Below are 130,988 nucleotides of genomic sequence, written 5' to 3'. Positions count from 1 at the left end.
AGATTTTATTTTTCAAATATTTACCCCTTTAAATGTTTTTTTCAAAATTCTTTTGTTTGGATCAATTGTTTATCATCTAAAATATCGGGGAAAATGCGACATTAAAAAAAAAAATTACAATTAAGCCATAGTTATGAGGTAGATATCCGTGACCTATTTACAGACACCATTTTTTTCATTGTGACGTAATTTGTTTAAAAGTTAAAAAATATGCCAGTGAATAATTTTTTAAAGTCGTTTTTTTTTTTGTAAACTAAATATTAAACCGCAATTAATGATTCTAAGCTAAAAATGATAGACATTTCGACTAATAAACATGATTACTTACCTTCTTTTTATGGCTGGGTTGAAACAAAAGCGGTTGCGTGATGTCTGTAAACGGGGGTTTTCAGGGTAAAACAGACAAATAAAAAATAGTTAGGGGACTTCATGCGCCATGAATCTGCTATGGCAGCATACAGACATATTGTTCTATCAAACACAAAAGTTCTTTTGGCTTAAAATACAGCAGTTTATTTTAAAGAGGGGTGCAAGAGCAGAAACTGCTTTTTCAGCCTTGTCTGTGTTTTCCGCCATATTAAAAAAATTATTCACTCGCATATTTTAAACTTTTACACAAATGACGTCACAATGAAAAAAATGGCGTCTGTAAAAAAGTCACCAATATGTACCTCATAACTATCGCTAAATTGTATTTTTTTGTTACTGTCGCATTTTCCCTGATATGTAAGATGATAAATAATCAATCCAAACAAAGAAAAATTGAAAAAAACCAAAACATTTAAAAGGGTAAATATATGAAAAATAAAATCTAGACCACTCCTTGATGTCTCTGATTTCTGCATCGCGACCCTTGTTATATTACCATGTTTCACCCATAAAATCCTCCAAAAATCCAGCTGTGGCCATTCACAGCTGTGTCTTGACACTCAGTGATACATGCGACATGGAGTTTTTGGATCGAAACAAGGTAAGTATGTGATAATATCTCGTTAAAGTCGTGGCGTCTTTAATTCTGCTCTCGTGTGCTCTCACCTCCAGAGAGGGTTTCGCTGTTTTAAAAAAAAATAAAATAAAATAAAAAGCCCTCCTGTTCAAAATTTTTCCTCCCCCAGAAAATTGAGGTTTTAAGCTTTCCAATGATGTATCACACGTGCATATCGGACAATTTTGAAATTTGGCCAAATAGGGGGCTTCAAGGGGGAAGTTCAAGTCACCTGAGTGTTTTCCGCCTTATATATATGTGTGTATGTATATATATATATATATATATATATATATATATATATATATATATATATATATATATATATATATATATATAATATATCCAGTTGCACATATGAGCATCAAATGCGGTATCTATCAAGGAGATGCTTTGTCACCCCTGCTGTTCTGCATTGGCCCCCTCAGCCAGACCATCACCAAAAGTGGTTTCGGCTACAGTTCCGAAGTGGAACAGCCATCAGTCACCTCCTCTACATGGATGTCATCAAGCTGTATGCCAAGAACGAGCGTGACATCGACTCCCTGATCCACCTGACGTGAATATACAGCAATGACATCGGGATGTCATTCGGACTAGATAAGTGTGGGTGAATGGTATCCAAAAGAGGGAAGGTAATCTTAACTGAAGGAGCTGAACTACCTGAAGGCAACATAACAGATGTGCAGGACAGCTACAAATACCTAGGGATCCCACAGGCAAATGGGAAACATGAGGAAGCAACTAGGAGGTTTGCCACAATCAAATACTTACAGAGGGTGAGGCAGGCCCTCAAGAGTCAGCTGAATGACAAGAATAAGATCCAGGCCATTAACAGCTATGCCCTACCAGTAATCAGATACCATGTTGGCATCTTATCCTGGCCACTGGAAGAGATGCAGGCTACCGACATCAAGAAAAGGAAGCCCCTTACAATGCACTGAGGAACTTCACCCTGAAGGCCGAGTTATACTTCCACGTCAGACCTGCACCGTCAAGGAAGACCCGAGTTAAGACCCTGCGCCGTAGCCTGACGCGCTCCTCTCGAATTTTCTAACCTTCGCGTCGCGTAGACGCGTATGACGTGGCAGAAACGGACTGTGATTGGTCTGCTCAGACTGTTGTTTTCGGTTCAGCGCGAGATCACCGCTTTTGTAGAATAGGATTATACATTTTCTACACGCAAAAATGGACCAAGCCGACGCGAGTATCATCGAAGAGCAAGTCTCGTCAAGACATTATTGTGATTGCCAAATGGCAAGGTCGGCGATTGAAAAAAAAAAAAAAAAAATGGAAGAACAACCGAGACGTGTGTGTTCGGAATGGAGTGGCCACACGAAGCAGTGACCTAGTCGGCCAAAGCCTGCCAACTTTTTATCACTTTATGTCATATTTTTGGTTGGTGCACTTCATCATTTATTGTGTACATATGTTTGCTGTGAGTCTGCGACTTACTTACGTGTCACACTTCTAGTATATGAAGAATAAAGCACAGATTTGGTGTCAAAAGAGTTGTTTTGAGCTTTAATTTTCAATAACAGACAGCTCACACACGATACATCATCAATGATTGAGAGTGCCTCGGTGCTTTTTATGATAACGTTAAAATCAAGGCTCCCAACGCAGTTTGGGAAGTTCCATAGACGCCAGAAATCTGCTATGGCTTCCCACTGGCTGGTTGTAGGACACGGCAAACAAATCGGGCTGGAGGGCTTTGCAGACCTTGAACGTAGTGCTCAACGCCAGTTTGAAGCTAGCTTCCACAGCTAGCTCTCTACATCGAGTCTAAAACTCTCTGTGTGGCATCAAAAGTCGGCCAGACCACCTCGAAACCGTCTTCTGCGTCGCCTGCCCCTCAACATTTGTATGTTCAATATTTATTCAATGTTGATGAGCAGAATATTTAATTTCAAGAGTTCCATCTTGCATTGTTCATTTTTTCTCCCTTAAACTAGACTAGCGGAAGTCAACAAGCATGCCCCAAAACCGTACAAATATAATGCCACACCCCTCTAGTGGCTTGGCAGTGAATTACAGAGCAACGCGTTCCCTCACCGCAGAACTATCGAATGTCGAATGACGCCGTAGGCGCTGCGCCGTCACCGCAACGCGGGAGTATAACTCAGGCTTAAGTCCAGCATCCTGAGGCTCTACACAAAGCGGAAAGAGGGAGGCCGAGGACTAGTGAGCATCAGAGCCACAATCCAGGAGGAAACTACATCCCTCCAAGAGTACATCATGAAAATGGCCCCCGGTGATGACCTGCTATATATACACCTTTACATTGTATAGTTTTTCAGGCATAATTCAAGAATCCACACAGAGATGGCAATTTGTGCTTCTGACATATACAAAAAAACGGGTTCCAACTGTTGTCAAAGGACCCAGCTGATCCACAGAGCGTCAGTCTTTTCCTTTCCAATTGGAGAAAAAAAAAACATCTCCTTGATTTCCACCTCGAAAGAATTAGCCTTCTAGCCTACAAGGTTACGAATGTTAGGAGGTCCCCCTTCTGAGGAGGCAGACCATGTGCAGCTGGAACCACACCAAACAGAGCAGTCAAGGCTTTTGGGACAATATCAATCTCTGTGATCTTCGATAAAACAACAAATATATCAGACCAATATGAAGTTAGAGACGTACAAAACCAGACCATGTGTGTCGGTCGGAGCCTGCTTACAGCGATCGCACGTGGAGGAGACTATGAAATATTTTGGCTAGCCTAGCTTTGGTATAGTGAGCTCTGTGTAGAATCCTACACTGAGTAAAACTGATTTTGGCGCAGATTGAAGATTTGTGTGTCCTACGTAAAATTTCTCTCCAGACCTCAGATATTCTCATTCCCAAATTCGATTTCCAGACTGCCTTAAGGGTGTTTAAAGTGCTATCTGAGCTGATTTTATAAATATTAGAATGAACTGTAGTTATTTGACCCTTTGACGATAATAAAGGTTTTAAAAAGATATCTAAGGCAGAGGCAGCAGAGAGTGTTGGGAAACTTGGCCAAAGTGAGCGAGCAAAACTACAAATTTGGAGATACCTGAAAAAATATGACATTTGGGCAATGAAAACTTTTCAGCTAGCCGTTGAAAGGAAACAAAAGTTGAATTCAGATATAAATCCTTCAACACTTCTATGCCCAGCCTGGACCATATAGTGAATGTATTATTCAATAGAGAAGGGGGGAAGGCACAAATTTTAAAATGAACTGTTCAGTTCAAAGTTCATAAATCAAAATTTTGATCTAAAGTTCATGGTTAAAAAAAAAAAAGAACTTTTGTAGTTCTATTTTTATTTTTTTGTTAAACTTTTGTAGTTCTTTCTTCTCCCCAATAATTGCTGCAGGTTATTATTGACAGTGTCAATATTAGAGCCACAGACAGCAATTATTTTATCCACTTAAACACTGGAACTGTCAGACTCATCTTCATATTCAATTTCAAATCTGCTTTGGTACTGACCTGTCGTAAAAATCACTTATATGTTGATACTGGGCCAGTGTTCTGTCAGATTTTGTACCCCATCAGAAATTGCAACTTTGCCGTTTCTGCACATGCGCGTAATGTTACAAACGGCCGCAAATGCAGCAATTCCAAAGTAAACACCACAACTTCTCTAAAATGAAAGAATTATGTACTCACGTTTGGTCATGGACGCACACGAAGGAAAGTTCTCTCTTACTGCGTCTTCCCCAAGCCTTTAAGCATTTATTTACACCGAATTCATGTGCATAAGTATGTTTATGATGCAACTTGTTTAAATAGTATCCACAGATGCTAAATAAAGTCCAGCTGAATGTAAAAGAATGGTTATTTGCAGCCATAAAAGCTTTGGAAGCAAAAGCGGCCATATTTGCAAAAAGCCTCAAGCAGCTTGAGTTGCCAGGTTGAATTGTTTTGCACGATTAAAAGTTTTTCTTCTTCTTTTTTTAATAGTGTTCTCAGCCTCTGGCTTTATCTGCAGTTTTGTTAGAAATAATCTAACTCTGAACTCATGAATATAGTACTTGGACTACGTGCCCCATGATCACCCAGGGTTCACACAGCCAATGGGATGAGACTTGGGGTTGGGGGAGATCTCTGTCATATGATATCTAGTGAGGTGTGCGTGAGTTATGGTGCGTAAAAAAAGAGTTGACATCACATATACCGCAGTAGTCACGCATGTTAAGTGCTGCACAACACCAGTCCTTGACAATTACCAAGGTTATGAACGCCGCTCACAACCTCTACAACAGTGGTTCTTAACCTTGCTGAAGGTACCGAACCCCACAAATTTTACATGTGGATTTACCGAACCTTTCGAAATTAGATAATCAAGCCATTTTGTTCAAATTCAAAACCAATATATCTAAGCTAGCAATCTAATAATATAGCAAATTTCAGTTCAAAATTCTTGCTGCCCTTTGGTCTGTTGTATTCCCCCATACCAAGTGCGAGTCAACCTTTAAGCCTGTAAATTGGAAGCAAACCAGTCCGAAACCCGGTCTAAAAAGCCACTTTGTTTAGATTTAACCAGCGTACGAAAATAGGGCTCTGCGCTTCTTTACCTTCGCCGAACCCTTTAGAGTTACTCATCGAACCCCTGGGGTTCGATTGAACCCAGTTTAAGAACCACTGCTATAGAATGAGCGTGTTCACAGTAATGTTCATGAAACAAAAATCTGATGCGTTCAATTCACTTTCGCTCGAAATATGAGCGTGTGCATGAACGATCGCTCATTGCAGTTTTTGTTCGAACCCGTCAAGGGGACACCTTTTCTTGCCTGGTACACCAGACTCACCGCTGTTCCAGCTATTGAGTCTGGCCACCATTCAGCGGATACAATTTCCAGGGCGGAGCAAGCCACAGCAAACAGACAGCGGAGTGGACCAATCAGCGACGGGCAGACGTGACGTTAGTAAAACAGGACGAGGGACTTGCGCGCAGAAGTAAACATACGAGGAGAGCGGAGTTTATTCAACATGGCTAGCGCGAGACAGACTGTTGTCAATGACTCGTGTCGATGTGTTTTTGGTAATTTAAAACTGATTTTACCGTGGATTGGAACATATTCTCAGCTCTCCTGTTCACCATCTGTGTTGTTGTGGAGACGACTTCTGACGCGCAAGAGTGACGTTGCTCGTTAAGAACACGTCACGCAAATAAACAAATCTGATATGTCGATTGATTTTGTACCTGCTCGAGAGGGCGTTAATGGTTTCAGTGTTTGAAAAATACAGGGAGATGAGTCTGGCCGTGCCAGGCAACACCTTTTCACCGATCTGGTGTTTTAGGCTACGTCTACACGAGGATTGATAATGGCCTTAAACGCTACACTAATGTACCTCTTCTCTGTGTATGTTCTTGCAAAGCGTAGGTTGCTGTGTAATGTTATAAAATACTGATATAGATTAATCGGATGCAAAGGAAGTGATGTCATGAAGTGTGCTATAGCCATTTTTATTGTGGCATTACTGCATTGTAAACAATGGAGGCAAACGATTAAGACGTGGCATTCCTGCTCCTCTTCTCTTTTCCACAGCGATTGCTTACAGTTTATACTCTACAGCAGGGGTCCCCAAACTATGGCCCACGGGCCAGAATCGGCCAGCCTCCACATTTGGTCCGGCCCCCTGACCAATTTTTTTTTTTTTTTACTTATTTATTTCCTGGCTTTTTCTGTGAAGAACCCAGAGAGGGTTATTTGGATATATATTGTATTATATTATATTATATTATATTATATTATATTATATTATATTATATTATATTATATTATATTATATTAATTAATTCATTCATTCACGAGGGTCGCGGAGGTGCTGGAGCCTATCCCAGCTAACTAAGGACAGTAGGCAGGGGACACCCTGAACTGATTGCCAGCCAATCGCAGGGCACAAGGAGACATACAACCATTCACACACACACTCATACCTCCGGACAATTTAGAGTGTTCAAACAGCCTACCATGCATGTTTTTGGGATGTGGGAGGAAACCGGAGTTCCCGGAGGAAACCCACGCAGGCACGGGGAGAACATGCAAACTCCACACAGGAAGGCCGAAGCCCGGGATTGAACCTTTGATCTCAGAACTGTGAGGCAGACGTGCTAACCACTCAGCCACCGTGCCACCTATATCATATCATATCATATCATATCATATCATATCATATCATATCATATCATATCATATCATATCATATCATATCATATCATATCATATCATATCATATCATATTTGCGTTTGTTCCATGAAGAATCCAGAAAGGGTTATTTGATTGTGGCTTTCTGAAAACCAATACATTTTTAGATTTAGGCACTCCTGCAATCGTCTCACTTTTTCTGTTACAAGCTGACTCTGGCTCCTCATCAGAAAAGGGAAAAGTTATGTGGTTTTCACAGGAAAAAGTTTGGGGACCCCTGCTCTAGAGTCTAGAACGAGACGGGAACCTATGTCCTGCGAGCATATTTGGCTCTTCTGATGAATGCATCTGGCTCTCTGCCAACCCGTAATTTTAAAATGTGGAACTGGCCGGCTCACTTGACATGAACAAGATCTGATGAGCTTATGGTGCATTCATACATTTTCTTCGTGTTCAAACGTATGAGGAAATAATATGTTTCAATTCGGTGCCCATCGGTGGTCCTCCCATTGCGGATTACACCAAGATTGGCTGTTATTATAGAGCTCGTCTCGCGCATTAAGTCTCAGCTCAGCCAGCAGCCAGGCTGGCCCCTCCCAACTCAATGCCGAGCGAACTGGAGTATATAAAATGCATTGGGGAAAAATAAATCATGAAAGTGAACTGTGTGGTAGGGTACCATGCAGTTAACTGGTAGTCACAGAAGCACGTGATCAGTTTCACATTCATGACTTTTTTGCCTGTCAAAATTGTCGCCACTCCCATGAGAGTGAGACAGACGAAACTGCTGCCCTCAGACCAGTGACGTGCGGTAAGGTTCATGGTTGGTGAGGCACTGACTCCTTTAGTGTCAGATTTCAAAATATATAAACCAAAAAGGGTAGCTTATTCAATTGGCTACTGGTTATTTCATATCTCATCAACATTCTTCACAAAACACGCGCACACGGTACATATTATCGATACGTAAAAGTAAGAAAATAACATGCATTTGCTCTACACCCTCAATGTGTTGGCCGTTGCAATTCTATAATTCATGCAACATAAATGAGAGTACAGAGTGGTGTACAAAACCACAGAATTCAATTCTGACCTTTAGTGAAATATTCAGTTGTTTTTAAAACTTTTAATTCTGATACTTTAATCAATTTATTACAGATTGCTAAACAAAAAGTGTGAAAAGAAAAACAGGATATTTTATTTAAGTCAAAAATTTAGTTTTTAAATATTCTATTGTATTTTTCTTAATCTAAGCTCTCTCTCTCTCTCTTTTTTTTTTTTTTTTATGAGATTGAAATGAAAACTGTTTGTGGTCTTGCGCCTGTCCTTCACCACAAAAACCGCCGTTACTTTGGAAGAGCATAGGTTTGGTCTCAACTTTCGTAGGGACGATATAACAGCATAACCTGCATGTAGGTAGACTTTTTGCTGGGGACGGGACATTAATAAGACCAAACAGATTGGATTAAGGGGGCAAAGGGCCACATTTCTCATGTATATGAACCTAATTAATTAATAGGCAAAAATGATCAATGCAAAATAAATCCTTATCTACTGATAATAACTTTTACGTGCATTGGTTCAGATGATACACTGTTCGATTCAAACCTTTGTTTTCAAAAAATACTAAAGAAACATTTTGAAAACTTCCTGAATAAATGTCTGGTTTTTATTAGCAAACATAAACATAATGAAAATAATTCACTTAATAATGGTAGGGTCAATTCTATCCTTACAACATATGGAAGTATTGAAAGATCTAAATTCTCTATATAACTGAACATTATATCAAGCAAAAAAGGTAAGGTTGCTTAAAAGTTAGTGGGGACAATTTTAGCATCCTGAAAAGTTGGTAGTGTTATGTCCCTACCGTCCCTATGCAAACCTACGCCCTTTTTGTAAAAGTCCTCCTTATTTTCCTTTACATTAAAAAATCTCTCCGCCTCAATGGAGAGGATTGCTTCAATTAGATCGTTCTGTGTTCTATTTGACAAGCCAGAAAACACAGTGGATGTGTCCAAATGTCGAGCTAACCTTTCATCTTTCTCAGCAAAACCATGTAATCGTTCTACATATATGCCACGTTTAGAAGAGCTTACACGCTCACCGTTACCACGAAATGTTAACTCCTGTTTAGCTAGGATGCAGGTTGCATTAATGAGGTCTTTCAAACTCTTTCGGTTTTCCTTTACCTTGGGCGTTGTGGCTGCTACCGCTGAGCTTCCGCTGTTTGTCAAAGCCAAATCGATCCTTGAGCTTCCAAAAGTTTTTAAAGCAATCAGGCTTTAAATGTGAGTGGTCGAGCTCTCATGTTTGCTTAGCCTTCGTGGTAGTTTTTTAATGTCACAATATCTCGTGTTAGTCCAGACATTGGCACAAGTTGAGAAGAAAAGGCAGGGAAAGCAGCAAGGGCGATTTTTCGAAGGACAGCCACATAGCCAGTCTTTTCGGGTGTACCACTCCGTTTGAAAACAGCGAGTTATCTTAGACTGTCCCGTAGTTTGAAGCAAACCTTTTAGCTCCGGCGTTGGTCTACCTCTGTTAATCAGGTCCACTTTTGACTGAAAGTCCAGTTTTGAGAAATTTTTAAGTTTGGATATATAATCCTCTTCCATTTTGGGAGTCCGATGTAGATGTAGTAAACAATACAAAACGGCTCGCCGCAGTGCACTTGACTCGCCTGGCGCCGCCCATTACCTGTTGGCTCACGTACGCCCCCCTTCTGTGCGGCAGCGTATTATCTGCCGCAACCTGTGCCTTTTCACTGCGGTTTTATTTCCCATCAGCAAAACTAAATATGTCGCTAACAAACATTAAACTTTAAGGGTTAAAGACATTAGCCAGACTGTGGAAAATCAGGTCAAATAAACGTATCTGGAAACATTATAATGACGACATGCAGATGTACGGCAACCAGCACGCTCCAATTCCATGTATCAACCCAGTTTGTTATGGATTGCGCAATCAGAGGTGAGGCTTTACTCGTTGCTGCCGCACCTCTCGTTTCATTTCGTTATTTGAACAAGAAATGGGCAAATTCAGCGATTTTGACTATAAAAAATGTTTGAAATGAGTCATACATTAAGAGCAATGGACAAATATTAATATAAATTTGATGCTATAATTATTTTTTTTGTCATGATGACAGGTGAGGCTCTGCCTCACCTGCCTCCCCTGACCGCACGTCACTGCCTCAGACCCTCCAACTGTCAGGGACACTGTTATGTACACCTGGTAATGGTTTCCACATGTTCCACTTGCAAGAAATATATTAAGCTTGAGAACGATAAACCGATACGACCGGATATCCGGTTTTACAGGTGAGAGATACAGCTGTATCGATAGTAAAGTTACCATTCGACGGTAATTAGCCATTAAATAGTCAATGAACCGATAGTAGAGATAGAATTCGGCTATCGCGAGCACAAGAATCAGCTTCTAATGCCTAGTTCAATGCATTGCTTAATGGGATGATAGTTTAGCTTTTACTTCACATGCTGCGCTTGTGTTTTTAACCACACAGCGCACTTAGATTGAGACTGCACGTACAACTTCCCGTGCATTTCGGCAGAACCGCTACTAGTCACTGTCATTACCCGATCGTCACGGGCGTGTCATAACAACGCGAGAGCTAACAAAACCACTGTAACGCACGCTGCGTAGCGTTTTTTTCACAGCCCAAAATGAAAACGAAACTAGTAGTGGCAACGAAGCAACATGGTAAAACAATGGACAGTTTGAGCACCGACGCCAGCGACGTGCAGCGATTGATTTTCAACGCACCCAGGAAAAACAAAAGTCGGACTTTGAAGTGAGGAAGGCAGCCAGATCTGTTCACATGGGACAGAGCTAGTGTGAAGTGTGGAGCGGTACAGAGATTGTGAGTTTCTAACCCTGAAAAATAACCTACTACAATGGTGGAAAGGGCAGCACGACCCTCTGGAGATTTTTTTCCCATGAAACGCAGTCTACTTAAACATTAACATGTGGATTAGTTGATCTTCCTCAAGAATAAATCTGCCCTTCAAAAAAGATATGGACAGTGATGAGGAATAAAAAAATGTGGAAGCACAGGCATAAGTGAAAGACTGCTGTGTATAAAGTTAAAGTAATGATTATTGACCTGTCTGTCTAAAATGCCATGTTTTTATTCCCCCAATTATACCAATGGTAAAGAATAATTTATTATTTATTTATGATAACATTGCAGGTTTAATTCTTTTTTTCTAGAGCTGCTGCATATAATTAATGTTTTTTGTTTGTAAGATGTTTACGTTGAAAGTTTGCACTTAAATTACTTACCTCTTGTGTTCGAAACACCAGAAATACAGTAATTGAATTACTGCACTTTATTGTTGTCTGTCACTGGAGTTTTATTTTATTATCAATCCCATCCAACAAAATGACGGTCATATAGTAAGCCTTATTTTTTTTTCATAAAAAACATAAAACACAACATTGGTATGAAATTTTGTTGTTTAATTTTGCTATTAGAAATGTGGTCTTTTTTATATGTTTAAAATAATGTAAGAACACAAACAACAAATGTTTACTATCGTATCGTTTTCACTCTGTATCGAACCGTATCGTTCTTAAACTGTATCGAATCGTATCGAATCGGTCGGCCTTAAAAATGTATCATGTTTGAATCGAATCGTAACCTGTGTATCTAGATACATATTGAATCGGCTTCATGCCAGAGATTCCCAACCCTAAAATATATGCAGCGCCACACTATGTTTCTACTTGTTATTTTCCAAATGGTGAGTGCGCAGCTAAGCAACTATTGTAACATCCCAAGTAACGATATCATGCTTTCGGTGTTGTTTTGTAAGATTTATTTCAAACACAACTCTACAATTGCTGGTAAAAGCCGAGCCTGTAAAAGCCGTGTGATGCGTTCAAATGCGTTCACGAAAAAATATAATACTGCAATGCACTTTATTTGGGGGTCTCCAGTCCTCCATTAGGAATCTCAAGTTAGTGAAGAACACTGCTATATGCAGAGGTGGGTAGTAACGCGTTACATTTACTCCGTTACATTCACTTGGGTAACTTTTTGAGAAAAATGTACTTCAAAGAGTAGTTTTACTAAGCCATACTTTTCACTTTTACTTGAGTAGATTTGTGAAAAAGAAACGCTACTCTTACTCCGATACTTTGGGCTATACTAGTTGTTCCATTTGTCCTCTTTATTCCACATATTAAATTTGTCTTTTTTGCCAGCGATGCCAACAGTTTCACCAATGAGACGACACAACAATAATCACGTGACTCCATTATAACAATCAGACTCAAGCTTGCTATTCTATGATCACGCCGGCCTGTTCAATCACGTGGAGTCTTTAAAGCTCTGTAACAAATATTAAGTATTTGACATAGAGTGGTGCCCCTACATGACTCGGAAGCAAGGCTTTTAACCTCTCTCCCACTTTTTATGTGGCACCGATTGATTGAAAGCAACGCTCGAAACTAACAGAAAGTAGCGCTTGTGTGACGTCAAACAAGTCCGAGAGCAACAAAGGAAAGTGGACCGCACATATAGTATAATGAAATACCATAGCAATTAGAGATCAACCATTTAGATTCATTTGACCTAATAAATAATAAAATTAAATGATAAATGATATACTGTAGATACCATCCATGCTATGAGGTGGCAGACGAGACACTGCTTCGCGAGTAAAAAAAAAAAAAAATGACTGGAAACAAAACGGCGGATGAGACTCAGAGTCGAAAAGTCCAGGTTGGGTACGTCGTAACCAACTGACTACCTCTACAATATTCACTATTAAACTATTCATCATTCATCATGCCCTTTGGACGAATGATGCTTCATTTGTGTATTTTTTTTCTTTCGCCGGAATGCAATGATTTCTTGTTTTTTGTATTTCTTTGACCTAATGTGGTTATATAATTGGTGAGTGTACAGGATAATTGTAAAGGTCCATATAGATAACTTTGTGCTGAAAAAAATACAGCTGTTTAAAAAAAAAAAAAAAAAAATCCAACATTGTAAGCAGTTACTCACAATGTTACTCATTACTTGAGTATTGTTTTCACTAAATACTTTTTCACTTGTACTTGAGTGCATTATTTGGATGACTAATTTTACTTTTACTTGAGTAATATTATTTTAAAGTAAAGCTACTGTTACTCAGTGTTGGGCACGTTACTTTAAAAAAGTAATTAGTTATAGTTACTTACTACTTCTTCCAAAAAGTAATTGAGTTAGTAACCACTAACCAGGGAAAGTAATTATTTCCGTTATTTTAAAAAGAAGTTGTTGTATGTCAAAGAATTTGAAAATTTCTGAGCAGTATTCGAGTCAGTTGAATAGAGAAGAACAGACAGGTAGTTGTGTTATAGAACCTTGTAATATTTATTGCACGTCACCAGCAACAGATTTATCCTACACTTGAAGTGCAACAAAAATAAACAGTAAACAATACAATAAAATAACTCAGCAGTAAACAATATAAAGTGAGTTTAATCAATTAAATCTAACTTTCACAACCTGAGACTACTGTTAAAGTAGACATAGCCTACTGTACTTCAAGTATTTTGACTTGAAATAGTGTTTATATCTCCACCTCATTACGGACAAATTTTCCTTTGAATGCTCTGCCATCATATCCCTCTGCATCTGTTTTGCGTGTGTGTGTTTGCCGCACGCGCTGTTCTGGTGTGTGTGTGAAAATACGGGCTCTGATTGGCTTACCATGACACAGGACTCTAACACTCAGCCAATCACAATCACTTCCTTCGCATCTATCCAGGTGGTGCATTCAGGTAGCCTCGTCCCCCTACTCCTCCTGTCACCCTCAAAGCGTCTGCCATCCTCAAGATGGAAGCAGCATTCTTGCTGGCTGACAGTGGGGGATGGGAACGAGGTTAGCATTCAGGTGTAGCAAAAACAGAAACGTTAGCAAGCTTTGGAAAGCATTGTCTAATTGAATGAGCAGGGACAAACAACCTGGAGTCATAAGAATTACGTGCTGTAATATTCTGATACAGAATTGTCCGAGGCACCCTAAATTGCACACGACGCCAATATTGTTTTGCTCACATGATGCGGGAGTAAGTTAGAGACACGGCCTGCCGAGAGCCGTACGTTTGTGTTAATGTTGAAGTTATATGTGCTATTAAAGAAACAGAGTGCCAACACGTCCTGTGTGGTATATCTTTGCTAAGAAAAAGCACAAAGCAAAACACGTGCGCTATTCTCGAACCTGAATGCACCCCAAGTCTTGGATGACAAATAAACAGAGCAGATAGACTCGCTACGGCTGGTAGTTTCTTCAATTTATTCAGAGTATGTAACGCACCGCTTTTGACTGTCAGTAACGGTAACGGCGTTGTAACGGCGGAAAAAATAATTTATTTGTTTAGACCAAACCACAGCAATAGTTATCTCAAGGAGAAAACAAAACATGTTTTAATATGCACTAGCCCTACGCTGGATTTCGACCTACTTGAGCATGGTAGCTTTTTTATTTTTTATTTTTTTGCCCCCACCCCCAGGTAAGACTAATGCCCAGCCACACCTGGCATCCTGGTAACACCACTGAAATAGATATAACAAAAATGAATAAAAAACAACAATAAAAGAACAAACCATTTAAATTTTAAAAGTTCAAGTCTTGTGAAGGGAGCTCAGCTGACCTGAGGGACCGGAGAGGAGCATAGGAGTGGAGGAGCTCAATGAGGTAGGGGGCGCAAGGTCATCCAGTGACTTAAAAATTTTTAAATTTTAAAAAAAAAATGATTCCCAGACAGACGGGCAGCAAATGGAGGGATGCTGAAATGGGAGTAATGTGCACACGCTTTCATGTTCTAGCTAAGAGTCATATAGCCAGAAGTGGGTAGAATAGCCAAATATTTTACTCAAGTAAGAGCAGTGTTGGGAATAACGCCGTTATAAATAACGCCGTTACATTACGGCGCTATTTTTTCAGTAATGGGGTAGTCTAACTAAAGTTGATTTTATTTTATTTGACTTAGAACGCATCCATAACTGAACAGTATGGACATGCAGGTGACAATGTTTTTTTAAGTAACCTATTGTGGTTCCTCGGTTTTATTATTATTGTTATAGTTATTCTTTGTTCCGCAGCCCCTTTGAGCTCAATTTGACCCCCTTAGAATGCTTCACAATGCACCGAAATCGGCAGGCATGTCAAGACAGGTGCAATCTTTGATACCGTGTAAAGACAAATTCGAAATACACTATGTAGCGCCCCCTAGCAGTCATTCTTTGTCCCGCCAACGCCTTGAGCCCTACTTTGACCCCCTCAGAATGCTTCAAAACTCACCAAACTCAACAGCCAGGTGAACACTGGTGAAAACTTTGATAAAAAGTAAAAAAAAAAAAATCAAAATCTGTGTAAATGTGTGTAGCGCCTCCTAGGAAGAAAACCAACATTTCATTTCATTTCTTTCTTTTTTTTTTTTTTTGAAAGAGGAGGTAAGAGCGCAAAGGTTAAAACTAAGAACACATCAGTACCATTAAAATGGGATACCATACGCGGTACTCAGACTGCCGTTTGTACTACATCCAGTTTTCTTTGGGTGGGCACTGCCCACCCTGCCGCCCCCAGGTAACACCCCTGATCTATTTTATTGTATTGTTTCTTTTTATACTAGCACATTCTGTACAACACTTTGTTTTCCATGTGTTGTTTTGAAGGTCTTTATGAATAAAGTTGAGTAAATTACATATTTTCTCAGAAAACAATACTATAGCACTTTTTGCTTAATTTTGGCTGCCATATTTAGACCACATTAGTACAGCATCCAAATCAAATACTTCATGATTTCCTTTACTATCCCTTTATGCTTATTGTATAATGCGTTGTTTTTCATTATGGTGGTTTTATTTGGCTTCAGCTGCTTTGTGCCTTTGCATATCTGCCAAAGCTTGCAATAAAAGCAATGAATTTCAGTGCTCATAATATTAGAAGCAGTAGATGCCATAGGTTTTCACTCCCATGGTGGATAAGAGTCTCGTAACTTAGTCACTTTTCGCCAATATTTCTAAAAAGTCAAATGTTGCTATGTAGTGTAGTTACGCCTTGGCAGTCGCTCGTGGTCATAAATAAGATGGTATTTTGACTCACACTGTACATCAGCTATGCGTGTGGTGAAGTTCATGGTCGCCTAAACCATGTCAGTGAGAGTGGGCTATTGGCTGGGTTTTGATTGGCAGAGAGCCTGAGATCCCTGTTCATCTGGGCCAAGCCGCTTTAGCTCTTAACCCATGTGCACCTCCCTCCTCCCAGTCTGCTGCACATGTGGCCGAGGATGCGGCTGTTCATACCTTCAATACCACCTGTGCTGGTTTAAAAGGCATTTACAGCACATGCAGCGTGGGCACACACAATTCCGTTAAGGGAGTTTGGTAAGCCCTTTGGCTACCATTGATACAATGGCACGAAGACAATAAAAACACCGGACTGAAGTTTCTAATGTACTAATCCTGCAGATTAAGGCCATGGAGCGTTGAGCGAAAATCCACTTTTTCTTTTTCCTGATCAAATGCAGACTCTGCTGTCAGATTATGATCCAGCTCTTCTGGTAACTAGCAGACATTTGATCTTTGCCACACCTGTAAAAGATGTCTTTAATAAGCAACAAACACTTTGTGGGTCAATGTCACAAGCGTCTTTGTTTTCCTTCATCAGAATCATTGTCATGGAAATGTTGTAAAAATAAGATACTTTGATGTCTGAATGGGCCAAACATTTACTGGCAGTACAATGATAATTCTAAACCCATTCCAAACTATTCCACAAAGGGACACAGTGTGTGAAGGATTTTATTCCATCAAAGCAAGACGACATTTTTTAAACAAGATGGTGTTTTAAAAGTTGATTAGATCTATTAAACTGTATATGCATTTGTTCAACTGGCTGTGTTTGACAGCCAGGAACAAAAAACAGGATCCACAGCGGCCCTTAAGAACCGCTTTGGAGACTCCCATTGTAAATAGTGTTGCACCGATACCATTTTTTGGCCCCGATACCGATACCAATACCTGGCTGTGCAGTATCGGCCGATACCGATACCACCCCGTTTATATATATATATATATATATAATCCCCCCCCCCCCCCCCACCCCCAAAGAGCTACATAATTGGATGTGAAATCATTGCTATCAAGGCTTTGTCAGGCTGTTGCTTAACTTTGCAAAATAGGAAAAAGACTAGTACAAAGTATAATACTAGCCCAACAGTAAGAAAGTAAAAATAAGTTCATAATAATAAACTCTGAATGAACTGAGTAAACTTTTTTTAAACCTCTCAAAGGCCAAACAGTGCAACTTTCATGAAATTATTGTCACATTCTGCTGCTGGTTAGATTGTGTTTTGTTGCTGGGCTGTTAGTGGGGGCGTTCCTGACATCGCACCTGAATCCAATGCGGGCTCATCAACGCAGCATTTAAGCACGGGTGAGCTCAGAGAAGGCTGCCGAGATATTTGCTTTGCTGATCGCCATTTGACATCTTGCACTATAGTCTCACTACATTTGCTTGTTACGCCCCTGCATTGGGTTTTTTCTGTTAGTGTGCTGCACTCGTTTGTAACCTCTACCCTGTGCAGGTATTTGAGTGTTTTTATTTTGGCTTTTTGGCTCGCTGCCTATCGTCTTAGGTAACCTTCGAGTTTGTAGTGTTGAGCTCCGTCGACCTGCTGTCACGGACTCCTTTTGTTATTTCTACTATCCCGCGATTGCGTGTTATTTTTTGTTTGCAATCATTAAACCCTTGTACTTATCCCCCGCTTGTTGTCCGCTTCGAGGTCCAACCTTGTTTCCGCATTTGCGGACGCTAACAATTATAAGTAATAATAATTGACCACAGCATCCCGTCTATCTATTAGCCTCCTTTTTTCGGGAGGGGGGGGGGGTCCCTTATTTCTATTTCTGAAAGGTGGCAACCCTACTTTGGAAACAGTTCCTAAATTACTGCAGCATTTCTTTCAGTAAAAGACAATAAAAGTAAAGTAGACGTAGTGAACTGACCAGAGATTGTTGCACCTGTCCAGCACCCTTCCTCTGGATAGCAGTCCTGCTCTTGCAGGCTCAAACTCGTTGTGTTCGTTCACGTTTCGCCTTCAAATGTTTTATCAGGTTCGAGGTATTGAAACTGGCCGATTTAACTCCACATCTCGAAACTTTCAGGCCGCAAATCTTGCACGCAGCCATTGATTTTAATTGACGGGATTTCTATTTTAAAATATTTCCTGACCGCCGCCATGTCGGCCATGTCGGCCATGTCGCCATGTCGGCCATGTCATTGGTCAGAAGTGGCTATTGGCCCGTTCTCATTGGTCTGGAGCAGGCCAATAGCGATAGCTGTTTGGTGTTCACGTGTCATCACACAACACAGAGACAAAGTGTAGTGAGCGCCAGGAGAAAAAAAAAAGGCTGCGGTCAAATATTATAATAATGGACCGGTAAATGGTATCGGCGCCGTCTTTGTTGGTACTCGCCGATACCGATACCACCATTTTGGGCCGGATCGGCGCCCCCTGCCGATACTAGTATCGGTATCGGTGCATCTTTAATTGTAAACCATTGATTTTTGTTAAATGGAGGTTATTTTGGTGCACCCCATGGCTGTATTGTCGAGCCGGTTCACACCACGCTCATATTTTTCTATCATTTCCATCTTCATTTCAATGGTAAGTGTCACCTTTTTCCTTTTTTCACCATGAGCACTAACCTTCTTGGAACCCTTGTTGATTTCTCTCATGAGAAAATCCGCCGTGCGTCTGTCTTGCAGAAAAACAAAGAAACTGAGGCGCTGACATAAATTCTCGTATTTCGAACATGTCGTCGGATGTAGAAACAAATGGCCAGTCAACTTTTACGTCGGATTTCGAAAAGATCGTGTGTCAATCGTCGAAAGTCTCACTTGTAAAGTACATTTTTAAGCAAGTACTTTTGCACTTTTACTTCAGTATTTTTTTTCTCAGATACTTGTTCTATTACTTAAGTAATTTTTTGCTCCTGTATGTGTACTTTTACTTCAGTAAAAAAAAAAGTGAGTACTTAATCCACCACTGCCTGCAGGTTGGGAAGTCCCTGAGCCAGTTGAAAAGGTTTGCGTTCAGCCCAAGTTTAGACAGTTTGGCTACTAGGGGATGACAATATCCAAGGAATCCACGGTCTCCTGATGGTTATCCATGCAATGAAATAAATTTAGGTGGAATTAGTGTCAGTCTGACCTTTGTTATGTCAAAAGAGCATTTTTTAGCGCAACTATTCTCATCCTTATCCTTCATATTGGCCCATCTTTACAGATGTGGTATATTATTGATTGGCTGTGTTTTGAATGAAAGCATATACATACAGGCGTGTTGTCAGTATAATCAGTCAGAGTATAATCTAACAGAGTAGTATCATCCATCAGAAATGTCTAAAATCGCTAAGAGAAAAATGCACTGTATCTTTCAAATATCTAATGAGGGTAATTTCCAACATCTGGACCTGAGCTATTCAAATAGAATATTTTGAACATGGAAGTAGATGTTCTTCTCACTCATATTTCCTAACATTGTAATGGTATCGTCCATTTCAAAATTCATTTCTTTACATTTATACGACTCTTGTATTGTCCCCAGTTCAGTTGAGAAGGTGAAGGAGGGTGGCGAGGCTCAGTATAGAGTACTCGTTCCCCAACCCAGAGGTTGTGGGTTTGATTCTCTACCCTGATGAACTCGAATAACTATCCTTGAGCAAGATACTGAACCCCACGTTGCTCCTACTGCTGCGTCACCAGTAGCTAGATTAGGATATAGTGGGAAGCGCTTTGAGGTCCTTAAAAGGTGCCACTTAACTGAAACCATCCACTACCAGTCAAAAATTTGCAAAATGAGATATTCAGTATTCAGCTGGCATTATGACACCATTTTTCACCTTCAAATTTAAGTAAATTCAACATTAGAAAATATATACCGTATTTTTCGGACTATAAATCGCAGTTATTTTCATAGTTTGGCTGGGGGTGCGACTTATACTCAGGAGCGACTTATGTGTGAAATTATCAACACATTATGATATCATTTCACATGTTCACATTGTTCAAAACATTATTTGAAAGTAATTTTTTATTGATTCAGGTGAAAAATGAACGATAGTAACTTTTAGATGTAAGCTGTAACAAATAGTAATATATAAAGTAAGTGGAATAATCTGACGCATTAATCTGTTAACTAGTCTTTCACACTTAAAACAAGATGGAAAAAATTATTAGACTACATTTAAGAAAAAATATGACGTTATAAATTTGCAGTGTATCTAAATTAGCAATATTAGTCTACTATCAAAATGACTAGTTGGCTACAAATACAAAATGAGCCTTCATGATTAAATGTTGATTTTCCCTGCAGTGCTTTGAAATGAGAATCACGCACCACATGACTACCGTGGTTTTCGGACTATAAGTCGCAGTTTTTTTCATAGTTTGGCTGGGGGTGCGACTTATACTCAGGAGCGACTTATGTGTGAAATTATCAACAGATTATGATATCATTTCACATGTTATTTTGGTGTTTTGGAGTGACACTGATGGTTTGGTAAATTTGTTAGCATGTTCTTTATGCTATAGTTTTCTCAATAACTCTTATGGGCACGTTCGCGTTCTGCCATTGGCAATGTGTGTTCGATTGTATTATTGACTTTTTTTTATATTGAATTGCATGCTTTTAGTTTGTGGCGCTTTCATGCCCACGTGGGGGCCCACTCGCATTTGTTTACGCGAAGAAGAATGCTCACACACCAGAAGAAGACGGACAGCTACGCAGCGTCTTTGAGTGAGTGGGCGAGAGAGAGAGAGAGAGAGAGAAAGAGAAAGTGATAGAGACACAGCTGCGAACCTACGTTCATTGTTTATGCTTACAAAATATCTCCTCAGAGGCAACGCCTGTGTGTATCATCTTTTCTGTTGTTGTTGTTGTGTTATCCACCCGCGATCGGACACTTAGAGCCAGTTGTGTGGTTGTTTGAACGATGTGCTAATGCTAGCGAACGCATGCTAACCGTTTGTGTCATTGCTGTAATAGCATCTAATTATCATTTATTTACATTGATGCGAACCTGTTTGGTATTGAGGACAAAATTGATTCAGCAAATTATACGGACGTCCAGCATCGTCATTTGGGAGTTTAGCTCGCTATATAGCCAGGACCGAGCCGTAGCGTCCTGGACAGTATATTCACATTTCATTGTTCATGCATCATGTGACATCATACTGTACACTTATTCAGCATGTTCTCTATTGTATTTTTATATCAAATTGCCTTTCAAGATGACATATCTGTTCTATGTGTTGGATTTTATCAAGTAAATTTCCCCCAAAATTGCAATTTATACTCCAGTGTGACTTATTTGTTTTTTTCCCTCTTCTTTGGGCATTTTATGGCTGGTGCAACTTACACTCAGGTCCGACTTATAGTCTGAAAAATACGGTAAGTAAATGACTAAAGACGAGATGTTTTTGTCCTTTTATTCATTTCCTCGCCCCCTTCATACAGTGCTGGCCAAAAGTAAAGGCAACCCTGCAAATATGTCAGATAATACTCATTGGACTATTGTAACGGTATATTTACAGGTCTTGATAAAAAAAATCAGTCAGGAAGCTGCAGCTAGTACAGAATGCTGCAGCCAGAGTCCTCACAAATACAAGGAAACTGGACCACATTAGACCGGTTTTGAAATCATTACACTGGCTTCCAGTGAGTCAGAGGACATACAATAAAATAAACTGTTGAAAACCCCTTCAACCCCAACCAAAGGATTTCAACTTTGAAATGAAAGTTTCTGATATAACCTTAGTCATAAATTATTCGAAAATGTCAAAACAATTTTGGGAGATAAAACTAAAAGTCGTCAATTTCCTAAGTACGCTGCCGTATATTGCTCTCAAACAATCTCCATCCAACAATTCAACCGTGTCTTGCTGTGATATAACTAGAACCTAAAAATATTCATAATAGTTTTAGATCTTTAATCAAAGTGGTTAAGCAGTTTTGATCAGGAAAAATGTCAAATGGTGTAATCCTGTTTTAGCAGTCAAATCCTCTCAGCATGATGACGTCGCCTGGCTGGTAACATCTGCTGAGTTCACTTGAAGCGACATAATATGACTATATTAATGACCTACAGCAGGGGTGTCAAACAGTTTTTTTGCTCTTCACATCATCGTTATGGCTTCCTCCAGAGGGCCATAGTGAAGCTGAACCATTTCAAATATATGATTGTTCATATTATACACAATGGATTGAATAACACCTGTTTTTCAAATAAGACCTTTACATGGGTTGCGAGTGATGTTAATTCACCAAAATGGATGTGAGGTGTGTGGTTAGGAATTTTTTTGGACAGTTCCCACAGTGACCGTGTTCTAGGATTATCACATACAGTGGGGCAAATAAGTATTTAGTCAACCACCAACTGTGCAAGTTCTCCTACTTGAAAAGATTAGAAAGGCCTGTAATTGTCAACATGGGTAAAACTCAACCATGAGAGATAGAATGTGGATTAAAAAAACAGAAAATCACGCTGTTTGATTTTTAAAGAATTTATTTCCAAATTAGAGTGGAAATTAAGTATTTGGTCACCTACAAACAAGCAAGATTTCTGGCTGTCAAAGAGGTCTAACTTCTTCTAACGAGGTCTAACGAGGCTCCACTTGTTACCTGTATTAATGGCACCTGTTTTAACTCATTATCGGTATAAAAGACACCTGTACACAATCTCAGTCAGTCACACTCCAAACTCCACTATGGCCAAGACCAAAGAGCTGTCGAAGGACACCAGAGACAAAATTGTAAACCTGCACCAGGCTGAGAAGACTGAATCTGGTAAGGTAAAACGCTTGGTGTAAAGAAATCAACTGTGGGAGCAATTATTAGAAAATGGAAGACATACAAGACCACTGATAATCTCCCTCGATCTGGGGCTCCATCCAAGATCTCATCCCTTGGCGTCAAAATGATAACAAGAACGGTGAGCAAAAATCCCAGAACCACACGGGGGGACCTAGTGAATGACCTACAGAGAGCTGGGACCACAAAGGCTACTATCAGTAACACAATGCGCCGCCAGTTACTCAAATCCTGCACTGCCAGACGTGTCCCCCTGCTGAAGAAAGTACACGTCCAGGGCCGTCTGCGGTTCGCTAGAGAGCATTTGGATGATCCAGAAAAGGACTGGGAGAATGTGTTATGGTCAGATGAAACCAAAATACAACTTTGTGGAAGAAACACAGGTTCTCGTGTTTGGAGGAGAAAGAATACTGAATTACATCCGAAGAATACCATACCCACTGTGAAGCATGGGGGTGGAAACATCATGCTTTAGGGCTGTTTTTCTGCAAAGGGACCAGGACGACTGATCTGTGTAAAGGAAAGAATGAATGGGGCCATGTATCGAGAGATTTTGAGTGAAAATCTCCTTCCATCAGCAAGGGCATTGACTATTAGATGTGGCTGGGTCTTTCAGCATGACAATGATCCCAAACACACAGCCAGGGCAACAAAGGAGTGGCTTTGTAAGAAGCATTTCAAGGTCCTGGAGTGGCCTAGCCAGTCTCCAGATCGCAACCCCGTAGAAAATCTGTGGAGGGAGATGAAAGTCCGTGTTGCCCAACGACAGCCCCAAAACATCACTGCTCTAGAAGAGATCTGCATGGAGGAATGGGCCAAAATACCAGCAACAGTGTGCGAAAAGCTTGTGAAGAGTTACAGAAAATATCTGGCCTCCGTTATTGCCAACAAAGGGTACATAACAATGTATTGAAATGAACTTTTGGTATTGACCAAATACTTATTTTCCACCATGATTTGCAAATGAATTCTTTAAAAATCAAACAGTGTGATTTTTTTTTTTTTTTCACATTCTGTCTCATGGTTGAGGTTTACCCATGTTGACAATTACAGGCCTCACTAATATTTTCAAGTGTGAGAACTTGCACAATTAGTGGTTGACTAAATACTTATTTGCCCCACTGTATATACAAGTTGTACTAGTCAGATTTATGACATGCATACAGTGCCTTGCAAAAGTGTTCGGCCCCCTTGAATCTTGCAACCTTTCGCCACATTTCAGGCTTCAAACATAAAGATATGAAATTAAATTTTTTTGTCAAGAATCAACAACAAGTGGGACACAATCGTGAAGTGGAACAACATTTATTGGATAATTTAAACTTTTTTAACAAATAAAAAACTGAAAAGTGGGGCGTGCAATATTATTCGGCCCCTTTACTTTCAGTGCAGCAAACTCACTCCAGAAGTTCAGTGAGGATCTCTGAATGATCCAATGTTGTCCTAAATGACCGATGATGACAAATAGAATCCACCTGTGTGTAATCAAGTCTCCGTATAAATGCACCTGCTCTGTGATAGTCTCAGGGTTCTGTTTAAAGTGCAGAGAGCATTATGAAAACCAAGGAACACACCAGGCAGGTCCGAGATACTGTTGTGGAGAAGTTTAAAGCTGGATTTGGATACAAAAAGATTTCCCAAGCTTTAAACATCTCAAGGAGCACTGTGCAAGCCATCATATTGAAATGGAAGGAGCATCAGACCACTGCAAATCTACCAAGACCCGGCCGTCCTTCCAAACTTTCTTCTCAAACAAGGAGAAAACTGATCAGAGATGCAGCCAAGAGGCCCATGATCACTCTGGATGAACTGCAGAGATCTACAGCTGAGGTGGGAGAGTCTGTCCATAGGACAACAATCAGTCGTACACTGCACAAATCTGGCCTTTATGGAAGAGTGGCAAGAAGAAAGCCATTTCTCAAAGATATCCATAAAAAGTCTCGTTTAAAGTTTGCCACGGGCCACCTGGGAGACACACCAAACATGTGGAAGAAGGTGCTCTGGTCAGATGAAACCAAAATTGAACTTTTTGGCCACAATGCAAAACGATATGTTTGGCGTAAAAGCAACACAGCTCATCACCCTGAACACACCATCCCCACTGTCAAACATGGTGGTGGCAGCATCGTGGTTTGGGCCTGCTTTTCTTCAGCAGGGACAGGGAAGATGGTTAAAATTGACGGGAAGATGGATGCAGCCAAATACAGGAACATTCTGGAAGAAAACCTGTTGGTATCTGCACAAGACCTGAGATTGGGACGGAGATTTATCTTCCAACAGGACAATGATCCAAAACATAAAGCCAAATCTACAATGGAATGGTTCAAAAATAAATGTATCCAGGTGTTAGAATGGCCAAGTCAAAGTCCAGACCTGAATCCAATCGAGAATCTGTGGAAAGAGCTGAAAACTGCTGTTCACAAACACTCTCCATCCAACCTCACTGAGCTCGAGCTGTTTTGCAAGGAAGAATGGGCAAGAATGTCAGTCTCTCGATGTGCAAAACTGATAGAAACATACCCCAAGCGACTTGCAGCTGTAATTGGAGCAAAAGGTGGCGCTACAAAGTATTAACGCAAGGGGGCCGAATAATATTGCACGCCCCACTTTTCAGTTTTTTATTTGTTAAAAAAGTTTAAATTATTCAATAAATTTTGTTCCACTTCACGATTGTGTCCCACTTGTTGTTGATTCTTGACAAAAAATTAAAATTTTATATCTTTATGTTTGAAGCCTGAAATTTGGCGAAAGGTTGCAAGGTTCAAGGGGGCCGAATACTTTTGCAAGGCACTGTATATCTGCCAATAACCATAAAACGTACTGCAAAATCAATACACATTTGTTTACTGTATTCTGTTTAAATGTAAGATGCTTCAACCTCACTGATTATAGCCTGCAGGTGATGCCGTGTTCTCATTCATTGAATTTTGCGGGAGGGAGGAAACTGATTTGTTGCATCACTTTCGACAGCTGGCGACTTCTTCTCTTTCACCGTCCACAGGCTTGAAATTCAAAGTAAAGCTTCTTCAAACATGAAACCAAGCATGGAAGAAATAAAAACGTTTATAATCAAAAAAAATTTTTAATGCGTAATTTACAAAATAAAACAAATACACCAATTTAAATTGCAGATTGACTGATAACTTCTTTAATTTTTACATACCATCGTGTATTATTTTATTTTTAAAAGATCGGCCTGGTGATTATGCATAAAGTTACTATCGGGCATACTTAAAATCCTTTAGCTCTCCCCATAATTGAAAGCTCTCCTTATTATAATTCAATGCACACTATGTATGAATTCTGGTTGTCCTTAATAAAAATAATATTAATAAATTTTACCTTACCTGTAATGACCTCAAACCTAAATGTGATGGTTCACTTATCTTTCTCCCATCTGTCATTGTTTGCATGCTATCATCATTAAAATATGAAAACTTATAAATATTTGGGTGGTTTTAGTCAAAGCAGCCACTGTTTTTACATCTGTGTGATTTTGACAAAGATCAGATCACATTTGATGGTGATTTTATGTATTAATGTTAGAAATTCCAAAAGGTTCAGATACTTTTTCATACCACTGTATACCCACCTTCTTGCCTTAGTCAACTGAAAGAGACTGTTCTGATTTAGCAGTACAGAGTGGACAGTATGGATGGATGCATTATTAATTACTGTACTTCAACATTTTTGTAAAGTAAAACAAGTTAATTCTTTAACCCTTAGATGCACAAGTGACTGGACCGTACACTCTTCCATTGATGGGTCAAAAATGACCCATACTAGAAACTATGTGTTTTTATGCTATTTTGGTTAAGAATAATATTTTGTATATTAATTTAGTATTATATTTAGGACCACACAATAATGATTTCATATTTGAAACATCTTTATTTTTCACTTTTTAACACTTTTGAAGAAGAAAATTACACGAAAAGCAATAGACTTCATCCCCTCTTGTATTATACCATCAGGGATGAAGAGCATCTTCGCATGCATACATGCATCTTTTTGGTTAGATATTGATGCTAAGCTCTTGAGCTGGCCCTGACAAACTTCTGAGGATATTGTGACTCTGTGTTCTGCCCTGAGTGGGAGGTAACTTGCTCCAGTAAGAGCCCTACCAACTCATTATCTCGGCCATGATTTGGAAACTTTCTTCTTCTGGGGACGCATAAGTCAAATCTTGTGAGTCAGATTGATCCTGTTCGGTTGGATTTCGAGGTGGATGACTGCCACTGCCACATGGACAATAGTCTGGGCCCTCATCATTAGAAATTTCGGACTCTGAGTCCAACCCTTCTCCATCATCCAGCATCTGTAGGACGATTTCATCTGTGTATCTAACAGTCACGACACATTGGATAGGGGAAGCAAAAGAGTAATGTTTTCAACAGATCAATATGCAGCTGTATAAATAAATACACACTAGCGTTAGCTAATTATGAAGCAGGCTAAATTATAAATAGTAATAACAATAATAGCAATAACAGTAATGAAACTCACACACACATAAAATAATTATATGAAGACAATGCTTACACGTAAAATATCCTCCTGAGGGGTGACACTTCTGATATTCCTTGTCTGTGTGGTCCACAGTTAATTCATTCCTGACAGCCAAAGTTGATAAGGATCAAAGGTTCCCAATCTCCATCGTTCCCATTTGATTCCATAGAAAGTGCATGTGCGTCATTTTTGACCCACTTATGGAAGCTTGGGGCAGAGATACAAAAATTACAATTTCTTCAAATGTATAAAAGGTAAATGAAAAACATAAAAACATGTTTTTGAGGAATACCTGGAATATCAAATGATAACAATTATTCATTACAAAGGTATTTAAAGAAAACAACTTCACCGAGTCATTTTCGACCCACTTATGCATCCAAGTTTACATGAGACATTTAATGCTTTGATAAGATACATAAGTTATATCACGTCCCTCCCTTATGTACTGTAAATATACGGTACGTTCCGTTTTTTCTAAGTGGTAAAGTTGTTGTGATATCCGTAGCCAATAGATGGCGACAAAGATTGCATGTCTGCTTGCATGATTGCTTATCTGAAGTACAGTTCTATAGTGTTGATAAATGCACTATAGTCACTTGTCTCTTATTCTAAAGGAATCGATTATTTGGGCATTGATGTCTGGTATTGTGCCCTGAACACAACAAGTGGATGTCTTTTTGACGGGTCCCCCCACAGCTGTGCTAAAAAAGGAGCCTGATCCAGATAAATATCAAACGTTTTTGTTAATGATCAGGGTGACCCTGAGCAATCCTGACTGCTGTAAGAGTAAATTGGCAGCTAAGCCCAATTTTGAAGTCTTTTGCAATCTGGACACTAGATTGCTGGAACTATGCCAAATCAGGCCAGGAAGCAATTTTTTTCTCTTTTCCCCATTCACATCTTGCTTGATGCCCTATAGAGGCAACTGTTGCCTGCCAGGTAGAGCGATCTTGTGCTGCGTTCTCCCAAGACTCGTGATTAATACTGTAGCACATAGAGGAGGCCTACAGGGGTATCTTGTACTTGTCGTTTGGTGTCGACCTCGCTTTAAATATATGGCTTTCTTCAAAGTTAATGTAAAACTCTGTTCTGGTCATACAGTTGTGGTCAAAAGTTTACATACACTTGTGAAGAACATAATGTCATGGCTCTCTTGAGTTTCCAGTTATTTCTACAACTCTGATTTTTCTCCGATAGAGTGATTGGAACAGATACTTCTTTGTCACAAAAAACATTCATGAAGTTTGGTTCTTTTATGACTTTATTATGGGTGAACAGAAAAAGTGATCAAATCTGCTGGGTCAAAAATATACATACAGCAACACGAATTAGCAATTTCTTGTGAGTGATTATTGACTTGAACAATCATTGACTTTAACAAGTCAGGAAAGTCACTTGGAGCCATTTCAAAGCAGCTGCAAGTCCCAAGAGCAACAGTGCAAACAATTGTTTGTAAGTATAAAGTGCATGCCACTGTTTTGTCACTGCCACGATCAGGAAGAAAACGCAAGCTATCACCTGCTGCTGAGTGAAAATTGGTCAGGTGAACATTCAACCGAGAATCACCAAAAAGCAGATCTGCCAAGAATTAGAAGCTGCTGGAACACAGGTGTCAGTGTCCACAGTCAAGCGTGTTTTCCATCTCCATGGACTGAGAGCCTGCCGTGCAAGAAGGAAGCCCTTGCTCCAAAAGCGGCACCTTAAGGCTCGACTGAAGTTTGCTGCTGATCACATGGACAAAGATAAGACCTTCTGGAGGAAAGTTCTGTGGTCAGACGAAACAAAAATCGAGCTGTTTGGCCACAATGCCCAGCAATATGTTTGAAAGAGAAAAGGTGAGGCCTTTAACCCCAAGTACACCATGCCTACCGTCAAGCACGGTGGTAGTAGTATTATGCTGTGCGGCTGTTTTGCTGACAATGGAACTGGTGCTTTACAGAGAGTAAATGGGATAATGAAGAAGGAGGATTACCTTCAAATCCTTCAAGATAACCTAACGTCATCCGCCCGAAGACTGGGTCTTGGGCGCAGTTGGGTGTTCCAACAGGACAATGACCCCAAACACACATCAAAAGTGGTAATGGAATGACTAAATCAGGCTACAATTAAGGTTTTCAAATGGCCTTCCCAAAGTCCTGACTTAAACCCCATTGAGAACGTGTTGACAATGCTGAAGAAACAAGTCCATGTCAGAAAGCCATCAAATTTAACTGAACTGTACCAATTCTGTCAAGAGGAGTGGTCAAAAATTCAACCAGAAGCTTGCCAGAAGCTTGTGGATGGCTACCAAAAGGGCCTAATTGAAGTGAAAATGGCCAAGGGACATGTTCCCAAATATTAGCGCTGCTGTACGTATATTTTTGACCCAGCAGATTTGATCACTTTTTTCTGTTCACCCATAATAAAGTCATAAAAGAACCAAACTTCATGAATGTTTTTTGTGACAAAGAAGTATCTGTTCCAATCACTCTATCAGAGAAAAATCAGAGTTGTAGAAATAACTGGAAACTCAAGAGAGCCATGACATTATGTTCTTCACAAGCTTCACAAACTTTTGACCACAACTGTATCACAAGACCATACTTTGAGACTCAAGGGACATAAGGCATTGTATCGGATCGTGGGGTAAAATAACTGTCTAGGAGTATGCAAATTTCGGCCCTGAAATGATCATCTCACACTCAAATGCTCCTCTTTATAACGGTCCAAAAACTAAATTTAGACCATCAAAATCTACTTGGATGAAAACACAGTAACTGTGAAACAAGTAGCTAATGGAATGCCTAATGGCAGCGGAAACTATCATTTTTTAGAAGTCCAAATCAGCTGATTTTCAGATCCTTATCTGATTCACTTCCATTGATGGAATTGGATGTCTAGTTCATTTGAACTGGGAGGTCTGGCGGTGCCAGAAAGGACTGATGTCTTACAGTTGCTGTTTTCTGTCGATTTAACTTTAGACCAGGGGTGTCCAAACTTTTTGCAAAGGGGGCCAGATTTGGTATGGTAAAAATGTGGGGGGCCGACCTTGGCTGACGTCCTTTTCGTAGAACAATATATTTAAGCAAATTTTAGCAAACCGTTTTGTGTATCACATTTCCTTTGATATTTTTTTAAATGAATAATTTCAACAATCTCGCAACTAGACTTTGTGCCGTTCCCTTTCAACTCTCGGGCTCTTGCGAAGTTCTGCTGCTGTGAAATTAAACTAGCTTCAAGTTGCTTCAATTTCTTGCTGCTTATCTTCCCTGAAATCTTGTCGTACATGACAGTGTGTCTTGTTTGGTAATATTGCCTCAAATTGAAGTCTTTAAAAACAGCAACTGTCTCTGCAAATGAGGCACACACAGTTGTTGCGTATTTTAGTGAAGAAATAGTCCAATTTCCACCTATCCTTGAACCGTCGGTCATTGCAGTCAACTTTTTTTGTCTTGATTGTCGCCATTTTAGAAAATTGGAAGTAGAGGGTCACACTGGGTAATGTTGCTTACAGTGCTGCTGCCTTTTAGTGGGTAAATGAGGAGCAGCATTTAGTGTGTAAGCTACTTCAAATGCTGGTAGCAGTACTGCTGACCAATTTATGAAGTCTGTGTGCGGGCCAGACGTTATTGATTTTTTGACAAAAGGCTGGGGGCCGGATGAAATTTGACCACGGCCGCATTTGGCCCCCGGGCCGGACATTGGACATGTCTGCTTTAGACTTTATTTGGATTTGAGTTGTTGTGCCTCCTCCAGTCACTTCGCTCCATTCACTTGAGCTGTGTTTTCTCGTTGCTCTCTGTATGGTTAGCTTTCTGATTTCTTTGTTCTGTATTGTTATTTATTAATTATTATCTTAATTTATTTTTAATGTAATGATTCTGCTGCACTGTTCACCTATACCTTCACAGTGAACCCTGACAAACTAGAGGTAGGCCACTCATTATCATGAAACAATTAATCAGAATCATAGATTGCACTAGCAGGTGACAGGAAACGGGGCACGGGGCCACTCCGTCGAGGGCCTATTTTCAAAAACTTAAAATTCAAATATTTTCCAAACCAAAACCACTAGCGACCTAAAACCAAAACAGGCACCTCCCTTAGAAAAATATGAGCCTCCACGAGCAGCGGAATCAAAACATTCAAAGTCGTTCCCTTATAAAATCCCGATGATTTTTTATATAAGTTAACAAAACTTAAAATAGCTATAAAAGTCTCCGATTTTACGCTAAATGCACAAAAATCACCAAATGCAGAGATAATCACCTACATTTTCAGGATCACTGGCAATATTTACCATACCACATAACTTTTTGCCCGAAATAGCATTTACTATGACTCCTACGGGTCAATTTTGTTGACGTGGACCTAAAATCTGCAGGCACTTGTTGGCCACGTTTTTCATTTGGGGAAGCACGTGCACAGACTTCATTCATCCACTCTTCACATTTCCAAAAGATTTTTCCATTAACTCGAGCGAAACACGTGCATAGACTTCATTCATCCACTCTTCACATTTCCAAAAGATTTTTCCATCAACTCGAGCGAAATACAAAAATTTAAACAAAAGAGCAAATGAGATCCAAAAAGATTGAGAGTAAAGTGGGAGATTAATCCAGAGTTAATGAGGTAAAGGTAAAAAAATTGTTTGGGCTCTTATGCTTCGTCCTTGCTGCATACGCACACTGACTCGCTCAAACAGCTCTCGCTGCCCATTTATATTGTAGGACGTGACATCACAAGCCCGTCACACGAAACCAAACAAACAAATTACTAATAACTTATTTTATAGCACCAAAAATAAATTATTCACAATTAACCTGAATAATTAAGTAAACGTTATTTAGGCACCTACAATCTTAATTTTACTCAGCAATAGCAAAATTTGCATTTTTCTTTATACAATCACAACTTATTTAGGTTCAATTCCGATGTCACTATTGCCTCAGCATGTCTTGCTGACTATCCGGCCTTTGTCGTTTTTAGGTTAAAATGTTAAATGAATTAAAACCGATTATTTTTGTATGGACGCAGAAATGCCTAAATTAAGTTTTTGTTTTTTTGCCAAAAAATGGGCAGTTGGCCGAATATTACCTGATTATTTGAATGTAAAGTTATGCTGTTGTGTATGGAAACAAAATCCAACATGGCGGCCATCACAAAACAAAGAGTCTTTTTAAGTTGAAACTTCTTGTAAATAAATGCGTAGATTCCGGAATTTCTGTCTAAATTCTTGGTTAAAAGCAAAAAAGCGGGCAGTTACCATTCATTTTGCGTAAATGTTTCAAGCAATTTTTTCCATTCATTTAATTTTTTTCATCTTTCAAAGTGCATGCATGGTGCTATTTTATATAATTACCTTGATTCCTCGACCAAATCACTCTTGAGACACTCCTGCCTGCTTGTATGCACTAAAACATTTGTCCTGAGAACGTAGCATGAGTTTGAGTTTATCACATTGAAAGCTTTCGCGACGCTCTGCCTGGCCCGGCCCCCTATGGGAAGCCATGGCACAATGTTTGCAGGAGCTGTCTCGTCAACTGACGGTGAAGTCTATGTCAAAATGTTTGCATATTTGTGATCCGGCATATACAGTGGGGAGAACAAGTATTTGATACACTGCTGATTTTGCTGGTTTTCCCACTTGCAAGCCATGTAGAGGTCTGTAATTTGTATCATAAGTTCTCTTCAACTGTGAGGGACGGAATCTAATACAAAAATCCAGATAATCATATTGTATAATTTTTAAATAATAAATTTGTACTTAACTGCATGAAATAAGTATTTGATACATTACCAACTAGTAAATATTTTGGCTCTTTGTTCTTTTTTAAGAACACCTCCTGTTCTCCACTCATTACCGGAAGTAACTGCACCTGTTTGAACTTGTTACCTGTATAAAAGACACCTGTTCACATGCTCAAACAAACAAACTCCAACCTCTCCACAATGGCCAAGACCAAAGAGCTGTGTAAGGACATCAGGGATAAAATAATAGACCTGCACAACGCTGGGATGGGCTACAGGAAAATAAGCAAGCAGCTTGGTGAGAAGATAGCAACTGTTGGAGCGATTATTAGAAAATGGAAGAAGTTCAAGTTGACGGTCAATCTGCCTCGTTCTGGGGCTCCATGCAAGATCTCACCTCGTGGGGCATCACTGATCATGAGGAAGCAGGGGTCGCGTTAACCGAATATTTTCCGTCGTTGACCGGTTTTTTAAAACGGTGACGGAAAAAATTGAACTCCATCTGTCATTTTGACAGGTTGCAATTCACACCCCAGACCACAGGGTGGCGAGTGAGCATATTAATTAGCTATTGTCTCTCTTGATGCATGACGCCGTTGGCCTTACTCGGAAAAATGTCAAGGCAACTGAGTGTATGCCTGGCACGGCCAGACTGTTCTCCCTGTATTTTTCAAACACTGAGAGAAAAGTCTGGGACCCAGCCCATTAACGGCCTCTCGAGTAGGTACAAAATCAATCGACAAATCAGATTTGTTTATTTGCGTGACGTGTTCTTCACGAGCAACGTCACTCTTGCGCGCCGAAAGTCGTCTCTACATCAACACGGATGGCGAATGGGAGAGCCGAGAATATGTTCCAATCTGCGGTAAATTCAGTTTTAAATGAGCTAAAACACATCGACACGAGTCATTGACAACAGTCTGTCTCGCGCTAGCCATGTTGAATAAACTCCGCTCTCCTCGTATGTTTACTTCCGCGCGCAAGTCCCTCGTCCTGCCCTCGTCGCTTTGCTAACGGCACGTCTGCCCGTCGCTGATTGGTGCACTCCGCTGTCTGTTTGCCTCTTGTTAAGCTTGTTCGGACAGAATATTAATTAAAAATTAATGAAAACTAAATACTATTGAATATGTCATTATTATCATTTTAAAAATGTAAGTGAGGGGTAAAAATAGATTATGACCGGATTTATATGACACTGTCAGTCAAAATGACAGACAACGAAAAAGTCTAGCGCAACCTCTGTGAGGAAGCATGACAGCATGACAACGACCCAAAGCACACAGCCAAGACAACTAAAGAGTGGCTCCGTAAGAAGCATCTTAAGGTCCTGGAGTGGCCTAGCCAGTCACCAGATCTGAACCCGATAGAATATCTATGGAGGGAGCTGAAAGGCTGAAGGCTCTGGAGAAGATCTGCATGGAGGAGTGGGCCAAAATCCCTGCTGCAGTGTGTGCAAACCTTGTCAAGGACTACAGGAAACGTTTGGTATCTGTAATAGCAAACAAAGGTTTCTGTACCAAACATTAAGTTCGATTTTTGTGATGTATCAAATACTTATTTCATGCAATTAAATGCAAATTTATTATTTAAAAATCATACAACGTGATTTTCTGGATTTTTGTATTAGATTTCGTCCCTCCCAGTTGAAGAGAACTTATGATACAAATTACAGACCTCTACATGCTTTGCAAGTGGGAAAACCAGCAAAATCGGCAGTGTATGAAATACTTGTTCTCCCCACTGTACAGTATGAACGTATTGTATATAAAATCCAGAAATGTACTTGCATGATATTCACGGAGTAATTGGCCACAAAATGAGCCAAACAGCCCAATTCTGATTTGGAAACCTTGGGAAATTCTCCCAAAATAAATTGAAGCCATTCATTCCCAAAGTCCTCTCTGAGGTCTGCCGGTTTCATATCAGCGTTGCCCTTCAGCCGAGTTGAGTGGACAGGAACTTGGATAATGATTTGCGTTTCAATGTCACAACATGACGAAATTCCGATCCACTCATCTTTCAAGCGGTTTGACTTTCAAAGGCGAATGTAATCAATCGACTAAACCACGTAGATGTCAAATGTCAACCATGTCCCAGACTCATTTTGACCTGTTATGCATGAAACAGTGGGAAAGTTTTTGACAGCATGGCTCTTTCTATATTTGATTACCAACACTAAATGTTTTGCACAGTTGCATAGTGATATTAAAAAAGAGCAACAAACATTAAAAACTGATATTCAAAGTTGAATACCGTGAAAAGTTTAGATGAATTGTTTTGACACCACCTCACTTGCCCTTTGGAGTGCCAAAATACTACAGTAAGTACATTTTAGAAAACATCTTTCTGAAATGACAGGGATTCATCTAAGGTAACCTCTGTACCAGAAAACCACTTTTTGGTGTATTGTAGTAGAAAGAAAAACATTAGGCAACTGCTGACCCTAGATTGATGCTATAAATAGAGCAACATTTCTGACTGAAGAGGAAGCCCATTTCCAATTCCAAATTTTCTACCACTGCGCACGATAACGATTTAATCGTGTTTTATACTGCGTTTATCGTGTGTTATGTTTTGTAATTGTACAGTTTTGCCTTTAGTTCAGAGTTCAAGAGAACATTCCCAAGTCAAAACTTTCGTAGGCAAGTCAAAACAAATTTATTTGTATAGCACAATTCAGCAAATCAAAGTGCTTTATATCATATGAAGACATAAAAATAACATTAAATCGAAAGAACGTTAAAGACAATTGAAACGGGAAGTAAAATTCTACATAAAAATTGCATTGAAGCCCGAATAGAAAAAAAAAAATCTAATAAAAATTTAAATCAGAAAGCAGAAAATGAATAAAAAGCAAATAGCTTGAAATTTGAAATATGTAGACAGTTGCGGATATATAGTTAAACAAAAATGATTTTATCCCTGATTCCAAAGATCCAACAGTTTTAGCACACTTCAGACCTGAAATGTGACCGACAACCAGCCCATTTGGGGGCCCTAAGCAAAATAATGCCAAGGGGCCCATATTTTTGGCCCACTATTTCATCACAGTGTACTGTGAAACCCATACATGCAATCCAACCCATGCGTCCATATTTTGTATATTAATCAGATTTTGTTGCACTGCATTCTTCAAACTTCTCACCCCAAATAATTGTCAGTACTTACAGTAGATAGCGCCAAACCTTTTTCTAAAAGAGGAACAAAATTAAAGAAGATGTTTTATTTTTTAAGCTTGTAATCAAGTATCAAAACTGACAAAAGTCAAATAAAGCAAACTGTAGTAAACAAAATAGAATATAAATTAAACGATTGCCAGATTGGGGGCCCCCTAGTGGTCAGGGGCCATAGGCAGCTGCATAGTCTGCGTATAGGCTGGGCCGGCCCTGCCGAAAACTCATTTCATGGAAAACTGAAGTCAGGTTACTTGGACTTCAAGGCAACACTGTTTTGGAAATAAAAATGGAGTTAATTTATTTTCCCCTCAAAAACTCATAATATAGCCATTAATATTTAAACCCCGGCAACAAAAGTGAGTACACCGCATGGAAACTACGTACATCCATAAATGTCCAAATTGAGTACTGCCTGTCATTTTCCCTCCAAAAGGTCATGTGACTCGTTACAGGAGTGCTGTCAGCATTGCTGCAAAGATTGAAGATGTGACGGGGGGGTCATTCCCACCACCGTGCTTGACTGTAGGCATGAAACACTTATCTTTGTACTCCTCGCCTGGTCGCCGCCACACATGCTTCAGACCATCGAAACCAAACAAATTAATCTTCGTCTCATTGGACCATAGGACATGGTTCCAGTAATCCATGTGCTTTGTTGACATGTCTTCAGCAAACTGTTTGCGGGATTTCTTGTGTAGTCTTCAGAAGAGGCTTCCTCCTGGGGTGACAGCCACGCACACCAATTTGATGTAAAGTGCGGCATATGGTCTGAGCACTAACGGGCTGACCCCCCCACCTCTTCAATCTTTGTAGCAATGCTGATAGCACTCCTGTAACGAGTCATATGACATGCTGGAGGGAAAATGACAAGCAGTACTCAATTTGGACATGTAGGGATGCACTTGGTTTCTAAGGGGTGTTCTCACTTTTGTTGCCAGGGGTTTAGATATTAATGGCTATGTTTTGAGTTATTTTGAGGGGAAAATAAATCGATTATATAAGCTGCACACAGACTACTTTTCATTGTGTCAAAGTGTCATTTTGTCAGTGTTGTCCCATGAAAAGATATTCTTAAATATCTGCAGAAATGAGAGGGGTGTACTCACTTTTGTGTTATAACGTGTACAGATAGTTTCCGGGTTACGACGGACCCGACTTCTGTGATTTCGACTTAACGACGCCAGAGTCTCGTCCACCATTCTTTCTCCAGTCCTTTAAGGCGCGTAAACAGTACCTAGTTTTCGCCATGTCAGGATCCCCTCCTCCCCCAGCAGCATCGGCGGCGTCCTGCAGTTGATGACGGCATCAGGTCCCGCCTGGGCATATGCTGGCATATGCGGAGTTTAAGGGGGGGCCAGGGAGGCATGGCCCCCCTGGTGGCCGAAAAGTGTCATTGCATGTAATTGCCTTTCCTATATACAGTTTGATTTTAAAATTAAGAGTTTTCCGATAAAATATTGTCTATAAAATTTGTAAAGTAATAATACAACAAAAATGAATGAAATGAACAAAAAAAAATATATAATGGGTCAAAATTATTTTCCGAACAGATCATGTGGGTAGCACCTTAGACGGTCATTTGCTTTGGTTAGCCGAAACCACCTGTGGTCCGAAGAGGCAAGATGGATATAAGTCTTTTTTTTTCAAACTTAAGCTTTCAACAACTACTGAACAAGAACCAAGGATTGAAAATGCGGACCATGAAACGCCAGAGAGCACCGCCATGGTGAGCGGAGTTTCAATGGATGACGATCTTGGCAAAAATTATTATAGATGTCTTAAGCAGCCCGGTTTAGAATTCCCCTAATAAATGATGGGAAACAAAAAACGCTCATTTTCAACTTATTATTATAAATATTCTTGAAAGAGACAGACACGGCATTTCGGGGTCATCAACATGTTGTGCCGCCCTATCCCAAAAGTCAAACTATGTTGCCGGTATGAGATTCTGACGGTATGGCAACCTCAAGATAAACTATCACGGTTTCACAGTATCATAGTATTGCAATTACAGCTCTAAAATGTGTTAGAGGTATCTGGGTTTAATAAAAAATAACTTTTTTTCCATTGAACAGGATTTTTACTTTTCAAAACATATCAGTAAATTGGAACAGAAGTACAATTTTAAGTTAAATAAAAAATATATAGTTTAAATGAAATTAAAATGCAATTCTTTAGATGACCCCACAGCAACAGCTCAACATTATAACTATCAGAACAAAAATAATTTTAATCATTTTCCATAAAAAGCACTTATGACTCTTACCATGTGTACATTATACACACACTCTTTTTCTCAACACGGACAGTTGCCAGAGAGAAAAAAAACGCATGTTGTACCACCGTTAGATATACTTCACTCTCGTAGCTGGTGGTTAAAGTTCATGGTAGTGTTAACCTTTAATTTTGTATAAATGTAAAATCATATTGGAGGTATTGCCTCCTCGGCAGCCACCCTTCCAAACATGTTTGATGTGTCGGTTGGCCCTTCTCCTCTAAGCTCCAGCCGTCTGTAACTTTTCTGTAGCCGTAGTATTCCCATACCAGCGATTTCGTTTTCTTCGATGGGGAAAAAGTTCATGACTTTCACCTCCTCCAGTCCTCGTGGAGCACAGCTGACTCACTGACATTGAGCAGTAAGTTAGCTAATACCATAGGGATGGTATGACGGAAGATTTATTTAAATGAGTTTGTTTCTAGTAAACATCCAATCCATTTGACCTGGAAGAGCCGCCAGCAAATAAACAAATGTTGATTCACAGCCAAGCCTCCCAGTTCAAATATATTGGACGTCTATCTCCGTCAATGGCAGCCAATGAGTTAAAATATTAAATAACTGATAAAAAAATCTTTTTCACCTGACACCTTAGCTAAGAATCACGTGATCAAACTGGGGCAACCCTATGGCTTTTAGCGACCTCCGGTCATTTGTGAGAACAAGACCTCAAAGAAATAATCAGCTTTAAATAATGAAGTTAAATCCAAAGGAATCCAAGTGCATCTTTTCTGAACAAAGAGTGTTCAGTACACTGTAAACATGGCAATAAATGATTTAACAATTGGCCCGGGGTTGAGGTTGGGCTTACAACATTTTCTCACATTCGGCACAACTGCACTGACTGGCATGATAAATGCAAAACACATTTTACATTGACAAAATATTTATTTTACAAGCTCATTATTTCACATTTCAGGACAAATATCATGACAAAGTCTGTCAAAAAGTGTTTCCGTGACAATTTGACATCACTGACGAGTTTATTGCTTTTAGTTAACAGCAATAAATACCAACACTTGAGGATAGTTCTCACAACGATGGAATTATTTATGCTGCAGCAACAATGTGTTCCAAATATGCCAGACACAAATCAGCACAACAGTATTTTATCATTTGTCATAAAATGGCCTTATATTACACAAAAAGCCCACAGGAATACAGCTGTGTAAGCTGTGATGACCCAGTATAGTGTAGCAGGTATCGCACTAAAATGTTACTTCTTTCCACCTTTTGGAGCTTTGTCTAACCCTTGGATGTACTTGCGAGGAATTCGATAATGATCTGAAAAGGAAGATTAGAGAGAATGTTTACTTTCACTAATAACAATTTCAGACGACGTAAAAAGGAGAAAGTTCCAAACCTAGCAACAAACTTCCAACTTGTTGAATCTGGTTGCCTTGTATCTGGACCAGGACTTTGTCTTTGGCCCCAGGAAGGGGCTGCAGGACGGAACTTGCTTGAACTCTGTGCTGCAACGCGGTGGCTACAGCAGAAGGATCCAAAGCGTACATCTCCAGGTTCTTTATTATGGTCACCTAAACGTGGCACATGGTAATCATCAGAGCGAGGAAAAAAATAAGAACCAGGAAACCATCTTTTTTTTTTTTTTTTTTAAAGAAACTTGACAGCTTAGAAAAGTCCAACAGTGTCTCCATAACATCAGGCATGGTTGTCAAACTGTCAAGTAAAATTTTCTGACAAAAGCAAGATCCATTTTTATCAACTTCAAATAGCACAAAAATAAACGGCCAAACGCTCCGGGCCGGTTAGTTAGCTAACAACAGCAGCGGGGTTAGGAGACACATATGCTGACCAATTATCACGCCAAAACGAACGGGCAGCGACTTATCAAGCCAAAGTAAAAAAGAAATGTGATTCTTTTAAGATGGAATGGCTGTCAGAGTATGCTCAAATAGAAGAACACGCTGTGAAACTGGGTGAAATGTATTCATTTTTATTACTATTATTAATTTTTTAAACCTCTCCTGTGAAGCTGCTTGGACATGGAGAATAGGAAACTTGAGTGTCCTTCCTGTCTGAACAGTTTTACCATGCGAGTTTGACAGATTCCCAGATTGTGGTTGTTCATTATGTTTTATTTATTAACTATTTATTAATGCACCCATGCCACAACTGGACCTTACCCAGGCCAAATCAGGACTCTTCTCTTCAAGTACAGGGGTCCCCAACGACCGGTCCGTGGCGCATTTGGTACCGGGCTGCGCGGAAATAATAAATAATTCATTCACGAGTGCGTTCTGGCCGATTGACTTTGGCCTGTGCCGCTTAACACACCAATATTCCTGTCTACTCTAGATATACAACTACAGAATGGAACGTCGTCATAGAAATGCATTGATTGGACTGTTAGCAGTACATCTTGTTTTGTATATCTACCGTATGTGCGCTTGGCCTCGAGAATAATGCATGACGTAGTTCGTCGCCCATCACATTTGTTCCCGGAAATAATTAGCCCCCACACTAGAATGACTGAAAAACAGACCTCTTTGGACAGATTTTTTACGGGGAAAAGGGAACCTAATGAGCCAGAAGATGAGCCTACAACCTCTAAGAAAACAAAATCTCTGCTACTTCCTAATCACTAAAGACCCACGAACTGTGAAGGAGTGGATTCATGACCCGTATGTGAATAAACCGAGTGATTCGAGCATGTCTGTGCAACCGGAATATCAGCTTGTAGAGATCGCAAATCACGGCAACCTTAAACATACATTTGAGACAACAACTCCACCGAGGTTCTGGATTAAAGTCATTTCGGAGTATCCTGACATCGCTAGGAGAGCAGTGAAACAAACGAAACAAGCTCAGGCCTCCCACTGATTCAGCGGGTGAGTTGTATTTTCCCTGCACTTAAACACGACGGGGCTAAAAACAAATGTTATTTTATATTTGCTGTATTTTTCTGCCGCACATTGCCGGTTTTCTGACAAATTTGGCATTCGCGTAATGTTAAAAATGACCGTGAATGCAGCGATTCCAAATTACATACTACAAACTTTCCTTAAAGAAAGGAATATTAACTTAAATTTGCCATGTTAGCTGCACACAACAACTGCACGCAGCTCTGTCACTTAACGACTTCGCCGTGTCGTTAAACATCAATTTACGCCATTTTCGTGTTGCACATGTATGTTTATGATGTAAATAGTTTTTTAGCACCGTTGTATAACATTGAGAGTCCAACTGAATATAAAAGAGGGCTTTTTTTCACCGCCACAAAAGCTATGGGAGCAAAATTTTATAAGGGTGCAAAATTTGACAGAACACCGGTCCGTTAAAAAAAAAAAAAGACCCAAATCACACCGGTCCGTGGTGCAAAAAAGTTTGGGGACCCCTGTTCTAGTACGCATCCCATGAACAATGAGATTTTTGTCTTTTTTATTTTAAGTGGGCCAAATCAATTATATTAAAAGTAAACTAATGAACATTTCTGCTGCAGTTTGATTCTTTTAATAAGCCATGTAAACTTGCTTTGATCCAAGGTTTTGAACAGGCGTGATAGTGGTGTGCACGGGGTACACATCCTGATGTTGCTCACAGTGGTACTCAGTGTGCTTAGGGTACCTGTGTGTCTCGTCAGACACAAGAAAAATTAGAGGGAACATTGATAATATTATTTTGAAGCGAAACTACTCTTACTCGAGTAAACGTTTTGCCTGCTCTACTCACCTCTGCATGTGACCATTATCATTTGTAGGGTTGGGCATTGAGCATTGATGGGATCTCAGACTAGTACTCCGGTTCCCCCAGAACCATTCGAATTTTAAAATTTAAATTACACGTTTCGATGCCCTGACTGCCGAGCGGGAAAAAAAATTGCTGCCCAACACCTCGAAGAAGAAGCCACATTAAGTGTGTGTGTATTGCAACTTTATTTCAACCATGGACACGGTGCAGCAGTACTAAAAGGTTTGGCTCAACTTCACTAAGAAAAATGACCAATCAGCTCAGTGCAACATTTGCAATATAATGCAAAGATGGCTGCATGACCAATATGATTAAACACCTCCGGCCACATGGAATACAAGTGCCAAGTGCATAGCTGAGTGCCGCGTATTTGACATGCTGCGTCGGTCCTCTAACCAGTCAGAACCAGGTAAGTAAAACAATAAATTACGTCTCTCTTCTGCTGCCCCCGTGACCCGACCCCGGATTAAGCGGTAGATGATGGATGAATGGAATAGTACGAAAATAAGCCGTATTACTACATTGGGCTAATGTAGCTATATAAGCAGCTACATACTTTAAGTAGCGCGTTGCTGCCTCCATTAAAATCAACAGCATTAAAAGCATCTTTTGTTTTAGAATCGGTTTTACAAATAAGGAAATCCTTATTATTTTGCCTCATCTACATTAAATTATACTCAATAGAAGAATTTACACTAAAGCTTCATCGTAGCTCCCAGCTAAGGTACATGTATGTAAAGTGCGATGCGGCTTACAGCTACATTGTATCACAAAAGTGAGTAAACCCCTCGCATTTCTGCAGATATTTAAGTATATCTTTTCAGATATTTAAGTATATCTTTTCATGGGACAACACTGACAAAATGACACTTTGACACAATGAAAAGTAGTCTGTGTGCAGCTTATATAATAGAATTAATTTATGTTCGACTCAAAATAACTCATAATATAGCCATTAATATCTTAACTCCTGGCAACAAAAGTGAGTACATCCCTAAATGTCCAAATTGAGTACTGCTTGTCATTTTCCCTCCAAAATGTCATGTGACTCGTTAGTGTTACTAGGTCCAGGTGTGCATAGGGAGCAGGTGTTTTCAAATTTGTAGTGCAGCTCTCACGCTCTCACACTGGTCACTGGAAGTTCCAACATGGCATCACATGGCAAAGAACTTTCTGAGGATCTTAACTCAATCACTCCCAGCCATTTTCACCAGAGCAAGGCCTTTCGGTCCCGGCTGTTTTTCTGGATTTTGACTGATTTTGCAAGGCCCACAGAAAATTCTGTTCTATTGCTATATAAACATGGAACCCACCAAAAGAAATATTAGACTCTCTTCTTTCAGCAGAAAAAAGTAAGTTCATATCTTTTTTTCCATTCTTTAGAAATCAGCATTAGAAAATAGCTTAGTTTGAGCAATTTTCCAATTTCTGATGAAAAAACGGAGAAAATGAACTTTTTGTAAACACATAAATTTCAAACATAACTTTGATTTGAACAAAGTTAATTAATAATGTTTTCCTTTTACAAAATACCATTAACAACCAGACAAATAGCGCTTTCGATAGCAAAGTAACAATTTATTTTCACATGACTAATGAGAGATGACGCTTTGTCGCCGAGATGACGCCGTTGTCAACACGTCAGCCGTGTAAACTCTTACCTCATCATTGTCTGTCTCACAAAGATTGATTATTTTTGCGTCTCTGCGGGGTCTGCTCGACGAGCTGCTGCACTGGGGGTCCCACTCGTTTTGCTCGGTCGTCCAGCGCCTGGCCTCCCAGGCAACCTCTCGGTTGTTTTATTCGGTCGGAGCGCCGCCTGGCATCATGCCACCAGCGCTCTGACCGTGCTGCCCGGCCGTTCATTGCTGTTGAATCGGGTGGCGGGTCTTGTAAAATGCGCTACTGCCCTCGAGTGGCCAGTTTTATTGCTTTAAAACGGGTTTGGAGCCTTGTTTTTTGTTTCTCAGATAGATCGCAAGCTTTAGATGCTTCTTGTAAAAAAAAACAAAAAAAACAAAAGACGTATAAATACGTTTTTGGGAAAATGAAGCATTTAAAAATAGAACGTATTTATAAGTTTCTGGGAGCAAATGAGTTAAAAGACATATTGTTGCGCTACATGAAGATGGCCAAGGCTACAAGAAAATTGCCAACACCCTGAAACTGAGCTGCAGCACAGTGGCTAAGATCATCCAACGTTTTAAAAGAGCAGGGTCCACTCAGAACAGGCCTCTGGTTGGTCGTCCAAAGAAGCTGAGCGCACGTGCTCAGCGTCGCATCCAAATGCTTTCTTTGAAAGATCGTCGCAGGAGTGCTGTCAGCATTGCTGCAGAGATTGAAGAGGTGGGGGATCAGCCTGTTAGTGCTCAGACCATACGCCACAATCTACATCAAATTGGTGTGCATGGCTGTCACCCCAGAAGAAAGCCTCTTCTGAAGACGATACACAAGAAAAGCCTGCAAACAGTTTGCTGAAGACATGTTAACAAAGCACATAGATTACTGGTCTGATGAGACGAAGATTAATTTGTTTGGTTCCGATGGTCTCAAGCATGTGTGGCGGTGACCAGGTGAGGAGTACAAAGATAAGTGTGTCATGTCTACAGTCAAGCATGGTGGTGGAAATGTCACGGTCTGGGGCTGCATGAGTGCTGCAGGTGTTGGAGAGTTACATTCCATTGAGAGAAACATGAACTCCAACATGTACTGTGAAATACTGCAACAGCGCATGATCCCCTCCCTCCAAATACTGGGTCGCAGGACTGTGTTCCAGCATTACAATGACCCCAAACACACCTCCAAGATGACCACTGCTTTACTGAAGAGGCTGAGGGTAAAGGTGATGGACTGCCCAACCATGTCTCCAGACTTAAACCTAATAGAACATCTTTGGGGGATCCGTGCGCAAAGTCTCAAACATCTGGCAGGTCCGCAATGTCGTCATCGAGGAGTGGAAGAGCATTCCGGTGGCAACCTGTGAAGCTCTGGTCAACTCTGCCCAGGAGAGTAAAGGCAGTTCTGGATAATAATGGTGGCCACACAAAATATTGACAGTTGACATGTTGTATGTTAATATTGACAATTTTCACTAAGGGATGTACTTACTTTTGTTGCCAGGGGTTTAGATAATTGGCTATATTTTGATTTATTTTGAGGGGAAAATAAATTAAGCTGCACACAGACTACTTTTCATTGTGTCAAAGTGTCATTTTGTCAGTGTTGTCCCATGAAAAGACATACTTAAATATCTGCAGAAATGTGAAGGGTGTACTCACTTTTGTGATACACTGTACCTTTCCCCTACGTAATATTTGTGACTTTCTCATCATATCTATGCATTCAAGCTTCATCTACACCCAGTGAACGTGTGTTCTCCACTGCAGGAGACACCATCTGTCCAGAACACTCACACTTACTGCCTGAGAAGGCAGATATGATCATTTTCCTCAACAAAAACTGTTTCTGATTTTATACTGTACTCGCTGCTAATCTGGACTGGGTTTTACAAGGTGTTTTTTGTTTGTTTGTTTGATATTCTGCACCAGGTTAGCCGATTAGTGGGAGCTCGATAACATGTAAAAATGCCTGCAGCGTAAGTCACTCTAAAACATAGGCAAGATAATATGAGTAAATATTTTCTCTGAGTTTTTTGAAAACTAAACATCTGAAAGTGCACTCCTGTGGAAAGAAACTTCATCATGTTCAAGTTCAAAGACTTATATTTATATACAAGTTAAAAATAGCCCTTTGAGAAATTCATAGTTAATAAAGTTCATATAATTTAAAAAATCAATCAAGAAGAAATTAAAATAAACTATGCAATTTTTTTTGACCATGCCTATTAAAAGAATCGGAGTTGAGGATCGTTTGGAACCGGAATCGAAACGTGGAATCGGAACCGTTCAAATTCAAACAATGCCCAACCCTAATCATTTGACTGTTTTTCAACGTTTCAGTTTTTTTGGAGCAAATTCCCGAGACAATGCCAACTGAAATTGGAGCAGTGTTGCGAAATTACCATCCAACAGTAGAAAAATCAGACCTACTGCATTTTAAAAAGCTTAATGACTGCACAAAATACCATTTACACCATCTAACGCAAATTTACCTATCCTGACCTAAGGTTATTGAGCGCTACAATCTCCTCATGAACCGCCTGTTTGTTTTTGGCAAACCTTCCCTAGTTGGATTTGTCGAAACAGAAACTTGCCATGGCTAGTGTAAATTGAATCGTGCATTGGAACAGTCTGATAACCATAAATCTCCCCTGCTTGTAAACTGCTGTCAGGATCAGAAAAACATCTTGCAAGGTGGAAATGATTCAATCTTGGGTCAATACCAATTGAAGAATTGCTTTTTGAAATAAAAATGCCGAAGCTATTATAATGGCCGAGCAGTACATGAAAGGAAATAGAAAAAAAGTGTATCGTGGCTTGAGGGACACACTCCTGTGTTAAAGATGTGCAACAATTCATAAATAAAGTAACAACTCATAGATTAGCAACTTGTCACCTTTTTATTGGACCCTCGGGAAGCCACTGAGACATCAATGGGCTCAATGTGTCCCTTCTTTAAAACGGGTGGTTGTCCAGGAAACACTATTTGATGGCACAGCTGCATTCTCCCCAATGTCCTGTAAAAATGACGAATGGCCAATGTTTTATGACTTCTATGAGTATCAATAAAAACTGAGCAAAACTCTTTGTGAACCAAAATTTTCAAACTCAATACTTGTATTTAATGTTTTCAATCACACCAAGTATAGAAATAAGATAACAATTCAAACATACACAGGCCGTTTTCAAAATCAAAAGAAACAATTTTGTGTTTTAATCAAATTGCCGCTACTATTTTTACACATTTTTTAGTGATCCTCTAATTTCAGCAAGGTATCTGTGTTAAAAGCTCCCCCCTTCAGAGTTTACCTAAAAAATACACAAGCATTTATGTTCCAAATTGTTTGAGCATTTTGATGTCGATTTCCCTTTGTGAAATTCTGACCGCTCAGAAATGTGAGCGTGTACACACAATGTTGGTCAAAGCTTCATCTGGACCTAAAATTATAACAATTGAGGGAAATTAATTTATTTTCAAATGTTTGTGCTTCAGCTTTCAAATCATGGGATTTCCACCCAGACTAGGGCTGAACGATCTCAGAATAAAATCTAATTGTTATTTTGCTGGCAGATATTGCGGTTTTGATTCGGTCAAAAACAAAACACTGCAGGCAATTACCGTATTGGCCCGAATATTAGACGGCTCTGATTATAAGAAGACCCCTTTTTCAAGACTCAAGTTTGAAAAAAGACTTTTTGAACACCAAATTAATTTTTATACAGAAAATAATTACAGTAAATCTGAAACAAATTGTATACATTATAACAATATATTTGAGAGAAAAAGCATGTTATTTTGCTTCATTCAAATCCTAAAATCTGAACATTTAAATATGTAAACTAAAGTGCAATCACATTCATAAATGAAAGGCTTCTGGTTTTTGAAATGTAAATAAACCAATCTATACAACACCATATATATATATATATATATATATATTTATATTGTGATAAAACAACAACATTGCAATAACTGCATTAACCATCAAAGTGAGGTCTAGCTGTAACTGTAGTCTTGAAACAAATCTGAATAAGGAAAAACATTGCAATAAAATAATGCAAACTGCTTAAACTTGAGAGTAACTGAGATCTATCATGACAGAACTTTACTCAAGTTCAGCATTCGCTTAATTGATATCTGACGCCATCTAGTGTCGTAAATGGGTATAATGTCTAGACCCCGAATATAAGACGACTCCCACTTTTTCAGTCTTATTTCAATGCAAAAAAACACTGTCTTATATTCTGGCCAATACGGTACTCTAATAAGGCAAGGACATTAATGTGGCCTTTCCCAAGGTTTCCTATTTTCCCTGCTCTTTCTGTGGTTCAGATCAGTAGGTGTCATAATCGTTTGTCAACTGTGGGTCTGTGAAGCCCTTTGAGACATTTTGTGATTATAGTCTATATAAATAAATGCAATATGACTAGAAACATTTGATCATCTGATGTGTGAGCTTAGCAGGATAACAAAGTGTGAATTGAATGTGAAATAATTGACAATAGATTCTAAATCAGGAATCATTAGGAAGGCTGCAAAAATGACAGTGGCTTTGACACTTTTATTTTGTCTGAAATCACAATTTTGCACAAATGGATCATGTAAACCTTGAGGTCTGTTTTGCATGGTATCATGATCATAATCGAACCATTATGCATTTAAAGATATTGTCTTTGTTTCCAATCACAACCCATAAATCTATATACATCACAAATTGGTCTCATGTCAAAGATGCCCAATCCTCGTAGCAATTTTCTTATTAGTGGGCAAGTGTTGAGAATTTCTCAACTCAACTCAAAATTTACATAAATACTTAATTGGTTGCAATTACTCCGCTTAAGTCATATGCTTTACATCCATGGAGTTTTTTCAACTCCTTTATCTGATGACAGTAAGATTTTTGTGCAGCAGCAATCCAAGATTCTGTCCAGCAAAGGGTTCTGTTTTGCTTCACTGTGTTGTAAATCTCTTGACAGGAGGGACCACAACTTTCAACAAGGTTAAAGGAAGGTCAGGTGAGGAAGGGGGGCATGCCATTTTTATTCATCATTAAAGGAAACATAAAAAGCATTTTCTCTCAATGCAAACTGTTCCCATGTGTTTTCATAAGATTTATCTGACAATACATCAATAATCAAAACTTAGAAATATGATCTATGTCCAGTGTGGTTAGGGTCTTCTAACTCGCATGTCAGACAGTTATTTATGCTAACATCACTATGTAGTCATTTCAGTCTAGGTCCGTGTTTATTGTCCTTTCCGCCTGATAGCATGTTGCTCAGCTAAAACTTAAAAGTCCACCACGTGGAGAAACAGGGAAAGGTGCAGCCTTGTCACATACCAGGCTCAATGCTGCGTGCTAAGACCGTACTGGCTTTGCTAGACATGGTGCCATGGGGAAAACAAAAAGTTTTTTGAAACTACCAGAATAACCGTTTCATCCTTCGATACTGTATCCATCAGGCGGCACAAGATCCAACTGGGAGTGTTCAAACTCTGAGAACGAAGACAGTTGTAGTACTGTTGATACCATCAGCCCGCCTAAAATATGTAAGCCGGCACCAGACGTTCCTCAAACCTACTTAATCAAAGGCAATTGGACTGACAAGAGGTTCCAACCATAAACCCGTTGTCTATTGGAGGAGTCAACATGACTTGTAATAAAAAGCACACCATCACAAATGTGAAATATCAACGCATAGGTGTAAGCAACAATAGCAGAAGGACTGTCATCATAGGCGGAGTTTGACTTTTGGGCCGGGGGGGGGCACAACATGTAGTGGCCCTAAAACGCAGTGTCAGCAGTAAAATTAACTTACAAGAATATGTATAACAAGTTGAAAATGAGCGTTTTTTTTGTTTCCCATCATTGTTGAGGGGAATTCTAAATCAGTGGCCTATACTACGAAGCCGGTTTTCTGGCTTAGCAGGGTAACTTCGAGAGTAACTTTATCACGTGCGACGTAAGTTCGCGGCTATGCGAGACTACGAAAGGTGGATATGTTGGAACCGAGAAGTGTTGCCATGGCAACACACGCCACACGCCAAACCTGGTCGTGTCAGAGTTAGATCTTGCTTAACATCAGGATTCCAATTAACCACGCTCTATTTAAACAGCACTCCTCCGCGGACGTGTCCTCCTGACAATGACAGCGTACTTGGACGACCCATACGACATTGGCGCGCGGATTGTGAGGGGCTCTCTCCGGAGGGCACGGGTATTTCGGGACCGCCAGAATCCGCTGGCGTACCCGGAAGATGTTCTCCATGAAAGATATAGATTTTCAGCTGAGGGAATTCTTTACCTGTGCCAACTGGTCTAGGCAGACGTCACTAATGTAACCCGCCGAGTCAGGCCCTCACAACCGCGCAAATTGTGTGTGCCTGTCCGTGCGCTCTTTCGCCAGGGACAATATATGTATTCCATCGGTGATGCTGAATATCTGCGTAAGAACACTGTCTGCCGTATTATTCGGAGCGGGGTATGGAAACGCTTCAAATTGATGCATTTATAATAATCATTGAAATATGTAGACTATTTAAACATTGAGAAAACTTGCGTTTTTTTCTGCCAACTTGAGGAGATTAAATTAAATGTCAAATCCACTGATAGGACAGACGCACAAATATAAAAGTTTATTGAATATGCATCTTACAGTCTTGTTTAACTGTGAAAAATCGTTACAAAAGACGGGCTTTTATTTACGCAACAACGCATGGCATCCCTGCATTTCCTTCTTCTCCTGAGTCCTCACAAATATAACTTTTTTTTGGGGGGGTGGGGGGGGGTTGTCGGGCTCGGTCCTGCAAATCAAGTTTATTGGTCGGGTCGGGCTGGATTTTTTTAGGCCCAAACTAAAAAAAAAGAACATATGTATTCGTACAGTCAAGGGGACTAAACATACAATCATCCTGTTTCGTGTGGTGATGCGTCACAATTATTTCTTACTGTTAATGTACCAAATCTTATTGTATTGTCCTGACAGCAGGCTTTATTTCTTTTCATGGACATAAGTAAACTGGCATATTGACGCACTCACAAATCACACGATCTGTAAATTCGCTGTCAACAGACCCGTTGCGCTCTACTCGCCGAAGCGGTGTTGGATTTCGCGGTGAGGGTGGATTTTAATTCCTCATAATTCCGCATGATCATCGCGCATTCCTCCTCCGTGAAGTAAGGTGCCCGTGCCATCGTCACAAGTAGTGTTTGACTCTGGTCACCGCCCCCTTTTATGTGAACGCGCAGTAACTCTGACTGGGTTGACACAGGTTCGACTAATCAACCTCATAATCAGCGTCGTAGCACCGACTGACCACAAACTAGACAACCAGGTTTTGTCAACTCCGGTTACCCGATGGTAAACTGGATTACTTCTGGGGAGGTTGAACTCGGTTCGTAGTATAGGCCACAGGCTGCTTAGGAATTGTCCTCCACTGAATATGGTAGGCCCGCCGGTGTTGTGCCAGTGTAGTTACCCCAGTCAAAAATTGTATCCCCTGGGCGGAGCCATATGGAGGTAGATTTGTGTCTTCATTATTCTATCAAAAAAATGTATTTGAATGCAAAAATAAATTTAAAACTCAAAAAAATGCATTTTGTTTTAAGTCAGATTTTTTTTTGTGATTAATGTTGTTTTGTCTTTGGGCCACATTTTGGCTAAGACATTTGTGTCTTTATTATTCAATCAAAAAATAAGTTGCTTCAAAAATATATATATTTTCAAACGAAAAATCACTTCAAGCAAAAAAAAAACAAAAAAAAAAAAAACAAAAAAAACATTTCAATCATAGAAAAAAGTTTTTGAATGCGAAAAAATATTTGAGACTCAAACATTTGCATTTGAATACTTAATTTTTATAATAATTGTTTTCTTTGATTTTAGCAATCCTTATTGTTTTTGGGCCAAATTATGGGTAGGTCATTTGTGTCTAAATCATTCAATCCCCCCAAAAGTTGCTTCACTCCCCCCAAAAATATTTTCAAACAAAGAAAATCATTTGAAAAATAAAATTGCCCTCCCCTATTTTTTTTTTTTTTAAATAATATGCAAAGCAAATGACCGCCCAAGGTGCTAGTCACATGATATGTTCGAAAAATAATTTTGACCCATGATAAAAAAAATCTTTTTTTTTGGTGTTCATTTCATTCATTTTTGTTGTTTGCTTCAATGTCAATTACACGCAATGACACTTTTCGGCCACCAGCCCCCCCCCCCCCCCCCAAACTCCCCTTAAGATTGCCATCAAAATAAACTCCCAAGAAGTTAACAGATAATTTGTATTTATCAGCATTCAGCACAGAACATGCGCATGGTACAATCGTTGGCTTTCCAACACAAAAATAATCCAAAACACAAGACCATACGGAGCACTTAGTCAATACAGCAGAAAAACATTCAAGAAGGTTCTGGTGTAGCCATTACAATTACAGTCCCCTGATCTCAATACCACTCAGCCAATCTGAAAACGTATCTAACATATAGTAGGCTTACATGTATGACTTGTGTAGGCCCGGGAGGCTTCTGGCCAAGAAAAGGCAGTTCTCCAACATGAGAAAATAGACCGACTCTCACCAAAAGCCAACACTGATGCTAAAGGAGTTAAACTGTGTTACAAGTTAACAGAATGCAAAGCTTTGCACAGATCCTCTAATTTTATTATTGCCATGTTTAAATATTGTGTAATACTGAAATGCCTTCTAATTAGGCCCCGAGCACAGTTTACAGGGTGCACATTTGCCTTTCTAGGCATTGGCGCCTAGAAAGTTCGTTGGATCCTCCTCAAAATTGGTGAGAATGTTCAAGAGACATATAAGATCTCAAGTTATCAAAATGGTCTGGGGTGATTCAGTCAGCTTTTTTTCTTGGCAACACACCACTTCAGTAAATGACTAATAACTCCCTGATCCAATGTTCAGTCTTTTTCAAATGTGGCACGTATGAGAAGTATCCCAGCCTGAAAACAACTGCATTGAATTACTCATTCAGAATGCCGCCCCCTGCTGGGAACAGGAAACACCCTTTGTTACTAGACAGGCTCCTCCTCCAGGGTAAAAAAAATTAATTGACCTCACACCTGCATCAGGAGAGCCTTAAGACATGTGTTCAGGTACCAGATGAAAAAGTAAGTTTCTTTGAAGCAGAGTGGTTCAAATAGGAAATTGAAAATCACCGTTGCCAATTTGTCTCAACACAATTTTGAACAGTCATAACATGGCAGATATGCAACATATCTGTTCTGTGCCAAACCTCCCATGCTTGATGAGAGTCGTACCTTGAAGGGTCCTGTAGGGGTCATTTGCATCAATCCTACAGTACCAACTACTGTAGTGGTAACAGAAAGTCACTATTAGGCATGTGCCGTAATGATATTTTGACGGTACGATAACCGTGAGGAAAAATACCGCGGTTTCATGGTATTGCAATTATAGCTCCAAAATGTGTTATTTTGAGATGTATGGCTTAAAGAAAAAAAAAAACTTTTTTCCATTGAATAGGATTTTTTTCCCCCCAGAACATATTTGCAAATTGGAACATGAATATAATGTTAAAATAAATTAACAACAAAAACAAATATTTTAAATAAAATTAAAATAAATAGAACTTATAGACCCTACCCACGTGACGTCACAACTCCGCTCTCCTGACTGGTGCCGCCCACTTGTCCGTCAACACATCGTGTTGACCTGTTACGGCTACGTACATTCCTCCTATTTACGGCGTGTTTTTCTGCTCGTTAACATTAATCATCAAAATGGTGAAGGCGTGTGTGGCGGTCGGTTGCAATAACAGAGAAGATAGACGGAGAGACTTGAAGTTCTACCGGATTCCGAGAGACACGGAGAGGAGAGAGCGAGATGGGCTGCTGCAATTCGACGAGAAAGCTGGGCTCCAAACGATTACCACAGATTATGTAGTAGTCATTTTATATCTGGTAAGATGCATTTAATATATGTTTAGAGGGTTTTGGGCTGACAACCACAATTAAGATCATTGCTAGGCTAATCGCCGACAACATACACGTATGTATGTAGTGAGTGCTATTGCTAAACCATATAAACATTAAAAGCCCTAGCTCCATTGACAAATGACATGAAATACATTAGACTTGACAGTGGATGTTAGCAAGAACAAAAGATTTTGAATTGAAAATTTCGTAACTCACCTTCCGAGCACAAGATTCCTGCCGAATTTTCGTGTACCAGGACCTGTTTCACCCAACCAGCAACGTAGCATTTATAAGCCTCCAAGCTCTTAAAGTTTTTCAAACTTTCGTGAGAATAGGCTGATTTTGTGTGGACAAGATAGTTGTAAATATCAGGGTCAGGCAGAGACGGCGAAGGCAGCCGGTCAAAAATCATCGATTTAGGCATCAAATATGGATCTGGCGACTGTATAGAACGTAGCTTTTCCACATAACGCCTTTTATGCAACACATCCAGTGAGTTTACGGCATCAGAAAGCACCGGGTCTTCCATGAAATGCATTTTAAATTCCTCGATCAATTGAAACCAATGCTAATACAGAGACAAAATGACGGACAAGTGGGCGGAACCATACAGCGAGCACGTGGTTTTATGACGTCGGTGGGTAGGGTCTATAGACTATACCCACATCCACAGATCAAGTTGCTCACAAGATTAGAGAAAGAACAAAATAATTGCTATAAAAAAAAGTAAAAACACTTCTAAATAAAATTGAAAAAAAATATATAGTGTATGACTATTGGGAGGGGAGCTCAAGTGAAGTTTCGCCATTTTCAGCCACTGTGTCAACTCTAGTCTAAATGATGTCATGCCTTTGTATTAAGAAGAACATAAAGAATTCATAAGTTAATAAGTTAGTTAAATGTATAAGTTAGTTCAAATGTAAATATTGTTGTGGAAAGGTTTATATAAAAAAAAAACAAAAAAAAAAAAAACAAACATTGGGAGTGAGACCTCTCCAGCATGCTCCAGCACCTCAAAACCCAGTTTATTAATGGTTTCAGTGGTTTCTTTGGCAACTTGTGGGCATGCGTTGTCATGCTGCAGCAAAACTTTGACAGTAATCCTCAGCGTTTGGTACAAATTGCAGGCTTCAGGCGCTTGGCTAGCAAATCAGAGTAGATGTAATTGTGTGTGTGTGTGACTGATGATTGTACTCCTCCTTTCCACAAAATCCTCCAAAATAGGCCCTTCAGAATCACACAAAATTGATAGCATTACCTTTCCTGCAGAAAGTTGACTCTTGAATTTTTTCTTTACCGGGGAAGACGGCTGTTTCCACTCCAACCTTTGAATTTTGGTTTCAGGACTGTAGTGATGAACCCATGTGATTCATCTCCAGTGACTATTCGACCTTTATTGTTGTGGCGGTTCAGTAACGTTTGGCAGATATCCATACATCTACGCTTTTGCTCTTCTGTAAGCTGTCTTGGCATACACCTTGCAGAAACTTTATTGTACCCATGATTTCATGAATGATTTCTTGAGCAGAGTCAAAACTGATCTGCAAAGATTGTGCTATCTCATCAATAGTTGTGCATTGGTTTGCCAATATCATTTGTTGAACTAACACAGTCTTCTCTTTTCTGGTGGAGGTTGATGGACACCCTGCTCCGTCTGCATGTTTCACACTGGTCCGGTTATTTTTAAACTTCCACTCAGATACCGTTCTTCTCGATAATGCATTGTCCCCATATTGTGCTAAGAGCCTTTTATGAATTTCTACCCCCGGTGAACCTTCTGACCACAAAAATCAGACCACAGCACATTGTTCATCTCTGGTGCTTTGTGCAAGTGGAGCGTCCATTTTTATCAACTGAAAATAACACTTGTTAAAACTGAATGAACAATTAGATTAGCTGACCGCAATCACGTGACACAGTAGTCAACACATGTTAAAAAAATGAAAAAGCTAAAACAAGAGTGTGCTATAGAGCAATGTGCAGATAATTTTTAATTGACTCGCGTATTTCTCATCTCAGGATATACGAAAACATCTCTTTCAGCCATGCCCACAACACAAAAGCGGTTCCACACAATAAAAAGACACGTGTTTCGAGCACATGTTAGTTTCTCATGAGATGATGAGAGAGGTGGACGCTTTGGCATGACCCTGAGCTGTGTGCCGCCTGAGTTGCACCGAACTGCGAGGGGCCCTTCAGTCCAGCTTGCAGGTTTAGCTTGTTTTAAATCCTATTCAAAATAAATTAAGTGTTTTGCGTAAATGTTTTCTTGAAAGAATAGTAAACATCTTACAATTTCTACCAGAGAACTGAAATCAACACAACTGGAAACACTTTGATCCCTTGAAAATTGAGTTAATGAGCTTGTGGAAAATTAGTTGCACATTGCAAGAATGTTGTGTACAACAGGGGCTGGTAAATTTGTGGCAATCAAAACTATAGAATGTTACCTGCTGAAAAGCTCATCCCACTTGAGAGTGTCTACGTCCTGGTGCTCCGATTTCTCAAGCAAACAGTCACACAGTATTGGGTTGATTCTCACGTAACTGGTTGGGAGAAAAACACACCGGAATGATTGCCTCCTTTGCAGTTGAGCATCATTCAGCTAACTGCATGGCAGGGCACATGTTGCCTTGTTAAGATCTTCAAGGCTAACTATTTAATCTACCACAAAACATCAATTTATTTAGCACATGAAAAGATAGACAAGATTTTTAGGCCTGAAAAAGAACAAAGATGCCTCTTCTGATTCAGAGTCACATTTTAGCATTTTATCTGATTACAGCAGCATCACATGGCCTGGGGATGCAAATGTTGGTGCCCTTTTACCACGGCACCATATCCAATCCTGAAGCAAACAGCCCCTTATTATGGTTCGATCCTTACAATGTTCTATTATTGTAGGAACACATTTTTTTATGCGTCATGCCATCTGACTCACTACATTACCCTGTTTATCTGCTAATAATATGTACTCACTTCTTATTCTTTTCATCCACCAAGTCATTGTTCTTCACATACTCAGTGACAATGCTTCTCACCTCAGCAGGCTGCAGTGCCACACCTTTCCTGTGGAGGCACCAAAGAAAATCAACCCCAATAGAACTAATTTAATAGAATGCATATAACTTACATAACCTATTAAAAATCTAGTAATGAATAAAAATGTTCCTTCTTTGAAAAAATCAGATCATGTCATGTTTAATATAAATTAACATAATGTAAAGCAAGAATGCACCCCAATTACCACATTTTTCGGACTATAAGTTGCAGTTTTTTTTCCATAGTTTGGCTGGGGGTGCGACATACTCAGGAGCGACTTATGTGTGAAATTATTAACACATTATGATATCATTTCACATGTTATTTTGGTGTTTTGGAGTGACACTGATGGTTTGGTAAACTTGTTAGCATGTCCTTTATGCTATAGTTATCTGAATAACTCTTAATAGCTATGGCCACGCTCATGTTCTCCCTTTGGCAATGTGTGTTCAATTGTACTATTGACTTTTTTTAATATTGAAATTTAGGCCGTCAAAATTATCGCGTAAACAGGCGGTAATTAATTTTTTAAATTAATCATGTTAAAATATTTGACGCAATTTACGCACATACCCCGCTCAAACAGATTAAAATGACAGCACAGTGACATCTCCACTTGTTACGTGTGTTTTTTTTGTGTCTTGTCGTCCTCTGCTGGCGCTTGGGTGCGACTGATTTTATAATTATTGACATCAACAATGGCGAGCTACTAGTTTATTTTTTGATTGAAAATTTTACAAATTTTATTAAAATGAAAACATTAAGAGGGGCTTTGGTATAAAATTTCTATAACTTGTACTAACATTTATCTTTTAACCCCTGGGTGTTATTTGTCCATTTTTTGGCTTTTTTCGTTTTTTTCTGTGTTTAAAAGGAAAAAAAGCATATGAAAAAATACACTAGGGAGCTGATATTTCCTGCAGGATACTAAATCATGTAGAAGTTCGAAATGGCACCATCCGGCAATTTCTAACTTATTGCAAACAGGCTGGGAAGATTTGCACTAAACTCTTGTTATTTTGCCATTTTTTGGCTCATTGACTCCCATTATAAATCATGATTTTTAATATGCTGTAAACCTGATGTTTTATCATGCATTTTCCGTGATTATTGATGCAATCGCTTCTTTGGCGAGTCAAAAACATGCAGATAAAAAATTTTTTGTGTTGACACCCAGAAGTCACTAGATGGAGCCATAGGCCAATACATGAATTTTCTTGCGAAGCTAGCTTCAGATCGGTCAAAAATTAATGCAATAAAGACGGTTGGCTTTACAAAAAAAATGGTGTCAATGTTGTCTGAGCTCACTTTCAGTCTATTTGGGCATGCGTATTTGCAATTTTGCACGTTTGCACAAGACAATAAAAAGGTACTTCCCGGAAATGCAAAAAAACCAAAACAAAAAACCACGTGTTTATTGTTGTCGTTTGAATTTCAACTTTTATTGGTTGGGTGTTTGAATTTCTTTACTCTCATTGGTTCTGGGCATTTTGGGAGTCTCTGTTCTCGCGAGGATCACCATTTTGCATTTCTTCCAACACAACTTATGATCGATGGCGGCGAGAAGTATTTCACCGCAGGACACGATTCGAATGGTGTTAGAAAATCCTGATTCCGACGACGACGACCTTTGTTCGGACGCTTCTTTGGAGAGCCCAGAAGACATTGAACAAATTCTTCCGGACTTTCGATGCCGGAGGAGGACGGCTTTGATGACGAGGATTAGGAAATAGTTGACAACATAACGAGATGAAAGCGGGGAGCAGAAGGCGGGGGCACGGACATGACCACGTTGAGGCGCATGACGAAAATGACGGCGATCGAGGTAATGACGAGAGTGAGTAAGCAAATGTTTTGCATATCAAGGTTTGTCTTGTAAAAGCTGATCAAAGATCAAAGCTGTTATTGTTGCGTGCGCTTGTGCTTTGCAGGCCTGAGGCACATACTCCTGCCGCCGGCGCGCACTCAGGTGGCCAATGTGTGTTTTTTCACATGCCGGACATTTCGTCATGCAGCGCGTTTGTGCTGTTCACGGAGATCTACCCTCGTTTGTGCTGTTCACGGAGATCTACCCTGAGTGGAACGTGAAGAAAAGCTACAAGCGCCGACTATTTCTTGAGGAACTTGGCAAGGCTCTAATTCGGCCAGAAGTCCTAAAACGGGAACCACCGCCTTCTGCCGAAGGCTTGGTTGAGCAGCGAGCTGGACCCCCGTCCAAGCGCAAACAATGTGGCCTTTGCACAAAGCCACTTCGGGCTTCGAACATAATAATAAATAATAATACATTTTATTTATAACGCACTTTACATTTGAACAACAAATCTCAAAGTGCACATCATGAATTGTGTATGTTGTTATTATGTTAACTGTTATATTGTATGTATGTTTTGTAAAATTGTTAACATAAATTCTATTATCAAATCAGTTATTGTCACGTTGTCACAGTCTTGTTCTAAAACAAAAAATCTATTGTTACGACTTTTACTTATCCAATGATGTAATTATGTAATATAAAATATTTTAGTTTGATTTATATATAGCCTATATAGCATAGTTAGTTTTACTATTAGGATAATGCTGCTATTATTGTCCATAGGGGGCCAAAACAAAAAAACTATATGTTTAGATAGGTCTGATGCCACTGAACATTGTGAGTGGTTGAAAATGAAAACATATTCAGAAATAACTTAGTTATCACACTTCAAAGGAAAAGCCATTTTTTGGACAAAATCACAAGAGTTGAATGTAAATGAGAAAACTGCAATTGTGTAAAAAGTGGGTGTGCATAAAAAAATTGGTTGTTACGACTTGTGGACTTATTCAAGCCTCTAACTATGTGATATGGAATATTCAAATTAGACTTTTGTTTTTTATATATATACAGCATAGTTAGTTTTGCTATTCGGATAATGCTGCTATTATTGTCCATAGGGGGCATTGAAAAATAAAAAAAATAAAAAACTTTATATGTGTAGATAGGTCTGACGCCACTGAAGATTTTGAGTGGCTGAAAGTGAAAAAATATTCAGAAATGACTTAGTTATCACACTTCAAAGGAAAAGCCATTTTTTGGACAAAATCACAAGAGTTTAGTGTAAATGAGAAAACTGCAAATGTGTAAAAACTGGGCATGCATAAAAAAATCGGTTGTTATGACTTAACGACTTATTCAAGCCTCTAACTATGTGATATGGAATATTCAAATTAGACTTTTGTTTTTTATATATATACAGCATAGTTAGTTTTGCTATTCGGATAATGCTGCTATTATTGTCCATAGGGGGCATTGAAAAATAAAAAAAATAAAAAACTATATATGTGTAGATAGGTCTGATGCCACTGAAGATTTTGAGTGGTTGAAAGTGAAAAAATATTCAGAAATGACTTAGTTATCACACTTCAAAGGAAAAGCCATTTTTTGGACAAAATCACAAGAGTTTAGTGTAAATGAGAAAACTGCAAATGTGTAAAAACTGGGCATGCATAAAAAAATCGGTTGTTATGACTTAACGACTTATTCAAGCCTCTAACTATGTGATATGGAATATTCAAATTAGACTTTTGTTTTTTATATATATACAGCATAGTTAGTTTTGCTATTCGGATAATGCTGCTATTATTGTCCATAGGGGGCATTGAAAAATAAAAAAAATAAAAAACTATATATGTGTAGATAGGTCTGATGCCACTGAAGATTTTGAGTGGTTGAAAGTGAAAAAATATTCAGAAATGACTTAGTTATCACACTTCAAAGGAAAAGCCATTTTTTGGACAAAATCACAAGAGTTTAGTGTAAATGAGAAAACTGCAAATGTGTAAAAACTGGGCATGCATAAAAAAATCGGTTGTTATGACTTAACGACTTATTCAAGCCTCTAACTATGTGATATGGAATATTCAAATTAGACTTTTGTTTTTTATATATATACAGCATAGTTAGTTTTGCTATTCGGATAATGCTGCTATTATTGTCCATAGGGGGCATTGAAAAATAAAAAAAATAAAAAACTATATATGTGTAGATAGGTCTGATGCCACTGAAGATTTTGAGTGGTTGAAAGTGAAAAAATATTCAGAAATGACTTAGTTATCACACTTCAAAGGAAAAGCCATTTTTTGGACTAAATCACAAGAGTTTAGTGTAAATGAGAAAACTGCAAATGTGTAAAAACTGGGCATGCATAAAAAAATCGGTTGTTATGACTTAACGACTTATTCAAGCCTCTAACTATGTGATATGGAATATTCAAATTAGACTTTTGTTTTTTATATATATACAGCATAGTTAGTTTTGCTATTCGGATAATGCTGCTATTATTGTCCATAGGGGGCATTGAAAAATTAAAAAAAATAAAAAACTTTATATGTGTAGATAGGTCTGACGCCACTGAACATTTTGAGTGGCTGAAAGTGAAAAAATATTCAGAAATGACTTAGTTATCACACTTACAAGGAAAAGCCATTTTTTGGACAAAATCACAAGAATTTAGTCAAGATAAAATAACGCCCAAGGGTTAAGAACTACAGGCATGTAGAGAGCTGATTTACAAAGTCAGCATAACCAATGGCGTACCGCAAGCAACACGTCACTTCCGTTCATTAATATTCATGACATTAGCTACTGTTGCTAAGTAAGGACAAGCCACCGTTTGTCCCTAATAGATGAATGGAAATCGTGTACGAAGGAGATGTTTACAGAGTTAAACCTACCAATTCTCTCCGAAAATGATGTGCCTGGTGCCAAATTCACTGGCAAAGATGTGGAAGAACATAAAAATGTTCAGTTAAAGAGATGACTTTAGTGTCGAAGGCTGAAAAAGACGAAAAAAAACGAGCCGACCTAAGCATAGCTTTAGCTTTTTTATCGACGCGACTGACAATGACATTCTCCTGTTTCAACAAGCTATCCTTTACCATCAGCCCTGTCTTTCTTATATATCCTCTGGTTGTCCTACGTCTCTTACCGTTCTTGGGGGTAATTTAGTTAGCGTTGTGTAGCAATCGCAAATGCTACTCAGTAACAGCCAACAAACACTTTTAATTTTTTCATTGATAACACATCTTAATCCTATAATTTATTTACACTTGCCCCTTACTAAAGTTGTTTTTTTATATATATACACAACAGAAACGGTAACAGCGGCAGTCAGATACCATTGTAATTCTTTTCAGGTCATTCATTGTCATACAGAAGCAGTACGGCACAACGTTACGCTAAAAAAAAAAAGTTAAAAATATAAAAATGGCTTAACTCTTTGTCCTCTGAAAGACCATGCCAACCCAACATAATGTTTACTGCAGATGAAACGTGAATGGATTTGCCGAACTGGTGTTAAAGTCCGTGCAAGTTGATTCGGTCTTCACATTTTTTCCTCTCGAGTTTTTGGTTTCCGGAAACGTATGAAGAAAACATCCTTCATGTGTCATAATGTCTAGAGTCGTTTCTACAAGTTCCAAAAAAGCAATGCGTGATCGGCATGTTCGTTTTTGAAAGATTACCAGAGAAAAGTAGCACTTTTTACGTTGGGTCTATGCGAGGGCGGGTCTATAATGTCCCACTTCGGCTTTACTTCCGCTTTACGATACGACGTCACGGTCTAAAAATAGCCTGCGTTCGGTACGCCATTCCATGAACAATTCAAATAATACAATAAAGCATTCAAAGAGGCAAGAATTTTCCATAAAAAAAATAAAAAACATCACAGACATTGAAAACTCAAATGCCTTTTCTCCATCATCGACCTTACATCCAGCATGATTTTTTTTTTTTTTTTTTTAAATCAGTCTTTTAATCTCAGAATGTAATTTTTAAACAACTGGGCAAAAAAATATACTGCAGAATTTTGCCGGAAGGAGTCTCCCCTTCAACGTAAAACCAACAACCTGCCTTTTAAATCCATCACCACATTTCCCTTAAAAATATTTTATGGCTTCTTTGAGTTACAGGTTTTACATGTTGCAAATTACTCTCTTTAACCATCTTCCCCACTACTTACAAAATGACAGTAAAGCTCCTCTGTGCCATTTAGACTGCAGCAATTTAAGTAATGACCAACCTTTTTCCAATTACTGGTGTTCAACAAATTAAATTGTTTCTTAGAATGATTCTTGGGTATGAGTCTTGGTTTTGGATGAACCATAACATCATGACTTCCCTTTCAAAGTTTACCAACAACGTCAGGTAAAATACGGATTTACAAGAACTTACAGCCGTGTTTGTCGATATGAAAACTTAATGTGTGCCTCTCTGGTTATTTTTAACTTGTTCGTAACCGTCAGTCATGTGAAAAATTAGGACACCCTATGCAAGCCTGTATGTTTTCTAACATGGATATTTAACATCAATTTTAACAATCTTGAGGGATTCAAGTAATAGAACTAAACAATTAAAACTGAAAAAAAAAAAAAAAAAAAAAAAAAAAAAAAAAAAAAGATTATTTATTATTATTTTTTTAGAACTTTCTGTAAAATGTCATTTCAAATGAATACAATTTCTGTTGAGGAAAAAAATAGGACACCCCCCACACTCAATCCCATTTAAAATGGCTAAAATCACAATCAGGGGTATCACATCAGGTGCACATGATTAGAACATCATAACCCAGTGTTTTGAATGAGGATTGCCTTACTTAAACCTCACGTTTAGTTTGGTGTGCCCCTGACTGTTGAAATGAGAGAAAACAGGGTGGTGAGATCAAAGGAGCTGTCTGAGGCCTTCAGAAAGAAGATTGTCGATGCTTATGAGTCTGGTAAGGGATTTTCAAAGATCCAAAAAGAATATAAAATCATACATTCCACTGTCCGGAAATTAGTCTACAAGTGGAGGACATTCAAAACAACTGCCAACATGCCCAAGTCTGGCCGTCCAACAAAGTTCACCCCGAGAGCAGACCGTAAGATGCCAAGTCTCCAAAAACCCTAAAATGTTATCACGGTACCTACAGCAGGCTCTTGCTCCTGTTGATGTGAAAGTGAATGCTTCTACAATCAGAAAGATACTTCACAAGTTTAACCTTCATGGGAGGTGTGCAAAGAGAAAACTTTTGCTCTCCAACAAGAACATGAAAGCCAGACTGAAGTTTGCCATAGTGAATATAGACAAAGACCAGGACTTCTGGAATAATGTTCTCTGGACAGATTAGACTAAAACTGAATTATTTGGACACCAGAACAGAGAACATGTTTGGCGTAAACCCAATACAGCATTCCAGGAAAAGAACCTCGTACCAACTGTGAAGCATGGAGATGGAAGTGTCATGGTTTTGGGGATTTGCTTTGCTATAGCAGGACCTGGCCAGCTCATAGAATCCCCCATGAATTCTATCGTGTATCAGAGAGTGCTTGAAGAACATATGAGATATATGTGAAAATTTTTAAGCTGAAGCGAACTGGACCCTGCAACATGACAAAGACCCAAAACATATCAGTAAATTCCCCAAGGACTGGCTGAAAAGGAAGAAATGGAAGTCCTGGAATGGCCGAGAAGTCCAGATCTTAATCCCATTGAGATGAAGTGGGGTGACTTGAAACGGACTGAACATGCAAGAAACCCCCCAAACATCTCAGAGCTGAAAGTATTCTGCGTTGAGGAGTGGGGCAAACTTTCTTCAGACCAATGCTGGTAGACTGGTAGATGGCTACAAAAACTGTCTTATTGAAGTTATTTCAGCTAAAGGGGGTAACACTAGCTATTAAGTGGTAGGGTGTCCTAACTTTTTCCTCAGTTAGAAAATGCGTTTTTAATGATATATTTGGTTCAGTGAATGAAACCAAGTTATTTTTTGTTGTTTACCTGCAATTAAATTACTTTCTTTTCCAGAGATAAAGAAAAAAAAGATCAGAAACTGATATGTGAATAATTCTTTTTAAAGAACTGAATATTTAATGGGGTGTCCTAATTTTTTCACATGACTGCATATGGCACTGGGTCATTTAACCTCTTAGCCAATGAAGCTTAATTGTATAAAAAATCTTTTGGCCAAATTTGAATGTAGTTAGCCACAGTATCATGTGTTTATACAAATACTAGCTTCTTAATAGGACTAGCTGTTAATGTCCATAAACACTCCAGCTACTCCTAGTAAGATGAATATGAGGCCAGGAATGCCGTGTCCACTTAGCCTGGCTCTGCCAGACTATTCTCCCTGTATTTTTCAAACACTGAGAGAAATAGTCTGGAACCCCTCCCATTAACGGCCTTTTCGAGCAGATACAAAATCAATCGACAAATCAGATTCGTTTATTTGCGTCACGTGTTCTTCACAAGCAACGTCACTCTTGCGCGTCGACAGTCGACCCTTCAGCAACACAGACGGTGAACGGCAGAGCCGAGAATATGTTCCAATCCACGGTAAAATCAGTTTTAAATGACCAAAAACACATCGACACGAGTCACTGACAACAATCTGTCTCGCGCTAGCCATGTCGAATAAACTCCGCTCTCTTCGTATGTTTACTTCCGCGCGCAAGTCCGTCATCCTGAAGTCGCCATTTTTCTAACGTCACGTCTGCCCGTCGCTGATTGGTCCACTCCGCTGTCTGTATGCTGTGGCTTGCTCCGCCCTGGAAATTGTTTCCGTGGGAAGGGTGGCCAGACTCAATAGCTGGAACAGCGTTGAGTCTGGTATACCAGGCTAGTGTCCACTGGTCACTGACAGCTTTTAGACAATCTCAGACGAAAGTACAATTTTTAATGGCATCGCTCGCGCAAACAGTCATTGTTTTACCAAACCTTCCATATTTACAGCATGATGTAATGAACCACCTGACCTTCTTTTTAAATTGCCATAATCAGCTTTTTGTTGGTGCCAAAGTTAGTAAGATAATCGAAGTGAACCTGATACTGAAAGGTGAGTTTAAATACTGTCACAGCAGCTTGTTTTTTTGGTTAAATAAATTGTTTAACTCCTTTACTACCAAATATCACATCACAAGACATTCCCTTTTTCCAAGCACCACAGAGTCTTTAGCGTGTTCTATGGGTATATGAACACAGAATTTACAAAAAGAAGGATTTAATTCTTACATCATAAAAAAGTTTGTTTCCACTCTTTTTTGTTCTTTAGTTAAGAGTAGTTGAACATAATAATATTGTTTGTATATCTTTGGTAATGAATGAGGCAATTATTAATTAATTATGCGATTTCAGGCATTTTGCGCATTAGACAACCCTTTAAACAGCCTTAAAAATGATATATAGTGCATAATTAGAAGTTTAGTGTTAAGAACATTATTACCTCTTACATGTTTTCCTGTCCTGATTACAGTCTGCCCATTGATTCCCATAGGATAAATTTATTAATTAAAAATTCATAAAAATCTTAAAGGGACACTCTGGAAGACAAGATAAATAAATTATTAAATGATTTGATTAGGTCAAAGGAAAAAAAAGTGTTGTCAAGCACAGTATAAGTTTGAATTAATACAAAACTGTTAACTAAAGTAAATAAGGCTTCAAAATGGTGAAAAACCACGCCAGGCCAAAAGATGCTGTAAGCGTGTCCACTGACTGTGCTCAAATCACCCCCCACTCAAGTGCCAACTATCTACTTGTTAACATTATAACAAGATTATTGACTATATTAGGACACTAAGTGGGTGGGGGTGGTGGTCAAGCCTACCATTTGACGTCAGATTTTGTACTCTGGCTATTTGCAGTCAGGTATGTAGAGAGACATTGGAGACACCAATTCCTTTAAGGTCTCCAATGAAAGATATGTCCAAGTAATGCAGTGGTTTAGACAATCCAGTGCAAAATGTAGGCAGATCAACACACACATTTCATATATTTCCTGTTACTAGCATGGAGTTATTCAGCTGGGAAAATAACACCAATAAACAGGAGTTATCTAAACGTGTTCTTAGACATTCTAAGTAAGAGTGAGTTTTCTTTCGTAATTTTCTCTTAATCCCCTTAAATTGCCACAGCGCAGCCCAGGCAGTGTTACAGCTTTATTTAACGAAATACAAAACATTTGGACACTTGCTCACTCATAAACTACGTTCACGTCCCATGTCTAATGCATAAATCTGTTTCTTTGTCATAGCCAGTCAGACGCAAGTGTGTGCTTTCTTCCGATTCAAGTCTGACTTAAACAATTACGAATGGTAATAGAAGTATCCACACTAGGGCTGAACGATATTGGAAAAACAGACATTGCGATTTTTGGGGGGTTTGCGATATATATTGCGATACTAAAACTAGAATAATTTTCACCAGACTTGAATAGCTGTGTTTAGCTCTGTTTGGGAACACTTTGTTTGATTCACTATGAACACATTGAATTCATTAGAGATGTCCCGATCCGATCATATCGGAAATCGGACCGATCGCGCCATTTTTTAGAGTATTGGAATCGGGTGAAAAGGATCGGGTTTCAATAAAAAAAAATGTTTTTTCTGCTTCATGCTTGCTTTCTACAGCCTCTCATGTTCCTTCCTGAAAAGCAGAGCGACCAAATTGTTTTTCTTGATCTCCAGCGCAGCTGGCGTTCAGTACTTAACGATAATTGACAGGTTGTAGCTTTGATCTGGCCAGAGACGCCTTGGTAGATCTACGATCAAGGGCACAAATGTGTTAATCACCCTTAAGTTTGGTACACAGTTTGAAGTGCGCTGAGGCAACTCATTCATTGTGTTAATGAGAGGCTGTTCTCGGCAGTGTGAGTGACAACTAAAAAAATAATTAAATAATAAAACTTTTGACGGTATCAGATTGGGACTCCGTATTGGCAGATTCTCAAAATCAGGTGACCTGGACTCTGACTCAGGTGCAAAACTATGCGATCGGGACATCCCTAGTATTCATATAATCAGGGGTGCACATAAGTGGTCCGCATGCCGCATGCCGCATGCGTACTGGACGTACACAAATGCGCTGGCCCTCAACGGCTTCCATACGCTTTTGCGTACCGATGGCTGACCACTGTATTTGCGGCGGACACGAGAAAATAACTTCTCAAAATTTTGAAGAGGCAGGCCATATTGAGTAATTACCGTATTGGCCCGAATATAAGACGACCCCGATTATAAGACGACCCCCTCTTTTTCAAGACTTAAGTTTGAAAAAAGACTTTTTGAACACCAAATTAATTTTTATACAGAAACGACCACGGAAAGCTTTTCTCTGACTGAGCATTTTTTAGGCCATCTTTTTGAGCTCTCCATCTCCGTACATTACACTCTGTGACACCATATTTCACAGCCGCTTTGCAGTTGTTTGAAGACACCGCCTCATTTATCACCATCAACTTGAAGTTTGCGTCATAACTTCTCCTCAGCTGCCGGTGTTCTGCCAAAATGTCCTACATCGGCGAAACGTCCTACATTAGTCGAATTTGACACCTAAATTACTACCGTGCGCTCTAAACTTGTTTTGTTTAGATGCATACAGGAATAACGTACTAAAGAAATGCCTGCAGAAAATACTTAAATGTAGTTATGTCAAATAAGGACGATTTAAATACGCTACGTGACTAATGTGGTCAACTGCTTCAAAGCTAACACAAAAAAACACAATGGTTAAAAGTATGAGAGGGTAATACATGCAAAAAGTATCTTTGAGGCTGTGAAAAGGTTCTAAATAACTAAATAAAAACAAAAATAGTGAGTACTCGCCGCTTCCAACCGATGTGCGCATGCGTGTGAATGCATATGCAAGCGCCCTGAGCATTGTGTAGGACGTTTCGCCGCGTAGTAAGGAATGGCCAAACACCGGTTAACCTGGCCAATCTTCGACCCACTTTTCTCCAAATTGTCGCGAAGTTTCTCCATTTTCGGTTATCTCTTCTATTACCGGTATTTTCTTCTCTTTTCCTTCTTACCACTTTCTTCTTCGTGTCAGGGGTTCGCTTTGGCTGCCCGAGTCGCGTTCAGCATTCGATTCATTGATGACTGGCGCCATCAAGCGTCGTGAATGGGTATATGTCTAGGCCGCAGTTTTTTTTTTTTTTTTTTTTTTTTTTAGACCGCAGTTATAAGACGACCTCCTCTTTTTCAATCTTATTTCAGTGCAAAAAACATCGTCTTATATTCGGGCCAATACGGTACTTTAGTGATGGGACGAAATGAGCCGAGGTTCCGAAGCTTGTGTCTAGTAATGGGAGGGGGGTTTCCACGAAGCTTGTAGCGAGGCGCGCTTCATTTCGGCAAAACCCGGAAATGATGACGTGGGAAGCCTCGCCAGCGGCCGGCTGAATCTCGTGAGTGCTTCGGAAGTGATCCAACGTTTGGCGCACATTGCAAAAACAGGACAGACTACGGTATAAATTGGTTGCAAAACGCAATGGCGATCGCCTGTTATCTCACATTTTGTGGATTTCGGGCTCCTGTACTTGTTACATCTGTGCGCAACAGTGCAACCAGTGCAATCTTTTTTCGAGCCTTGTCCTTTGCTTGCGATGGAACCTGCGCGAAAAGAGCGATCCTCCCCTGTATGGGAACATTTTGATTTGATTGCGTTCAATAAGGTAAGGGAGAAAAACTACTTTAATATAAATGTGAGTGTGTGTGTGTACCTATCTGAACCAAACATCAACAGAATGAACAATCCATTAGTGTACTGGGAGGCACAAAAGAATACCTACCCAAATTTATATAAACTGGCACTCACATTTCTCTGCACCCCAGCTTCATCTGTGCCTTGTGAAAGAATATTTTCTAAAGCTGGTGAAATATTTTCCAAAAAAAAAGAAACTGTTTAAAGCCAGCCACTGTGGGAAAGCTATTATTTCTAAATAAAAATGAATAACAAATTACCCTTAGCACTTGTTGTATTTTGTTCACATACTAAATTACTAACACAAGCACATTCATATCTTTGTCTTAAGCAAATAGCCATTGAATTCTTAAGAATGTTGACCTCTTGGGCTTCTAGACCACTTGATGGCGCCATAGGGTAAATGAAGCACCATGAAGCTTTGCTACATGTGCAAACCAATTGGCTGCAAAGCCTAATTGCTTCATGAGGCTTCATTTGGCCATCACTAAATTACTTCCGTGTTCCCCCACCCCCGTCAAAAGACAGACAGACGACAGGGATGTCACCGGAGCTACCGAAAAAAAGGACTTTTGCTGAAAAGTGGCTACAGGAGGTACCATGGCTAGAAGCAAATGATGCTCGCACGGAAATGCGGTACAAAATGTGCCGTGAGAATCCCAATGTCGCCGATAAGAGCAGCGCATTTTATGTAGGGTCAAAGAATTTCAGCCATCCAAACTTTGAAAAGCACGAAAAAAACAGAGAGCATGTGGCAATTAAGCAAACTAGCGATGTCAAACAGGACCCCACTCGCCCTATGGACAAGTGGCGGAATAAAGGTAATGAACAGCGACATGCACTGACAAACGTGTTTTTGCTCGCATTTTACAAAGCTAAACATGCACGTTCAATGAGGTCTTATGAGGAGGATATCCCACTTTTAAAAAGGCTTGGAGTTAATGTGGGAGCCGCATAATGCCCTTTATTTTGAATTGGTGCTTCTTATTTCTTTACATTTCACTTCAAAGTAATGGCAATTTTGTTGTGCCAGTTGATGTTAATCAAGCATTAATTGTTAATATAATTAATTAAAGTTAATTGGCTCTAAGTAAAGCTTGTCATAAATTTATCGCATCAGGCGGGTCGGCTCTCAAGCTCAATGAGGACCAAGTCACATCTCCAGGTCCTCCTCTGAGAACCTGGGCAAAAAAATTATGTGCACCCCTGCATATAATACTGTTTAATCCAGGCTAAGGGGGTTTAGCTGTGAATGATGAAGATTGGTCAATACAAAAGGGATCCAAGAAGCCATGTCTCTGCACAATTGCTGCTTTTATAAAGAAAAACAAAAGTTTACAATACAAAAACATTGCGGTTCCTGCAATAAGACTATTGCGCTTGAGCACATTGCGATGGCGATGTTCAAACGATATATTGTGCAGGCCTAATCCACACACACTTTTCCGTTGTAAGCTGTTAGTCAGGCTTGCAGTGGAAGTAAGCAAGCACTTACATCTGACTGGGCAATGTTGGCATCTAACGTTATCTTATGACGTTTATTGGATGACAACTTCTGAAAGGGAGAGATGGATCATTAGGCCATATCCACCAAAGTAAGTTGTTTCAATTTGCATTCCTGTTGCAGCTATTGCCATCCGTTTTATTTTGCAAGCGTTTTGAATTTGCAAATTACCTGACACTTCTCGGCCAACTTACTAGACCGGTCAGACCTGAGTCGCATTCCGAAAAATGTAATGTGTCGGATATAAAACCGCATCCTGTATGAGACTGGCCTAGATCATATTTGAAAAGATCAGATTCCAAGTGACTTGGCTTGTTCATGAAAGAATCTAGTACTAGAGCCAGGGTCAGCAACCCGCGGCTCTGTAGTGCTGCCTTAGTGGCTCCCTGGAGCTTTTTCAAAAATGTTTGAAAATGGAAAAAGATGGGGAGGGGAATATATTTTTTGTTTTAATATGGTTTCTGTAGGAGGACAAACATGACACCAACATTCTTCTAATTCATTAATGTGATGAAGTTAAACTTGAGGCGGCATTGTATAATAGAGTACCGTATTTTTCGGACTATAAGTCGCACCTGAGTAAAAGTCGCACCAGCAATAAAATGCCCAACAAAGAGGAAAAACTCATATATTAGTCACACCGGAGTATAAGTCGCATTTTTGGGGGAAATTTACTTGATAAAATCCAACACATAGAACAGATATGTCATCTTGAAAGGCAATTTAAAATAAAAATACAATAGAGAACAACCTGCTGAATAAGTGTACATTATGATGATGCATGAACAACGAAATGCGAATATACTGTCCTCACCAGGACGTTACGGCTCGGTCCTGGCTATACAGCGAGCTTAAGTCCCAAATGACGATGCTGGACATCCGTATAATTTGCTGAATCAATTTCGTCCTCGATACCAAACAGGTTCGCATCAACGTAAATATATGATAATTAGGTGCTATTACAGCAATGACACAAACGGTTAGCATGCGTTCGCTAGCATTAGCACATCGTTCAAACAACCACACAACTGGCTCTAAGTGTCCGATCGCAGGTGGAAAACACAACAACAACAGAAAAGATGATACACACAGGCGTTGCTTTTGTAGAGATATTTTACAAACATAAACAATGAACGTAGGTTCGCAGCCGTCTCTCTCTCTCTCTCTCTCTCTCTCTCGCACACTTGCTCAGAGACGCTGCATAGCTGTCAGTCTTCTTCTGGCGTGTGAGCGCTCTGCTTTGCGTAAACAAGTGCGCCCCCACGTGGGCCTGGAAGCACCACAAACTAAAGGCATGCATTTCAGTTAGGGCTGTCAAAATTATCGCGTTAACGAGCGGTAATTAATTTTTTAAATTAACCCCGTTAAAATATTTGACGCAATTAACGCACAAATGCCCCGCTCAAACACATTAAAAGGACAGCAAAGTGAAAGGTGTACTTGTTGTGTTTTTCAGAGTTTTGCCACCCTCTGCTGGCGCTTGGGTGCGACTGATTTTATAGGCTTCAGCACCCATGAGCATTGTGTAAGTAATTATTGACATCAACAATGGCGGGCTACTAGCTTATTTTTTGATTGAAATTTTTACAAATTTTATTAAAACGAAAACATGAAGAGGGGTTTTAATATAGAATTTCTATAACTTGTACTAGTTATTATCTTTTTTTTTTCTATACATTTTTATAAATATTTATATATTTTATTTATTTATATATTTATATATTTTATTTATTATTTTTATTTATCTTTTAAGAACTACAAGTCTTTCTTTCCATGGATCGCTTTAACAGAATGTTAATAATGGTAATACCATCTTGTTGATTTATTGTTATAATAAAGAAATACAGTACTTATGTACCGTATTTTGAATGTATATATCCATCTCGGTCTTATCTTTCCATTCCAACAATAATTTACAGAAAAATATGGCATATTTTATAGATGGTTTGAATTGCGATTAATTGTGATTAATTACGATTAATTAATTTTTTAGCTGTAATTAACTCGATTAAAAATAGAAATTTAATAGTTTGACACCCCTAATTTCAATATAAAAAAAGTCAATAATACAATTGAACACATATTGCCAAAGGCAGAACGTGAACGTGGCCATAGCTCTTAAGAGGTATTCAGATAATTATAGCATAAAGAACATGCTAACAAGTTTACCAAACCATCAGTGTCACTCCAAAACACCAAAACATGTGAAATGACATCATAATGTGTTAATAATTTCACACATAAGTCGCTCCTGAGTATAAGTCGCACCCCCAGCCAAACTATGGAAAAAAAAAAAAACTGCGACTTACAGTCCGAAAAACACTGTAGTCACGTGGTGCGTGATTCTCATTTGAAAGCACTGCAGGGAAAATCAACATTTAATCATGAAGGCTCATTTTGTATTTGTAGCCAACTAGTCATTTTGATAGTAGACTAATATTGCTAATTTAGATACACTGCAAATTTATAACGTCATATTTTTTCTTAAATGTAGTCTAATAATTTTTTCCATCTTGTTTTGAGAGTGAAAGACTAGTTAACAGATTAATGCGTCAGATTATTCCACTTACTTTAAGTATATATTACTATTTGTTACATCTTACATCTAAAAGTCACTATTGTTCATTTTTCACCTGAATCAATAAAAAATTGCTTTCAAATAATGTTTTGAACAATCTTTTCTTCAATTATTGTTCTGACAAACAAGCTTATACTAACTTTTTGCTTTAAATAAGTCTATTACATTTATTATTTCAGCTAGCTTTTTTTCTTATACCAGGAAATCTGAGTAAAATTTACTTGAAGCACTGCCAGATAATTTCACTTATTTCTAGTAGATTTACACCGAAAATAAGGGAATTTAACAAGTTGTAAGGAGGTGTGTTTTTGCAGTGTACATACAGCATGTGTTGCCTTCATTTTAAGGCTTATATAAGGCTTTAAATTTTTTGCGGCTCCAGGCATATTTGTTTTTTTGGCCCAACATGACTCTTTCAACATTTTGGGTTACCGACCCGTGCACTAGAGTTTAAATGTAGCCATAAATTATTTGAAACTCCTACGACGTGTTTACATTTTTAGTCGGGTTCTTGACTGGGGTGACATTGGGGTTACACATACCTTTTGTTTGCATCTTCAAAAAGAGGCTGTAGGCGAACTGAAACAGAGTATAAAGTGGTGATCTCAGGGGGATGATACAGTGTTTCTCCCAGTGGAACCGCTTCAACATCTGCTTCCTCAGGAACAGAGAAGCGTAGTCTGTAAGTAACGCACACAGAGGGAGCAAATGAAAAGATGTTTTTTTCAGACTGAGTGTATCTACGAATGACAAGCTTACTCTGGGCTTTTCCAGTCCACCTCTACAATACTTTCCACGCCCTTCGTTAGTTCTTTCACCTGTACAATACTGTGCTCCTCCTGCATGACCTGCAGGAACTTGGAGAGCTGTTTGAAGGAGAAAGTTCGAATAAATATTTGTGGGATCGTAATTGCCTCATAAAATGAAGCATGTGCGAGCTGACACAATCATATATACCTTTTTATAGCTGGACTTTTTTATATCTAGTAGTTTTCCGCTTGGGCTGGAAAAAACACAGGATGTGTTGTGCAAATAAATACATTCCTTTTTAGCAATTTGTGACTAATGGGTGACTTTACCAGCAGGAGAACATGTGGTTGCGGAGAAAAGTACTTGTCAGCAGAGGGAGCTCTGATTTCTTCACCTTGCTTTTGAGAGCCAAGAGGAAACACTGCCAAAGTAGCGCGTCCATGACCTCTGTGGGAACAAATTACACATTTTCCCCCTTTGGCCACATCAGAAAATACCATTATCTCGTTTCATCGGCAAAACACCATCATGTGAGTAAGAAAGTTATGCATGCGTCACAGGATGCCCTGCAACAAATTAGCAAATACTTGAATTTGAATTCAATATTGCTTACAGACGGAATTAAAAATTGTTGTGGCAAAAACCACAGTGCCACATTTAAGCATTTTTAAAAATCTTTCACAGAACCAATAAACCACTGTGAAGAGCAAAACTACAACTATTTTACACATATAAAGAGCCGTTTTAACACATTCACTTCTCTTGCAGAAATGAGCACCATGGTCATTAGAGGTGGGAATCTCGGGCGCCTCACAATTTGATTGCGATTACGATTCAGAGGCTACGATTTGATTAGAAATCAATTATTGATGCACAACCCCCCCAGCAGCAGGGTGGAGCAGTGGGTAGTTTTCCTGCCTAACAGTGAGAAGATCCAAATACCACTTATGATGGTGCTTTTAGCTGCTTTTAATATTTCATACATTAGCGGTAGTTACAAAAACAGTACAAAAATCCTCTGTCTTAAATGAACTATACTGTTTCAGTATCAAGTTAACAGTTCCAAAAAGTAAATAAAATACTAAAATCCTCATTCCGCATCAACAGAATAAAATCTAGCATTTTGCAGAAATATCCAGCCAAACCATGCAGCAATACGTCTACACCAAGGTTCACTGAATCCGGACCTCGGTGCCACTTTTCCTGTCGTGGTTTCCATGTCTCCCTCCTCCAACACACCTGAATCAAAATAATCAGGATCATTATCAGGCTTCTGGAGAGGTTGCTGATGACATAATCCTTCGATTCAGGTGTGTTAGGGGAGAGAGACGTGGAAAACACGACAGGAAAAGTGGCACCGAGGTCCGGATTTAGTGAACCCTGGACTCTACACAATGCTCAGTGTGCTTGTGCAAGCCTCTGCATGCATGCGCAAATCGGTTAAAAGTGTCGAGTATTCACTATTTTTGGTTTTATTGAGTTTTTTTATTACCTTTTCTTTGCTTAAAAATACTTTTTGCATGTATTTCCCTTTCATACATTTAAGCATTGTGTTTTCTTGTGGTAGCTTTAAAGCGGAGTATTGATCTTTTAACCACATTAGTCACGTAGCGTATTTAAACCGTCCTTATTTGGTATAACTACATTTAAGTATTTTCTGAAGGCATTTTTAGCACTTTCTGTCTGTATGCATCTAAACAAAACAAGCTGAAAGCGCAAGGTATTTCACGATATTTTCTAGTCAAATCCAAAATAATTCCCCACGTCTGCTTTTAAATTTTTGGGAGCAGGTCTGATCTCACGGAGAAGTTGGTTGGTTAGGTCAGCCATGCTTGTTGCTGTTTTGTATCCAGGAAGCGTGCATTGTGGATGTGTACTCTTGGTCTGTTCTCCACAGCGTCCCGAAAACCGCGCTGACTGTATTTTAGTTCCGCTTCACTTTGCATATTTGAATAATTGGAATTTGGATGTCTGTGAATCGTTCTCGAATTTTCTACGGCCAAATCGCGAATAACCTAAGAAACGGAAATTTCACACACCTTTAATGGTCATGGTTGTCTTCAGTTCAGATAGATATTTATTGTGAAAATGGACTATTCTAAAAGTCATTTTCTTCTCAGATCATGCCACGTGCCACAGATTTCATAGAAATTCATTATGTTGGTTACTAAGAATTCTTGCATAAACAGTTTGTGTCTACATGTGGTGGTGTAAGCCAAACACAGAAATGGACAAATTATGTCACATCAGTCAACAAACTGTGAGACTTCATACTCAAATAACCAATTTTACTGGACAGAAAATGAAAAATCCTCACCACATTTAGGCTCTGACCAAACCGAACAATTCATTCCTCATTGTGACTGTATCATCCATTTCATATTATGTGTACACACAAACTTAAATTTAATTAAAAAAACAAAGCAAAACAAAAAAACCCTGCAACCTTGAGACCAACATAAATGGTTTCACCCTCAATCCCGCACCAACTCAACCATTTCATTGAAACATTGCACATCTCCCCACAAGTGTTAGGGATCTTTTCTTATGGTCAGGTAAAACCAAGGTTAAGGTACAGTATTTTGTCCATTACTCCAAAAGGTATGTTTGGCCCAGACAAGACTTTTCTCATCATCAAAAGGACACCATAACTGCAGCCAAGCATGTGCTGACAGCATAATGAATAGGGAATTTCAGCTGCAACTGTAACTGTACTTAGACAATGTAAAGTGAATTATGACCAGTTTAAAATAAAAGATTCAAGTGATCTTCCGTTGGACAGCAGAAGATGTCTGGAAAGGCATACTAAATCCTCAAAATTTTATTTGCTCTGAGTCAAAGGCATTTTAAATGGTGGCAGGTGTGTGCCGACTCACATTTAATGCGTGTCTGAATGTGGCTGTGTACAAAGAAATCCTTTTTCTCACTCAGGCTGTTTGTGGTTAGTTAGGTGAAGACGAGAGATGAACCATTAACCAACATCGCATCAACATTGCGGTTTATCTTGCTGCAATAATCTAACCTCATGAAGCAGATTGTTTTTTCATTTTTATTTTATTTTAATACCCTTGCATTTAAGTGCCTTGTTTGACAAATCTATTAATCAGTCTCGCTTTGCGGCTTTTGTGGCCTACCAGAAATTCTAATAGGAAATAAATTTGTCTGCTCTTCACTGGCTATTAAAAAAAAATACCACACAGTACAGCTGTACCTCGTTGTGCTATAAAAAAAGACAGCAGTGTAGCAAACCACTCACCAGTTTGGCACGGGTAGATTGGTCGGTGGAAAATATGATAGAAATGCCATCAATATTAAGAGAAAATAAGATTAAAGCTTTAGATAAAAAACAACAATAAAAAGCTCTAGTGGGACACTTAAGGGACTTTGCGATGTAGCATGGTTTGTGTTCGGCATCCCACTGCTAGTACAGTAGTTCGATAAGTAGCCAAAAAGTGGCCTAGATAACTTGTGATACCCTGCATGGCAGTAGAACACTGGGGGAAAAAATGTCACTTTTAAAACGAGTTAAAAATTACTTGAAATGAGATAAGCTTTGCTAATAGCAAGAAAATTCTGCCAATGGACGAAGCAATTTTTGTTTTGGTAAGAATTCTCAAAATAAGACATCATTTCAGAATGAATGAGATCTTGAAACTAGTCATATTTTACCATTTCAACGAGATCTTGAAAGTAGTTATATTTTACTAGTTCATCCTTGAGCGAGTCTTATTTTAACAATTTTTATCAAGACAAAAATTGGTTGTTCCATTGGCAGAATTTTCTTACTTGTTATAAGCAAATCTTATCTCATTTCCAATAATTTTTTTTATCCATCCATCCATTATCTTCCGCTTAGTCCGGGGTCGGGTCGCGGGGGCAGCAGATTTAGCTGGGAAGCCCAGACTTCCCTCTCCCCAGCCGCTTCAGCCAGCTCCTCCGGCGGGATTCCAAGGCGTTCCCAGGCCAGCCGAGCGACATAGTCTCTCCAGCGTGTCCTGGGTCGACCTCGGGGCCTCCCGCCGGTGGGACATGCCCGGAACACCTCTCCAGGGAGGCGTCCAGGAGGCATCCGAACCAGATGCCCGAGCCACCTCAACTGGCTCCTCTCAACGCGGAGGAGTAGCGGCTCGACACCAAGCCCCTCCCGGATGACCGAGCTTCTCACCCGATCTCTAAGGGAGAGCCCGGACACCCTGCGGAGGAAACTCATTGCGGCCGCTTGCATCCGGGATCTTGTTCTTTCGGTCACGACCCACAGCTCGTGACCATAGGTGAGGGTAGGAACGTAGATCGACCGGTAAATCGAGAGCTTCGCCTTTTGGCTCAGCTCCTTCTTCACCACAACGGACCGGTGCAGAGTCCGGATCACTGCAGACGCTGCACCGATCCGCCTATCAATCTCCCGCTTCCTCCTACCCTCACTCGTGAACAAGACCCCAAGATACTTGAACTCCTCCACTTGGGGCAGGATCTCATCCCCGACCCCGAGAGGGCATGCCACCCTTTTCCGGCTTAATTTTTTTTTTACTTGTTTTAAAAGTGGCATTTTTTCCCCACAAAGAAAAATGGGTATCATTTTCTTTGTTAGGACGTCAACTTTATGGAAATTGAGGTTGTACTCGTGAAGTCCGCTTTGACATGTCACTTTAACCCTTAATTTGCCGCTAATCGTGAAAATATCTAGTTTTAGAGAAGTAAATCAACCATAAGTTACAACTTTGAAAATGCAATTAACCGAAAGATTTCGGTATTTAGGGAGGCTTTCACACTAGCACTGTTTGGTCCATTTAAATAGACCAGAGTTCTTTGTCTCAGAAAGTCCACTATTTTTGAAAATGTGAACGCGCATCCGAACTTAAGTTCGGACCAAACAAGTGAACTCTGGTCCACTCAAAAATTATGGGTCTTGGTCCGCTTAAAGCGCACTCTGCTTCACTTGTGGATGCAAGCGGAGCAGGGTGCGCTTATGCTACATTACGTGCACCACGCTGTGACGCTCCGCGCTCCCTCCCCTCCCAGGAAGGAGGTATTTCCTCTTCTAAATTTGTCCAATTAATGAGTGCACCTATAGTGCACGTGATGCTACTCGGAAAGTTCGGTTGGTGTAGTGTGAATACTGAACCTTTTCAAGTCATTTGCAAGTGTTGTTTCGAGGTAGCTCTCCAACCGGACCCTGGTCCTCTTGGTCTAATGTGAAAGTGCCCTCAAAGTGCTTTCCATCTGAATTAATGTTTTTGAAACACCAGTGGATCGTTTCAATGTTTCTAACCCTTCAGATTACTAAATCATGTGCCATTTTGAGTGTAGATGCCGCAGATATCAGATTGAGATAACCTGCACACATAGAGAACAATGCAAAATGGGTATGGTTTTGTGTATTATGATGTCAATTTTAGAAAAAAAAAAAAACAACTAGGTTATACTCACAAAATCTTTTAACATTCATGATATCTTACTTCTACTGCTTTATATTTGTTTTTGTACAACGTGGGTCAAAGTCACATTGAATCTAACCAATACAAACTATGGCCAATTGGATTTGCCAATTCCGGCTTGGAAATGTGACTCTGGCACCAAACAGTAACCTGATAAAGTGCACATAAGGCATCCTGTTCACAAGCATCCTCTGTTGGTGGCAAAAATGAAGCAGGTTTTTTAGTCGTGGTGGCAAAAATGAATCAAAGGTCATTGAATGAACTAAGATTATTTTTGGCATGCAGTAAGAGAAAATGTTTGTGAGGATTCCAGGAATTCCTTGTCTTCAAACCAGGTCTGAACGATATTGGAAAAAATTAACATTGCAATATACTGTATAATGCCAAGGCCCCAAACTTTTTGCATTGGTTGCACTGGTGCGCCTGACCTTTTTCTTAAGGAGCACCAGCACAAAACGTAGCCACACCCACATTTTTTTATTGAACCTTTAACGCCATACGTTTAATCACTCTCCATAGCATTCATACAATTAAACACTCTCCACAGCATTCATACAATTCAATAATCTTCCTCACGAGGGCCGCAGGGGTGCTGGTGCCTATCACAGCTAACTCCACCCTGAACTGGTTGCCAATCAGTCACAGGGCACATATAGACACACAACTATTCACGCACACACTCACACCTACAGAAAATTTTGAGTTTTCAATCAGCAGGAACTGTGAGGTGGACGTGCTAACCACTGTGCCACTATGTCGCCTTTTATTGAGAATTATTTTAAACAAGAATAACTCGAAAATGCTTCTTTAGTCAATGATTCATTGAGTGAATCCACTCAAATTCAACCGCGCTTTGACGCTCACGCTGCCGAGAACATCCTCTCACTTAATGAATGTGTTGCCACAGCACATGTGAGACTGGTCTCGTGTGTAACAAGCTCAACAATGATTAACATATTTATGTCTTTGATCGTAGAGCACCCGAGTCGTCTCTGGCCAGATCAAAACTACAAACCTGTCAATATTCTTTACCCTTAGGGACCAAACGTCAGCTGCACTGGTGACCAAAAAAAAAGTTTGGTCACACTGCTTAGCAAGAGTGAGGTGTGAGAGGCTGTGGCACTGTACGAGCATGAAGCAGAAAAAATGAGTTTGCGCGTACAAAAAAAAAAACAAAAAACAAAAAATTCGCACATCCTTGCGTAGGGATGGGAATCGAAATCCGATTCCAATTCGGAACCGGTTCCGAGTGTTTCGAGGCCTCGACATCACATTGAAAAAGCCTTAACGATTCCTTTAACGATTCCTAAAGACGCGTATTGCGTCGTGACGTGTCTTGTTGTCCAGACGCATCAAACTAGCATGGCGCCAAGAACCACTCGCTCCAAAGTTTGACTACACTTCACCAGGAAAGAGTGTGAAAATAAAAGGTTACGACGGGTAAGCACGAGCATTGCAGCCATAAACATAACAATGACAGCACGTAGGTTCAAACGCTCGAAAGTGTGTCTTCACTTCACGAGGAAAAATTACAACAAAGCGACTTGCAGTCATTGCAAGGTGGAGATAACTGCATCGGGAGGGAATACGACTGCGCTGTCCTCACAGACAGGCTAAGCCTCAGTCCTGTGGCCTATACTACGAACGGAGTTCAACCTCCCCAGATGTAATCCAGTTTACTAGCGGGTAACCGGAGTTGACAAAACCTGGTTGTCTAGTTTGTGGTCAATCGGTGCTACGACGCTGATTATGAGGTTGATTAGTCGAACCTGTGTCAACCCAGTCAGAGTTACTGCGCGTTCACATAAAAGGGGGCGGAGACCAGAGTCAAACACTACTTGTGACGATGGCACGGGCACCTTACTTCACGGAGGAGGAATGCGCGATGATTAAAATCCACCCTCACCGCGAAATCCAACACCGATTCGGCGAGTAGAGTGCGACGGGTCTATTGACAGCGAATTTACAGATCGTGTGATTTGTGAATGCGTCAATATGCCAGTTTACTTATGTCCATCAAAAGAAATAAAGCCTGCTTTTAGGACAATAAAAGAAGATTTGGTACGTTAACAGTAAGAAATAATTTATCGCGCATCACCACATGAAGCAGGATGATTGTATGTTTAGTCCCCTTGACTGTATAAATACGTATGTTCTTTTTTTTAGTTTGGAGCTAAAAAATCCAGCCCGACCCGAGTCCGATCAATCAACTTGATTTGCAGGCCCAAGCCCGACCAAAAAAAAAAAATAATAAAAAATTGTTATATTTGTGAGGACTCAAGGAGAAGAAGGAAATGCGGGATGCCATGCGTTGTTGCGTAAATTAAAGCCCGTCTTTTGTAACGAATTTTCACAGTTAAACAAGACTGTAAGGTGCATATTCAATAAACATTTATGTCTTTTATATTTGTGCGTCTGTCCTATCAGTGGATTTGACAATTTAATCTATTCGAGTTGGCAGAAAAAAACGCAAGTTTTCTCAATGTTTAAATAGTCTATATTTTTCTATGATTATTATAACTGGATTTACACAACAAAATAACGCTGGAAAGTTCGTTAAATATATTTCTAGTATGAGAGCAATGCTCCGCATTCGTTTACATTCAGCGATTTTAACAATCAATTTGAAGCGTTTCCATACCCCACTCCGAATCGCACGGCATACAGTGTTCTTACGCAGGTATTCAGCATCACAGATGGAATACATATATTGTCCCTAGCAAAAGAGCGCACGGACAGGCACACAAGCTGCGCGGTTGTGAGGGCCTGACTCGGCGGGTTACATTAGTGACGTCCGCCTCGATCATTTGTCACAGGTAAAGAATTCCCTAAGCTGAAAATCTATATCTTTCGTGGAGTACATCGTCCGGGTACGCCAGCGGATTCTGGCGGTCCCGAAATACCCGTGCCCTCCGGAGAGAGCCCCTCACAATCCGCGCGCCAATGTCGTATGGGTCGTCCAAGTACGCTGTCATTGTCAGGAGGACACGTCCGCGGAGGAGTGCTGTTTAAATAGAGCGTGGTTAATTGGAATCCTGATGTTAAGCAAGATCTAACTCTGACACGACCAGGTTTGGCGTGTGGCGTGTGTTGCCATGGCAACACTTCTCGGTTCCAACATATCCACCTTTCGTAGTCTCGCATAGCCGCGAACTTACGTCGCACGTGATAAAGTTACTCTCGAAGTTACCCTGCTAAGCCAGAAAACCGGCTTCGTAGTATAGGCCACTGGTTATACAGCTAGCTAAACTCCCAAATGACGATGCAGAAGATGTTGGTATAATAGGGAATGGGACGTACTACGTCATTGTTTGGACGCGCCTCCATGCTGATAATATGCTTTACTTCCGGTCCGCCAAACTCAACGGGGATTGTAACGTGTGGTAGTGCTAAGCTAATTCCTTCGGTGTATTAGAAAGAAATTATGGGTGTGTATTGTTGTGTTACCAGGTGCAACAGCGTCTCCCACTCACGACAAAAAAGGGCAAGGAAAACTGGACTCACTTTTCACCGTTTTCCTTCATGGAGGACCAAATATCAGATCACGAAGGCACGACGGATGGCTTGGGTCGCAACGGTTCGTCGGAAAAGCATTTCTTTTTATCATATTTCTGCTGGAATGAGAATGTGTTCCCGTCATCTCTACTCTTGTAAGTTGAACGATTTATCCACTGTTTTGGTTTCAATACGTTTTTTTTTTTTTTTTACCGTTGTGTAACCTGTTGTGTTCCTAGGTAAACCTGCATATCAAATGATGACAACACATCCCGATTGGTCACCGTCTGTCTTCTTGGATTATTTGACAAAGAAATTTGTTCCATTTGTCTTGTGTCGGACTCAAACAAGCCCCTGCAGCAGACGCCATCTGGGTCTGCCCTTCTTGTCAATGGAATGCGGGCTTTTAACTTGTGAAAATGCAAGAACTTAAATGCACATATTTATTCTGCCTGGCTATTTAACTAAGGCCAGTGATTTTTTTTTTTTTTTTAACCATTTTGACAAAGACACGTTTCATTGTAATATTGTATATATTCTATTATTTCTTTATAATATATTATTGTTTGCTCTAATGTAGACTTTAGACTGTCAATTCAAATAGTGTTGGAAAAGTTGCAATACCTAAAATAGAAATGCAAGAACTGTAATGTACATATTTATACACCTTTATTTACCTAAAGCCACTGAATTTTTTAAAATTGCTTTGAAAAAGACAGGTTTTGTTGTGATCTTGTATTTATATAGTATATAGCTTTTAATAATGTATTATATTATGTATTATAATATTTGCTGCCCCCTGTCAGAGTGTGGGCCATTTTGCACTAAAAGGGTTTTAAACTGTCAGTTCAAATATTGTGTTGGAGAACTTGCAATACTTAAAATGGAAATGCAAGAACTTTAAAGCACACATTTATTCTGTCTGGCAATTTACCTGAGGCCAGTAAATAGTTTTTTTAAACTGCTTTGACAAAGACACCTTTATTGTAATCTTGTATTTGTGTATTACTTATAATTTATTATATAATATTTGCTGCCCCCGTCAGAGGGTGGGCCTTGTTTGCACTAATTTAAAGATTTTAAACTGTCAATTCAAATATCGTATTGGAGAAATTGCATCACTTGAAATAAATCTATTGCAACTTATCAGTCCCAGTTCTTGTCTACAACACTGTCCAAACATCGTCAATGCATATTCCATATTGAATAACAAAATTAAATCACCTGACTTTGTAATTATTACACCTGTTTATTATGAAGAGCTGAAGTAAACAAGCAATTAATAGTTTGTCAAGAACTTGTTCAAGTCATGTTTTTGTATTCACATTTTATTGACTTTGCACAACACTTGGGCTCATGTTTGGAAGAGCACAGCAAACAGAGGTTTCAGCGTGCACTCTTCGCCTTTCCAACCTCTCATAACGCTCTGATGTGGTGCGCTTGACCTCAGAATAACCCAAGAAGAGAGACGGTGACCAATCGGGATGTGTTGTCAGCATTTCATCGCAGGTTACCTAGGAACACAACAGGTTACACAACTGTAAAAAAAAAAAAACAAAAACGTATTGAAACCAGAACAGTGGATAAATCGTTCAACTTACAAGAGTAGAGATGACGGGAACACACTCTCATTCCAGCAGAAATATGATAAGAAATGCTTTTCGGACGAACCGCTGCGACCCAAGTCATCCGTCGTGCCTTCGTGATCTGATATTTGGTCCTCCATGCAGGAAAACGGTGAAAAGTGAGTCCAGTTTTCCTTGCCCTTTTTTGTCGTGGGTGGGAGACGCTGTTGCACCCGGTAACACAACAATACACACCCATAATTTCTTTCTAATACACCGAAGGAATTAGCTTAGCACTACCACACGTTACAATCCCCGTTGAGTTTGGCGGACTGGAAGTAAAGCATATAATCAGCATGGAGGCGCGTCCAAACAATGACGTAGTACGTCCCATTCCCTATTTGCTGACTTTATTCAACCATCACTTGAAGAGTGACACTAAGAATAGAAATGAAACAAATCAATTTCGTCCCCAATAACAAACAGCTTTGCATCAACGTAAATCAGCGATGATTAGCTGCTAATAACAGCAATAACAAATGGTTAGCATTCGTTCGCTAGCATTAGCACATCGTTCAAACCACTACACAACTGGATTTATGTGTCCGATCGCGAGTGGAAACAACAACAACACCACAAAAGATGATACATACAGGCGTTGCCTCTGTAGATATTAACATTAACAAAGAACGTAGGCTCGTAGAAGTGTTTCCCTCTCTCACTAACTCGCTCACTCGCTTGGATGCGCAATTCTTCTTCGGGTGTAAGCGCGCTCTTCTTCACGTGAGCGCGTTCTTCTTCGCGTGAGGAAGCGCAAGGGCGCCCCTACTTGAGCGTGTAAGCGCCACAAAAACTAAAAGGCATGCATTTCAATGTAATGGTAAATAATACACGTTAACCCAGGAGTCCCCAAACTGCGGCCCGCGGCCCAAATACGGCCCGCCTCCACATTTGGTCCGGCCATTTTGAATTTTTTTTTTTCTCAATCGTGTTATTTATTTCCTGGCCTTTTCCTTGAAGAATTCAGAGAGGGTTATTTGGTTATTATGTATTTAATTAATAGTGTTTTTATTATTAATTATTATTATTATATTATTATTTTTATTTTATTTACTTTCATTCCGTGAAGAATCCAGAAAGGGTTATTTGATTGTGGCTTTCTGAAAAACAATAATTTTTTACATTTATGCACTTCTGCAATCGTCACACTTTTTCTGTTACAAACTGACCCCGGCCCCTCATCAGAGAAGGGAAAAGTTATGTGGCCCTCACAGGAAAAAGTTTGGGGACCCCTGCTTTAACACATATTGCCAAAGGCAGAACAACAACCTATCTGCCAATATATACCAATATTTTTTATTTCTATTAGATAAATGTTTCAGTAAAATGTTACACATTCTTGTGTATTTGCCACTTATTGCCACAGTTAACATTGAGGCTTTGGGCCTCTTTTGATCTCATTGTGAGTTTGTAAGGTTGTGACTTCTGATTAAACAAACTCAATGCCAATCAAAACGTTTGTTCTTCTTTTCCCCCAAATTAGAATCGATAAGGGAATCGACAAAGAATCGAATCGTTAAGCAATATCGATAATGGAATCGGAATCGTGAAAATCCTATCAATTCCCATCCCTATCCTTGCGATGCGAGTATTGCGCATCCACACATCGCGATGACGATGTTCAGACAAAATGTTGTTCAGGCCTACTTCAAACTTCGTCATTTCGCATTTGGCAAGAGCAGAGTTGGCAATTTATTTTCGTAGCCTATGCAAGGCACCTATTGTATTGCCTCCTGACAAGGCATGTATCGATGGTAAGCAACGTCATATGGAATTGTCCAACTTTGAAGAGCTCTGATGAACTGGAATATAAAGTAGAGCTGAAACGAATACTCGAGCAACTCGAGTTTAAAAACTGATCCGAGTAATTTTATTCACCTCGAGGAATCGTTTAATTTTGCCAGCTCTAAGCATCACGTTTTGCCCGGACTACTTTTAATGCGGGACAACGCGCTGACGTCACGTGCATAGAGGAAGAAGCAATAAAAAAATTACTGCAGCCGACAGCCGCTACAAACTACGCCGACAGTGCTAAAAACTACGCCTGCATGATGCTAGTGTGGTAGCAGGTAGTGTCCGATGCGTCTCATAGATATCGCATGCATTTAGGACTAGCTGCGAAATGACAGACTCGGCCGCATCTGGGTAGCGTTAGTAAACAGCCGCCATCTTTAAGCAGTAGACTTCTAATCGCTAATAAATATAACGTTATTGTCACCCGCTCACGTAATGTTAGCCCTTTGGAGGGCTAGGTTTCTATTGATTATGACCACAGTCGATGCGTGGCTAACGTGTCTTACATACAAGCTTTATTTAATCTGTAAAAACACAGCGCTCTAGAGTGATGAGGGTGTAAAATTAAAACATAATAAAGCTAACTGTCAGTTTTAGCTCAGTAGTCATTGCTGAATAACACCAAGTAGCACTGGTCCCTAATGTGCTCCAATACAGCAGGTATCATACATTTATTTTGAACACTGCAAAAACTCAAAATCCTATCTGTACTTAATTAGGCTAACTTAAAACTTAACTAGAACTTAAAAATAGCTTGACACAAATGGAAATTAAATTGAAACATGTGGGGAAAGCACGTAGCCTTCAAGTGATGTGTGTTATCAAGCGTAATAACATTTTTAGGTAAGAAATATGTTGTTTTTTTAATAAGATCTAGAAGTTTTTTGAGTGAAAGCAGTGAATTTTTTTTCTAGTCACATCTGAGATGCAATTGTTGGCTGTTTTCAAAAATGTACATTGAAAATAAAGACATTAATTGACTGAAAATGGTTCAATATTGGATTAAATGTCTTTTTCTCATGTATATTTATAATTGCTCTTTACCTAAAAAAAATGTTTTACCCGATTACTCGATTAATCGATAGAATTTTCAGTCGATTACTCGATTACTAAAATATTCGATAGCTGCAGCCCTAATATAAAGTTCCTTGCATGAATGCTCTGCATGTAAACATACGCTTTGTTTGCTAGCATTCCATTGCTTGAATAGGAAAGACAGCAGCAATACAAGTACGTCGGTATCATCAAATTGGACAATAATTTTGGAATGGTCTCTCTCTCGAGAGAGCGATACTGTAAAGTAGCAGCCGTGTGTCTGCCTCCTCCTGGGAGCCTTGAAGCTCCTTTATGCAAGAGACACCTTCTGCACTGCATGTACAATCTTCATAATTTCACCATTGGCAAAGCCTCCTGCCAAAATCGACTTTTCTCTAGACAAGACACCTTGGCTATTTTCTCTTATTGGTCTATTTCAATGCAGGCAGGCAGTGGCAAGTTTCCAACTGAAACATTTGGATTGAACTGGGCTTGAAGGTGTTTCACGATTCTATAGTCTCACACTACAAGACAGAATCGTGACTTCGGAGTTTCGTGATTTTGGTTTCGATATGCGTATCGTTACAGGCTTAATATACATCTATGTCCATAGATAAGACATATTTCTGAATTATGGATATCATTGTTTGTGGTAAATAAGGGGATAAAAGAGCATGTTTAAAGTAGATTTCAAGAGTACAACTTCAACTTTCATAAACATCCAACTAAAGAAAATAATCATTTCTCTATGTTGTACCGCCGTGCGACGTAGGTCAAGATTTTAGCCCCTTTGCTACTCCATTATGTCAGTATTGTGCAATTCACTGTTGTTTAAACATCATTTTATGTTCACTTGTCTGTGTAATAGATGTTGACTCGCAGCTCTGCAAAAGCCACCTGCACTTGTATGAACAGTTACATTTAGAGCTGTCCCGACTAGTCGACATAGTCGACGTCATCGATGACGTAAATCCGTCGACAAGCACAACATCCCGTCGACGGTTAATGAAGGGTTAAAAAAATATATGCGTGGAAAGTTAGAGTGTCGGATGCTCTGTTTGCAAGCGGGGAAAGTGGCACAAAGCCAAAAAAAGCGCACCAGAGTGTCCAAAACATTGACTTATTTCAAAGAAACAAAGGAGAGTACACTCTTCTGTCCTGTCTCTTCAGTGCCAAGCTTGGCTGCGCGTCGGCCGTGAATAAACACCTCAAGCGCCTTCACGCAGTTTGTAATTTTTTTGTTGTTGTTCATTTTTTGTACACCAGAGGGTGCTGTCGCCTTACTAAATAATAATGTTTCATTGACAATGGGCCTATAAGTGCTATTAGTATTGTTCTTAATGCTAATTGAAAGGTTTATTTCATGTTATGGTTTATTTTAATGTATAGAAAATTATATAAGGTTAAAAGGTCATAAATATATACAGTATATACAGTCATTGCACTCAAGGGAGAGATTGTCAATGATAAGGTAATAAGGTAAAGGCAATTCATATAGGCAATTCATTGATATATAAATAAGGTTTAAAAGGAAAAAGGTGAAAAGTTTTTGTTAATTTCTAATTGTGTTGCTTTATTTGTGTGCACCGTAGCTCTTACGGTGTGTTTACATCAAGGATGGAATAAAAGTTGTAAACCATCAGTTTAAGAGACCATCTTTTCAATCGGGATGCTACACTAGTTAATTCTATCAGCATTTGAACTCATTGTTTATTTGTGATTTATTATTGTTATTTACGAGTTTATTTGTACTTTAATAAATAATTTGAGTGTTCCAATATGTTTTTTGTGAATTGATAAGCGTCAACAAAAATGTCATTGCTAAATTAGTAAAAAAAAAAAAAAAAAAAAAAAAAAAAAAAAAATTTAATTATTAGATTAGTCGACTAATCGTAAAAATAGTCAGCTGACTAATCGGGAGAAAATTAGTCGTTTGGGACAGCCCTAGTTACATTGCAACTGCATTTGTTGCATTCAGGGACAACCTGTGAAAGAGAGTTTTGTTCATTATTTTGTGCTTCAAGGTTTGATAAAGATTATGCGAGAAATGAAGTTATACAATTTGTACACTCCATCATCTCTCACTGTATGATTACACTCTTTTATTAATGCATGAGTTATATGTTTAAGACAGAAATGAAAGGAATGCAAAATGACAAATTCCTAAGATCATACATCCTCTTGCACTGTGTTACAGGCCTGTGAAGAAAACCTCATAATAAATGTCAGAGGTAGGTAGTAACGTGTTACATGTACTCAGTTACATTTCTTGAGTAACGTTTTGAGAAAAATGAACCAAGAGTAGGTTTACTAAGCTATACTTTTTATTTTTACTTGAGTAGATATGTGAAGAAAATACACTACTCTTATTTCGCTACTTTGGGCTACAGAGTTTTTATATTTTTCCTCTTTATTCTACATATTAGATTTATTAATTTTTTTGCCAGTGATGCCAATAGTAGAGACGTATAACCGTGGTAGCTCTACAGATTTCACCACTGAGACGTCGCAACAATAATCACATGACTCCATTATACTAATCAGATGCAAGCTTGCCGTTTTATCTTCCTGCCAGCCTGTTCAATCATGGGGTGTCTAAAAAGCACCATAAAAAATGAAGTACTTGATATAGAGAGCTGCCCTCAACACGACTCGAAAACACAAATTTTAACCTCTCTCCTAGTTTTTATTTGGCAGAGAAAACCGGAGATAGAATCCTTTTAATTTAAAAGTAGTAATTACTAATTATGAAAGCTTACTATTCAAACTAGGAACTATTTACTCCATCAGAGGGCAGTCATGCTCTTTGAACGGACAATGCTTCATTTATGAAATTTCTTTTCTGACGTCGGAATTCAATGATTTTTTTTTGGTTTGTATTTATTTGGCTTAATGTGGTTATGTAAGTGTTATGTTTGTGTGTTCTCAGTTCTTTTTTCTTTATTCAGCACCTGATTGAGCCAGATTGGTGGGGTAATGCAACACACCTGTGCTTGATTAGGAAAGCTCAATATTTAAGGAAGCCTGTCACCATCTGCAAGTGCCTTGCCTACTTGCCTTGCTTACCGCTGTGTGTTCATCGTCATCCTTCGTGCTTCCCGACGTTCTACGGTCGTGTTCTGGTTTGATCATTTTTACTTTTGTGCTCTTTTGGACTTTGTAGTTAGATTTTTGTACTCTGTTATATTCGCACCTTCTAGCGTGCTCTCTTAGTTGTACTTTGTTATACTCGCGCCTTCTAGAGTGCTCTCTTAGTTGTACTTTGTTATACTTGCGTTTTTTGGCGTGCTCTCTTAGCTGTCCTTTGATATACTCACGTTTTTGGCGTGCTCCCTTTGTTGTACTTATTAAATACAAACATTCACTCTACCTGATCTCCTAGTCTTTGTTTGGGATCCACATCAACGGCTTGCCGTTCATAACAGTAAGGGGTATCGATAACTTTGCTCAGAAGAAAATACCATTGTTTAAAAAAAAATTTTTTTTTAAATCCAACAAAAATATAAGCAGTTACTCACAATGTTACTCATTACCTGAGTATTCTTTTCACCAAATACTTTTTTACTTCTACTGGAATACATTTTTTGGACGACTACTTTTACTTGAGTAATATTATTTTGAAGTAACGCTACTCTTACTTGAGTAAAATTTTTACCTGCTCTACCTACCTCTGATAAATGTAGAGTACTCTTGCAATTAACTTGAGCGTCTGTGATGCTTTGAAGCATCAGCTATGCAGAGCAGCATTGTGCATAACATGGTACCAGTCGCCACTGCGTCACATCTTGTTTGTCAACATAATTTATGCAAAAGTAATGACTTCTTTTATCCAGACTTCTGGTTCTATGTATTTAAAGGTATGAAATGTAAAAAATCGCAATTCAAATCATACTTGTCAGAGATATCCCAGTTGTTTTTTTTTGTCAAAATTGTGCGGACTTAGTGAACAGATTCAATTATTGTCATACCTTGCGGTGACTTCTGATCATCTGGGTCCTCCTCCCCTTCCTCGTTGCCCTTTTTAACTTCCTCCTCTTCTTTGTCAACAGCACCAGGACAGGCTTGATATTTGGCTGGCTCCCTTGCTTGCTGCTCCTGCAGCGCACTCTTCCCACTTTCCTTTTCCGTCACCTCTTCCTCCGCACCTTCTTCTGGCTCATCAGCCACACATTCTTCACGATTCACTAAAAGGGCTTCACCTTCTTCATCTGGCAAAGGGGGAGGACAGGACTTTTCTCCAAAAGACCTAGATGACAAATTAAAAGAACAACCTTGAAAAGTAGTAGTAGTAATTGTAGGAACACGTAAGGTTATCTCCTCTAGCAGTCCATCAAACGCTGAAAATGCTTGTGACCCCACATGCTTAAGAGTGTGAAGTTGAATAAGTGAATAAAGTATCAGCGCGTCTGAATGTCATTAGTACAGCAGAAATGGATTTCGTATGAGCATGACATTTGGCTGCTGAAAGCTGTACCGTAATTTTCAGACTATAAATCGCAGTTTTTTTTTTTTTTCATAGTTTAGCTGGGGGTGCGACTTATACTCTGGAGCGACTTATGTGTGAAATTATTAACACATTATTATGTCATTTCACATGTTATTTTGGTGTTTTAGAGTGAGACTGATGGTTTGGTAAACTTGTTAGCATGTTCTTTATACTGTAGACATCTGAATAACTTTTAACAGCTAAGTTACGTTAGCATACCGGCCACGTTCGCATTTCGTTGTTAATGCATCATGTAACATTATCATACTGTACACTTATTCAGCATGTTGTTCTCTATTGTATTTTTATTTTAAATTGCCTTTCAAGATGACATATCTGTTCTATGTGTTGGATTTTATCAAGTAAATTTCCCCCAAAAATGCAACTTATACTCCTGTGCGACTTAATGTTTTTTTTTTCCTCGTCATTGAGCATTTTTGGGCTGGTGCGATTTATACTCAGGTGCGACTTATAGTCTGAAAAATAGGGTATTTTAATGTTGCAATAACTGTATAGATTGAAACCATTTTTCACTTTTTGTGCTGTGTTACAAGAGCAAAACAATAACTGCATCAATAGTACTGTTCTGCTCCACACATCGTTTCTTTCCCAAAAAGCTTAATTACTCCAGCTTTTGTGAAAAATGTACTACCCATGTTGTACTAAAGAATGTCAAAAGGTAGAACCAAACATATTTTTTTTCCTGGAGAGGGAGTATAATCTTTTTGTTGGCAGATTTGGTGTATCTAGAATGCGGTACTCATTTTTTTTTTGCTCCAAGATCTACTTTTCAAGGATACATTTTCCTCCGATCTGCCTTGACAGCAGGTGGGAGGCCTAGAAAGCTCATCAGCAATATATTTTGTGAGATACTAATGAAATGACCAAGTCAAAAGGATCTATCCATTGAGGATTCTTAAACCTTATACTAATATGTTGATGTATGTTGCACAATTAACTGCTTTTACCCACCACCTTTTTTTTTTTTTTTTTTTTGATGCCACGATACACCCACACTAGCATTGCAATTGACTGGTAGATCGCGATGGGCGTAATGAGCACCCCTGAATATACTCTATGTACAGTCGCTCTTCAAAAATCAGTCAATGTGAAACAAATGCAGAATAGTTAGAATAATAGTTTGCCACAGGCAAATGATTTTGGAGCAAAATACTTACGATTGAGTTTAGTTTAAAGCTAAAGGTCGATTTCCTCCAAAATTGAATTAATAGACTGAATTGAAATGTTGCCTCAATTATCAATATCACCCAAAAAACGAATTAGAATGATATCTTACGATATGTAATCACTTCCACTGATAACAGTGTCTGAATGTTCCTCATATAAAACACTGCTTCCAAGGAAATTGTTGTTATTCAATGTGAACTAAACAGATGACAGTACCAGCAAAGCTATCAGTGTTCACAACCAGCACTGGGGGAAATTTGTTGAAAAGTGCTATTGATAACAGTGGACGAGTATATTCAACCAACGAATATATTTGCCAATTATCTCCAACCACTGTAGTCAAATTATTGCTAGCTGCCAAGCTATTAGGGGTGTAAAGGTACACAAAAATCTCGGTTCCGTACGTACCTCAGTTTTGAGGTCACGGTTCGGTTCATTTTCGGTACAGTTAGAAAACAAAATGTAAAATATAAATGTGCTAGTTGTTTATTACACACCTTTCAACAATAGGAACATTAGCCTTTACAAAGCTAGAATTCTGCTCAAAAAGTAGCGGGTATTGAAAGATAATTCAACAACAATTTGCCTTTCAGACCCTGCATATTGGTCAGCTTTCTTTCTGAAAGAAAGAAGAAAAAAGTCCTGTGCTAAAGAGAAAAGCAATCCCAATGACAAAGATTTTAACATGTATTTTACAAATGAAATGCCTCAATTAATCATTTTTTTTCTTATGAATGGTTTTCAAAAGCTTTATTGGTGGATTTTCTCAAGTTAAAGCACCACACAGAAATTAATTTAATTGTGTAAGCAGGATCTGTGTATTATTCTTATTAATTACAGGTATTTTAGCTCATTTCAATTTATTTTATTTAAATGGGCTATTATTTATTTTATTATGTGTTTATATTTTACAAATGTGATGTAGTATTCATTTATATTCAGGGGTGCACATAAGTGGTCCGCATGCGCGCATGCGTACTGGACGCAGACAAACGCGCTGGCCCTCAACGGCTTCCATACGCTTTTGCGTACCGATGGCTGACCACTGTATATGCGGCGTACACGAGAAAATAACTTCTCAAAATGTCGAAGAGGCAGGCCACACTGAGTAATTACTTCCGTGTTCCCCCACCCCCGTCAAAAGACAGACAGACGACAGAGACGTCACCGGAGCTACCGAAAAAAAGGGCTTTTGCTGAAAAGTGGCTACAGGAGGTAGGTACCATGGCTAGAAGCAAATGATGCTCGCACGGAAATGCGGTACAAAATGTGCCGTGAGAATCCCAATGTCGCCGCTAAGAGCAGCGCATTTTATGTAGGGTCAAAGAATTTCAGCCATCAAAACTTTGAAAAGCACGAAAAAAACAGAGAGCATGTGGCAATTAAGCAAACTATCAATGTCAAACAGGACCCCACTCGCCCTATGGACAAGTGGCGGAATAAAGGTCATGAAAACCGCCATGCATTGACAAACGTGTTTTTGTTCGCATTTTACAAAGCTTAACATGCACGTTCAATGAGGTCTTATGAGGAGGACATCCCACTTTTACAAAGGCTTGGAGTTAATGTGGGAGCCGCATAGTGCCCTTTATTTTGAATTGGTGCTTTTATGTTTATTTCTTTACATTTCACTTTAAAGTAATGGCAATTTCGTTGTGCCAGTTGATGTTAATCAAGCCTTAATTGTTAATGTAATTAATTAAAGTTAATTGGCTCTAAGTAAAGCTTGTCATAATTTTATCGCATCAGGCGGGTCGGCTCTCAAGCTCAATGAGGACCAAGTCACATCTCCAGGTCCTCCTCTGAGAACCTGGGCAAAAAAATTATGTGCACCCCTGTTTATATTGTATATTTTATGTTGTATAACTTTAGTTCCTATGTGAATATTAGTTCCTACTTGTTTTGTTGTGGTAGGAGGGTTTTGTATTGAACACGAGGCCGTGTTGGTCATGATTATAGCAGAGAAGACAGCAGTATATCAACAAAGACAAGTCAACTGTGCCCTGATCTACCACTCAAGGGATCTGATGGACTCAAAAAGTGGGTTACGATTGCATGTTAGTTTGAAAATCGACCGGATCCACCGTATTTTTACACGAGTGACTTCCGGTCTGCCCGATCCTTGCTACCGGTAGTAGTATTGACGCAAGAGGGTCGCGTCTCACGTCAAATAATAAACTCTGCTGTTCTTTTCGCGTGCGTCGTGTTGAGCCGCTTCTGGGACGCGTCTAACACGCGGCCGCACTGCGACTGGTGTGCATTGGCTGATTGAGTTTAACGCCCGCGTTTCACTGCGTTCTCGTGGCGGCAACGTTGTGGCGCCGTTGACGTTTCTGGGTTATACTGTCCTACCTTGTTGGTCCTCATTATAGTGGAGAAGACGGAGTAAATATAATCTACACAAAGAAACTATAACCCGATAGACTCACAGCCTCGAAAAGTAAGGGTTACATTACGTCAGAAACTCGTTCGGTACGCCTCCCTTCCGAACAGAGCACCACGTACCGAAATGGTTCAATACAAATACATGTACCGTTACACCCTTACCAGCTATCACTGAAGATGTGACTTGGAGAAGGAAGAAACTCACCAAAGATGATCCATGTATGTGTGCAAAACATACACTCCTCTCCCTTTCATGCCCAAATCGACCATTTCTGCACTGGAAACTACAGCTGTGCCAACTGCAACAGGAGCTCTGTAATTATTAAGAGTTATTTTAGTACTTAAAATGGAAAAAGAAAGAAATTAACCCTCATCAATAAACACACCTATTATTGACAAGTGTAACAGCACAGCGGTCACCCTTTTTCACATTTGGAAGTCCATTGAAAGGTACTACCACTCCTGGAAGCATGAGGTCTGAGGAAAGGAAGTTAGTTGACGGATGTAACTTTTTAATAATCTCAAGAAAATTAATGAATTCGTTGAAGAAAACATTTACCAGCACCGCCGATTAGCTTGTTAAGTACAAGAGGCCATGTCCTGAATGTAGGCAGGGCGGCAGGATAGCGCCAAAGCGTGTAAACTGTTACAATATGAAAACGCTTTTTGAAATTGAGCAAATTTCAGCAATCCATAAATTTAATGTGGCTTAATAGACTTTAGTTACCTGTAGGGTAAAGTTGTTTCTCAATTTCAAAGAAAAGTGGGTTTTTATGCCCAACATATATTGTGACACCATCTCCTTTGTGCGTGTATATCTTCACAACATTTAATTCCTCTTTGTTCGGAACCAGTTCTGTTAATTCATCAGATGACAGGGAAGGGAAGGCTGCTGATATGTCAGCCTTGAGCTTTCTCCTAAAGACAAAGAGATGGTGAAATATTTGTATGGCAAAATCCAGTTTATTATTCTCAACGCATTCGCTGCCATTGACGGCAGTCGACGTCGAATCTATTTGACGCGGGTGGGCTGGCAGTGAATTATCATCTTTTAAGTGTCATTGACGGCCACATATATCCAATCCACTTATCGCTACCAGCACTCCCTGTCAAAATGACCGTAAATGGCATTGATCGAGTTCATTCATTTCATGACAGATCACAAATCAATCAGGCCAGATCAGAAAGTAATTTCATCAGGTCATTGGCAATTCAGTTTTCTTCTCAATAATTCAAGATACATATTATTAACTGCGGTAGTTTTGGTGTTATTTCTTAGGGAACCTCCGTGGAAAGGCAAAACGTGCTGTAAAACTTAAATTAGAAACAAAATGCAGCTACGGAACATACGTTTATAAAGGTGTTTTGCTCATTTGTGAACTAAACGAGAGGTTACCTATTACATTTAGCAAGACGCACGGGCTGTGCTGCCACTCACCTGTCGGAGCCCTTCATTACGGTGTTAGACTTAACACGAAACTGTTTTGCAAACATCTTGCTGTTGAAGGACTGAGAATGACTTGCAATCAAATGAAATAATACGACACGATATTACATGCTAATGTATAAAATATATAAAGATACAAGCTGCTACGCGTTGAGTTTCTCAGTCCGGCACGTAATTTACTTCCGACTTGAAACAACAGGACAGTGATTGGTTCCGTTTTTGCATCCGAGCTTTTGACACAAGTTGTTTCCTGTAACTAGAAACTGCAGTTTCGGGAGAAATTACACCTGGTCTTTCCTCTGTGGAGATACAGATCTTAGCCCCACTCAGGTGTAGCAATAGAATGGACAATAATGCCAGTCAATGGAATTAAACAAAGTAAACGCCATTAGAAATGATTGGGAGAGTCGGACGTCCATGTCCGTCAATGGCATCACCCTTCATAAGCGTCAATGGAATTGGGGAAGTTTGTGGGACACGTCCTATTGATATCTAGTCATTTTCTCCAAATTCTGTATACAACTTTTATGCCCCTCACCGTCCCGGAATTTTTGATGCCCAAATTATGTGATTTGGTCAAAAATTGTAGGACTAGATACATTTTGAATTTTTTTTTCCCCGGAAAATTGCCGTTTACGGGAAAACGGAAAAATTTTCGGGGCCGTTTTTAAAAAAGCCATCGTCGCGCAAAAATTCTAGACGTTTCGATATTCGAACGGTGCCGATCGGTGCAGTGGTTCGGACTGCGCGGCGCGCCGAAAAAACGCGGAGAATAAGATGAATAATAATAATAAAATAAGTACGATAAAGTTGCAGAACAACAATACCTTGGCTTTCCCTTTGGGAAAGACCCAGGTAATAAGAACAATAAAGTTGCAGAACAACAATACCTTGGCTTTCCCTTCGAGAAAGACCTAGGTAATTAACTTGAGGCTATTTCATTTCAGTGAAATCTAAACAGGGCCAACCCAGGCCATTTGGGGGCCCTAAGCAAAATAATGCAAAGGGGCCCATATTTTTGGCCCACTATTTCGTCACGGTGTACTGTGAAACCCAGGAGGTTCTGCAGCACCCTCAGCACCCCACTTCCATATGTGTGTGTATATATATATATATATATATATATATTAGGGCTGTCAAACGATTAAAATTTTTAATCGAGTTAATTACAGCTTAGAAATTAATTAATCGTAATGAATCGCAATTAATCGCAATTCAAACCATCTATAAAATATGCCATATTTTTCTGTAAATTATTGTTGGAATGGAAAGATAAGACAAGATGGATATATACATTCAACATACGGTACATAAGGACTGTATTTGTTTATTATAACAATAAATCAACAAGATGGCATTAACATTATTAACATTCTGTTAAAGTGATCCATAGATACTTGTAGTTCTTAAAAGATGAATATTAGTACAAGTTATAGAAATGTTACATCAAAACGCCTCTTAATGTTTTCGTTTTAATAAAATTTGTAAACTTTTCAATCAAAAAATAAACTAGTAGCCCTATTCTGTCCTCAATGTGTGTGTGTACACAAATTGACAGATAGCGAACATAAGTTCCAAAAAGAAATCAGACGGTGTGGCAAAGTTGCATGGGCTTTACTGAAGTCATCTCTTTTTGACAAGAGCACATTTCTTGTATTTTTGTAAAACTGAAAATAACAAGGCAATGTGTCAATAACTTGCATAAATCACAAAATAACAAAATGTACACACACGTGTCCATTTGAGCAGTAGCACTAGCCAATTAGCTCACAAGCATCTAACCATGCAACTGCATTTCACCATATGTGTGAACAAATTCAAATACACATCATCAATAACTATCTAATGCTCATGAATATCAACAAAGGAGGAATATAACTCACAAGCGATGCATGTATTAGACACAAACAGTGTGATGGGGCTGTGAGAACTGCCACTGAATACTGGATGCGGACGTTAGCTGGTCTGAATAGCACTGTCTATTAGTGTGACTTCGCGTCGACATATAATCACGTCAGAAAAGCGCGCCGAAACCCAAATAATCAGCTGCACTGAATCGCCAGCAGAGGGCGACATTACACCACATAACATATGCAAGTCACACCCAAGCGCCAGCAGAGGGCGGAAAAACTCCATAAAACACAACAAGTTGGCATTTCACTGTACTGACATTTAAATCTGTCTGAGCGGGCCTAGTGCGTTAATTGCGTCAAATATTTTAACGTGATTAATTTAAAAAAATTAATTAACGCCCGTTAACGCGATAATTTTGACAGCCCTAATATATATATATATATATATATATATATATATATATATATATATATATATATATATATATATATATATATATATATATATATATTATATGGTTTAAACATGTTACTGTCCCACAGAAATATTTTTAAAAAGGAATAAAGGATAAAAATGCTTGTCTTTATTAAATGCTTAATTGAGTAAGTACACTCAAATCGGCTCAAGCTGCTCACTTACGATGAGTTGCCACAGCAACTGTTTAACAAGTTAGGTGATGACTGATGCATGCGGCGCTTCAAAGCTTTGGCTTTCGGGCATCTGTGGCAAGATCAAACATTAAACGTCTATCATTATTGTTAAATTTAATAAGCAACTCCAGTGCACTGCCTGACGAACAAAGAGCAGGGGGAGGGAGGGAGAGAGAGAGGGAGGGAGAGTGAGACAACGCGATCGGTTTGGGACAGCTCATCTGACATCAGGGCTTGTGGAATATTTGCGGGCCCTTCGAAACGACCTGCAGAGCGGAGAGGATGGGGCAGAGACATTTAAACAGTTAAACACTATATAAGAGCTCCGTGCATTATCATATGTGAGTTTTAGCCCCTCCCTTCGCCCATAAGGGCACCCTTTTCACCCGCAAACCAGGTACCGGAGAAGCTAGGGAGTGGCCACACTACCAGCATCCCTGCAAGATATGCCCCTGTCCCAGTCGCAGCAACAACACAATTTTCTGCCCTCATCTTTTGCCTGACAGTTATGTATATATGATAACAATGGTTTCATAATACATGATTCTGAGATATGTTATTCATCAGATTTTATCTAATTTATCAGTGACGTACTGTGTCCTATTTTACGACCATGTGTAACAGAATAGAAAAAAATATTTGGAGAGCACAGATTTAAATTTTTTGAAAGTATTTTTATTTTATTTTGCCATCGCATGTTGAGTGAACAATCCAGAAAAGTTACAGTTTTAAATTTCTTAACTAAATTTGCATATGTATAAATAAAGACATTTAATACGCACATTCCTGTTTTTAATGGAACCTTTATATAAACAGACACTTAGAAAAAAAACCTCACGTTTCAAAGAAATGACACTGATGTGATGCATGTTTTTTTTTATGTTGAGCAGAAAAATGTATAAATATAAATATACAACTACTCCTGAGTCTGCTAGTGTGCTAACACAAACAACGATTGAATTCACTAATTTTCTCTTAACAGTTGCATTGACAATGGAAAATGACTCTTGTTTTTTTTTTTGTTTGTTTTTTTTTTTGTGCTGTGGCACCTACAAATTGACAGCACAGATGTTAAAGTAAAATATGCTTTTCCCAAGTACTTTTCATTGCCTACTGGTAATTGCTCTCAATTGCCACGTTTACATGGAGCCAAATATTCCAATTACAATCGGTTTAGATGTTCAAACCGAATAAATGTGTTCCATATAAACACCTCATTCGGAATGAACAGGCCCAAACCGAATGGAATTTCATTCCGATTCACAGGGGTGGAATATTCCTTTTCTCAAACCGATTAAAAGTAAAATTATATCATGTAAACAGGGAAGCGGAATGGTGTCTGGTTGCGTTCTTTCTGCACATGCTCCGTACTGACGTGGTGACGTCACTCGGTGACGTAAGTAACGTCACTTGCAACATGGCTTCCAAGCACAGCGCACCTAATTGGAGTCCGGCGGAAATATTGTATTTAATTCAAACTTTAAAAGAATTGAATATAATTGCTCGCTTAGGCGGGCGTAAAACGAGGAACAGTGAACTATTTAAAAAAGTTCAGGAGAGGTTACACGAAGCCGGAATAGACCGGAGCGTTGACCAGATTAGAAATGGTGGAAAACGCTGACAACCAGCTACGACAAGGCGAAAGAGCAAAACAGCAGAAGCGGATACGACCCCACAAACACAACAAGTGGGTTAAAGTTAAAACAGCAGCACTCTGACGATCGATCTCCATGTTTTGCAACGTGACGCTTTGTTTTGATTAATCTGCGCATGTCAGACGACAGTTGTCAAACGTCCTTTCGGAATAAAGGCAGACACATGTAAACGCTGGATCGGAATAGATGAAGTGACATGTAAACAGCTGATCTGAAATTTCCATTCGGAATGATTTGAATCGGTATGAATAAAAGTCAGCATGTAAACGTGGCTAATGTAGCGAGCATTCGCAAACACAAAAGAGTGTGTTGCGTTCATATGAAGGGCCAAAGCTGCCAAAACTTTCAATATATTTTTTCATGTTTTTTAATTTTGTAATCTAATTTCTTATTTTTGTATTTACAGTCCTTTTTATTTTCACTTGATGAATTCATTTATTTATTTTTAATTTTGGCAGCTTTGGTCATCCATATGTAACAGTCAGGGTCAACTCCCATAGAGAGGACAAATACTGTACATATTGTCCTACTTTAAGAAAAGTAGAATGTAGGACAAGGCATTTACTGTATCTTCACGGCAATAGGGCACACTTAAAAGCCCAATAATTTTCGCCAAAATGCCTTATAATACAAAGTGCCTTGTGTGTGCACCAAATTCAAATTTTTTTTTTTATAGGAAACTAGGGTTGCCAACTGTCCCTTGAAAAACAAAAGCACGTGTACCATATTCCAAAACAAAAGTACATTTCCTGTATTGAGCTTACAAGGGATGTGCTTTGTCCCATATTATCATGAAAGCCGAAAGTAGTGTCTGATGCGAACGAATAATGTTATGATGCTTTTCAAGAATATGCAGGGAAACTTACTCGCCTGCCTCTCCTGCTTCAGAACAATGACAATATGAAATCTCATTGAAGTACTGTCGCTTGTCATGAGAATGGAAGACAGCATAGCAGCATGGATAACCACAAAAAAATAATTCAGCATCAGGGGTCGCGTTAACCGAATATTTTCCGTCGTTGACCGGTTTTTTAAAACGGTGACGGAAAAAACTGAAGTCCGTCCGTCATTTTGACAGGTTGCAATTCACACCCCAGACCACAGGGTGGCGAGTGAGCATATTAATTAGCTATTGTCTTTCTTAATGCATGACGTCGTTGGCTAGTCTGTCAGAATATTGTCGCGTCACTGGGGTCTGGCGGCGGCACCGTGATTGACACGTCAACGCGAGGTTCTTATTGGTGCACCCGGTGTGCCAGCGCGTCATCCAATTGGTGGACTAGATTGCCGCCTGTGTATAGACCCCAATCACATGACGTCACAACCCCGCCCCCCTGACTGGAGCCGCCATATTGTGTGTCAGCCCGTCGTGTTTACACATTACCGCTACGTACATGCCTCCTATTACGGCGTGTTTTTCTGCTCGTTAACATTAATAATCAAAATGGTGAAGGCGTGTGTGGCGGTTGGTTGCAGTAACAGAGAAGATAGACGGAGAGACTTGAAGTTCTACCGTATTCTGAGAGACCCGAAGAGGAAAGCGAGATGGACTGCTGTAATTCGACAAGAAATCTGGGCACCAAACGATCACCACAGACTATGTAGTAGTCATTTTATATCTGGTAAGATGCATTTAATATATATTTAGAAGATTTTGGGCTGACAACCACAATTAAGATCATTGTGTGACGTTGGTGATTGGGGTCTATATCGTTGCCTCTTTTTCTTTGGGGGCGGAGTTGTTGTTTTGTTGGTGTTGTTGGCGGTAAGCAGAGTAAAAAGAGGGAGAAAACTACCACGACTTCCGTGAATTTTTCGCCGCCAAGCAAGCGTTACAATATTAATTAAAAATGAATGAAAACTGAATATTATTGAATATGTCATCATTATCATTTTAAAAATTTAAGTGACGGGTAAAAATAGATTATGACCGGATTTTTATGACCCTGTCAGTCAAAATGACAGACAACGAAAATGTCTAGTGCAACCTCTGTTCAGCATTGAAGTTTTTTTTATTTTGGGGGGGAGGGGGGGGGTGTTACCTCACTTTTTCTTACTGCACCAAATGTTCTTTGTATGTCAACCCTGAAGAGTCATAATGCGTCTTTAAAGTTCCATTGACACGACTAGAAAGTGAATACTTCAAACTCTCTCCCAGTTTTTATTTGGCACCAATATACCACAGAAAACCAGAGATATGATTGTTTTAACTTGATGGTAGAAGATGTATTTATCAGTGCATGTGAGCGTACTAGACACTATAGGGCACTCATGCTCCTGAGACTGGATTTCTGACAGCTACAAAAAATGTTTTGTGGAGTTTTTTGGACTACTATAGTAATGTAATAGGTCATAGTTTAATAATAACAATTCAGATAGATGACGCTGTGCCGAGTAAAATAATACCAAACATGAAGGGCATTTTTACATGTATTTTACATGCTATAAAGAGACAAAATAATTAAACAAAAAAAGAACTACCGCTTTGTCCGTTGTCGGGTCGCGGGGTGACGGTTATTGGGCTGGCCGGGAAGCTCTACCACTGAGGTTCCCTTACTTTTTTTCTTGGATAGTTATCAACTTTAGGCGCAAGTGAATTTTTAGTCCTGCAAATTCAATTAATAGAAACACTCTGGGCCTGGGAAATACCTGACGTGGAAACCAGACCTAACTAGGAGGACAGTCTAACAAGGACAAAGCAAAAACTAAGAGTTTATATAGACAGGGGGTGACAAGACAATGAGGAACAGGTGGGTGACATCAGAGTCAGCGGATTGGACGACACACAAGGATTAGGAAATGACAGGCGAAATCAATGGGTGATCACAAAAACAAGACACACTAGGGTAAAAACATAAAACGAACCAAACACAGACGCTAACATTGAGTTTCATTAACGGCAATAGACGTCCAATACATTTGAACTGGAAGGTGCTGACAGTGACAATTTGAAGAAACTAAACACATCATCTGACAATGGAAGTTACTCTCATTTTTGACAGACAGCCTATTATGCATTTTTCCACAGTGGGGATGGCCAGCATTTTATGGCAGATCCTTCCAAAACAAGTATTTGTTTTTGTCTGAAGAATATCTGCAGCTGAGCAGCTGATTGATATGCTTGTTGAGATTAATGGGGAAAAGACATTCTATTCTGAAATGAACATAATTTATTATTTTCTGCATCATTTTCACTGGTTATTTGGGACAATTCAATTCAGAGTTCTTTGAAGACATTTAATCAGAGTTTCACGATTTTGAAACTAATAACTAGAACAAAGCAATTTTTCCCACTTGTTATTTTTAAATGAGTAACATTTTTGTCTTGAAAATGTCTGCTTCTTATCACATTTTCCCAGAACAAGCCCGCTTGATAACTTGCCTTTAAAGTTAGCTCATGTGCAATCAACGATAACGCACAGAAATATCTGCTTCCCACACTTGATCTCCTCTGTAATTCCATTGGACTTGCATTACATTTGAAGTCACGTCATCTGGGTTTAACTGTTAACCTCCAGGTACAAGGTATACGTGCGGATTTACTTTTGCAAATGATGGTTCTCATTTCTTGTTCTTCTTCTTACAATAAGCAACAGATGAGAATTACTGATTTTCCAGTGGAAAAAAGACAGGAGCGTTCGGACAGATATTTTAATAAAAGCATGGGTTGAGCATGACTTATAAAACAGATAACCCTTGAGATTTGACTTCAAGGTCCGGGTTTATAAGACAGGATCATAAGACCACGTGTGTGTGTAAAGGTGGCCTTGTGCATTATTGTACAAGGCCCCCTATGTTTATACCATTAGCGGACAGCCTCATCTAAATTGCATGTGCGTTTCATCGGCACTCGGTCATCTTGACTGACTTCTCTCTAGTTATTTTAGGCACGCATACTTTATTTGTGGTGGCTCATGTTGCAGGAGGGAATCTTTTTTTTTATGCAGGAGACCGCTCTATAGAATGTAAAGCAGCGTAATGGGTCTAAGGCCTTATTAACATTCATTCATTCATACATTTTCCATCCTGCCTATCCTCATGAAGAACACAGAGATTTTTGAAATCGCTTATCCTCATGAGGGTTACGGGGGTGCTAGAGCCAATCTCAGCTAACCAAGGGTAGTAGGCGGGGTACAGCCTGATTCGGTTGCCAGCCAATCGCAGTGTGCCAATCGTGCACACACCTTATTAACATTTAAAGCTATTTTAACCTACATTCAAGACATTAAAATGACAACATTCAAATGATAACACTTTAAAATAACTATGTTATAACTAGTTAATACATCATTATTAAACTTTTAATAAGTGATTTCTTGTTGACTTGTTAAGTGTTTTTTTTAACAGTTTGCTGTAATGTATTAATGTTAAATGCCCTTTAGCACAAAAGCATAAAAAACTCATGGGTTTGTACTAGTATTTTGTTGTTCTGTCATGTTATGGCTTAGTATGTATGTCTCTCTGCATTAAGCAAAATGTTCAACATTTCTCTTTCGTGTTTCTTTGGTAAAGTCCGGCACGCAGAAAGGCCTATATTTCAAATATCAAATCAAATTTCTGTAACTTGAACTTTTTCAAACTAATTGCTGTTCTTTTAAGTTTTTAAGCTTTTAAGAAGATTGTTAGCAAACTATTAACAACTGATCTGTAAAGTGTGAGTTACTATATTAAGTATAGTTATAAATTTATCTATGTCATTGGGACGTTATTCAAAAGTAGCACTTATTCCTCATTCACTAACAATTAAGAAATGAGGAGTAGTTGCAACTTTAGAATAATGTCCCAATAACATAAATAAACTATTAACTATTAATAAGTATTTAGTTAGTAAGCTACTAATATCTTGTTAATGGTATATTACTTATTTGTAAGGTATAGATAGAAATAATTGACATACAGCTAACTAGTCATTAACTACTCATTAACCATCAGTTTTAGTTATGACATTAACTATCTATAGGGCATCATTATAAATGCTTAACAAACAGTTAACAAACACTTCACAAATCAAAACAAATTATTTATTCATGTTTACTCATGATCTAATACCGTATTTTTGGACTATAAGTCGCACCTGAGTATAAGTCGCACCAGGCCAAAAATGCACAATGAAGAGGAAAAAAAAAACATATAAGTCGCACCGGAGGAAAAGTTGCAATTTTGGGGGAAATTTACTTGATAAAATCCAACACATACAACAGATATGTCATCTTAAAAGGCAATATACAGCATAATAAAAATACAATTGAGAACAAAATGCTGAATAAATGTACAGTATGATAATGTTACATGATGCATGAACAATGAAATGCGAACGTGGCCGGTAAGGTAACGTAACATAGCTATTAAGAGTTATTCAGATAACTATAGCATAAAAAACATGCTAACAAGTTTACCAAACCATCAGTGTCACTCCAAAACACCAAAATAACATGTGAAATGATATAATAATGTGTAAATAATTTCTCACATAAGTCGCTCCAGAATATAAGTTGCACCTCATGCAAAACTATGAAAAAAACTGCGACTTACAGTCCGAAAAATACGGTAACTAGTTATATCGGATAGTTATTATAAAGTGTTATCGATAAATCCATAGTTATTTCCATAATTGTTGCACGGATTTGTTAACCCACTTGAAACGGCACAATCAGACAATGAATATTGAATCTACACACAAGGAAGTCAGATAATGTTACTGCAACCAGAGATGCGCTTTCTGCAGAAAATGTGTTCACCAAAAGTGTTAATTTTATTTATTTACGGTTCCATTGTTTACATTTTTAAAAATAAAAGCATTTAAGGTACCGTATTGGCGCAAACATAAGACGGCCCTGATTATAAGTCTTTTTCAAGACTGAAGTTTAAAAAAAGACTTTTTGAACACCAAATTAATTTTTATACAGAAAATATTTACAGTATATCTAAAACAAATTATTGTAACAATATATTTGAGGGAAAGAGCATGTTATTTTGCCTCATTCAAATCTTAATATGTGAACATTTAAATATGTAAACTAAAGTGCAATCACATTCGTAAATGAATGGCTTCTGGTTTTTGAAACGCAAAAAAAAAAAAAAAAAAAAAATAATAATTTTATTAAAATAAATCAAACTGGTTAAACTTGAGAGTAGCTGAGCTCTATCATGACAGAACATCACTTCAATAATATTTGGCGCCATCTAGCGTCGTGAATGGGTATAATGTCTAGACCGCGAATATAAGACAGCCCCCACTTTTTCAGTCTTATTTCAGTGCAAAAAAACATCGTCTTATATTCGGGCCAAAACGTTATTTTTTATCCCCCACGTTTTTTTGTACTGAAAAATGAACCAAACCGAGCACTGCTAAAATCGAACCGTACCAAAATTACATTTTAATGTACCGTTACACCTCTGCATTCCACCAATCTCTAATTCAACACAAAAAGCTAGGAATGTTAACTGAGAGCAACATATGCCTCAGGTCAGCCTCTAGCCAGTTTTTGTTGTTGTTGTTTTTGTAAATTTATGGCCAGTGACCAATTACTCGTACTTGATCTAGGATCCTGCCTCTCAATGACAGACAATGAAAAAAATATTTTCAATTATAATGATGAATTTGCCCCATTACTTCTCCAAGAGGGTGTTTAACACGATATGTTCGTCTTCCAATTCTGACAATTAGCTTGACAGTGTTCTTGTTAAGCATTACAATCTTGCAACAGAGTGGACACAGACAGACACATTGTGTCCGACAAACTTTATTGTAATTCAATGAGGACGTTTTCTGAATAACAGTGTTCTTTTCTGGAAATATAAAAATGATGCTATACAGACGTTGAAGTAACTTGATAAACAGTGTTCCAAAAAAGGGACAAGGCGTTATGTTTTTTTAATTTAATAGTTTCTAAACCTGTAATCACAAGCAGGGTCATGGTTGTTGTCGTTTTGCTAGCCCCACTGTCTCAGGAATGGCACAGCTGTGGTTTGTCATCAAAACTTGTGATTTGTTTTGTAAGGAAACATAATGCTATTTATTATCATTTAGCTTCACCTCTGTAACTCATAATCATCATTTTTGTTCTCTTGCCAGAGGTTTGATCTTGTTTCTTGTGTTCTTCGGCCAGAAATTCTGAAGTGCAGATCCAGCTAGCCTTAGGCTTCCTTGGCCGGCATAATGGAAATGAGATTAGTTTGATGGATTTATTACTATTTCTCAGTTGTAATAATCTTCCAAATATAATACTTCCGACTTATTTTCTATTTTCGAGAAAGACTCATGTAAACTGTGCCAAATTTTCATTGCTTATCCTAAACAATTTAACCAACAGGACAAAGGCATCAGGCCGACCAATTGCTGAAGAACAACAAAGAAAAAAATAAAACCATTACTTTTTATGATGTCTTCGTGAAATGGATGAAATCTTTGGTTTAGCGATTAGTACATCTATTTCACCCAAAACAACAAACAAAAGCCATTGCAACATAAAAATGAAATATTTGGCAATGAAAATAAAGACTGGTCACACGTTATATTTTCAACATCCATAATTATTTGCATTGTGAATTGCTCAAGTTGAAGTTGTTTACAAGAATGACGTAATGTAAATCCATGTAGAGTGATAATTAAATTTAAAAAATTGGAAAAAAATGGATTATTTTGATTTTAATGATACATTTTAGGATAAAAATGGCAAATATTTGGAAAAAGAAATGCTCCCAGCTGTCAGACTTTGTGGGAAAGAACCTCTCAATCTTTAGATGAGCGCCTTGAAAGGTGGAAAAGCGCTATATAAGTGTAACACCATTTACCATTTACCATTTAGATGTCAATCAAATACATTTGTGAGGCCACTATATGTACACATCCCCATATGTCTGAGCTGTAAAAATATACCCGCCACACTATGTAGCTTTTATATATGCCCTACTGAGTTGCGGTGGGGCTATTTCATGCTGTGATTAGAGGAGCTGGTCAAGCTTTATTTTTACCAGACCACCAGAAATTCTCCCAGGAACTGCATTACTATATCATCATTGCACAATGCAGTGGCCAGGGTTCTGTTTTGTACTTGTAGAAGTACACTAGGGTGGACATGTTGAGAATCTTCAATCTTTTAAATACAAAATGAGTATGCTGCCCAAAGTCAACACATCAAACACCGATCTGAGTCACAATAGGAATACCACGCACAAATTTTTGATGAATGACAGCCAAAATTAATGAATTTCAGACCCTCATTTTGATCATTTATGGAAATTTGGCACTATCACCCTGGATTTGGCAGCTGCTATTCTCAATGTGGTGAAAGTCCCTTGAAAATGGGGAACTTTGGGGTATATCTTTTAGCTTTTTTTTTTCCAGTGCTTTTAATGGGTGTTCTTATCAAAGCCTGCTTTCACACAACTTTAAGATGCAAACCCTGAAGTGAAGGTTTCTGAGGTTCAAGTGTATTTTTAAAATCAAATTTAGAAACTATCCCAAATAATCGTTGATACAATTCACACATTGCTAGATTCTCATTTTGTAGAACGCCTCATCCATTACTATAGCCTGAAAAACATGTGTACAACACTTAGGAATTTAAATAATACTGCAGTAATAAAACCTCTCCTAAAAAACCTAATCTGGATGCCTCAACCATTAGTAATTACAGGCCAATATCAAATCCGACATTCCTGGGGAAAATTATCGAAAGGGTTGTGTTTGAACAGATCCAGACTTTTATGATGCAAAACAATCTTTTTAACTCATTTCAGTCTGGATTTCGGCCACAACACAGCACCGAGACCGTGCTTATCAAAGTCCTAAATGATATTCGTCGGAATACCGATGCAGGCAAATCATCTGTTCTGCTACTATTGGATCTCAGCGCCGCATTTGACACGGTCGATCACAACATACTACTCAGCAGATTGGAACAGTGGGTAGGGCTTACAGTGGGTAGGGCTTACTGACACTATTCTTCAGTGGTTCACATCCTATTTACATGATAGGGATTTCTTTGTGTCAATTGGAAACTATCAGTCAGAACGAACCAAATTCACGTGTGGAGTCCCTCAAGGGTCAATTCTTGGACCACTCTTATTTAACATCTATATGCTTCCGTTAGCTCAGATAATGGAACAGTATGACATCTCCTATCACGCCTATGCAGATGACACACAACTGTACATTTCTGTGTCCCCACATGATTATAGTCCCTTAGTCTCCCTGAGTAAATGCATTCATCAAATCAATGAATGGATGTGCCAGACTTTTCTCCAGTTAAATGTGGAGAAGACAGAGGTGATCATTTTTGGGCCAAAAAAGGAAAGGTCAAAGATAAGCAGCCAACTTATCACAATGTCACTTACAGCTACAAATCAAGTCAGAAACCTTGGCGTAATTATTGACTCAGACCTAAAATTTGATAGCCATCTAAAGTCCGTCACTAAATCCGCTTATTACCACCTAAAAAATATAACCAGAATTAAGGGGCTTCTGACTCAACAAGACATGGAAAAACTTATGCATGCATTCATTTTCAGCAGATTGGACTACTGCAAAGGTATATTTACAGGTCTTGATAAAAAAATCAGTCAGGAAGCTGCAGCTAGTACAGAATGCTGCAGCCAGAGTCCTCACAAATACAAGAAAGCTGGACCACATTACACCGGTCTTGAAATCGCTACACTGGCTTCCAGTGAGTCAAACGATAGACTATAAAATACTACTGCTCGTCTACAAAACACTTAATGGCCTTGGACCAAAATACATGCTTGACTTGTTAGATTCCTATGAGACATCTAGACCCCTAAGGTCGTCTGGAATGGGTCTTCTGCATGTTCCAAGAACAAGAACCAAGCAGGGTGAGGCAGCATTTAGTTATTATGCTCCTCACCTCTGGAACAAGTTACCCGGACGTCTGAAGTATGCTCAAACTGTTAGCTCCTTTAAATCAAACGCTTTTGTTTAGCACTGCATATCCATAACTGTCAATATATTTCAATCTACCTGCCTTCTATTCCTCTTGTGCTTATCTCCATTGCTGATTTCAATGATTATTATTAGTAGTAGTTTTTGCTTTATTTTTATTTTTGTTTTATTTTTATTTATTTATTTTTATTCTGTGATTAAATGCGATCTTTTGTCTTGGTTTTTACGTTGTGTTGATTTAAATGTGATTTCTATGGTCTTCATGTGATGTAAAGCACTTTGAATTGTCTTGTGTTGAATTGTGCTATATAAATAAATTTGCCTTGCCTTGCCTAATACTGAGCTTTTATACTGCAGTTAATTAGCATAGCATAGCATAGCATAGCATAACATAGAAATGCTAGGTACTGTAACTACTGTAACTAATGTAATGAAGGCGCTCACAACAATTGTAAGACTACTCATATTATTGAGATGAGTCCCAAAATTATTTAGGGTTTACCGGATAACAGTAATTCACTTAGCGTTGTACAAAATAATTAACACGGTTAGGGTCAGACAGGAAGTAGTGTTTAACTTAAAGACCAAATGTGAGGTAATTTCATAAAATGCCAAATAGGGTCACAATTAAAGTAATTAAACGTTGTCCAACAAATAAAGCATGAAAAAATAATTTATACGTTGTATATTTGACAAAATAATTGCGTTTTCGAAGTTTGCGCCTGAAGAGAGGATGAACCCGGAAGTGGTACGTCACACCGAGAACAGCGATGGCAGCGCTCCATACGGCCGCCATACAAAGCCCTTCAAACAATGATTCAAACAGCAATATAAGCGATAGCTCGAGCGCAAGGGAGAAGATTCAAGTTTTTGAAGAGTTGGAGGGAGAAAAGGAGGTTGGAATTTTATGTTGGACCTAACATGTATCAGCCAGACGCTAATCAGGATGCACACAGTGCGCCTAGACTACCTGACATAGAATGAAGACAAGACCCATCGAGATTACAAGATTGGTAAGATATAGGCTGTTATTTTCATGATTTGAAGATGCAGGCATTTGCACATAATTTTATGCTTTTGTCTATCTGATGACATTGTTTAAAAAAAAAAAAAAAAAAAATCAGACTTCATGTTCATTTTGGCAGATCCGGCAGCTCTCGTGCACATAAAATAATAATATAAAAACGTTGGGGGGAAAGACGGAGATGAGTCGTTGATGGCTTTCTCCACTTTATTGTGGCAACAATAAGAAAACAAAATAATAGCGGACTGCCGCCTCATTCGACCGCGAAGTTTTGTTTCTCGCTCATCTCACCCCCTCGCCTCCTACTACTCACAGCTCTCCAGTCCCAGCATCTCTTAAACAGATCGTGCATAGTGTCTTGTTATGAGCTTTTTGTTGACAAAGGTATTAAAGACACGACGTGCTGACAACTTCGTTTCTTTATTAACACAAGGAGCTAACAGTGCGAATACAGCTTGGGGCTCTCGGCAGGCTGTGCGGAGCGATAGCTAGAGCCTGTAGAAGTGGCGTCTAATGGCGTAAGGAAATGTAGTTTTTTCACACAAGCGAACAAATTACAAAGCACCACTTCAGTGTTGTTCCGAGACTACATTTCCCATGATTCACTGCGTGATCTGCGCCGCTCGCTGATTCGTTGCGAGATTGACTCAATGGCTACGCTAAACCAACACGCTAGTTGTCATCTGTCATCTGTCAGCGGCTCTCGTAAAACACAAACTAGAAGGCTATCATGCGATCACCGTGAAAGAAACGCCGAACCGTCCAAAAGCAATGCAATGCTTGAAGCATGAAGGTGGAAATACATAATACAAATACAAATAAATGTGCACAAACTCACCGGCGGTGTGTGTCTCTTACGGCAACGTGACCGTGAATTACCGCGACGCTGATCCGCTTATATGCACATCCACACCCCTTTCCCGATTGACAGTGGATTAACCCTTTCGGACAACATCGTAAATGACGCACAATTTAAACACGCTTAACCTAGCGAGCGCAACAACAACTATGATCGGGGATTGCCACGAGTTAGCTTTCGGCTAACATCGCTAGCTTCTACTGTTCATTCCACAACAGTTGGCAGCTCTGCTTTGACAAAGTCATCAGTCATCTATGCAAAAACCACACTTACTTTTTGGCAAATCCTTGATCATAAGCAGACCGGTTGAGGAAGCAGTCATCTTCGAAGTGTTTGCAGCAGAGAACATTACTCGATGATGGCGTGAAATTCATTCGCTTAGTGCGAACAAAAGATGTCCATTTACGTGCCCTGCTATCCTTCAGCCACTCATTCAACTTTTCTTTAGATTGAGAACGATACATCGCCACACACCGCCGTGGCATCTTACCGAGAAGCAATGCAACAATACTGTGTGTATGGCGGGCTTCCCTCGCAGTTCTCGGTGTGACGTCAATTCCGAAGATTTCCGAAGATTGTCGAAGAAAAGCATTTTCGTTGTCAAGGGCGTTGCTATGGAAAGAGAAAGAGTCTGGAAGGGTTGCGTTAAAAAAACAAAAAGCAAAAATATGCTTATAATTGTTTAGCCATTGATATTATTCAAAAACATGGTTGGCCAACCTTACTTCACATTGGGCCTTTAATCTTTATCGGGGAATCCCACAGTTTAAAAAAATAAAATACATAAATTTAAATAAATAAATAAATAAAGATAATTTCGTGTTACTTTACTTGGCAAAACCTCCATCTTTATGCACACTGAGCATTCTCCAGTACCTCAGTTTAAAGTAGGTACTTTTTGGACAGGTTGGGATCCATTCCAGCTATCCATCTTAGAATGCACCGAAAGTCTAAGTTCCTACATCTGCTCCAGATATTATTGCTGTCGTAGAATTTAATACGAATTGCTGAAATACGAAGAGCTTGTGTGCTCAGGATGCACCAATATTTTGTGATAGAGAAACTTAAGATGAGCGAGCTACATTGGAATGAACTGGTTGTCTTGTACCTTTGGGTGAATTTACTGGATTCCTGCTGGCAGTTTTGATTCCCATAAAGTAGTATGTAGATATCTTAGATGGTTTTACACCACCACTGCAGATCATATTTTACTTTACATTTTCCATATTTACTAATAAGAAAACTAAACATTTGGGATTTTTAATAATTCTGCCCCTGTCTAGCAAAAATACAATATGCAGCAGTTAAGCACTTTAGAAAAAAAATGAGAATATCCTTGGAAAAGGCTTCGAGAAAACACTGTGACACCTTAAACAGAAAATCAAGTAAAAATTTAAACAGAATTAAAACTATTTTGTGCCATCGTCAGTGAAAAAAACACAGCATTGGTGTGGTTATTTCTACACTTTTATTGTGTATGTCGAGGATGACCATACTTCCCGATTCATTAATTCATAATGCAGTACCATCTGCAAACCACAACTATTCAACCACTTCTCCGGTCATCACATGTTCGAGCCAGTCAGGAGAAAGATGCGTGAGCTGCATATGTGAGGCAAAACACTTTATTTCCTCATTAAAAGAAGAGCAAAGAAAGTCACGAAATGCTTTTTTTGATGGGAAACGATGTTTTTGCTCTTCCGTGAATCAATACGTCATACTGTGGCTTAAAGACTTAAACTATGGATGAGGTCGTCGAAACAACCATATAATTTCTAATGCGTAACTGCGAGGATAATTTGCGTTTTTTAAGTTTTTCAACACTCCGTTAATACTGCATTTTAAACCCGAAAGTGTGACGTAAATTCCTGAATGCAACAGAACACTATCCATAGTGAGCATAGCAGCAGCAACGATATCAGTGATGTTTTACAGAAAGTACCCATTCAGGATCACTCTTTCGTGACACTAACGATGGCCAGGGCTGCCAGGAAAGATTGTTTACAATTAATCCCTACATGTTTAAACCTGAGGCATCAGATAACGACGATTTACATGGCACAGCAGATGTTGGTGATGACACTGGTTGGCTGCTCAACAGTTTTAAGAAAGGAAGAATGGTAGGCCTATGTCAAACATCGTGATTTCTTTCAAAACCCTTCTTTCCCCAGTCATTTTGTGATATAATTATCAGTAATTGCAAAAACAGATGAGTACTTATATACAGTGGGGAGAACAAGTATTTGATACACTGTCAATGGGTTTTCCCATTGACTGTGTATCAAATACTTGTTCTCCCCACTGTAGATTTAGTAATAAATGTATAAAATTAACATGATTAGACAACCTGTCAGCTGTCTTATGACAGGCAAGCAACAACAACAAAAAACAGGTCACATTTCAATGAACAGGCAGTTGGTTTTGCCCTCTTACAGTGGGGCAAATAAGTATTTAGTCATCCACCAATTGTGCAAGTTCTCCTACTTGAAAAGATTAGAGAGGCCTGTAATTGTCAACATGGGCAAACCTCAACAATGAGAGACAGAATGTGGAAAAACAACAACATAAAAATCACATTGTTTGATTTTTAAAGAATTTGTTTCCAAATTAGAGTGGAAAATAAGTATTTGGTCACCTACTAACAAGCAAGATTTCTGGCTGTCAAAGAGGTCTAACTTCTTCTGACCAGGTCTAATGAGGTCTAACGAGGCTCCACTCGTTACCTGTATTAATGGCACATGTTTTAACTCATTATCGGTATAAAAGACACCTGTCCACATCCTCAGTCAGTCACACTCCAAACTCCACTATGGCCAAGACCAAAGAGCTGTCGAAGGACACCAGAGACAAAATTGTAGACCTGCACCAGGCTGGGAAGACTGAATCTGCAATAGGTAAAACGCTTGGTGAATCATTATTAGAAAATGGAAGACATACAAGACCACTGATAATGTCCCTCAATCTGGGGCTCCATGCAAGATCTCACACCGTGGCGTCAAAATGATAACTAGAACGGTGAGCAAAAATCCCAGAACCACACGGGGAGACCTAGTGAATGACCTACAGAGAGCTGGGACCACAGTAACAAAGGCTACGATCAGTGACACAATGCGCCGTCAGGGACTCAAATCCTGCACTGCCAGACGTGTTCCCCTGCTGAAGAAAGTACACATCCAGGCCCGTCTGCGGTTCGCTAGAGAGCATTTGGATGATCCAGAAGAGGACTGGGAGAATGTGTTATGGTCAGATGAAACCAAAATAGAACTTTTTGGTAGAAACACAGGTTCTCATGTTTGGAGGAGAAAGAATACTGAATTGCATCCGAAGAACACCCTACCCACTGTGAAGCATGGGGGTGAAAACATCATGCTTTAGGGCTGTTTTTCTGCAAATGGACCAGGGCGACTGATCTGTGTAAAGTAAAGAACGAATGGGGCCATGTATCAAGAGATTTTGAGTAAAAAATCTCCTTCCATCAGCAAGGGCAGTGAAGATGGCTGGGTCTTTCAGCATCACAATGATCCCAAACACACAGACAAGGCAACAAAGGAGTGGCTTCGTAAGAAGCATTTCAAGGTCCGTGAGTGGCCTAGCCAGTCTCCAGATCTCAACCCCATAGAAAATCTGTGGAGGAAGTTGAAAGTCTGTGTTGCCCAACGACAGCCCCAAAACATCACTGCTCTAGAGAAGATCTGCATGGAGTAATGGGCCAAAATACAAGCAACAGTGTGTGAAAAGCTTGTGAAGAGTTACAGGCCTCCGTTATTGCCAACAAAATGTTCATAACAAAGTATTGAGATGAACTTTTGGGATTGACCAAATAATTATTTCCACCATGATTTGCAAATAAATTATTTCAAAATCAAATCATGTGATTTTCTGAAATTTTTTTCCACATTCTGTCTCTTATGGTTGAGGTTTACCCATGTTGACAATTACAGGCCTCTTTAATATTTTCAAGTGGGAGAACTTGCACAATTAGTGGCTGACTAAATACTTAATTGCCCCACTGTATATCAACAGAATTTCATCAAATTTTAGAATTAGAAAAGTAGTAAAGGTCTACTTACGTCTTTGAAAAACCAAGGTTGTGTCCTCTTAGGCTTTCAAAGCTGTTGTCGCTGAAATGTTGAAAACAAAGACACGATCGAGAGCCGGGGAGAAGTTCTTCCGCTTGAATCTCACAAAAGATGTTCAAATCCTTGCAGATGGAGGAATTTTGGGCCACTCACAGAGTCTCGAGCCTTCATTTGAGCAATTCTTCGCGCATCATCGAAATGGCATAATAAATCTCGTGAGTAAAACCCAGAAAATGTTTTCAATAAATAGCGAAGATAGCGTGGTGCAATACTTTCGTATTGGAGTGCTGGCTAGGTCTTCAGGAATTGACGTCATCAGGTAACAGCCGGCAGCGAGGTGCGTCACTCGTTGTTAAGGCGTTGCTATGGCAGTAACTCAAAAACTATGTGGTCCATTCAAAAAAAAAAAAAAAAAAAAATGTTAATGTGAGTTTTTCAGACAGCGAATGATGCATTCAGTAAAATTTAACTGAGTAAAGCGCTCATGAGTTTTCAAGTTTTCACCTGCCCTATAATGTGGAATGGTCGCTTTCTGATGACGAGCCAACCAGCGGAAAGAGGCGGGAGCTGCAAGTGAGGCCAAGATGCTACTATCTGCTTTTAGATAAGTCAATTTCCCAAGTTTTGTCTAATATGCACTTAATATGCTTATTAAAAGGGAAGCAAAGAACATCACTAATATCTTTTTTGACGAGAAGCAATGTTTTTCCATGCGTTTGATGAGACAAGATTTGTCCAATTGGTAGCTATATATTTTTTTGGAGGGTTCCTCCCATGAAACAGGTCTAGATTGGATCTTTCCCAGATTTAATTGTGGAATATATTCATAGCAGATATGTGTCGCAATCAGTCTAGCGTGCCAGGTTAATCCATTCCAATGAAAGTGGAAATTTTCATACACAATGAAATGCCTGCTGTTTTTGTCTCTTCAAAATCCACAGACTGACCCAAATATCAAAAATCAAAACTGGCACTTGGCAAAATACCAGAGGTGTTACATTCTTGATTTTTTCCGAAATCCAACCTGTTTTGCAATGTCAACTGTCTAAGCCAAGGTTTCCTAAGCCATATTGAGCCAAGGTATGTGTTTAAGACTAAGAATATCTGACAACACAGCATCAAGCAAATGCCTTATACTGAATCTTGGGTTGGGCCTTTTAAATTGACATAAAAGTTTCCACTGCTCTATATTTTACCATATTATTGTTAAGGTCCACAAACGCAGAGAACAACATAGGACCAAAGATCAGACAAACGAGGGGAAGCTTTCCGGGATTGATTAAGCACAAACAAAACAAATCACGCGATTGACGAAGAGAGGAAATAACAAAAGGGATCTGTGACAAATAGGTCAACAGGAATCAATAATGTGAAACTGAGCGGTGGACAGAGAGCCAAAAAGACAAACAAAAACACTCTATACCTGCACAAGGTAGACGACCACAAAAAAAAGACAGCTGACAAACAAGATGGCAAATACAAAGCGAATTGAAAGTAGTATGTTTCGAATGGTGACCGACAAGCTAATATCTCAGCACCGTTGTCTTGGTTCGCCGGCATTTATATACTACTGTTGATTAGTTGGAAGTCACTGCTGGTGCAATGTCCGGAACAGCCGGCTCTGAAACAAACAAAATCTAACCAGCAGCAGAATGTGATAATTATTGCAATAAGACACAATTTCACAGTACTTTTCCAGCAGAAAATCAAGTGGTTTATATCTACTGGAGCTGCTTAGCAGCCAATGTTTTGGCTATCACAGAAATCATTTATCAAGACTTGCACAGATCCATAACTGTTGGAATTGTGCAATAAAAATAATTTTGTAATAGTTTGCCTCTGCATAGTAGAAACCAATGACATAGTCGAAACCCTGAGGCCTTCTCACCGAACCCCTGCGGGTCGATCGAACCCCAGTTAAGAACTAGAGTATATATTTTCCTATTTATTTATTTTATTTCTTTTTAATTAAATACATACTGTATGTTTTATACTGGAGTGCCAACTCAAATTTCGTTGTTCACAATGTTCATTTCTTTGCTGACAATGACAATAAAGACCTATTCTATTCTATTAAAAAACAAACAAACAAACAAAAAAAACGAGGCTTATAACGGCAGTGTTGGTTTTGGAGAAATTGGCTACACAACTATTATTAACCATTACTCTGTACCCGTGTTGTTTTTTGCAGCCATTTTACTTTTCGTCTTAGTTTTCGTCTTTTGGATGATAATACTTATTAGTCTTAGTCATATTTTTGTCATTTCGAAATGAGTTTGTCTTCGTCTAGTTTTAGTCAACGTTTACTCAATATTTTCGTCTGTAAAATTGAAAAGTTTCAATCTCAAAATAAGTAAGAAAAGGTTTCCAATGAATATTGATGGACGAGCACATATTGGAGCATCTACAAATCTTTCTTGAGATAATACACACTCAGCAGGAAAACAGTAGGCTAAATTATTTCCAGTTAGTTGTACCCACCTGGACGCCACGAACTGTATGACAAAAAGTTGTCCGAGAGTTTAGGAGGATGCTTGCTGTTAATGCTAACGTCAACGTGAATGCTATGCTAATGCCACGAGTTACATTTAGCACTCAGCACAGACCTTACTAGGCAAAAACAACATTGCATATTCTCTGTTGCCGAGATAAGAAGACAACTCTTACAGTATGTGCCTCAAAACAAGTAATGGGGAGACGGGAGAGGTCACGAGATTAGTGGGTGAGTTGAAGGGTCCCATTACCTCACATGAGTGACACAACCAGGAAGACTAACGACACACAAAATGTCACACATTGTGAACATGCGACGAAAACTATGGCACATTTTCGTCTCGTCTCGTCAGACGGAAACTGCCATTATTTTTGTTAAGTTTTAATCTTTCAAGATATGTTTTTAGCTCTTTATCATCTCGTCATCGTCATGAAAAAATTGTTCGTCGACGAAATATTTTCGTTAGTCATCATTGACGAAAACAACACTGTTAAGTACACAACACATATTAATCATTTTTCCAATAAATATGGCTGCGAAACTAAATGGATGAGGGCACTGCGCACGATTGCGGTCATTGTGTCTATGTGTCTACATTAATGCATTTTGTCCACCTTCAAAACACAGAAAACAGGATTAATGCAAAACATTTTTGCCTAAATTACTTGGATTTTAACATTTCGGCTAAATACTGTATCTAAAAAAACTATAACCAACTGACACTGTTGACCTCATTTTTCTTTTCTAGTGACCCAAATTTAGTAAAGTCTCACTATTTTACCCAGGAAGCATTTTGCTTAAAGATCAGTGTAATTTTTCCTCTACGTGAATAAATCCTATTCTATAATAAGACAAACAGCACTAAACAAGAGACAGAATACAGAATGTTAAAATACTTGAGGAAGTAATAAATTCATTAAAACAAAATGATTTCATTTCCAAATGACATTCCTACCTATCCTGTTTTAAATCTTACTGATAGGAACAAAATCAAGCAGTCTGAATCCAGTTAGTTTACCTCTGTCCGAAAGGCTAACCAGGATTTTAACGTGAGACTTCATTCTAATTATGGATCTTAGCAAAAAGTATGCAAATTATTTTTAGCCAGCTGCTTAGTAATGAGAGACAGGACTTTTGCAGAGGAGCCAGAAAAGGACCACCAAAATGGCTTAGAAAATGACATTCTGGGCACTTTCAATGCATTTTGTTATGCAAACCCGGTAAAATAGCATCCAAAGTTATGAAAAATAATGTCAAAAAATAAATCAAGTCAAGTACATCTTTAAGTAATATTCAGTTGTGGGTGGTAACGCGTTACATGTACTCTGTTACTTTAGTAACTTTTTAAGAAAAAATTATTTCTAGGAGTAGTTTACTAAGATATACTTTCTACTTTTACTTCAGTAGATTTGTGAAGAAAAAAACGCTACTCTTATTCTGCTCCTTTGGGCGACACAAGAGTCATTACATTTTTCCTCTTTATTCTACATATTAGATTCATTATTTTTTGCTAGCAATGCCAAGAGTAGAGACTTGCCTGGAGTATTACCGGGGTAGCTGTAGCGATTTCACCAATGAGACATCGCAACAATAATCAAATGACTCCATGATACCAACCAGACGCAAGCTTGCTGTTCTTGCTTCACACCATCCTGTTCAATCATGTGATGTCTTTAAAGCACCGTAAAAAATGAAGTATTGGATATAGAGCGCTTCCCTCAGCATGACTCGAAAGCACGGATTTCAACCTCTCTCCCAGTTTTCATTTGGCACCGATTGACCACAGAAAATCAGAGATATGATCCTTTTAATTCCGAAATAGTAATTATGAAGGAACTCTTCACTTTTCAAATTAGGAACTATTTTCTCCACAGGAGGGCACTCATGCTCTTTGGACGAATAATGCTTCATTTATGTATTTTTTGTCTTGTCGGAATTCAATGATTAAAATTTTTGTTTGTAATTTTTTTTGGCTTAATGTGGTTATGTAATGCAGTATTGTGCAGCATCATTATAACAACAGTCCATATGGATAACTTAGATAAAAAGCTTAGAAAAAAATAGCATTGTTTAAAAAAAAAAAAAAAAAAAAATCCAACAAAAATATAAGCAGTTACTCACAATGATACTCATTACTTGAGTATTCTTTTCACCAAATTCTTTTTTACTTGTACTTGAGTAAATTTTTTGGATGACTACTTTTGATTTTACCTGAGTAATATTATTTTGAAGTAACGCTATTACTTGAGTAAAATTTTTGGCTACTCTACCCACCTCTGGCTATTTTTCGTGAACTGAAAGCTTTATTTTTTTTTATACCTGAAAAAAAATTCTATTCATTTAAATTTGACAGGCTTGTAATCAATAGCCTTTTTTATGGTTTGTCAAGCTTAGGAAATGTGTTAGGGTTATGAAACTTCACGACATCTGTTAATCATTCTTTCATGTTTATGACAAGTGTTAAGTCATGATTATGAGAGTTTTATACCACTGCCATCAGAAGTATTCAAATAAAGTAATGGTAAATGGTGTTATACTTATATAGCGCTTAGTACAAAATAACAGTTGTGGTGTAAAACTGAATGTAACTGAGTTTATGCTGATCAGATGATCAAGAATGAATGGACCTTTTCACTGTTTTCTAATTTTGTTTTATCAATCATGTGGAACAACCAAATGAAATGATCATATCATACAGCATCAGTGAGTTTTATTGCACATTAATTCTGATTTTTGTTTTTGTTTTCGCTGGCTTTATGATTATGTACAACTTCATTCAAGATCAGCCATAGAGATAGCCATAATATATAATTGTTATATATTGTGGCTCTGTTATTATATATATTATATTACAATATATAGAATGCAAAACAGATATATTCGAGTTCCTTTTCAAATCCTTAATGTTAATTTAAGCATAATCTTTTTTTTCCTCATAAAATGGATTACATCATGCAAAGATTTTTAAAATGTTTAATTTTGATCAGTCATCTAACTTTTAATTGGCAAATAGAAACAGGGGGAAAAAAACAAAACAAAATATTTCTCAAATGTTTCACAAAGTCAGGTCATGGGATTTTCTGTCGGGAAACAGCCAAAAGAGATAAGACACAAATTGCAATCTGTCTAGTGGTGTAAATCATATTATATTGCACATCTCGGAAGGTAAATGTAAGGAACACATTTTCCCATCCCTGTCTGCTGCGCTCTCACACAGAATCTTCTCACACTCATATGCTTAGTGTCCAATTCCACTCAAGTTAAGACCCGATAAAAGATATCAATCTGAACCGCGACAACGAGTTATTACAGAAAAAGCACAAAGTAAGTCGACAACATTAGGGAATGCAGTGGCAACACTTGGTCCTTCTATCCTCCATTTCAATGTTGTTTGTTTACTGCAGCACTACATACAGTAAAATGCCAAACAGCAGGCTTGTACTAAAGCATTTTCCCCACCAAATACTATCAAGCCCTCGAGACATTTTTATCTCCAAATGTGTGTTTCTAACCAATAACTGAACAATCTTCTTCAGGGTTTGCGTCAAGGCACTTCACACTCTCTAACATGACTTGGTTTATTTGTCATCAATATCCTAAGCCTGAACATCAAAAAAATGTCTGTGCAATGCATTGGGTTAATTCATTAAAGTATTTTGAATTTCTCGTGAAACAAGTCTTACAAAAATTAGGCGGCTACAAAATATCCAAAGCATATAATAAAGTTATTTCTTTGCTCGTTAAATGTAATATTTACTTTGTTGACGAATGAATGCTTCGGCTGCTATACACTTGAAGACCATTAGTGACATTTCACACATACTGTATTGTATGGAACATTTATTATACATAAATTGTATATATTCAACTAATAAATAACGTTTTGACAACAATACAAACCATTGATTAGGCATTAAACAGATACGTTAGTCAACATACATGTGTAGTGGAGAAATACATTTAGTGGACTTGAAATATATTTTTCATAGGATGCATAATCATCATGTCGACAGAATATTTATTCAACAAATGTCCATGTTTGCCCCAGTTCAAAGCAAAATTTCCACTTTAAATCAGTCAGCATGGCCAATGACTGCGACGAAATCTTGTTCTTTGTGGATGAAACACATATCTTCATGATGAGTCTGTCTGCCCCTGCTGTCTGAGAACTCTGGAAATACAAAGAACTCAAGTTTGAAATTAATCACAGAATAACGTCATTCCTAAACCGTGGGACATTCTGGCTTTGGATTCTTCTTCATTAAAAACAAACAAACAAATAATCGACATTATTATATTATTTTTTTCCCCAATTATAAATCATTTTTGTATTTTTTATATTATTATAATTTATAATTATAAAGAAGTCAAAATGGATTGGACGTTTAGCACCGTCATTGGCAGGCAGTTCAATGAGTGCCCTGTTAAGGTTTAAAAAAATACAAGCCCCAAAAAAAAAAAAAAAATTCAAATTTGTGCATGAAAGGGCTAATTTTATTTCATTTTTAGAATTATGAGCCGATTCATCTCAAATTTGCAGGGTAGCTGATATAATGAGGAGAGAAAGCGTGGTGGCATTTTGGGGCATGCAGGAAGTCAGTTCCCACTCTACCAAATATGGTGATACTTTGAACATGGCTGCTTAGGCGGAATCCTGCTCTCTCAGAGGGCTCATCTGGTTAAAATGTATTTTCAGCATAAGTGCATTTGCTAAACAACCGCATGTTTTAGTATTTTTTATGTGGAGTATTTGAAATTTGAAGGTTGGGACACAAAATGTCCTCCATTGCCGGAAAATTATATCTACTAAATCATTTTTCTGCCTAAATGGGGAATATGAAGAGCACATCCAAAACATTCCTTAAAGTCTCACAGGTTTTTTGTCTCTGCATCATTTGCTTCTTCATACATTAAAATATGATTATATGGGGTTAACACGGTGTCCAGCATTAGTCATTATTGCCATCAAGAACTCCATAGCAGTGAATGCCTTTGACAGCAATAGATATACAGTGGGGCAAATAAGTAACTGTCAACATGGGTAAACCTCAACCATGAGAAACAGAATGTGAAAAAAAACAAACTGAAAATAACATTGTTTGATTTTTAAAGAATTTATTTCCAAATTAGAGTGGAAAATAAGTATTTGGTCACCTACAAACAAGCAAGACTTCAGGCAAAGAGGTCTAACTTCTTCTAACGAGGTCTAACGAGGCTCCGCTCGTTACCTGCATTAATGGCACCTGTTTTAACTCATTATCAGTATAAAAGACACCTGTCCACAACCCTCACTCAGTCACACTCCAAGCTTTACTATGGCCAAGACCAAAGAGCTATCGAAGGACACCAGAGACAAAATTGTAGACCTGCATCAGGCTGGGAAGACTGAATCTGCAATAGGTAAAACGCTTGGTGTAAAGAAATCAACTGTGGGGGCAATTATTAGAAAATGGAAGACATACAAGACCACTTATAATCTCCCTCGATCTGGGGCTCCATGCAAGATCTCACACCGTGGCGTCAAAATGATAACAAGAACAGTGAGCAAAAATCCCAGAACCACACAGGGGGACCTAGTGAATGACCTACAGAGAGCTGGGACTACAGTAACAAAGGCTGCTATCAGTAACACAATGCGCCGCCAGGAACTCAAATCCTGCACTGCCAGACGTGTCCCCCTGCTGAAGAAAGTAGACGTCCAGGCCCGTTTGCGGTTCGCTAGAGAACATTTGGATGATCCAGAAGAGGACTGGGAGAATGTGTTATGGTCAGATGAAACCAAAATAGAACTTTTTGGTAGAAACACAGGTTCTCATGTTTGGAGGAGAAAGAATACTGAATTGCATCCGAAGAGCACCATACCCACTGTGAAGCATGGGGGTGGAAACATCATGTTTGGGGCTGTTTTTCTGCAAAGGGACCAGGACAACTGATCTGTGTAAAGGGGAGAATGAATGAGGCCATGTGTCGAGAGATTTTGAGTGAAAATCTCCTTCCATCAGCAAGGGCATTCAAGATGAGACGTGGCTAGGTCTTTCCGCATGACAATGATCCCAAACACACAGCCAGGGAACAAAGGTGTGGCTTCGAAATAAGCATTTCAAGGTCCTGGAGTGGCCTAGCCAGTCTCCACATCTCAACCCCATAGAAAATCTGTGGGGGTAGTTGAAAGTCTGTGTTGCCCGACGACAGCCCCAAAACATCACTGCTCTAGAGGAGATCTGCATGGAGGAATGGGCCAAAATACCAGCAACAGTGTGTGAAAAGCTTGTGAAGAGTTACAGAAAATATTTGGCCTCCGTTATTGCCAACAAAGGGTACATAACAAAGTATTGAGATGAACTTATTTTCCACTATGATTTGCAAACAAATTCTTTAAAAATCAGACAATGTGATTTTCTGTTTTTTTTTTTTCCACATTCTGTCTCTCATGGTTGAGGTTTACCCATGGTGACAATTACAGGCCTCTCTAATATTTTCAAGTGGGAGAACTTGCACAATTACTGGTTAACTAAATACTTATTTGCTCCACTGTATGATCCATTTCAACTGCGATGGCTGTCATTGAATGATCATTCTCTCGCGCCATTGACGGGGCTGGACGTCCAATCCATTTTGACTGGGAGGGCTATTAGCGAAAACACAGCCACAGAACGTCTAACTTTTCCATCCAATCCCATGCATCTCCTTCTGTAACACCAACTGACCTCATGTTTTCCCTCACAACCCAAACATAAATCACTTCTCCAAATGTCCAAACTTCTATTGCGAAATCAACCATTGGGGCTCAGAAAACTACAAACAGGTGCCTTAGAATGATGAAACATTCTAAATATTTGTTTCAAGTGGCAGGTTGGTTCCGATAAAACAGGTCTAAAAGGACCTGCTTAGCCATCAACAGGATTCAAAGTCAATTTGTCAATGCAGGATAAACTGTATGAAAAATGAGCGGAACAATTACAATAGAAAAATGACGATACAAATGGAGCGGCCTGTTTGAAAGCAATGACTAAAGAGATTTATGGAAGTGCTGAGGGAAGACATGCAGATAGCTGGTGCAGAGCAGAAAGTGCGAAGAAGAGGGAGTGATAACTGTGGCAATCTCTTCATAGGGTTTGAAGGGAAAAGAAACCGTCATCGCACACACCATATAATTGTTTGCATTAGTCTAACACATTCATCTAACTATTGTTTAAGCAGACTCCACTACATGCCCTTTGACACAGTAAAGTGAATCACCTTATCCGGGCTAATGAGGGGGAGATGAGAAAAATGGTACAGTTTCTCATAGGCACAGTCTAACTGTTTGCATTACTCTAACACACGTAATATAATTAATCAGGAAATAGTATCATTTTCATATTTACGGTAGGACTTTAATACTACCCCTCTAGTGTTAAGACTACTGTTACCAAACTAATTCCCCGTATGTCTTCAACAGAATGCAACAATCACCGTTAGACAAAACACAAAATGGTCCCTCCGTCGTCTGTTTTTTGCCTTGTTTTTGACCATTGTCGACGAATAAATTGTCAACCTATTTTCGGCGAGTCTTTTTCAAACCTTTGGAACATGGAGTCAGTACAAAGGGTTAATATCAGAGGTGGACGCGCGAAGTCCTGCCTTCCCGGTTGGCGCGCGCGGGGGCTGCATCGGCCGAGCGGCACTTGTTTTGGCTGTCGCTGTTTCTGTGCGTCTTGGCCGGGGGGACGAATTTCAACAGTTGGTGACCTGACATGATAGGCCCAGACGACGGAGGGGATGGACGAGCGGCTGCGGAAGAGTCAACTGAAGCCCTTTCTAAAGGTAAAAAGACGTGTGGTCATAATTCGAGGCGGGTGAAAGTTGACTTGAAGCGACCTTCGACCATTTTGTGTTTTGTCTAATGGTGATTGTTGCATTCTGTTGAAGACATACGGGGAATTAGTTTGGTAACAGTAGCCTTAACACTAGAGGGGTAGTATTAAAGATTTGTGCATGAAGTACAACATCCATTTCGTAGTTTAGGCTGGGTGACAATTCTGGTTCCAAAACAAGGCTACATGTTTCCAAACCAGCAAAATCTGTGTTATCTCAGTGTCCAGTCTTTTTAAAGTCCTTGGTGGAGCGGGCCGTGTCGAAGGTGTGTCCGAAGGTGTGTCTGGGCGTTGCTTTTGGGTCTTCCCCTCTGTGGCCGGTTTTGGGCGGCTTAGGTTCGTGCGCGGATGGGACGCCCACTATCAACTTTGTTGTCCGGGCTATCGCTACTTGTTTTAGGACAAAGCGCTTTGTCCTTGGAGTTTGCTGGGAGAGCTGATTGCAAGAGTTGGTGCGTCAATCTTGTTCGTGATGCACGCGTCGGGCTTCTGTGATAAGACGGCATTGTGTATCTCTTCTATTTCTTCTCGTTAAACTATGGTGTGCTATTTATTTTATATTAGTAGTGCAGTCCTACCGTAAATATGAAAATGATACTATTTCCTGATTAATTATATTATGTATGTTAGAGTAATGCAAACAGACGGTGCCTACGAGAAACTGTACCATTTTTCTCATCTCCCCATCATTAGCCCGGATAAGGTGATTCACTTTACTGTGTCAAAGGGTCAAAGGAGTCTGCTTAAACAATAGTTAGATGAATGTGTTAGACTAATGCAAACAATTATATGGTGTGTGCGATGACGGTTTCTTTTCCCTTCAGGTTTAACCCATAAACCAAGATTGAGAAATGAACATAAAGTATAAAATCTATAAAAGTAAACTAAAAGGGAGAAGAATCCTGACGCAGTGAAAAATGCTCCACTCATCTATCAATGAGCCTCCATTGAAGGAATCAGGAGCATTCCTTTTTTTAGTTTGCCAAGTTTTCATTGAACCACAAATATATCACAGAAACCACTGTGACCCTTTATCCACTTGACAACGACTTGTAAAACTGCCTTTGATGATTACGACACCCAATTACATTCCATAGGGTAACAGAATAATCGTGACTCACATTATTGTAGCGCCATCTCGGTCCCCCCTTGCTCCTCTCTGGTTGAGATAAAATTAAAACATGCATTAGTACTCATAGCCAATCGAGACTGCTGTAGGTTTTTGCAAAGCATTGTGTTTTGTTCTCTTACCTAGCAATCATATGAGATCGGGATCTGCGACCAATGTGGTTCCTCTGTTTTGAAAGAAAATTGACAGAATTAATTGGACTGCAGCAATAACAAAAACTCAGGAGCTGGTCCCTGTTAATAAACAATCCTACATAGACACACATAATCAATAGACCTATGAAGTCTACACAGTAATGTTCAAATGGTAGGTTGTTGTGGTATGGTAACCTTACAAAAATACTACATATACAAGGGTGCTGGAAGTCACTCACAAGAGGGGGTGCTGAGGATCTTTTTTAGGTTTTCCCATCCAAAAACAGTCGTTTCGGTCCAAATTTGTCATGCTTGAGCGTTATCTCCATACAAGGTGTACGCACGCATGCAGAATAGTTTACAAACTACTATTAGGCTACTACAAAGACAGTGTTCAATTTTACCTTCAGTGTGTGTTGGAGTTTTTGTATTGGAAATAAAAGGGCCTTGGTATTATAATGCAACTCCCCACAGCTAGACGGTGCAATGACACAAGAATACATTTGAAAAATGAACCAATAAGCAGAGGTGGATAGTAACGTGTTACATGTACTCCGTAACATTTGCTTGAGTAACTTTTTGTGAAAAATGTACTTCTAAGAGTAGTTTTACTAAGCCATACTTTTTACTTTTACCTGAGCAGATTTGTGAAGAAGAAACACTACTCTTACTCCGCTACTTTGGGCTACAAAAGAGTTGTTATATTTTCCCTCTTTGTTCTACATATTCGATTTATTTATTGATTTATTTTGGCCAGTGATACTAAACATAGCTCTACCAATTTCACCAATGAGACGTCGCAACAATATTAACATGAAACCATTATACCAATCAGACGCAACCTTGCCGTTCTATGTTCACGCCAGCCTGTTCAATCATGTGGTGTCTTTAAAGCACCGTAAAAAATGAAGTATTTGACATACAGCGCTGCCCTCAACATGACTCGAAAGTGCAGATTTGAACCTCTCTCCCAGTTTTTATTGGCAAGGATTGAGCACGGAAAACCAGATATATGATCCTTTTAATTTCATTATCGTCACTATGAAGGTTGCACATCACAGTGACGCTGTTGCCCTTCTATTCAAACTAGGAACTATTTTCTCCACGAGAGGGCACTCATCCTCTTGGACAAATAATGCTTAATTTCTGTCATTTTTTTTTCTCTTGCCGGAATTCAATGTTTTTTGTTTTATTTCTCTGAGGGGAAAAAATACCATTGTTAAAAAAAAAAAAAATCTAACAAAAATGTAAGCAGTTATTTACAATGTTATTCATTACTTGAGTATTGTTTTCACCAAATACTTATTTACTTGTACTTGAGTACAATTTTTGGATGACTACTTTTACTTGAGTAATATTATTTTTAAGTATCGTAATCTTAGTAAAATTTTGAGCTACTCCACCCACCTTTGCCAATAAGCCTCAGTTAAACACTCCCTTTTCACAACACTAAAATAAATTGCACACAAATATCCAACAGCGCTCTGCACAGCGGCAGCTCAACGCTAACAACAAGCAGTAATATACAGTGTATAACAAAAGTGAGTACACCCCTCGCATTTCTGCAGATATTTAAGTATATCTTTTCCTGGGACAACACTGACAAAATGACACCTTGACAGAATCAAAAGTAGTCTGTGTGCAGCTTATATAATAGAGTTAATTTATTTTCCCTTCAAAATATCTCAAAATTTAGCCATTAATATCTTAGCCCCTGGCAACAAAAGGGAGTACACCCCTTAGAAACTACGTACATCCCTAAATTTCCAAATTGAGTACTGCTTGTCATTTTCCCTCCAAAATGTCATGTGACTCGTTACAGGAGTACTGCCAGCATTGTTGCAGAGATTGAAGAGGTGGAAGGTCGCCCTGTTAGTGCTCAGACCATATGCCGCACTCTACATCAAATTGGTGTGCATGGCTGTCACCCCAGGAGGAAGTCTCTTTTGAAGACGGTACACAAGAAAGCCCGCCCGTCTCATCAGACCATAGGACATGGTTCCAGCAATCCATGTGCTTTGTTGACATGTCCTCAGCAAACTGTTTGCGGCATACTCTGCACACAGACTACTTTTCATTGTGTCAAAGTGTCATTTTGTCAGTGTTGTCCCATGAAA

General features: G+C 39.0%; 2 protein-coding genes and 1 long non-coding RNA gene across 6 annotated transcripts in view; all 3 read right to left on the bottom strand.

Annotated features, from left to right (window-relative positions):
• Positions 1–26,895: 26,895 nt before the first annotated feature.
• Positions 26,896–27,897, bottom strand: LOC130906846 (uncharacterized). Its single transcript, XR_009061375.1, has 3 exons — positions 27,803–27,897; positions 27,544–27,717; positions 26,896–27,344 (listed from the first exon to the last, which is right to left on the bottom strand). It is a non-coding gene; the product is annotated as an uncharacterized LOC130906846 (long non-coding RNA).
• Positions 27,898–39,575: 11,678 nt separating this feature from the next.
• Positions 39,576–99,226, bottom strand: eif2d (eukaryotic translation initiation factor 2D). Of its 2 annotated transcripts, none has more exons than XM_057821466.1 (15): positions 99,120–99,226; positions 96,517–96,707; positions 96,349–96,432; positions 96,176–96,266; positions 95,995–96,102; positions 91,699–91,976; positions 74,676–74,793; positions 74,554–74,599; positions 74,356–74,462; positions 74,139–74,276; positions 56,956–57,045; positions 56,427–56,522; positions 46,921–47,041; positions 40,058–40,232; positions 39,576–39,978 (listed from the first exon to the last, which is right to left on the bottom strand). In XM_057821466.1, exons 1-15 carry the CDS (start codon positions 99,128–99,130, stop codon positions 39,911–39,913), a joined length of 1,722 nt encoding a protein of 573 aa, XP_057677449.1. In that variant the 5' UTR covers positions 99,131–99,226; the 3' UTR covers positions 39,576–39,910. The 2 variants fall into 2 exon arrangements, with proteins under 2 accessions (XP_057677449.1, XP_057677444.1); XM_057821461.1 differs by lacking the exon at positions 99,120–99,226 and adding an exon at positions 97,228–97,436.
• Positions 99,227–122,741: 23,515 nt separating this feature from the next.
• csf1b (colony stimulating factor 1b (macrophage)) overlaps positions 122,742–130,988 on the bottom strand; it is a 54,171-nt gene continuing 45,924 nt past the window's right edge. For all 3 annotated transcript variants that reach the window (XM_057821497.1, XM_057821489.1, XM_057821505.1), the window contains exons 7-9: positions 128,860–128,903; positions 128,730–128,767; positions 122,742–123,923 (exon numbers count right to left, since the gene is read on the bottom strand). In XM_057821497.1, the coding sequence (XP_057677480.1) occupies positions 128,731–128,767; positions 128,860–128,903 (81 nt within the window). In that variant the 3' untranslated portion in view covers positions 122,742–123,923; position 128,730. The remainder of the gene's footprint in view (positions 123,924–128,729; positions 128,768–128,859; positions 128,904–130,988) is intronic.

This window comes from Corythoichthys intestinalis, chromosome 2 (genome assembly GCF_030265065.1).
Source record: "Corythoichthys intestinalis isolate RoL2023-P3 chromosome 2, ASM3026506v1, whole genome shotgun sequence".
Classification (NCBI taxonomy): domain Eukaryota; kingdom Metazoa; phylum Chordata; class Actinopteri; order Syngnathiformes; family Syngnathidae; genus Corythoichthys; species Corythoichthys intestinalis.
Note: the sequence above shows the minus strand (reverse complement) of the source record. Positions and strands in the feature narration are given on the sequence as shown.

What these genes read in the sequence shown, in the direction of transcription:
- eif2d (XM_057821461.1), bottom strand. Translation starts at nt 97,283, where the DNA reads ATGTTTGCAAAACAGTTTCGTGTTAAGTCTAACACCGTAATGAAGGGC. An exon ending in GTGGACTGGAAAAGCCCAGA is followed by an intron (nt 74,277 to 74,355) that starts GTAAGCTTGTCA and finishes CGTTACTTACAG; the next exon opens with ACTACGCTTCTCTGTTCCTG. An exon ending in AGTTGGAAGTTTGTTGCTAG is followed by an intron (nt 39,979 to 40,057) that starts GTTTGGAACTTT and finishes CTTCCTTTTCAG; the next exon opens with ATCATTATCGAATTCCTCGC.